General features: G+C 40.9%; 2 protein-coding genes across 6 annotated transcripts; one reads left to right on the forward strand and one right to left on the reverse strand.

Moving 5' to 3' along the window:
• The first annotated feature begins 4,892 nt into the window (after nucleotides 1-4,892).
• PDE8B (phosphodiesterase 8B) lies at nucleotides 4,893-85,697 on the forward strand. Of its 5 annotated transcripts, none has more exons than XM_061475729.1 (22): nucleotides 4,893-4,909; nucleotides 45,241-45,300; nucleotides 50,102-50,292; nucleotides 51,572-51,631; nucleotides 52,545-52,602; nucleotides 57,328-57,416; nucleotides 61,477-61,555; nucleotides 62,011-62,151; nucleotides 63,847-63,935; nucleotides 64,552-64,612; nucleotides 69,252-69,303; nucleotides 72,213-72,290; nucleotides 73,197-73,276; nucleotides 74,510-74,674; nucleotides 75,446-75,491; nucleotides 75,945-76,080; nucleotides 77,718-77,916; nucleotides 78,847-79,064; nucleotides 79,882-80,017; nucleotides 82,756-82,923; nucleotides 84,284-84,413; nucleotides 84,949-85,697. In XM_061475729.1, the coding sequence occupies exons 2-22, from the start codon at nucleotides 45,274-45,276 to the stop codon at nucleotides 85,062-85,064; spliced, it is 2,319 nt and encodes a 772-aa protein (XP_061331713.1). In that variant the 5' UTR covers nucleotides 4,893-4,909; nucleotides 45,241-45,273; the 3' UTR covers nucleotides 85,065-85,697. The 5 variants fall into 5 exon arrangements, with proteins under 5 accessions (XP_061331713.1, XP_061331712.1, XP_061331709.1 ...); XM_061475728.1 differs by lacking the exon at nucleotides 4,893-4,909 and adding an exon at nucleotides 10,626-11,046 and having other exon boundaries at nucleotides 45,244-45,300; nucleotides 73,200-73,276; XM_061475725.1 differs by lacking the exon at nucleotides 4,893-4,909 and adding an exon at nucleotides 10,627-11,046.
• Nucleotides 85,698-89,192: 3,495 nt separating this feature from the next.
• WDR41 (WD repeat domain 41) lies at nucleotides 89,193-114,490 on the reverse strand. Its single transcript, XM_061475886.1, has 13 exons — nucleotides 114,378-114,490; nucleotides 108,970-109,085; nucleotides 103,846-103,894; nucleotides 102,742-102,873; nucleotides 102,283-102,345; nucleotides 101,663-101,774; nucleotides 100,263-100,325; nucleotides 98,976-99,086; nucleotides 97,618-97,802; nucleotides 95,140-95,261; nucleotides 94,090-94,178; nucleotides 92,128-92,261; nucleotides 89,193-90,386 (listed from the first exon to the last, which is right to left on the reverse strand). Exons 1-13 carry the CDS (start codon nucleotides 114,426-114,428, stop codon nucleotides 90,234-90,236), a joined length of 1,380 nt encoding a protein of 459 aa, XP_061331870.1. The 5' UTR covers nucleotides 114,429-114,490; the 3' UTR covers nucleotides 89,193-90,233.
• Between the last annotated feature and the right edge of the window lie 29,689 nt (nucleotides 114,491-144,179).

Raw genomic sequence — 144,179 nt, forward strand, 5'->3', positions numbered from 1 at the left:
CTGGTTAAAGAAAAAGCCTAAACAGTAAATTGATTGTCTGCCAACCAAATGAACCACTTCAAGGCAAGACAAGGAGCCACTGTACATATTTGATGCAGTTTATAGGATCAGCTGATATGTACTTAAAATGTTACAGCATTGACTACATACAAAGATTACACTATAAAAGTTTAGCTAGGGCAAATCAAATAATTCATACAGTCTGACACCTATAGATAACAGCAGAATTAATTAAGGATCCTGCAGACCTTTACTCATGCTAGCAGTCCCAGCAAAGTCAAAGGCTTTCAGGACTACCTAAAGCCTGCTGAAAACTCTTTGAACTGAGACCTCTCTCAAGTGGCCTGTGACCATTTCATGCCATGACAAAACTCCTCTGTGCTTTTTGTTTTTTTGTCAGAAAAGTCCTTGGAGATGTGCAGCAGTGTGGGACAGAATTAGCCCTTCATTTCATCTGAGGGCTTTTGAAGCAGAGGAAGAGCTTGGAAAGCAGCCTTCCAGTATCTGAAGAGGGCCTACAAGGATGCTCTTTATCAAGTTCTGTAGCAATAGGACAAGGCGTAATGGGTTTAAACTTAAACAGGGGAACTTAAGGTTACATAGAAGGCAGAAGTTCTTTACTGTGAGGGTGGTGAGGCACTGGAACAGGCTGCCCAGAGAAGCGGTGAATGCTCCATCCCTGGCAGTGTTCAAGGCTCAGCTGGACAGAGCCTTGGGAGATATGGTCTAGTGTGAGGTGTCCCTGCCTATGCCAGGAGGGTTGGAACTAGATGATCTTAAGGTCCTTTCCAACCCTAACTATGATTCTATGATTCTATCATTCTATGATTCTGTGATTCTATGATTCTATGATTCTACGAAATAAGATGTGTATACGAGAACCAGGCACGTAAAATGCAACATAAAGCCCAAAATAAGTAAAATTTATCATTATTAATACTACTACTAATACTATTGGTAAATGACACTTCCATTCTGAAGAATGGTTCTTTCTTAGCCAGTGACAAAAGCAATGAATTTCTGAGTACAAATTACAGGACAAATCTCCATCAGGCAGTGTCCTATTCACCCAGCTGTGAATACACAGCCATAGCGTCTTGTTAGATATCTATTTGCCTCAGCTTCTAATGTCAACCTTTAATGTTTGTTGGGGTTTTTTTTTGCTATTTGTCCTTGCGATGACCTGGAAACCTAAGGCGAGATTAAACCCAAGGCAGTGTATAAGGACTGGCTTAAAAAAAATAGTGAAACTGTGTTCTATGCTCCAATTCAGCTTGCAGTCTGGCAAATCGTGGCCTCTTCAGGATTAATGTTCTAACTTAGATGTGAGTTATGTGTGTTCAGGGATAAAAATTCTTTGTTCATTTTAAGCAATGCTAATTTTAGATTATTTCCTCTCTGTTAAGATCTAGCAGCATTTTTAATGCTGGCCAAATATAAATGAAAAAAATTAAGAAAAACTTTTTGTCTAAGAAGTGGCAAAACCATCCTAATCCTGCCTACTGTGAGATCACTGGAGGAAATTCTGATGTTACTGAGTATGCCATTCATGGGACCAGATCTGTCTGCAGGACCAGAAACATTTTATTGTGAGCTTTGCTAATGCCAAACAAATGGTCAAGTGGAAACTTAATCTGAGCTCTGGAGTCTGCCTAAGCCTAGGAAGACCAAGCTCTGGTCCTTGCAATTGAGTCAGGAAGGAGTGTCTGGGCAAGGACACCTCAGCTTGACCACCAGCAGATACCTAGAGCTTGTCTCTTCACAAACTACATGTGGATTCTTTGGGCTGAAGCTAGTGCCAGGCTGCAGCCAGCTAAAGAGGCAGAAACAGATTTTGGGCCTTGCTGTATCTAGATCTACTGGTCTGCTGCTGGTGTTTGACGTTTGCTTCTGTTGACTGAGGAATTCACCAAATGAAAGCAGTATTCTGGATCTTATCTCTGACAAGTCTTGGATACCTCTTGAAAGAGTTCCCAAATCCACAGAGCAGGCATTTCACTTGCCTAAGAAACATGAACTCTACTGCTGTCACAGTACAATTCAGGCACAGAATATGTACTCAGGCAAGTCCACTCAGGCTGGTATGCAAAAACCCACTTTTTCTTTCTCTTTGTGTGATCGCAATAATATCTCAGAAATGGGCTCCTCACAAACGGGTTTGTGGATGATGGGAATTTTAATGACAGATTTATGCACAGCAAAGAAAATTGCAGAGGCCAAATGTTCAGAACCTAACAGGCTACATGCAAGAAAGAGCAAAGTAGGCAGCATAGGAAAGAAATGGGGGACTTCAAGAGCAATGAAAATATTGAAAATCACCTCCTTGGTACTAAAAGAAGAAAGTCCCAGGAAATTAGCATGAAAATGCAATCTGAAGGAGAGTTGAAGCCTGTGTATGTTACCCACTAGGAGGCACAATGTTTTCATACTAGAATTAAAGATGCTATTCAAGAGGCTGGAATGTACTTACAATGTTCTCAGAACACAGCAAAAGCAAATTAAAAATTATGAAATAGATTAACAAAAAAAGGAATAAAAGTCCATAAAGTTCAAATGAAGGACCTAATTCCATCCCGATCAAAATATAAATAGCCACATTCCCATTAAGTTCAGTGGGAGTATTATAATGAGCCTGAAGTAAGGTCCTTAGTACATGCTAAAATCTACATACATGCAAAATGCACTTTAAAAAAATAAAATAAAACTATTTTTTGTTTTACTTTTCCTCTAGAAGAAAAGTAGGCAGAAATAACCCCTATATTTGGGTTGTTTTCCCAGAAACAAAGACTGAGTTACTTTTTATCTCCTAAAGCACTGCAGTTAGTGTCAGCAGTCTGGTCCCAAGTTACAGGTGAATAAAAAGTTGAGAGGACCTGTGTCTGTGCTCTTTGCTGACAGCACGATTGCTGCAGGATGGTGTCCTCCTTTCAGGGTACACACAGAATGACAATTGTCTGCCACATACTAAGTTGTTAGTGATGAGGCTGCGCCTTCTGTGTTTCTCATGTCAGCTTCTCAGAGCTTGCAAAGAATTGATGCTTTGGCTGGTCTCAGCATTCCTCTAGTGAGTCTTCAAAAGCCATATCAGCTTGAAGGGGATGGTACAAGGAGAAATGCAGAGAAAGGCCTGCATGGGAACTGCAAAAAGTCTATGTGGCTGTATTCAAAACTTAGCATTGTGACACATTTGAGCCCTTGTGTCCATATAAGTACCTCACCTTGATCATGATGCCATGTCTGGGTGAGATCCATCCTCTTTTTCCTGGGTCTTTATTGGGAAGGCAGCCTAGCTGAACAAAATTGCAGGAGTAAGAGGCATGCTTTAATTAGTCCCTAATTTTTCCCGCTGGGGAAAGCAGGGTCCCAGGGCAGGCTGTGACAAACCCTTGAAATAACTGGGCAAAGCCAGTTCTGAGGCTTGCAGCTGGCTGGTTGACACCTGGCACTTTTGCAGAGGTGCTGAAGAGGAAAGGTTATACCTCCTCTGAGACTGTACCAGGGCCACAGTTCCAGGTATACAAGAATATGACTGTGTGCAGCTGAGGCTGTAGCAAACCTCCCATTCACCTCATTCATGCAGGACAAAGACCTTTGGGAGACTACCAAGGACATGGGCTCCCAGACAGCTGTTCTTGCAGATGTATGGCCACAAAGTGGGGGGATGTTGAGGACATCTCCATATGTGCACTATCTAGGATTTATGGGGGGCTCAAGGACTGTTTGCTGACTGTGTGTCTTCACCCCTAGAAATAGGGCAGCTCTTCACAGTCCTTAGCCTCAATCTAACAGAACTTGCTGACCCACGCTGGTTCTGCTTCTCCTCTCTAGAAATGATTTTCTGCACAGGTTCAACCCTTTGCTTATATTTTGTATTGTGGTCTGTAGTTTTGCGGGGGCAGCTACTGTGACTTGATCATTACTTGTCCCACAGCTCCCAGTCATCTTTAATATTGCTCTGCTTTTGTGACATTCAAGTGCTGTCCCCTATCTTGTCTGCAAACCTTTGACCTTTCTGGGTAAGGACTGGTTTTTATTGCATGCTGAGTGTCATGTAGAACTCCCTCATTGAGGCCTTGCATACCACTACAGAGCAATAAAAGTAATGATGATGTTAATAAACTCCCAAGAAATAGCAGTATTCCATAAGGAAAACCAGGCACAAGCTGTTCTTAAAGCATGAAGGAAAGAGCAAAGCGAATCATGTCCAGTCAAGCCCAAAGATGTCATTCCCAAGTTGATGTGTTCCACCTACCCAGTACTTGCTGCAAACTAAAACATCCCAAAGATGAAAGTAGGCTGCTTGACGTATGCCTCTGGTCCAACCTCTAGCAGTTGGGATTTGATACAAATCAGGGCCGTGCTGCCCTCTCTCAATCCAGGGCAGTTTGTCTCCTTTCTCCTCAACTGTCAGGCTGATTTTGCCCAAGGATCCTGAAAACCATCAGCAAACAGCTATCTGCTTAGGGATGGATTCATCGCTCTCTCTAAGGGGTTTGCCTCTTACCGAAGGCTGTGAAACTATTAGCATACTGAACCAAGCCGGGCTCAGAGAACACGGTTCATCTTACTTTCCCCGAGCGCTTTTCCCCGTTACTGAATGTTCCTGATCGGGGCAGAAAACGATGTGTTCGGGGCACTGGCACGGGGAGAGGCCGGGGGGGCGGGGGCAGGGACAACTCTGTGAAGCCGGTTTGTCCTCCTTCCCCAGCGGAGCCCCGGAGCACGGACTCATTTTCCTGGAGCGCTTCCAGCCCGCCGGCGTGGCGGGGGAGCTCCAGGGGGGAGGCCCGGCCCCGGGGGAGGTGCCGGCGGCATCGGCGGGTCCCGCCCCTCTCACCTGGGCAGCCGCACCGTAGCGCCGATCCCACTCCCTTTCGCTCCTTGGAGGATGAACGGGCCGGGGACGAAGGTAAAGGGTAGCCGGGCGGGGCGAGGGGCAGCGAGGCGATGGCGAGGGATCCCCCGGGGCGCCCGGAACCGCGGCACAGCGGCGGCGGGTGCTAGCACTCTGCGGGTGGCCTCCAGCTGCGGGCGGCACCCCGGGGCCGGTGGAGAAGTGTCCGAGTGCTGGTGCTGCCGCAGCGCCTGCTGACCCCGCTCAACACGGTTTGTCTCGCCCGGAGCTGCGCTCAGCTATGCCGGTGCGCAGCGCCGGAGGCTCTCTGCGCATGCAGGGACCACTCGAGTGCGGTTTTCTGCCCAGATACTCCCGCACAAGAATAAATCAAGGGAGTTGTGTTACTAAAGTAACACCTAGCAAAGAACAAGCTTCCTGTGAAGAAACGAAGTCTTGATGGAAGACTTTTCAATGCTGGTAGGAGCGCCACTCTTGCTTAACTTTTGCTCTCCAGTTCTCTGTCCACCGAAGCAAAGGGTTTGGTGAAGAGCAGATATCTAAGCCTTTTAAATGCGATCGGATCTTGTTGTAGTAGAAAATTTGCTTGTAACCACAAGTATCTGTCCACTGTCTTGCAAAAAGTTGAGCTCCTCAAGGGGAATAATGTTAACACATAGGGCTACTGCCGTTGGCTGAAGCCTGTAGTTACCGTGCTATATGTTACTCTTCCTCTTCACAGCAGTGTAGTAAAGGGTTGCTGTGTCTCCCGAGAATATGCTGATATTGACGACAGTGGCCCATTTTAGGAAAAAGTCCTGCAGGTGTCTGTCCCCAGGAGGGAATCTGCATCCCTGGGGCAGCTCATCACCTATCAGCACTGAGGAGCAAACACCCAGGACTGCATCTTCTCCTGCCCCTGGGGAGAAAGAAGCAGCTGCAGACAGGGGAGGACAGAACCGGTAGCTCTTCCCTGCTCACACAAAAAGGGATGGAGAGGCAGAGTGCAGGAAGGTGCATGCCCCTCCATGCCCTCTCGACAGAATCTGTGCCTCACTGCCTTTACGGTGGCACAGACTGCTGGTGGAAGGGTAGCCAGACTGAGTTCCCTTTTCAGCTCTGCTTCTTTGAGTGAGCTTGAAAAATTTCCATAAAATCACAGAATGGTTTGGGTTGGAAGGGACCTTAAAGTTCATCTAGTTCCAACCACCTGATACAGGTAGGGACACAGTCTAGGATGAAAAGTATTCCACAAACTTCTGGGGAAAACTGGGATAGCTGGCATTGTCCAAGCCAGTCAAAATCTGACTGTAAGAGGAGGCCAAAGATTGGGTTTATGGTGTGATTAGGAGGCAATCCCAGCAAAACCTTTCTGTCTGAGCAATACCTACCTAGGGGAATTTTGTTGTAGGGTGTTGCTATCGGGAGGCTGTTATTCACAGCACTCACAGAATATAGCATGCAAATGCAGTCTAACCAACCCATGGTAAATGAAACCACAGCTTTGCTGCAGTAATTGATTTTTCAAAGTTATGAAATGAAAGGAGTTTGGGGCAGGAAAACAAAAAAGGACTTGATTTTGCTTTTTGGTTGATTTGGAGAAAGGTGGTTGTTTTCAGTGAAGTTACTCTTGATCGTAAGGGTGAGATAGTCATTGGATTTGTGGGCTGAAAAATACATCCTGCTTTTCCTTAGGCAAAAGAAATAATATTCTCCTCTTGTATTTAATATCTGTCTCTTTTCCAGGCACCGCTATTTCTTGTATTGATGAGTAAAAGCACAAGGTTAACATTTGATAATCTATTACCAAATTATTGTAGAGGTGGTTTTGGTTTTTTATTTTTAACAAAATAGAGGTATACAGAGAAGAGTTCTATTCTAGCTGCCATGATTATTTTCCTCATATCTATTTTAAGTTAAAAACGTAGCATATAGTCTGGATAATTTAAGTAATTTATAGCTATTTACTTTGCTCTAATCTGGGAATACAGCATGTTAGATTTTTAGTGTAGTTTAGAAATCTTTTGGACCAGTATAAAAGGACACAGAAACTGTTGAGCTTCCTATGAGCCTAGGTTTGGTTTGGTTTTGTTGGTTTTTTTTTTTTTTTTTTTGTACAGGCTTATTTATACATTCTTAAACTGGTTTTACAGTAAATGAACCATGAATAGAGGTAACTGTCTTCAGTAGCTGGTTGTCAAGTACCGGATTTTTAAGTCTCTGTAAAATGTGACCTCTGAAGTAGTATATTCTTACTGCAATGAACTGTGATTTACAGATATTGCTTCAAATAATGCCAACATAAACTTACCAATCGACTCGTAGCATAGAGTGTTAATATTGAGGTCAGAGTGAAGCCTATGACTGGCTTTGGAAGGGATATAAAGTTTAGAGGAGTATATCTTCTTCATTGTGGAGGGATTTGCAGGTGTAAACACCATAAAGAATGTATATCCACTGGTTTTACTGGGGGGGAAAAAAAAGATGAGACACTTCAGGATTCCACTGACGGCTTCCAGAATCACTCATGCACTTCAATTCATCATGCTAAAATTAGTCACATGTAAGGAATTGGTTAAATTGGTTAAATAAATTGTTAGGATTTATGCAGTCACAACTAAAGGCAGTGATGGTTCTTTAGTAGTGGAAAAAATGGTATATGTGAATATCTTCCAGAGGATTGACTTAATTCTTGGGCCATACTAAATATGTGTTTCTGAGGGAAGAGTCTGCTTCAGTACATTAACAGTCCCTCACGGAAGTCCCTGTTTGAATTAATATGTGCTGCTCACTGTAAAGCCTTCTGCTTTAGTGGGTATCAGTCAGGGAAGGTGGCAGCAACATGCCTGCAGGAGTGTGACTTAAGCATGCCATAAAAGGTGGTGTTAGTATGCATGCATGTGTTTTAAATATTCCCTTTTCCCTCCCTGTCCAGTAAATCCATGATTGTCCTCTCACAGGCAAGGTGCAAGACAAATACCAATGTTAGGAAAACGAATCTTTAATTTTCCATTTCTTTACTTCCTACTCCAGCAGCAGACAGACATCCCTCTCCTTTGCACCCGCTCACTCTGCCCCATTCCAGTCTCCACTCGTGCTATCGCCACTTGCTTGTTCCATCTCTCTAAGTTCCTTCTGAGCACCACGTACATGAGGAGAAGCTGAGGCAGTTGGGACTGCTCAGTCTGGGAAAGAGAAGTCGCGGGGGCATCTCATTGATGGATGTAAATGCCTGAAGGGATCGTGCAAAGAAAACAGTGCAGGTTCCCAGTGACAGGACCAGAGGCAGTGGGCACAAACTGAAACATGGGAAGTTCCCTCTGAACATCAGGAGAGAACTGTGAGGGTGACTGAGCACTGGAAAAGAGTGCCCAAAGGGGTGATGGAGTCTCCATCCTTGGGCATACTAAAAAACCACCCAGATAGGCCCTTCCTAAGCAACAAGGGGGTTGGACCAGATGACTGTTCCGGCTTCAACCATCCTACAGTTCTGTGATTCTGCTGTCAGACAAAGCATTAAGTTATTCTCCCCACTTCTCTGTTGCTTTTCAGCAGTCCACATAGTTTCCCATCCTGCAGCTTTCACTCCTCTCAAACACTCTGGCACTGTGCACAGGTAGGATTATCCTCTTCAGTGGTGATCCTTCCCCATTACCCAGAAACAGCCAAGAGCTGCGTTTAGCAGACATTCTCCAGAGCTGTGGCTTTTTGTTCCTACGACTTGTTCTCTGACATCAACTCAACCTAAGCAAGGGAAATCCATGTAAGGATGGGCAGGTGCCTACCACACTGTCTTGATAATGTAGCAATGTTGTCAAAGTATTCAGTAGGACAAAAAACCTGAAAAAAGAAACCTGAGTGCTGGGACTTTAAGGAAACTTAGATATTGATGAGTGAAATAACTTATCCTTGATATCTACTCAGAAAAATGGACCTTGAATAGCTAGTAACACAGTTTAGGATGTGACATGACATGTTCACCAAGCTCAGTCTACAAAGTCAAAATACTCCTCCCTTTATTAAAATGCTGGGTGCTGTTGATACCTGGGGTGCGTAAATTCCTATGAGCAAAGTCTCAAACTAGATAGTCAACAACCCCCAGAGGTCTTTTGGGGCAATGTTGTTTACACCAATGTGCATGTCCTGGGTGGCATTCCTGAACTCCTGGCTCTGCTGCACATCTAAGGTGTGGTCTAGGGCAGGTAACTCAAATCCCCAACTTCAGTTTTCAAACTGTTAATAGAAATGAAAAGGGACTTGAAAATACAGCAAGGAATACATACTATTTCTTGCTTTTTTGTTATTAAATGCAGTTTTAGGGTACATTAATATGCAACTTCATGTATTATGCTCTGGGAGACTGGGAGGTCCAGAACTGCAGCCTGAGCAGCAAGAAGGGCTGCATGGTTGGGAGATGAAGTGCAGTCTGTCTCATTTCATTGGTATTAAGCCCGTCTCCAAGGTAGTCCTCAAAGACAGCCACCAGCAGAGCAGTATGTTAGGATTGAGTCATGACTTGGGTTGTGAATATCAACAATTAAAAGGAAAACTAGGGAGGTTTTCTCTGGTAACTGGAAAACCATAGTTTGTCAAATAGATTGATGTCAGTCCAGCTGTTGATGTATGAGTGAGTGTCCATATTGCCATAATTAGAATAAGCCATGGTCTGGATGGGCAGAGGCTAAAGGCTCAAACAGTCCTCTAAACTGAGGTGTTTTATCTGTGAAGCCTCCACTTCTGAATAAACCAGTTGCTAATGCATGAAAGCAATCCAGGAGCCTTAGGAACCAAAATAACACTTTCAAAGAACTTTGTCATTCAGCATCACAATCCTTGCACTAACTGTGCTTCACATTGGTAGTATTTTAACATCGCTTCCTAAAAACTAGGTGGTGAAACAGTGATCAAACATCAGGTAGTGCTCCAAGCAGAAGAAAAGGTGTATTCACAAGTGTTCATTGGTAACTGGGTGTCAGATAAATGCTTTATTAGGCAGGCAGCATGCTGCTTGGATGACAAGACCAGTACTTGAAAAATCTACAATGTGCCATTGAAAACAGGGAGATTTAAACTAGAATCTTGCAAAGACTTAAACCCCACATGTTTAGCTTTACACCTCATAGGTAGTGTCGCTTAGGTCAATGAAACTATTCACTGTGGAAAGCTAAGAAGGTGTGTAAATCTCTGCAGCATTAAACATTTTGCTTGATTGTCTCCCCAGGGAGTGGAAACAGGGATTGGCAGCTATCAGACATACAGGTTAAAAGAGCAGCTCGTGCCTTTGAATTTTGGCCCGATTGAAAAACAGCATTAAAAATCGTGGAACAATCCTGGCCTTTTTCCTGGCTTGCAGTGGGTGCTCTGTGGCTCTGAACTGTCCCCAGACAATTGCGATTTGCTCACTAAGAAAAGTAGGTGCATTTTGACCGACAAAATAAGTATTTTTAACTGCTTTTAGGAAAAGAAAGGAAAACGTATTTGTCACAATGGGGAGGCGGGGGGGCGGATGGTGTGGTGCTGTGCGTACGGAACGCTTGCAAGCAGACCCTCTGCCAGGGTCGGGAGGGGGCTGCACCGCTGGTGACGCTTCTCCTCCTTCGCCCCTGCCCGCACGGCTCAACGACCCTGTGCTCGCAGGCGCTTCGTAAGACACTGCCGAGAAGGGAAGGGTCTGGGGTCCCTGTGGGCGGCGCGGGGGGACGGGCGGGGGTGCCGGGGAGGCGCCAGAGGGGCGGGAGCGGCCGGGGCAGGGGCAGCGCCAGCGGTGAGGGGTGGTGCCGGTGCCGCCGCGGGGTGCGCGGCGCAGGGGCGGCGGCCCCGCAGCCCGCTCGCTCGGCAGGTGGGAGCGGAGCTGGCCGGTCTGCTGGCAGTACGGCGGGGCGGGGAGGGGAAGGGAAGGGATGGGCTGCGCCCCCAGCATCCACGTCTCTCAGAGCGGCGTGATTTACTGCCGCGACTCGGACGAGTCCAATTCCTCCCACCAGACCACCACCATCTCGCAGGGCGCCACCACCCTGCACGGCCTCTTCATCAAGACAGACGCGGCCGACTCCATCCCCTCCGTCCTCGCCTACCAGAGCCGGCAGCAGCCGCCACCCTCCGCCGGCCCCCGCCGCAAAGAGCGCAGGGAGCCCGGAGCCTCCGCCCGGGCCAGGGCCACCCCCTGCTGCGGCGTCGAGGCGGAGACCCAGACCAGCAACGCCAGCGTCAAGGTACACCGCTGCCGCTCAGGGAGGAGGGGGCCCCGGTGGGGCCGGTGTGGGTCCTCCCTGCCGGCCGCGGTAGAGGGAGAACGGAGCCGGAGCATCTACCGCCTGCGCCAGGGCGGGAGGTGATGCTTCCTCGGACGGGATGCAGCTGCGGAGAGCGGCTGCTCTGGCGCCCACTGACACCCCGCAGCTGCGGCGGCCGGGCCGGGCTGACACTGCTGCGGGGGGGCCGCGCCGGGGCGCGCCTGGCCCAGAGCACCCCAGGAGGCAGTGCCGGGCCCCTCGGGCTGCCCCGCGCCCCCAGCACTGGGGTGGCTTGGGGGATCCCCTGTGCTGCGATCGCTCAGGGGGCGGAGGGCAGGGTTCGTTTCCAGGTTTGCGGCTGATGGCAGAGGTTGGGCGTCTGGGAGGGGTGTTAATGTGGCGGAATGAAATCTCCCTCTGCTCAGTTCTCAAGAGCAGAAAGCCCGTACTTGCTGTTGGGTTTTCTTCATCCCCTTTTTTCTCTCTTCCTCCCCTGTAACTGGTTAAAATGAACTGTTGCTGCGAGGCGTGGAACCGAGCCGCTATGCTCTGCATACAGGCAAATACGCCTCGGGCTAGGAGATGCTCCCGGGAGGGGCAGGCAGTGGCTGTGCTTTAGGGTCCTCTCATCCACATCTGGAAGGCTGAGTCCCCCTCTCAGTTGAATAAGGCAGCACTGCTGTAACTGCGGGTCAGCTTCCTCGCTGAAGTTTACCAGTTAAAAGAGATGACAGCTGTGGCAGGGTTGGGGGGAGGGAAGGGAAGGTGGTATATTTATTTTTTTTTCTTAGTATCAGGGCAGATTTCATTAATTCCCTGAAAATTTTCAGATCAGAATCAAATTTTACTTTGTTGCCATATTCCAAATCTTATTATGAAAACAAATGGTGCCTTGTGATCCCACTGCACCTTGGGTTACTCTTATGTTGTACTAATAAAGCAGGGTATCATGTCACACAGTAATTCCAGGGGATTACATACATCCTGGTATTTTCTTAGACTATAATTAAGAACTTAAAAGGTTATATAATCTTACATAATTAAAAAAAAAATAACAAACAAGAAGAACTCCAGACATCATCTAAGGAAAACACAAGTGACAGACATCACAGAGAAAGTAAACCCACTTTTTTGGACTTAGGGATTTATTTGGGTTTTTTTCAGAGTAGAATACTTTGATGAAATACATTGTGGTTGGTTTGTTTGTTAATGTAGGGAAGAGCAAAATAGAAATTCTTTCACAATTCATTAAGTTGAGATATGGAAAAAAGATATTTTTTTTTTAAAGTGGTAATGCCCCTTTCTGTTCTTATGAATTGTTTATTATCAGGGATTGCATCGTGTGCTCTTATAAATAAACACTTTTGTCAGTTTTCTGGTTATTAAAAGTGGATATATTTTAGATATTTTTGAAGTTCATAATTGGCACTGTAATATTACTTTGAATAATTTCAGTTCTTTTTACAATTTTAGAGTCCCAAGCATCTAAGGGGAATTATGTGGGTTGGGTTATTATTTTTTTGTTTGTTTGTTTATTCATTTATTTATTTAACAACTGCTTCAGTGATACAATTTAAATGTTTCCATTCTCATGAGATTTAAGGTCTGTAAAATACTTTATGTATTTTTTTAAACTAAGCTGTTGCCTCCATTCTTGCTGGTATTTCTGACACAATTTCCTACAGGTTAATATCATGTTTGTCTGGCCAAAGCAAGGCTGGGGTATTGCAGAACTATCATGGTGGCAAAATACTACTTGGCACCTGATGGGCTGTAAGAAATTGAAAATAATGGATATATGTTCTCCGGTTTTACATGATAACAATCTTTATTTCCATGGAAGTTCAAAACGAAGACAAACACTAGTCATTTTGATACAGAAAAAGTGTCTAGTAATGCCACATGGTTTTAATGGATGTAGTGCTTGGGTGCATGCATATGCTGTGTTGAAATCTCATGTAACTGTGTTTAGGGGACAAAACAAATAAACGGACAAAAAAGTTTTAAGGCTCTTGTTGCTAACATATAGCCTGGTGGGAAAAAAGACCCCAACCCTTTTCAGACTTCTGTTGATTACTTTATTGTATTTTCCTCCTTGAAATGACAAGTGCAGCTAGTGTAATGGTTTGGTTCTTCATATGCTGTGTTCTTCGTGGAAGAGAAAAGCCTGTCTGTGAAACTCTCTCGAAAGCCAGTCACACTAGGAACAGCTTTTGAGAGTTTTTATTTTTTTCTATAGCAAAATAAAATTTCAAAGTAAAGCTGAGAAATAAGAAATACAGTGAGACAGTATCTTTTACCAATGTTGGTATGTCTTAAGTTCCAAGGTGGAAACACTGAGGAGAAGAATGCACCCCAATGTATGAAACACCTAGCTTTCATGGGGGTTTTAGACCTGGGGGAATAGGGAAAAGGATGCAGCTGCCAAATACAAATTGCTATGGAGAGTATTGAGAAATCCAGAGTTTCATCAGGTTTATGGATTCTGGAGAAATGCAACCCTAAGCTTTGCCTTGATTTCAAATACAATTCTTCTCTTTAAAGCAGTATTATGTTTAGGAAAAGTCACTTCTCACTTCTTGTTTTGTTTGACGTGTATTGCTTTTCAGCTGGCTGCTGGTATGTTCTGCAGAATATGGACAGTACCAGAAGTAGGGTAAACTTGGAAAATAAACCTCCCAACTCTGTAACTTAGTGTGATCAGGGTCCATTTCACAACTCAATAGGACACCTACCTAAGACCTCAAAGTCCTCTTGAGCATACTCTGGGGTTCAAAAGACTTGGGCAGACCAAATAGAGTTGAACTATGATACAGTGCAAAGCATTTTTAATTTAGGTTAGCTATTCTCTGAGAGATGGTGGCCTGAGTAACTCTTACCATAAAGAAAATTGTTAGTAGAGGGATGCTTTACTTGGACAAAGCCCAGACTTCCTGTATTTTAATGAATACACTAAAAGGACTTTGGCAAGGTATTTGTCTCTGTATCTGACCTTTCAGTTTCTCCTTCAGATGGTGTAGGTAACTTCAGTAAGCACTGTAGGTGTGCTTTTAGGTAATGCTGGACAGGAGAAGTGTTACTGAATGGAGAAAACTACTTCTTCAGAAAATAATGTATCTGCTGGCAAAGGAAACTGAGCAGCCTGGTAGATTAAACTTGTTTGGTGTTGAGTCACACAACATTCTGGACTTCCACAACTGTTCTGAGTGATAGGCATTTATATCATAAAATAGAAAATGCTTGCTTCTTTTTTTTCCCTGCCTTCCCTTGGTAATAGGAAAAGAGGAGTGTTGGAAGCTTGTCAGAGAGCAATGGACCTCAGCCATTTCAGCACTGAGAGTCAAGAGGTGCCTCAAGGACGCATGCACCCCTCTAAGTCCTCCAGTAAGATGTTATTTTGGAACATTTGCTTTCGCTGCCCAAAACACCAAACATTTGTAGGTAAACTGAGCATTGATATTATCTGTTTTCTACTTTGTATCGTTTGCTATGTGCAAAATAAGACTCTGAAGTTTTACTGTCTGAGGAGCTCGATGTGTATTTTTTAACAATTTCTAATGCTCCATGATCATACTGAATGCAGAGAAGAGAGATTTCAAATAAAACTGGCCTGAAAGACATAATGAAAGCTAAGAAGCTGTGTCATAGACCATGGGGAATAGCATATGCTCTTGGGATGAAGGGGTAGGTTTGAATTCTGGCAGCTGAGAATGCTTAATGATTGTTAGGGTGTGATACAGAAAATGGGCACATAGTTTCTCATTTCTCTCCTTCAGCTGAGGAATAATCCAGTCATCTATCATCCTTTAAATAGTGGTTTAGACAGCATAGTAATTGAGCAGATTAACGTTGTGAAATTAAGCACCACACTTGCCCTGCAGGTAGTCTGAGAGAGACAAGGCTACCAAACACCTCTTGCACGCATTTCCTTTCACATGGCTTTAGTGTCCCCTCTGTGCCTTGGACATCTATCACATTAAGATGATGAGCTTGCTCTATTTGCTGTAATGAGTGTTTGAGCACCTGACTCACAAAAATTTTCCTGTCGCTGGTGGGGTCCTTCAGCTTCTCCAGGAGTTTCTTATTTCAGACAGGTTGCTGTACCTCTTCTACATCCATGGTTTCCTAGATGAGGTATTTGTACCAGGCTGGATTATACAGCCTAGGCATTCCTGAAGTGAGGAGTAATGCAAGTATGTATTTTTAATAACTTGGTAATTTTCTGCGAAGCAGTCCGTAATTTTGTGTAATGATGCTTAAAGCCTGCAGAAGTTAAAAAGAGTATTATTTGTACTCTAAAAGAGATCATAGTAATTTCTGAAATGCTGGGTGCTCATAGAAAGCTTGTCAGATTAATGCAAGTGGAGCTGGGGATGTTCATAAGTCTTAGTCCTATGTGCAAAAAAAGCAGGAGAGCTGAGGGCTCTGGTTTGGTTTTGTGTTTGGCTTTTTTGTTTGGGCTTTTGTTTGGGGTTTTTTGTTTCTTTTGTGTGTGTGTGTTTTGGGGGAAATTTTTTTTTTTTTTTTAATCAAAATCTTCATAGCACAAGGCAGACATGCTATTTGCATGAACACTGTAGTCCCTTTTTGGATTATCTGTGTACTCCCTCAAAAGTATTGCTGCTTGAAAACTCAAGGCCAGAAGAGTAAACTTGGGTGAAAATGTAAGTAGTGGTGTGAAGGGGAATGAGAGGTGGAAAAGAAACCATGCTTTGGGTTAAATTCTCTTACACCACCTCCACTGCTGTCAGATAGCAGTGTGCTTTAGTTTTCATGTTGATCATTCTCTGCTTTTATTTCCTGTCTGCCTGTTGGTCACAGCTCTTATTTTTAAAAAAGATTCAAGTCTGTCTCTATTACAAGCTTTTTTTAGTGTAGCCCAAAGTGAAAGATGCATGGTGTATGTGAAGCCTGTAGAGTATTCTTTAATGTAACTTCCCTAAAATTGCCTTCAGTGAAGGCTGTATGTACCTATGTGGTTGCTAGGAAATAGCATGTGAAGCGTTTTATGCTGTAGCAGAGTTTAACTCTTTAGGGGCAGTATTGTCATGGTAACCAAGCCCAGTATTTTCAGGACTTCAGTATAAGTCAATAGCAGTGGGATTATGGCTTCAGAAAATCAGCAGTTGCCTTTACCAATGTAAAGATAAATATGCCATTATCCCATTGTGGATTTGAAGGGCATGAGCTTACAGTAATGACTGACACCTGATGATCTCTTGTGCAGTACTGTCTCCCTCTGGCCTAGTTGGTGCATTTCTAGCCCAATAAGTGACCAGTCTTACCAGGCAGCAGCAGCTGATTGGCCCCTTGCTTCTCTGAGAGTATCTTTTTGGGGACAATTCTCACAGGCCATAAGGTATGTTGGGCTCATTCTATAGGAGCTCGCACAACTCCCACAAAACACTGGTGCTTTTGGCTTGTGCAGCTTGAACCAGCTTTCGTTTTGTGTGAGAAAGAAGTGCTGTCAGAGATAAGTTATGAGTTCCAAGAAAGATGGCAAGCTGCAAAGCCTTCTGGAGATAGTGTCTATTGCAGATAACTTCTTTCACTTGAGAAAACCATTAGTCCATTTGCTCATGAGCTTTATTTTTCACTTGCAGGTCAATCAGTATTGTCACTGCCCCAGTCTTCAGCAATTAATTACTTACAAATGTCTTTCTCTCACCTGTTAAAAGAACAAAACATGTTAGAGACATTCTGTTCCGTTTGGTTACCAGTGACACTGCAAATAGAGAGGTACTGTGGAGACTGTTTAAAACAAACAAACAAACAAACAAACAAACAAAGCCCTGTGTAGTGTATCTCTACCCACTGATTTGGCCATCCAGTGCCAAATATTTCATATATTGAACATCATAGAATCATAGAAAAATTAGGGTTGGAAAGGACCTGCCATGGGAAGAGACTCCTCACCTTAGACCATGTCACCCCAAGGCTCTGTCCAGTCTGGCCTTGAACACCACAAGGAATGGAGCATTCACAACTTCCCTGGGCAACCCATTCCAGTTCCTCACCACCCTCACAGTAAAGAACTTCTTCCTTATATCCAACCTAAACTTCCCCTGTTTAAGTTTTAACCCATTACCCCTTGTCCTATCACTACAGTCCTTAATGAAGGGGCCCTCCCCAGCATCCTTGTGGGCCCCCTTCAGATACTGGAAGGTTGCTATGAGGTCTCCATGCAGCCTTCTCTTCTCCAGGCTGAACAGCCCCAACTTTCTCAGCCTATCTTCATACGGGAGATGCTCCAGTCCCCTGATCATCCTCGTGGCCCTCCTCTGGACTTGTTCCAACAGTTCCATGTCCTTTTTATGCTGAGGACACCAGAACTGCACACAATACTCCAAGTGAGGCCTCACGAGAGCAGAGTAGAGGGGCAGGATCACCTCCTTCGACCTGCTGGTCACGCTCCTTTTGATGCAGCCCAGGATACGGTTGGCTTTCTGGGCTGCAAGTGCACACTGAAGCTGGCTCATGTTTATTTTCTCATCAACCAACACCCCCAAGTCCTTCTCCACAGGGCTGCTCTGAATCTCTTCTCTGCCCAACCTGTAGCTGTGCCTGGGATTGCTCCGACCCAGGTGTAGGACCTTGCACTTATCATGGTTAACTTCATAAGGTTGGCATCAGCCCACCTCACAAGTGTGTCGAGGTCCCTCTGGATGGCATTCCTTCCCTCCAGGGTATCAACTGAACCACACAGCTTGGTGTCATCGGCAAACTTGCTGAGGGCGCACTCAATCCCACTGTCCATGTCAGCGACGAAGATGTTGAACAAGACCGGTCCCAATACCGATCCCTGAGGGACACCACTCGTTACTGGTCTCCAGCTGGACATTGAGCCATTGACCACAACTCTTTGTGTGCGGCCATCCAGCCAGTTCTTTATCCGCCAAGTGGTCCATCCATCAAATTGATGTCTCTCCAATTTAGAGACAAGGATGTTGTGTGGGACAGTGTCGAACGCTTTGCAGAAGTCCAGGTAGATGACATCAACTGCTCTACCCCTGTCCATCAGTTCCGTAGCCCCATCAGAGAAGGCCACCAACTTGGTCAGGCAGGATTTCCCCTTCAGTGAAGCCATGCTGGCTGTCACCAAGCACCTTGTTGTTTTTCATGTGCCTTAGCATGCCTTCCAGGAGAATCTGCTCCAAGATTTTGCCAGGGATGGAGGTGAGACTGACTGCTCTGTAATTCCCCGGCTCATCCATTTTCCCCTTCTTGAAAATGGGGGTTATATTTCTCTTTTTCCAGTCATTGGGAACTTCACGTGACTGCCATGATGTTTCAAATATGATGAACAGTGGCTTAGCAACTTTGTTTCCCAGCTTCTTCAGGACCCACAGATGGATTTCATTATGGACTTGTGCATGTTCAGTTTCTTAAGAGGGTCTCAAACCAGATCCTCTCCTACAATGGGCCTAAGGTCCTCATTGTCACAGTCCCTGCATCTGCCTTCTGAAAGGAGAAGTAGAGTAGAAGTGTTTGGAATGAAAGAAAGGTTTGTCTTGATGTCAGGGGATCCCAGTGACACTTGGAAGTCTTGAGGAGATTTGATCGTCTGAATCTAGTGATTTCTGTCCAGATCTTATAGCTACACAACGAAAAATATAGCTTGCAACTCAGTGCTAAGAAATCTCGTGGATTGTAGCAATTGTCTTGAATATGCTATTTCTGGATTTTATTTGAGGTAGTCTTCATGAGCTTCTGAAACAATTCAATCATATGTTGGTTTCACTGCAACAGGAAATGCCTACATGGTGTTCTGTGCATAGAGTTGTAGTAATGTATCCACTGCTGCCTAAAGTCACCTAATAGTCTGTGGTTTTGTTTCCCACCCCATCACAGCATCAGAGAATGCCTATGCGATTTAATACTTGAGAGCAAGAAAGAAATACCGAAAATTTGTCTAAACAAATTGATGTCTGCTAGCCATTTTGTTTGCCAGTGCAAACTCCATACTCTTGGAAGGAAGAAAATTCTTGGCTTCACATGTTTTTTCTCCTTGTCTGGAGTACTGCTCCAGCCAAAGCATGCTGGTTTGTTGTGGTGTCATGATAGCTGGGGGAAGAATGCTGGCAGCTAAATGAGTGCTTTACTGTAAGACAGGAAAGGGAGCTTTGACAGAAGGGGATGGGGGGGAGGGGAAGAAACTCCAACCCCTCCCGCCCCCCAGAACAAAGCAAAAAAATCCCCAAACAAACAAAAATCCCTGCCAAAACAAAAGAACAACAACAAACCACCAGCAAGCAGGGTGTAACAGTCAATCAAAATTACTAAAATACGGAGATACTTCTGGTACAACTTTGTGAAATAACAGCATGCATGCCTATGTTCCAAGCTCAGATAGGATATTTCGAGGAGAGGATTCAATCTATAGTCCATTAGAGCACAGTCTTATCAGCTCTGTGGGTCAATGCATGGGAGTGAATTTAATCTTAATGGCACTTTTTTCCTTTCTAAAGTGACTTTGTATAAATGTAATTTTATTTGGTGCAAGTTTCTTTGGTGCATTTTAGCATTTTGGTCATTTCAGTGTATAATCTGGTCATTCAGGTGGGCCTGGAGAAAGCAACAGAGCTTGTTTGTTTCTCATACCATTAGTAGGTTGAAAACTCTTTGAGTTTGATGCTACTAAAGACTCAAGCTCAAGACAAGTTGTGACAGTCTTAAAAATAGTATATTTAAAATTTCATTATTCTAAATTAGACTGTGCATTCTAGTGCTAGAGATAACATGCTTTTTCTTTCAGGTATGAAGCCAGGTGTTTTAAAAAAGTGAATTACCATAAAATTATTTATAGCATAAAAACTAGTGGGACTGATCAGTGTTGCACTCAACCAGAAAGCATTAGGATAACCATAGCATAGTTTGGGTTGGAAGGGACCTCCAAAGGTCATCTAATCCAATCCCTCTGCAATGATCAGGGACACCTTTGAACTAGATCAGGTTGCCCAGAACTGCATCCATCTGGCCTTGAATGCCTTCAGGAATGCTGCAACCACCACCTGTCTGGGTAAAATACTGTGTCAGTATTTTACCACCCTCGCTGTAAAGAATTTCTTCCTCACATCCAGCCTGAATCCCCTCTTTTAATTTAAAACCTTCACCCCTCAGTCCTATCACAAGTCCTGCTGAAAAGTCTCTCCCCATCTTTCTCATAGGCCCCTTTTAAGAACTGAAAAGCCACAATAAGACCTACCTGTATCTTCTTCCTGCTGAACAACCCCAATTCTCTCAGCCTTTCCTCACAGGAGAGGTGCTCCAGCCCTCTGATCATTTTTGTGGCCCTCCTCTGGACCCTCTCCATCAGGTCCATGCCTGTCCCGTGCTGAGGACTCCAGAGCTGGCTGCAGTATCCAGGTGGGGTCTCACCAGAGCAGAGAGTCAGAATCACCTCCCTCCCTGCTGGCCATGCTCCTTTGGATGCAGCCCAAGATAGGATGGGTCTTGTGGGCTGCAAGTGCACACTGCTGGCTTGTGTTCATCCACTAGTACGCCCAAGTGCTTTTCCTGTGAGGTACTCTCAATCCCTTCATCCCCCCAGCCTGTATTGATATCAAGCATTGCCCCAGCTCAGGTGCAGGACCCTGCACTTGCCCCGTTGAACCTCACGAGGTTTGCGTGGGGCCATCTCTCAAGCCTGCCCAAGTCCCACTGGATAGCTTCCCATCCCTCAGCTTGGTATCAACTTGCTGACAGCACATTCAATCCTACTGTCCATGCCATTGATGAAGATATTAAACAGCACTGATCACAGTACAGACCCCTGAGGGTGCCACTTGTTAGTGGTGTTCATTCAGACATTGAGCCATTGATCACAAGTCTCTGGATGTGACCTTCCAGCCAATTCCTCATCCACCAAACAGTCCACCCATCAAACCCATATCTCTCCAGTTTAGAGAGAAGGGTGTTGTGGAGGACTCTGTCAAAGGCTTTACACAATTCCGGATAGACAACACCTGTATCGCTGTTAAGATCCTGAAGTGAATTAGATCTGTATACTGCTTTGGGGGGTTTAGATCTATATAGTACTTTGGGGGATTTGGGCCCTCACAAACATATGTGGAAAAATCTTGTATGTTCAGTGTGCTCTTAATACCTACCATTTTATCTCAACACATGGTTCTAGAGTTTGGGAAGGAAAGCTAGGAGGTGGTGAGAAACTCTTTTTAAAAATAGCCTGAACCACCAGTTTTAGACTTTTGACTTACATTTGTTTGTTTTTTTCCTACCTTACCAATTCAGAAGGTTCTTTTTTGTCAGTTTGCCCATATGTGTTAACTGGAACAGCCAATGCACACGTAGATCCTTCTTGGCCCTCTGGCATTTTAGTGGCTTAGAAACTATCCATACAGTTCAAAGAGTTCAGTAATGAATCATCTTCAAAGAAGGGAATCGTTTTCATGAGTTCCACCAGATTTGTACAAAAGGCTATTTTTAGATCAAGGATTTCCCCCCCTCCCCGCCCCCTTAGAGCTATGAGACATCTGTGGCCTCACCTTAGATTTGAAAAATCTGTGCTGAAAGTAACTCCTTTAAGGCCATCTTTTCATGTTCACTTTGTTGTTATTTTTCATCTGATTGCAAATTATCTATCAATCGCTTAAAATTGAAAAGGGCTCTATAGTTGTGTAGCTCACATGTCAAGTCTTTCCAGAGAACACTGTTTTCCTGCATCATTAATGGGGATGGTTCCCTGTGAAAGGACGACCCTTCATTACCATGCTCATGCTTACTCCCGGGTGTCAGTACATAATGCAGTTTAACGATCCAAGTCTGAGATATGTCTATGTTTACAAATTGGTGGTTTATGATAGACATACAGTTTTTGGCGTATAGCATGCTAAACAGCTGTTGAATAAAGAATGCCTTCAACATACCCTTGTTTTATTTGGGAATTCAAGTAGGACAGCTGCACAGGATCCACTGAAACAAAATTAACAAAATGAAAGAAAATGGAGGCAACTTGCTGACAGTTGCAAGGTGTTTCAGTTTCTGTTCTGTAAAAGGAATATGAGATAGGTATGAGATAGGTTCTTTGCATTAAAGAGCTACTCCTACAAGATACTGTCATTGGGCAGATCTGGGAATATCTGGGTGGTAAAGAGCAGCTATAAACTTTTGTGCACTTAAGAAATTTTTAGAAGAGAGATCAGGTCAACTCTGATTGTGTGCACATTTTAAGAACATTTAACAGAGCTAGCTTTCTAAATGAACATCAGAACATGTGCGATTTTCTTGTAAGGTACTCTTAAGGTACAAGGAGTACTCAGGATTTTTTGTGTTAACACTTACCGCTGAAGGAAGAACAGCATTTTATTTCAAAATCTAATGAAGGAGCTTAAAATACAAAACACTCTCTTACAGAACTCTTAACTTTTCACTCATTCACTGAAGAGGATAGTCTGCCTTCTTGGGATAATAGGTGATCCTTTTGTATGTTTGTATGCACACTTGGTGTAAGATTGTCTCCAGATTAGATTAGCCATATTCTGGCCTCTCCCCTCCAGTTTTGGTAGGTTGAGTGGGTTTTCTTCCCCCCATTTGACAAGTTGCAGAGATGTTGCCATTGCTGAGAATGGGATCAAAGCAGGATACATTTAAAAGTGTGGACTTCCTGCATCTTTTTGGTCATAGTTCACATCCTGCGTCTACCAGCCACCAAGTCTCTTCGTTTGTTCTTTGATGAACATTCTCACTCTGGAGGAGAGCAGTTCTGTCTGCCTGTTCCAAGTACTGTCACAACTGGTAAGTATCTGATGACAGTAAGCTTATCTTCTTTTCTGCTACTAGCATGTATGCCATGGACAGGAAAGATGTGACTTAAAACAGTACTTTCGTTGCTGCCTATCATAGGATTAAGCATAAAACAGGAAAGATAGTCTGCTCTGTACACTCTTTAAACTCCTTCCAAACTTTTGCTGCTTATCTGCTCATAAATTTGCTTAGCAAACTGGCCTGCATACTGATGGAAAACTAGTGGGAGTTGGATTTCCTGCTTATTTGGAAATGTCACTTCAACAAGAAAAGTATTTCAAAGATAGCATTCTGGAAAAATGTTTCAACATCAATCAGAGCTTACTGTAGTCCATCTCAGATAATATTTATATTTTGATAAAAATGTCCACCTGATTTACTGCTTCTTCATAAAGCTTTACTTTTAAGAAATTAAAATAGTCTGGTGCCTTGAAGGATCCGCTAGAAAATTTATAACTGTCAGGCAATGGTAACTTTGATCACTTCATGTTGCAGTTGGGAGGTCCAAAGATGGATTGCTATAGAGATACCCACATAGAGATAACCAGCTTTAAATTACTAAAGCTCAAGGTCTAATGATTACAGCAACATCAGCTGTAAAACACACACTGAGAAGCTGGCTAGTTTTAGCAGCTGGATGCTTTGGTTATGCCTAACTACAGTCCAATGATGTATGCTTTTGAGGCTAGAATTACAGGACTGAGATCTCGTAGTCCTTGCTGAGATACAGCCAGCTTTGTACTAAGGGGCCTGACCAGGTACCTATACACCTCAGTTGTGCCACTGTTGTAGAGGACAGATAACTGGGCTTGGACAACTGGGTTAGATCTGTAAAGGCTCAGTGGCTCCACAGATGAGATTGCAGTGCTTGTTGCTACTCTTCCTTCTCCTCTGGTAACTTACTTGATTTTTTTTGTTGTTTTTTTTTTTTTTTTCTTTTTGCAATGATGTATTTTGCATCTTTGTTAGAGGTTGCACTGTTAGATCAAAATTCAGGGTGAGAAATAAAATGAGTGATTATTTACTCTTCTAACCATCAGCCATAAAACATCATTTGTATTGTCACAGATTGGGCTTTGCTGTCTGTGTTTAGTGCTTGCAGATGCATTCAGTGAGGACATGTGGAATAGGGAAATCATTCCCTTTGAAGGAAAAGATGAAGTGGAGCACTAAGGTGAAGAATTTAGCAAGCTATCTTTAAATAAATACGGTTTCTGACTTGGTTTGCATCTGAGTCCAAATCAGTCAAAAGAATCCAAGCAAGGTTTTAAATTAGACTAGTGGGCTGTTACTCGATCCATTGTCATTATGTTTCTTTTCATGGAGAACCTAGTCATATGAGGAAGCATATGAGTTAAATGCTTACTTGATATTACTGTCAGCAACAGAAAAGTAAAGCGAACAGCAGTCAATTGTACATAAAAATTCATGGAGACTTCTGTACTACTTCATGCTGTACACATTTCAGTGATAAGTAATAATCTCAGACAGAAATGTCTGCAGTCTACCTTCCAACAGTAGCATAAGACAATCATTAAACCAAGCCATCTTAAATAAGATAGGTGCTGTTGCAGTTGTTTCATTTTCTGAGAGTTAGTCTTTTCAGTAGATCTCACTTACAAGTCCTTCCCAAGTACAGTGTATCTATTCTATTTCTGTACACCAGTGGCAGCATCTTCACTAGTCTTTCAAGGATAATAAAGTAACTTGTGGTGGGTACAAGGGAAATTACTATGTTCATACTATAGTTACTTGAACCTGTGTAAAACTTCATTATAGCAAGTGTCTTATGCAATAAGGAAAAACTCAAAGTAACAAGCATGCATGAGAAATTGGGGAATAGTTCTTACTTGCTGTGAACACAGGTAAGGTTTCTAGTCCAACATCATATATTCACTTTTGTAATCTCATGATCTGTAACTACAAAATCATACATTTTATTGCATGTAGAAATAGGGTAAACTTTTTTCAAATCTGATAGAAGCAAAGTCAGTTTGAAAGTTTTATGTCTGAAGTTCTGAAATGGCCTGGTGTCTTTAATGCTGTGGCTTTTGCCTTCCCTGAGATGGCTGGATGCAGAGAGAATTCCTGCTTTGCCATGAGGATTCCTGTGCCATCACAGAGGTTGTCTCAGTGTCGCCAAGTGGAAGCAAGCTCCTAGCTGTCTCTTCCTGGGCTGGATGGATAGTTTCCAATCTAGAGATGAAGATCCCATTGTGGAGAAAAATGGGAAGTGTGTACTGAGTTGCTTTTAGTTACCCTTTGAAAACTTCCAAATGTATATTCCTTAGCTGACTCATGGTAAGTGTTTTGGGGCAATCATACTTTACATGTGGTACAAGTGACTGAATAATGTTAAAATATTTCTGCATACATCATGATTTAAATTAAAATAACAGGTGAATGACTTTTTTTGAGGTTTTTATTCTAAATGGCAAAGGAAATATTTTTGGGCTATTTTCATAAAGTGAAATATAAAAATGCCAGTTAATGCAAACATGTTGCATTAGAACTTTTACGGGAAGAACCGTATCTGCAAATGTACCTCTTTACTGGAAGCAAAGAGGAATTAAACCACAAGAAATTTCTATAACATGAAGCGGAGCATAAGCCAGCACTCAGACTTTTATGGAAAAATGTCGCTTTTTCAGCATTTTGTATGTATTCATTACATATTTAAAAAAAAATATTGATGCTCAAATGGGTCAACAGTGCACGCTTCTGTAAATTCCATACATTTCTCATAACTAACAAAATTATTTCTCACCTTCTTTCTCATCTTATTGCTAACTTTGGGGAGGGGGTGGGGTGTATTTTCCTAAAGTCTCCCTAAAATCAAGTTATCCTGATTTGGATCTGAGAAGCAGCATCCTCAGTGTCTGTCAGTAAAAACACAACTGATCAAGATTCATCTAAGTGATATATCAAGGCCACTTTTCTTACAGAAGGCAAACTCCCATTTCAGAACAGATCTGTCTTCAAGACAAATTAACCATGCTGCCTGTTAAACTGCCCTAAAGGCTATCAGAGCTGTTGTCTCAGACACACTGTGGATTCAGGGAGATGTTGATTTACACTAACTTTAAAAATACATCTTTATCTGCCTTGAAGACTTAAAAAATGGCTTTTCTTTATTTTTCATTAAAGTTTTCTGTGTAATCTGTACCTGATACATGGCAGTTTCAGTGAAAAGCATAATGACTGCAAATTACAGAATGTGTCAGCCTATGCCTTTCTTTACAATTATATGTCTAAAAAGAAGGTAGTGTTCCATGAACCACATAACGTGAGTTCACCAGGACACTGAGTGAAAAAGAGATCTTAGAGATCTTTTGAAGACTAATAGATCAAAAATTACTTCTGTGAATTTGGTAAATCTCTTAAGGCCCACAGTGGGGAGTGGATGCTGGAGCTTTCATACATGCTTGTCCTGGCCTTGTATGTATTACACAGTGTTGATCATTCTCAGAGACATGATGTTAGTTTGGTGGCTTGATCTGACCCAGTGCACCTGTTGTGTGTTTGCAATCCTGGCCTCCACTGAAGCCTGACTTAGCAGAATATTTAAGTGCATGAGTCAAACCACCCAGCTTGGCTGGAAAAACCAGAGCACCACTTTGACTTTACATTACCACTGGGTCATTGCACTCAAAAGAAGTCTAAAACAGCCTTGGGGTGGTTATAACCTGTGTCTGGCAGCTAAATATAGAACAATTGATTAGCTCCGGGTCACAACAAAGGTCTAAAAAGGAAAGGTGATATTTCCCCTAGAAGAGCTTCATATGTGAAAATTTCTTGTTCTGATAATGTTATATGGATCTTAAGACTTGAGGCCTAAATTCTGTTAGGAGTACTAATATATTTGCACTACCATAACTGAAATAATTCATGATGCTGTTTTGTCACTCAGTGTGGAGGATTCAGCTATCAGTACTGTGTTATCACTTCATCACAAGGTTTCTGCAGATGGGACCAGTAAGCTATGGTCTCTTTTATGTGTGCCCAGAAGTGGGCTTTTATGTTCAATGACTGAAACAATTACAGACATTTCATTACAGATGTATTTTGTTAGGATGCCTTGCAGCCTGTCAACTCTCATTTACTTTTGGAGAAGCATTTAAACTTTAATAGTAACTTGCTATGTGAAGTAAAATACAATTTCTGAAATGACTAGGAGCCGGCAGTGTGCCCTTGCAGCCAGGAGGGCCAGTAGTAACCTGGGGTTCATCAGTAGGAATGTGGCCAGCAAGTCAAAGGAGGTGATCCTCCCCATCTACTTGACCCTTGTAAGGCCACATCTGGAGCACTGTTTCTGGGCTCCCAGTACTGGGCTCCTCAGTACAAGAAAGACAAGGAGCTGCTGGAGAGTGCAGCGAAGGGCCACAGGGATGATCAGGCCTCTGGAGCATCTCTCTTATGAGAAGAGAGTGCAGGAGCTGGGCCTGTTTAGCTGAGAGGAGACTGAGAGGGGAATCTCATTAGTGCATATCAATATCTCAAAGGTGAGTGCCAGGAGGATGGTGCCAGGCTGTTTTCAGTGGTGCCCAGGGACAGAATGAGGAGCAATTGTCATCAACTAAACCACAAGAAGTTTCACCTCAACATAAGGAGGAATTTCTTTACATTGAGGGTGTCAGAGCACTGGAACAGGCTCCCAGGAGGGTCATGGAGTCTCCCTTTCTGAAGACATTCAAAACCTGCCTATATAACCTGCTCTAAGTGGCCCTGCCTTGGCAGGGGTTTGGACTAGATGATCTCCAGGGGTCCCTTTCCACCCTAATGATTCTGTGATTTTGTGGAAGGACTCTTGGGCCAGAGAGCTGACCCCTGAAACTGTAGGAAGCCACTTTTTATAGCCTCTTTAACTTCATCCGAACCTTGGAAAAGTTTTTTCTCTGACTTGACTGATGGGAGTCCTAAGCTGTCATTTCCGCTTTTTCTGTTGTATTCAGCTAAGAAGCTTTTAACATATAGCAACCTACATAAGAGCACAGTGTGGCACTTCACACTGTTTGAATTTTAGCCCATTTCTGCAACTCATGCCCTCAAGGTTTTCTATTACCCTACCTACCTTGCAGTTCTTTTATTCACTTGATTTTCTTCAGCTCATTTAATAGGATTACCTGTGGCATGCCAACAAATGCCTTTCAGCAGTCTTGAACAGAACAGGTTTATTAGTTTTCCTTTCTCTAGAAAATATTTTTTATCATTTTATACATTTTTATCAGCACCCATGTCAGGGTGACCCAGTAAGTTTGGTAAAATTAAATTGAATTGCATCTTCTGCTCAATATAACTGTATGTCTTTATTCTTCTGTACAACTCTGGCACAGATTTCTAGCATGAGTGCCAATATGATGGGCCTATTATTGCCCAGACCACTTTCCCTGCTCTCTGAGCAGGTCATTTCCCCCAGCTTATGTCAATCAAATATTTCTCAGCTTCTTTGAAAAAGGAATGTTTTATTTGAAACAGAATGAAAATTGAATTTAGCAAGAAATTTATAGCTATGGTTTTCTATATTGTGATATGCACTTGTGAATAAAGACAATATTAACAGGAATTGCCACATATTACTCTACAGAGCCTAACCAAAGACAGTTGTAAAATAAAAACATACATATAAGAAAGATACATAACAGCAATATATTTTTCTGTTGTAATCTCATGTGCTGTTAACGTTAGATTGTGGATAATGCATACATAAACAGTTCTTCAGTGGAGCTGTATGGGATACTCAATCTAATCCACTAAAATGAAGAGATCATGCCCTTTAAAAACTTTGTTGTAAAAATTCTGTCAGTGAATTGGAATTCAGATGTTTAAAGACTTTCAGAGACAGAATTTCTAGATAAAGCTGGTTGAAAAGTGTCAGGCTTTGAACAGTCCATGTGATCTCTTAGAGAGATTAATGTTCTCCTGCACTTCATATACAGATATGTATATAATTCCTGTTGCTTAATAGTTGCTTAATTGTGCAAAAAGTTGAGCATTCGCACCATGCTACCTTTAACCTTATAAGAAGCCCTTTTTTTCTCCAGTAATACTGCTCATAAAACAAAACTAGACAGATTGCTGAGTTGAGGCTGTGGTGCACAGAATTTGGCTTCTACATCATAAGGTGTGTTGAAAATAGGCAGCTGTAACTATTCTCTGGGTAGAGGAAGCAAGGCAGTTAACACTGATTTGATGGCCAGACTTCTGCTTTTAATTCTTGAGTTTGGAAGTTCATACTGTGCACATATGGAAGCTATGGTTGAAGATCAGTTGACGAGAGGTTTACAAGAAAGTTGTGTTTCATTATCTGGTTAGTGAATAGAACTGTAATTTTTTTATCCACTCAGTATTGTGTTGGTAATGAGTTGCATAATACATCCTAATGATGGACAGTCCTAATGGTGAACTAAAATGACTATATTCTGTTCAAATAGATGTCAGTATGTAAAAACTGCAGTAGCAGTAAGAGTTCTCTGTAGAATACTGGTGTGACTCTTGCAATGCTGGGTCTGGAATGCAGCACTTAATTTGGCGGTGCTTCTCCTGTTATGACTGGATAAAATGTCCAAAAAAAACCCCATCTTTTTCCAGAAAGCTTTTAATGATTTCCCCCACTACCACTGTGGGAATAGTGATGTGTGACAACAAAATGATTATTGCCTATTATGTAAGTAATAGTTTGCCCTGGTGCAGCTAACTAGTACGTGATGTCTTCTCTTCATACTTCTGCAGAGCTTTTTTGGATTGCAGCCATGTGCAAAAGTTAAACCCTAACATAAGATGCTGATCCTGCCAGCATTTACATGAGTAGCGTAAGGGCAGTGAAACTAGTATGACTGCATTCAAGTTTGCAAGACTGGGTAGTTAAAGTTTCCAGGTATATAATGGCAATTCTTACTTGTGTGAGGTATGAATGCTTCAGATGCATCTAACACCCACTACTCTGTTCCTCTGGGTCAGATCTTCCCAATCTTTTGACCATTTCATGTGTGCCCTTATACCCACCTTGTATTACTTTTACTCTTCCTCACTCTTCACTGTGTTTGGGTAGGGCTTATAGAATTAGTCAGCCTGTGTGCCATATTATATGGGGTAATATAAAAGTAAGTGCCTCTTAGGTTTATAATCTAAATAGATGAGACAAGCTTCATAACCACTTTATTCTTGAATGACAAAATGCAGAGGGTGAAAATGCTTGTTTGGGATAACATCCACATGGCTCAGTCGCATGAATCACCATAGGGCAAGGCACTGTGCACATCCCAGAAGGTGATATCTGGATGTTAGTATTAGAATCTTAGATTCACACACTACTGCTGCTGTCTGGGTTATCTGCAGTGTCTTTCTCAAAGTTAAATTGGAAACTTAAATGTGACCATGAGTTACTCAGTCAGCATGAAAGCCTCCGTGTTGTTTATTTTGATGAGAATTTGGCTTTCGTTTTTGTTATCTGAACAGTTTTTACTGTGAGACATGGCACAGACTTCCATGTTGATGATTTATAGATGCACAATAACAGGTGGTGTTGTGCAGGAGGCTTTGTTACTGGAGACAGCATCACTCTTGATACTAAGATGGTAGGGTCTACTTTGGGAATAATTTTTTTATCTGCGGGTTTCTGATAAAAGAATCAATGGCAAAATAGTTAATTTTAACATATATTTATATGTTATTTTTTGACTTTAAAATCGATGAAAGATTGTAAAGAAAAAAGTTATCTTGAAAACTTGAAAGATTTCATTTTCTATTTCTAATTTAATTTTCTCTTGGTGGTTGTACTGTGTATTTGCAATTTGGAGTTGTTGTTAGCTTTTAGAATCATAGAATCATAGAATGGTTTGGGTTGGAAAGGACCTTAAGATCATCTAGTTCTAATCCCCTGCCATGGGCAGGGATACCACATCCTAGACCATGTCGCCCAAGACTCCTTGCACCCTTGAACACTGCCAGAGATGAAGCATTTATCACTTTCTCGGGCAACCCATTCCAGTGCCTCACCACCCTCACAGTAAAGAACTTCTTCCTTATATCTAACCTGAACTTCACCTCTTTTAAGTTTAAAGCCATTTTGTCTTGTCCTATCACTAAAGTCCCTAAAGAAGAGTCCCTCTCCAACATCCTTGTGGGCCCCCTTCAGATACTGGAAGGCTGCTATGAGGTCTCCACGCAGCCTTCTCTTCTCCAGGCTGAACAGCCCCAACTTTCTCAGCCTCTCTTCATACAGGAGGTGCTCCAGTCCCCTGATCATCCTCTTGGACCCTCCTCTGGACTGGTTCCAACAGTTCCATGTCCTTTTTATGCTGAGGACACCAGAACTGCACACAAAACTCCAGGTGAGGTCTCACAAGAGCAGAGTAGAGGGGCAGGATCACCTCCTTCGACCTGCTGGTCACACTCCTTTTGATGCAGCCCAGGATACGTTTGGCTTTCTGGGCTGCAAGCACACACTGCCGGCTCATGTTCATTTTCTCATCAACCAACACCCCCAAGTCCTTCTCCACAGGGCTGCTCTGAATCTCTTCTCTGCCCAACCTGTAGCTGTGCCTGGGATTGCTCTGACCCAGGTGTAGGACCTTGCACTTGGCATAGTTAAACTTCATAAGGTTGGCATCAGCCCACCTCACAAGTGTGTCGAGGTCTCTCTGGATGGCATTCCTTCCCTCCAGCATATCAACTGAACCTCACAGCTTGGTGTCATTGCAGACTTGCTGAGGGCACACTCAGTCCCACTGTCCATGTCACCAGCAAAGATGTTGAACAAGACCGGTCCCAATACCGATCCCTGAGGGACACCACTCGTTACTGGTCTCCAGCCGGACATTGAGCCATTGACCACAACTCTTTGTGTGCAGCCATCCAGCCAGTTCTTTATCCACCGAGTGGTCCACCTATCAAATTGATGTCTCTCCAATTTAGAGACAAGGATGTCGTGTGGGACAGTGTCGAACCCTTTGCACAAGTTCAGGTAGATGACATCAGCTGCTCTACCCCTGGCCATCAGTTCTGTAGCCCCATCACAGAAGGCCACCAAATTGGTCAGGCAGGATTTCCCCTTAGTGAAGCCATGCTGGCTGTCACCAAGCACCTTGTTGTTTTTCATGTGCCTTAGCATGCCTTCCAGGAGAATCTGCTCCAAGATTTTGCCAGGGATGGAGGTGAGACTGACTGCTCTGTAGTTCCTCGGGTCATCCATTTTCCCCTTCTTGAAAATGGGGGTTATATTTCTCTTTTTCCAGTCATTAGGAACTTCACGTGACTGCCATGATGTTTCAAATATGATGAACAGTGGCTTAGCAACTTCATTCCCCAGCTTCTTCAGGACCCACGGATGGATTTCATCAGGTCCCATGGACTTGTGCACATTCAGGTTCCTATGAGGGTCTCAAACCAGATCCTCTCCTACAATGGGCCCAAGGTCTTTATTCTTCCAGCCTGTGCATATATCTCTCAAAACTTGATCAGTGTGGTCAGAGCATTTGCCAGTGAAGACTGAGCAAAGAAGTCATTGAGAACTTCAGCCTTTTCCAAATCCAGGGTAGCCACTTCTGTTTCTTTACAGAGAGGGCCCTTTGTCTTTTGTTAGTGACATACCTGTAGAAGTCCTTTCTGTTATCTTTAACATTCCTGGCTAGACTCAATTCTATCTGGGCCTTTGCTTTCCTGACCTGATCCCTAGCTTCCTGGACAATGTCCTTCTATTCTTCCGAGGCTGCCTGTACTTGCTTCACCTTATATAAGCTTCCTTTTTCCTTCTGAGTTTTCTCAGCAGATGCTTATCCATCCGCAGAGGCCTCCTGACATTTTTGCCTCATTTTCTTCTTGTCAGGATGCAATGCTCCTGAACTTGGAGCAGGTGATCCTTCAGTATCAACCAATGGTCTTGCCCCCCCCTGCCCTCTAGGGCTATATCCCATAGAACCGTACTAAGCAGGTTCCTTAAGAGGCCAAAGTCTGCTCTCTTCAAGTCCAGGGCAGTGAGCTTGCTGCACGCTCTTCTCACAGTCCTGAGGATCTTGAACTTAACCATCTCATAATCTCTACAACCAAGGCTGCCCTGGAGCATCACATTTCCAACCAGCCCCTCTGTGTTGGTGAGCAAGACATCAAGCATGGCACCTCTCCTTGTCAGCTCCTCTGTTACTTGCAAGAGGAAGTTGTCTTCCACACAATTGAGGAACTCTCCAGCTGATCATTTACATAAATAGATACTCTCCCTCCCCATCTGCTGGGCCTGTCTTTTCTAAAGAGTCTATAACATTCCATTCCAACACTCCAGTCACAGAGCCATCCCACCGTGTTTCTCTGATGCCAATGATATCATACCCCATAGATGTGCACTTATCTCTAATTCCTCTTGATTATTTTGGTTTGGGGTTTTTGTTTGTTTGGTTTTAGTTTTATTTTTAATAGAGTTTCTAGGTATAATTCTAAGATCTATCTTGTGGGTGGTAAAATTTCAATTAAAATGCCAAAGTAATTGGCTTCAGCTACCTTTCCCCAGATTTGAACAATCAAAACGCAAGAACTGTGAAGCAAACACTGTCTGGCAGTGTGAAGGAGTGGAGGAGAGAGAATCATCATGTCGTTGAAGAAGTGAGAAATACCCTATTCTTTACTAGAACTTGTTTTGGTATTTTTGTAAAATGTAGATCAACGTTCACAGCTGAGCTTTTTCTAAGAGAAAGACAACGCAGAAAACTTCAGTAAGTGCCCAGTGCTTATCAGAATATCTTTGTTCTGGCTTTGAGGTTTTTGTTTGTTCTTCTGTGTCCCAGAAAGAGAAATATGGTGTTGGGTTTAGGCCGAGATAATATGTAGGTACCTTATACTACCTAGAAAAAAAAGATATAAACACACCTTGTTGAACCAGGGAGAAATTCTTTCCAGCTATGCCCACCTGGGTTTAAGAAATAAGGGAAGATGGTACTAAGACAAATCTCTGATGTGAAGAGCATTGTCATGCATCATGCTTCCATCATGAATCTCTGAAGAAGCCTGCTAACCACTCTAAGGTTGATATTGAAAGCCAGAAGCATCTTCACTGAGTGGTGTTGGAGAAATGGTAGACTGAAAACATAGTACATACCTTGGGTCAAAAAGCTGCTTTCCTTTTAACCCTTGGAGTCCATAATACCTATGCGTGCATTTTCAAGTGGTATTTGAGGTGCTGCTTCTGACTGCTGTCAGCTATTGAGGAGCATAATCTTAGTGGTTTTGAAGGCAAGAGAGAACCTGTGAATTCAGCTCAATCTTAATTTGTTCTCATTCAGTAATCTCATTCAGATTGCACTTCCTTAGTAGAAGTAGACTTGTGGAAAGCTCCTGAATATTCACATATTCCATGAGGAATTTCAAATATGATAACTATATTTCAGCAAACTCTTACTGACGTCCCAGAGCTTTGGAAGTATACTCCTCACGACTCATTACAGAAGTGAGACTTGAAATTTGTTTTGGCAGCACCTTCCATATGAGCTGGAGGGAACTGAACAGTCTGTAGAGCAAATGGTGAGCTGGCAGCCCCTCTGGTGAGTGCAGACAACCTCCAGATGTTTTTTCTTAGTCTTTGGAAGTCAGAGTTAATTTTACATTTTAAAATTATTGTTTGATTGCAGACTAATGGCGTGCTTCATAAGTTGTGAGTATTTATTCAGACAAAGAGCTGACGTAAGAAGATTTGAATTATTTAGGTAGCAGCTTGCTACAAATTATTGTTCTAGCTTTTTCCATTCATACTTATATGATCATATTACCTGAATCTTCCAATATTGAAACTCACTTCATATCTTTTTTTATCAATTTTAATAGCCATATTCAGAGTTGATACACTATATTGAACCGTAAGTCTGCCAGCCCATTATCTTGCCTTGGGCAAGAGCAAAGAGCCTTATGCAAGAGATAGAAAAGAGGGCAGATGGAGAGGGATCACTTCCTGGGCTTCTATTAACCTGTCACTAAAGTGCTTCTGCGTTGTGATGTTCCTACTGATGTATTTCACAGCAACTCAGGGGCCTACCTTTGGTAAATTTTGTTCAACTGCTTTTTAAACAATACCCCCTTCAGTGGCCTGATTGTTTAAGTGAAAGCGTCGTATTTCTTGTATTGTGAAGACTATTGATGAATCGTTCTTCATTCAGCTCTACACCACTCATGATTTCATAGATGCCTCTTGTGTTCCTTAGTTACCTCTCTTCCTGGCATAGGCAGCCTAGTCTTTCGAGTTCCCTGAACATGTCTTGGAATATCTATTAATTTATTAAGTTACAGAAAAAAAAAAAAAAAGATAATGTATAGTATTGAAAGTGTGGGTTCATCATAAATTTACATGTCAGCATAAAGTCATTTTGTTTGGCTCTTCATTCCTAACCTCATACTGGTTGCTTTTTTGGCTAGCTGAACATACAAGGTTAAAATAAGATTAATTTTTAAATTTTTCTGTGTTTATATTTTTGGATTTTGCTCTCTCCTAAATACCTCTGCATGTATTTCTGAAACAGTTCAGGTTTGGTTGCTGTATTTTTCCTTAAGATTGATATAAGAAGACTTGACTGGATTCTCCAGTAATATGTGCAACTCATGCTCTTACAAAGTTGAGAATGGACAGTAATGATAAATGGATCTACAGAAAGAGGTCTCACCAAGCCAAGTTCCACAAGCCTTGGGCAGATTCTGCTTACTTTGACAGATAATTGGAAGAGTTTTTTCCCCACTCCACTTCATACTTCAAGGACAGTAACATAATTTACCTGCCATGCATATTTGCATGCTTACTGAAGTATGTGTGCTAACAAAATAAATAGACTTTGAGAGAAATTTCTGTGGACAAAGTCACTATTTATTTAAAATAAATCTGATGTTATTAGGGACTACATTCCGTAATTGGCTTTTGTTCCACAGAAATGTTGCCATTTGTGACATGAGTCTCTTTACTATCTCTGTGCTGCTGGATTAAAATGTGGAACTATATTTTTCTTAGAGAAGCCATTTTTTAACTTGCCACCATAGTTATACTGAGAGTTACTAATGTTTCTTATCTTTGGAGGAGTCCATAGTGTCTGTTCAATGTTCACTTTTTAAAGCATTTCAAACAGAAATCTGTTTGCCTGTTGATTTTTTGTTTGTTTTTTTAAAAAAAAGTGCCAATTTGATCTGAACTTGCTCAATATTACAGTTAAGAGGAAGGGGTAAAATAAAAAGGGGTTATGTTATGAAATTTCTCTTACACAGTAGTTCAGAAGCATTTGGCTGGTCTATGGAATTTAATTCCTTTCTTGTCAGTGCAGGCTGGAGGTGATTGCCTGAGCAGCAGACATGCTGGAAGGGGATAAGCAAAGGCATGGTTGACCCGACTGAGCACTGTGATAGCGTCACTTGGAGAGACTAAATGCTATTCAGGAGTTCCTTCAAGCCAACAGTTTTGTGTTTCTTTACTCATTGGTGTTCACTGGACATCTCTAGACATTAGTCAGGCCCTTCTTCCTACTCAGGTTCTGAGTACCTGGGGGAAAGGGAGGAAGTTCCCTACAGCTATAGACTTTGAGGCACTATAGGTGATCATTGGAGAAAGGTATGCTCTTAATTTATATGTCCTGCTGCAATGTGTGCAGGAGCACCTAGTCAAAATGCTACTTGAAAGCTATGCATTAGACTTTTTGACATGTCTCAATCCCCTAATTAGGAACAAACACTGCAAGTTGTTTTTTGCTTTTGTTTTTTTTTAGTGGTGGGTTTTGTTTGGTTTTTTTTTTGTGGGGCAAGGGGATTGAAATTTTAACAGCACCTGGATAAGAAGCTGTTATCTTGAAAAGATACCTTGTCACAGTCAATATAATTTCTCAAATTTTTGTATTCATATGGTATAGCAATCCAACAAACAAATGTACCTCTAAACTACATAAACATAAGAATAAAGAACCTTCAATACCTTAGAATAGCTTAAGGTAAAGAGGAATAAATGCTTAGCTTTCTTATCAAAAGGTAGGAAATGTCAACTATGCCATATTTTTCTTGTTTCTGTAGACTTGCATGTAAAATATTAACCAGAAAACCCATTAAGGAATATTACTTTTTTTCCTAAAAATCAATACTGAATTTAGAGTGAAAAAGACAAGATGCCTTGAAGATAGAATTTTATGAAAGAAAAGTGTTTGGTATCAGACTGTGATGCAGCATTTTGTAATTTGATGTATATTTAACCTATTAAAATTAATTTAGAGCTTTTTTTTTTAAAAAAAAAAAACATCACTGGCATAAAAGCTTCACTGTCAGTGAGTACACCGATAGTGATAGCTACATCTTTTGATACCATGCCCTTCTCAAGCAATGTGCATAGCTGACAAGTCATTTGAGCCACCTCTCTGGGCACTTTGCACTTGAACAAGAGATGTGTGGGTAGTAGATTTTGGGATGTGGGCCATTTATTGCTCTGCTGTAGGAAGGAGGTGAAGGAGAAGGAAAGATTGCTGGGTTGGAAGGTGTCGTGGTTTAAACCCAGTCAGGTAATTCGTTCGCTCACTTCCCCCCCCCTTTCTTGCCCTCCCCCTGCTCTCGGAGGGATGGAGAGGAGAATTGAAAAGAATGCAACTCCCACGGGTTGAGATAAGAACAGTTTAGTAACTAAGGTATAACACAAATCACTACTGCTACCACCAATGATAATAATGATAAAGGAAATAACAAGGGAAGAGAATACAACACCTCAGCACCAGCTGACCGATAACTCAACCCCCAAGCCCGACCAAGCTCCGACCGATACCTCCTCCAACCCTGCAGTCTCCCAGCCCTTCCCAGTTACATCCTGGGCAAGATGTGCTGTGGTATGGAATACCTCTTTGGTCAGTTTGGGTCAGGTGTCCTGTCTCTGCTTCCTCCTGGCTTCCCCTCCTCCCTGGCAGAGCATGAGGCTCACAAAGTCCTTGGCCAAACCAAAACATCTCTATCAGCTCTGTTCCCGAGCTGAAAGTCAAAACACTGCACTGCACCAGTTAACACAAAGGAAAAACATGACTGCTACTGCTGAACCCAGGACAGAAGGTAAGCTTATTCACCCAGGGGTTCATAAGGAACATAAATCTGGAATTGGTGAACTACTAAGATGTATCTGCTATCCTTTAAACTGATGTCAGTGCCAGGGGAGTGAAAAACAGATAATGACACATTAGTCTTCCTTAGAGGGTACCAGAGATGATCTAGGAACCGCATCTGTTTCCATACTGGGCAAGACACTATGTCTAGAGATACAGCACAGCACAAGTACATGTGGAATGTAACTGGGCAAAATGATGGTCTGGGGAAGAGTTAGCATGGCTTTTTCTGTAAGGAAAGCATAAGCTGAGGTTACTTAAGAGCGCTGAGGTTACTTAAAAGCACTGAGTTTAGGTGGTATAAGGGACAGTGTCACTTTGTGCTTGCCCTGGTTTTGTGGTTTTGTGTTTGTCATCTGCTTTTGGCCACTTCGGGAGGCAGAATGTTGGGCCAGGATTGGTTGTTCTGGCCAACTTTCAGTTGTTCCTCAAAGACATTGTATAAAGGGCATGGGAATGTGTTTAGAAACCTCTCCAGAGATTTGTAGGGTTTTATTAACAGATGTCCTAATCAACTGTGTGGAAGCTTGGACACCAAAGCTAGTTTGTGCTAATATCAAAGACCAGAGTTGTGGTACTAGTCTTAATAGGACCAATGTTCAGAAGATGAGCCTTGAATCCATGTAAGAAAAATTTGGGGGTGAAATTTTATGTACAAACACCTGCAGGACTGCTTCCAGATCCTGTTGGAAGCATTAATTTGCAAATTGTAGGAATAAGAGAGACACGGACCACTCTTTATGCGTTGTGGGGTTTTTGGTAACCTATCTTCCCTTAACAGGTCTCAAAGCAGTTGCTGCTGTGAGTACAATTGAGGACTGATTGACAATGGTAGTTTGTATGTCAAATTTAACAAAATAATAGCCAAAAATAGTGTCTTTTCTACTTGATTGTTTTACTGGTAACGTATTCATAAGGAAGCTGCTACCAAAATGTAAGCAGAATGCAAAAAGTCCTGATATAATATTCCTTCTTCAGTTACCATTTTATACCAGGTACACATTACTTATATTAGAGCTCACAGAATTATTTGGCAAGTGTCAGCTTGCTTTTTCAAGTGATTACCTAAAATTGCTAGCAACTTGACACTGGTACATTTTTCTTTCTCATTTCTTTTTCTCTAAGGGTGATCCAATTTTTGTGACCTGTTTGTGCTATCTGTTGTTTGTTCCCCTTTCTCTTCCCCATGTCTTTCAGAGGTTTACCTGAATCTGTCTGGTTTGCTTTTCTTCCTTTACTACTTATTTTATATCTAAGCAGTAAGATCACTACTATCTATAATTGCTTAAAAAGCGACTAGTTACGTTGTGGGGTGGGAGGGCAGAAGGAATGGGAAACAAAGAAGAAATACTTTTCAAATACTTACTTTTCTAATTTCTTATTTGAAACACAAGCCAGGAAATCATATAGAGTGGAATGAGGATGAAGGAAGAAAGATAGGAATCTTAACATCTGTTCCTGAAGCTGACTCTGATCATACAGATCTTTGCAGCTTTGCAAAGAAACAGTTGTAGGAGCAGACTCTGAAAACCAAAGTCAAAAACAGCTTAAGCATCCAACGTACTACCAACTGTGTAATTCACAGAAGCTCAATTTTAGCGATTTGGTTCTTGGACTTCTGTTTTTATGAGAACTCCTGCCAATCTTCGCTCTACTGAGATACACAGTCTTGGCATACACGACGCACTGAAGGACATGTGGAGTTCACACCCGGAGACACTTCTGTAGCAGGTCCCCTGAAAGATCTAGTCAGGCTGGTATTCTCAGAGTTCATGGGAAATGTAGGAACAATAGTGGGCTGGGTCACCTGGTGTATGATAGCCTGTGTCCAGCCAAGTTTGGTTTCAAATGGTCCTTTCCCAGGTGAGTGCTCCCCCACCAGGGTAAGACATTGTTAGCTGGGAAGAGGGAGATGGGAAAGGAATTTAGACAGTGCTTAATGCTCCTTTTCTGGCACAGGTCTCCCTCATGGGTGAAGGAGTCAGTATGCAATAGGAGCCTCACTTTACCACCCAGAGGTGAGGGTGACCACAGAAGGGAAGGCCCCTGACTTTCTTCCTCTCCATCACAAATTTTCAGTTCTATTGTGTGCAATGACATATAGGTTTAACTGGAGGCATTGAGAGGGCCTCACCCCAATTTTGCTTCAGTTTGAGAAGCAAGAGAACCAGTTGCAGGTTTGTGAACATTACCCTTGAGCTAGGTGCATGAAAGTACGGGAAAGCCTGCCAAACCTACGTGTCTTTATAGGTTTGGGTCCAGGTTATTGCCTGTGTCTATAGTGTTTTCATGCTATGTGCCTCAGTGTGTGTTGTCACATATATTGTGAAAATCTAGCTCTTAAAAATGAGTATTTTTTACCAGTTCCTGTGTATCTGATGGGTGAGGCTTCTGTTATGGATGCTTGCAGAGTTTGCAGTTGTCAACAATATCAACAAAGATGAAGCCTTATTTCTTCTAAATGCTATGTGTATTTGATCCTTATTTTCAATAAATAAAACATCATGACCTTACATTAACCTTAGAGTTGCGCTATCCAACTATTTAGTGCTCCTCCGGTCTCCTTGGAAGCGTGGCAATCGGCCGGCATAAGGGGAGCAGCTTGTGGAACAGAGTGAGTTGGCAGCCCTCTAGCGGGAGCCGGCGGAGTGCAGGGTATGAGCGGCCGGGGAAGGTGGGAGACAAGTTAACTGAAAGCCACAGAAAGGAGAGGGCAGGGGGAGAGAAAAAACACTACCAAGAAAACCTACAAAAACCGATCAGAACTTCACAGCAGAGGTGGCAAAGAGTGGTGATTCATGAAAGAGAGTTGGGGGGAGTAGCTGTATTGGTGGGTGGAGAAGATGAGCAGAGGCAGCTTGTCAAATGAGTGAACTGGGGAAAGACGGTGTCTGGAAAAGCCGTGGCAGTCAGGGCAAAAGCCATCTAGCTCAGGACCAAGACTCCACCAAGAGTGTGTAGTGATCTATCCTGTTTATTCTCACAGCCTTTGCCAGCTTATTGTTACGGGGTTTCTTCAGTCAGAGGTAACATCTGACTGAATTCATCTTTGTGAATTCTTAAATTTTCCCCTGTAAATCTGCCCCTTCTTTGATACACACAAATTGCTAGATAGGTCAAGTGATATCCTCTGAAACAGCTGAAGCTTGCAAAGGAACATAGGAAGACTCCAAAAAGAGAAAGAGTGGTGAGGTATAAAACGATAGGAAAATTCCAGTGGGTGGGAGCTGAATAGAGCAGAAGTGATCATAAAGTAAAAGAACAGGAGAAAGATTGGGATATAATTCTTCTAAGAATGACTGGCAAAGAAAAGAACGGGAAAAAGTGAGTGGTAGAATGTTGCTAAACAGTAGAAGAGGAGCTGGACACCCTGGTCAGAGGTGCTGTAGCAGGAACAGGAGCAAGACACCAGCTCCAAGCCAGGGATGTTGAAGAACAAGATATGGGCCCTGTGTCCTGTAAGGGAATTCAAGCAGGGACAAAGTCACACACAGTTGTAATCCCTTTCAGGACTGAAGATTGGCCTGGAAAAAAAAGGAAGGGATTTGAGGCTGAAAATAGTGGTATAATTGAATATCTAACTGGTAATAGCCAAAGGATGGGCATAGGTGTCAACCCTCACTAACTGTGTGGATAGGGAAAGCTGAGCTGGAGAGAATTGCAAATGAGCCCTAGCAAAGATGGGGAGAGCTAGGTCAAAAAAGAGAGTCCTGTTGCCTGCTTACAAAACAAAGCATGTCTGAAAACATGCTACAAAAGTGAGGGAAGGGATGCATCATTGTGGGAGTGACTAAAGAGGAAAGAAGATATAGGGGGCAGGGGGAATGGGCTTTCAGGGCAAAAGGGTGTCCATAGGATCCTTGGCATCTGTGCTTCTCAATAGGCACACCCATCCTAAGCCTTTCCAGGAGGCTAAATTCACCAGCACCTTTGCTTCACTGGTTGGTTGTTTTAGTTGCTGTTGTTGCTCTGGAGCAATCAAGAATCGTTCAAGAAGATTTGCTGTACTAATTAGTGATTATTTTTACAGTGGTTGTGTTACTAACTATTGATGATTCATAAACTGCAGGGGCTGTAAATCTGCAGTCATAATGGGGGTGAAAATTTTTGTGTTGGTGATTTAAAAGGGCAGAACTTTAATGAAGTGGTAAGTATGTTTTGCTTAATGGTACTGCTGTGATAGTAAGGAAATTGACGATCTCTGATTTACATAAAAACATGCAGGTTAAGAAAGTATCATTGACTTTGTCTTTAACTACTTGGTTAATAGCTGATTCCCAGTGAGATTGCCTTGGAGATTAGAATGATATTGGAAAGAATATGGTTTAAAATGTTAAAATAAAAATTTCTTCACTGTTTTTCAGCTTTTATTGTTTGCTCATGGTTAGTTTATTTATGATTTCTTTGCTTCTAAACATGCTCACTGAAATCTGGGGTTTTCTCACTGACCTCTTTGGAACCAGGCTTGTATCCACCATTTTACCAGAAAAGTTTGTCATGAGCTACTGTTCTAATTGATTTAGGTTCCAGATCTACTATCAGCCCTTCCTGACAGTCAATCACACAATGAGAGATTTATTTAAATTGGAAATCATCAGCAATGAGATATTGACTTAAGTCAGGAAATGAACAGAGGTATGGTCATGGTATCACTAATATGCAACGTCCACACAATCAGACTCTTCTGGAGGTAGAAAGATGTGGAATTAATTCCTTCAGGCCAAAGAGAGATCTGTAGGACCTTGTGAAGGCCAGGCCCTCATTCTTCCTGCATCCTGTTGCTGTGTTTTGAAAGGGAAAAGTGAGACAGTCACTTGTTCCCAGAGCAATTTGGGCATATAAATCCAAGGGTTTGATCTAGCTTGTAAAGTAAAAACTCAGAACCCCAAGTCCAGGTAGGAGGATTTCAAACATACTTTTTTGCTGTGTCTGATGAAGTTTATTAATCCTTCCTATGCTGAAGTTCATTGCCATTTGTTTCCACGCATTGTATAAGCAACAAAGTTGAGCAAGTTAGGGACTTAAAAGGTTATGGCAATCTTTCAGGTATAGCAGCACCTTTTCTGCATCCGTGTGGTTCTGGCCCTATTGTGTTTGTGCAGAGCAGGATAGAGACAAGTTCACCTACACTGGAGCTCTCAGGCTTTCTAATCTCATGAAGCTTTCGTACCCTTAGCAAAGGCAGGAACACCCGGAAACTGGGAGGGAGGAAGAGAAAGAAACCTTGATTTTTAGGTTCTTATATTCAGGTATTTTCTATTCATGACACTGACACAGAAGCAGTAGGAAGAGAAACCTCAAGTCCCAGTGGTGTGGATTTATTGTTGTTGTTATTTTAAAACAGTCAGGCTAAGACCAGTGGCTACCCTGTAAAGGAATCTCTATAAAAGTATTTATAGACTTCCCCGCTTCCATTTATTCAGCTGCATTCAAGGCCAGGCTGGGCAGGACCTTAGGCAACATGGTCTAGAGTGAGGTGCCCCTGCCCATGGCAGGGGGGTTGGAACTAGATGATCTTAAGGTCCTTTCCAACCCAAACCATTCTAAGCTTTTATGATTCTATGTTGGTATCCCATTAATAAATGGATAATAATATAAATATCTGTGTCCCGACTGTCTTTTGTGAAGGATGCTCGGCTTTTGATAAGTAAATTCTGGGACAGTCAGAGCTTGTAAGAAAAGAAGGTTTTTCATTGGTACTGACCCTCCACTGGAGGGTAAATGTGCTGTTTTTCTTTTTTGGTGGGTGGGAAGAGCAGTCGGGAGCTTTCAGACAGCTGTTTCTCAAACCTTACTCACAACTCATGGTTAGTGGTGGGTGCTAACTTTCGTTTCTATTCTGATGCACTTTCTGGCATTAAGTTACATTTTGCTATGGCAGGAGCTCAAGTGGGAAGTTAAGCTATTGTATGAGAAAAGGAGAGGTTAACTACACTTATATTGGGGGCAGTTTTTGCTTTGGAAAACAGTTGCAGGCTTTGTGGTTTGATCTTTTGGAGTCCTGCCAGTTACCACCTTCTGACGTACGTTGTTGGGCTGAGAAGAATGGATGCTCAGTGGTGCATGAAAGTCCAGCGTGTCAGTTGTAGCTATACATAATACCACTGTCTCATGTGCAGTCAAGGCTGTTAATGCTTAACACAGTATTGTATTCTCTACGGGAAAAAGCTGAATACCGGTAACCTCATCCGTTTCGAATGTTCATATGCATTCCTTTGAAAAATACTGAAATTAAGAACAAGGTAACACCTAGACAGAAGTGTCAAACTAACAGTAACTGCAGAGAAAAATGCTGCACAAATTAGGCTCCAGGATTCCTGTGTGCCAGGGAGCAAGCCTGGGAATCTGCCTACAATTAGGGCTTCGTTCAGACTACTTGCCTTGAGGAGCAATTGCTCTAACTTGCCAACACCTGGGGTAACTGGTACCAGAAACGCAGAGAATCTGCCCTTTTGGAGATCGCGAACTTGCAAATAATCCTCCATACACAAGAGGGGAGCAGTATTTTAAGGCTTCAAAGGCTCTTTTCCTTAAGTACATGCATCTGTGGGTGGACATAGGTATTGTTCAGTTGCTTAACAACCTTCTATGGCTAATGGTCTGAAGTGAAACAAATCAGTAGTGTACAGAAGTGTACTGAAATGTATCAAGACACAAAAATTATTAACATAATTCAACTCCTAGGAAATATTGGCAACCAAAGCAGCCACAGCCAATATGTGCTGGCTCTCTTACAGTTGCTTTAAATTATGATATGCTCTCATATCTTCTGAAAATGTCATGGTTCACATGGTAGCAGGTTTTTTCTTGCAAAATGAAAGCTATGGTTCTGAAAAACAGTTTTAAATCTGCAATCCAAAGAAGTTCTCTTGTCTAAAGAAGTAACTTTTTTCCTAACCAAATCGATTAAGGTATTATTGAATATATGTCACAAGACCTTTAGTACAAGTTCTGTATCCCATTCAAACGAATAAGCAAATTTTGGCCAGGAAAAAAAAAAAAAAAAAGCTTTCTGTAGTCCTAAGCAAAATACAAGTCCTTCTGTGTAACCAAGGTACTCTGTTGAGGCAAGAGGGGAAAGGAAGTGGTGTTTCTTGTTTCCTCATTTAAAACCTTACAATTTTTAACTTAAATAAAACAAAATTGGGAGTTTGGTAAAATATGCTCATGAACAATACCCTTCAAAGCAACTGTATTAGTGCTGCTAGTCATATGTCTGCCTGCCTTTGAGAGTCTTTCATGGTTCTGTTTGATCTTTCATTCTTGCATGTAAAATGCCATCTTGTTAAGAACCAGAGTGGGAAAAAATATCCGTATTACTTTTCTTTAGCAGGGTTCAGCGACAGAAGTACAAATTGGGCCCATGAGACTGACACAAGATCCAGTTCAGGTGAGATGCTCTTTTCATTTCTTGATACAATCAATTCAGTGTTAATGGATGAAGAAATGAAGGTTCAACCCCTGTAGTTAAGCATAATGTTTTCATTTTACTTGTTCAAGGACTGTGAGAGGGGTAATCGGTGTTTTCGTATATCTGATTGCTTCAGAAGAGATGTACAAGTAAATTAACTTGGTAAACAAGGTGCTTAGATTTCCATTAACATGAAATCATTCCTTTTATAAGTCCTGTCAATAGGAGTGTGTGTGTATGTGCATCTGCAGGGGAAAGAGCTGCCTCTCTGTATCTAAAATCTGTTCTGTTCTGATACACAAAAGCAGAGAAAGCTCCATTATAAAATTTAAGTACCCTTTGAGTTTTGCTGGTTTTTGCACAATAAAACAGAGAACTGCTTCTACAGGTCACCAATCCAAGAAATCTCACCGTCTCCAACAATACAGGTTGAACTTCAGCTTAAGGAGCACAGCTCTCACCCTCACTTGCTTCTGTACATTTTGTTCCTGTGCCAGTAAACAGATGCCAAGTGTTTGTTTTTTTTCCTTTTTAATTTAGCTTATAGTGGGTATTAGAGCTCTCAGATGTCAGGAAATTAAATAATCTTAGTCTTTAACATTGCTGTAGTGACACAGCATTCGTTTGAATTAACTTTTTGGGTCACAGAGACATTTAGTCACCAGTCACCTTTTCATTTTGTGGGTTGGCTTCTTTCTCATTGTATCTGGCTGTGAGAGGAAAAACCTACAAGTGGAAGAAATGCTGTTCCCAAGGAAAATAAATCATGTGTATATGCATCATAAAGCTTTACATTTTTATTTCTGTATTAAGCATTCAGTCTTAATGATGACTTGATCTGATGAAACTCTGTATTTCATAAGATGACTGTGGAACAGTGGCTTCAGCAGTAGGCCAGTCTTTGGTTTTGCAAGGAATTTCAACATAAAAGTGTGGAACTCTTCACAGAAAAATGTTCTTTAGACTGTGATCATCTTCGGAGAGAATGTCAAGCAGATGTTTAACAAACACAGATATACTCACTGCTTATGTCAGGATTTTACTTTGTAGAAACTCGATTTGCCAAAGTATTACAGTACTAGTCTTAGCTGTTATAAGGGAAGATTTTCCGTATAAGAAAGGAAAATGGGGTTTTCATTCTTTCTAACTGTTCGGCATTTTTCTTAGTATCGTGTCAGGTGTGGATGTTACTTTGTCTCTAGGGTTCGCAAGTGAGAATCTGTGGTGCTGCCACAGAAGTCCTTAAGTAAAGCAGAAAGCAGACCTGAAGTAAAACTATTAACTGATGTGTTTTCCTTAAAGACATTGCCATATGCTAACTTATTTACGGTAAAGGGAAAACACTTTATGTAAATTCACCTCCTTTGTGGAACAAGCCACATTATCTCAGCTAATTTGGCAAGTATTGCACACATCTATGCTTTTGAAAAATGTGTATTAATCTTTTATTCCATCTAGACAATGGAATTACGTGTTTCTCTATGCAATGCAAACAGCTACTGAATACCATATTTTAAATGTCTATTTGCAGGTGCTTAATCATGTTCACAATTGTCTGATAAGTCCATTTATTTTGTTACAACAATTGCCACCAGAGTTTTTCTTAGCGGCTGTTTTTATTCTGGCGGGTGTTTTATGCTGTTACAGGACACCTGTGCCAACCTCAAAATGGCCCGTATTTTTTGTCTTGAGAGGTGACCTTACTTGTGACTGTGACCTGCCATAAACCTTTTAATAGATTCCTCACTGGACTTCGTATCCATCTGTGTTGAAGGACAAATCTGGTTTGGTTTGTACTAGATTGTGACCCAGGTGCTGCTCGCCTTAAGGGGCAACGAGAAAATTCCAAAGAAAACCTACCAGCTCTGACACTCCAAACATCCTCCTCACATGCTGCTTGCACGTTTAGCCTGATTCTGTACCAAGACTTGCAAATAGGCAAGTTGGGTTCTGAGACCTTAGAAATGATCATGGTAAAAGTACATATAAATGCACCTTCTCCAGCGGACACAGGAGAAGGGTGGGTTTTATAAAAGTTTAGTGCACATGAAAAACCCTGTCTTATCCTTACTATTTACCAAGGCTTGGATGTGTTTGTTCCTTCCTTTCCCACCCTTCAAATATTGCATTTTCTCACTTCTTAGGACATTCATTCGCCACCATCTCTTTCACAGCATTGACATCAAACTCCATTTCTGTTCTGATGATGGTCATCTTCCCTGCTGAGCTGCAAAGGAGGCATAATGATGCACAGCATTTTACTGTCTCCCCATGCTTATTTTCAATGTCACAAGAGCAAAGCCACTATGTGTTTTCCACCTTAAGACTCTCTTACTGAGATACAATAACATAAAAATAATTAAGTAACTTTATTTTCACTTCTTAAGTTGCTGTTTGTAATTTTCTCAGTTTTATTGTGGTACCCTACTGGCTGTACTCAGCTGGTGTCTCTTGTTTTATTTTTAACTCTTTAAAGCAAATCTGTCTGTTTTCTGTGTTTGTATGATAAACTGGGAACAAGACATGCAATACTTGGGCAAAGCAAATACTTAGAAAGATGGTGAAAATTCCAGTAAATCACAAACAAATGTAAAGCTCTCCATAGGGGAAGGTCGCAGAGCTCCTAAACAAGGGCAGCACTGAGTAGAATGATCTTTTTACAGTTTTACAGTTTACTGACAAATTGCACACACACACAGACAGAGGCTACATGGGGGGGGTTGCCAAGAAACACGGATTGAATTTAAGCTTTTCCTTGTGGTATTGTTTATATGTATTGTTATGTTTTTATCTTGACTTTGAGAACATATCCTGCAATATACTTCTGGTTATAGTAAGCTCCATGCAAATGTTAATGAGAAAGCATGGTAGTAATACTTAAAAAAAACTTCAAAAGTTAATATTCTCAGAAGGATTCACAAACTGATAGTTAGCTACCAGTGGAATATTAGGTGGTTTAATTAAACTCCATTATTTTACAGCTGGTGAATGATCACATTTTGCAATCCTTTTAACATTCCCAGTTTGGAAATCGAGAAGGAAGATATCAAAATATGTGCCCTAAAAATATCAGTTTTCTGAGCCATATTGTACCGATCAAAATAGGAGCAAAATAAAACTAATACCAGTTGTAACCAAACAAGAGAAAGTAAGGACTTTCCTGAGTATCTGCAAAGTCTGCAGCTCAACTGTGTCACTCCTTCCCAGCATTTTGATGGCTGGAAAAAAAACAGGGATTAGGTAGTGTGACAGCAGTTGCCTTGGATGTTGAGTATCAGTAGCTCAAATCTGCTTACTTTAACTGTAATTAATTACTTTTTTTTTTTTAAATTACTTTAACTGTAATTAAAAATACTGTCTCTAATAAGTTGAAACTTCTTATTTCTTAATACTTATGGAAATTCCAAGCATACAATTTTCTTTCCCTGCTCAATGAAACCTTGACTGGTTATCCCACCAAAGTAACATTAATTGATTTGTTTATTGTTTAGAAGTTAGCAATCCAGACAGCTCAAGAAACAAGAAAAATTGTGGCCACTTTTTCTGGCTTCTAGACTGATGGTGTTGAACTTCATGTGGTGACATCACAGCTTCATAGAGAAGCACAGATAGAAGGTTATTGACATTTCCTATGGGCATTTGGGGCAAAATCTCACATTTTGCTCAGACAGTTGTTTGTTTTTCAGGGAAGTCAGGGGATTACTTTTATTTCCGAAATGAACAGGATATTGTTTCATACATAATTCTCTGCCCATTGCCTTTCTGTGCAGTTTTGAGGCCTTCTTTTTCACAGCATATTTGCACTAAATTAACTTTTTTATTTCATCTGTCACACAGGGTGGCCTGTTTAGTGATCAGTTGCTATGGCAAATATAAGCAAATTGTGAAGGGGTTGTCTATGTGACTTGTGTTCCTAGCTATATAATTCAAATGCTGATAATACATGTATTATACAGCAAGGATGAAAAATCCATTGCCTCTTAAAAACGCTCTTTCTTTCACACAAGCAGCACACAAATAAAGCTGTTTTCAACCTATATTCTGTTACTCTATATGCCAGTTAGCAAACAGACCTCCTACAGCATCAATTTGATTTTTTGAACAACACCTTTGCACACATCCTAACTGATCTTGTGTGAGCAGTTCCTTAAGTGTTCATTTGAGGTTGTTGAAACTATCCCATATATTTACATAATTAGAGATAATTTATTGGGTAAAAATTGTTATGTTTGAAAGAATGGTTTTCTTGCCGTGCTCTGCCCTGTCTATTCCTACTTGTCTGTTTTTCTTTTCAGTTTTGAAAGAACATGGGTTAACTCCATTTTGTTGTACATCAAAGAAGATAAAATGAATAAAACTGTGTTATGTTAATTGTCCCTGAAGAGTGATAATTAAGGCAGTTACATTTCAGACATGTCATTACAGTTAAAGGTGTGTGTAGCTGGGATGGCCTGATGAGAGTGGCAGTGATGTTGGAACACGTACCTACCTACTCTGGGTGGCTGCTGATTGACTTTGAATGTCAGATAGAAGAGACTCATAATCTGGCAGCCAGTTTTGTTCTAAATATCTGTCCTATGCAATTAACTATTGATTATCTATTGATAATCTATTAAGAAAGTTGTGTTACTGCATCAGCTGTTTTACAGTCTGTAGATCAGGCTTTCCACTTTCAAAGTAGACTCAGTCTTTCGTGTAGCAGAAGTTTGTTAAGATTTGCACCAAGCAGAAAACTATTTTGTATGCATAATGTGATGCTGTTGTTTTGCATGCTCTGCAGGTTTTGCTGATCTTTGCAAAAGAAGACAGCCAGAGTGATGGTTTCTGGTGGGCTTGTGACAGAGCTGGATACAGGTGCAATATTGCACGTACTCCAGAGTCAGCACTTGAATGTTTTCTTGATAAGCACCAGGAAATAATTGTTATAGATCACAGGAACTCCAGATGTTTTGATGCAGAAGATATCTGCAGGTAACCTAAAGGATCTTACGCTCTTTTGCTTCTCTTGAATTTCAGAACATGCTGAACATTTAAAAATAAATAAATAAATAAGAAGCCCAAAACCTACAGTAAAAAGAAAGTTTGGGGATTGAGGCCAGGACGTTTGCATGCATTTGTAAGAGCAGAACAATACAAAAAAATACACTTTGTCAAAGCTGAATTGTAGAACTGTCTCTGTAGATCATGGACTTCTATCAGAGCATAAGTGAGAGCTGTTGTGAAATTATTCCCTCCTGTCTGTGCCTGCTTCTTTCTTGGGTTACTGCTGCCGCAAAGTCTGAAGCTGTAGGGCTTCAAAGGAATGTGCATGTTTGTTCACTGTGTCAGGCACTGCCAGCTCTTCACAAAAGTTCCCATCACTCTTCTGGTTCACATGACTGTGTTAGTAGCTCTAAGGTTGCAAGCACTTAGAACTCTAAGTGATTCTTTGCTAAAATACACTGTGTCAGCTGAAGCATGTTTGTACCATACACGATTCTGTGCTACTCAGTCCACCCTGAGCTGAAATGTCCCATGTGTATGACAGGGAGCTTTTTAAAGCTCAAATACTTGTGCTGATGGAAGTTCTTCTAAAAGAACAAGACTGTTTATTCAGGACAGTGTGACATGATTGAAAAAGGTTATCTTTAGCCAGTGAAAGGTGAGTGGGGTGTTCTTCTGATAGTTGGTCATATTTTTTTCAGTTTCTCAGTAATAAGTAAAGTGGTAAAATTTTATTTGGCATTTCATAAATGACAGCTTATCATCTATATCTGCTATATCCTCTTTCCTTACTTGCATGCCCCAAAAGCACTTTCCACCCTTTAAAGAAAATTTTACAGTATCTAGGAGGACTGGTAAATATGGAAGAAAGTGGTGGAGATATTTAAATGAGCTAATACGTATTGAAAAGGCATTGTTTAGACTGAGCTTTCTCAACCCATGCATTCAAGGCACTCAGACCGAAATAAGCTGAGTAAACAGGGCAACCCTTTGCTAGGTTATAAGAGTGGATTTGAAGAGCTGCTGTTCATGCCCTATGTTTTTGGAGCTCTTGCCTCTTCACTGCACTGAGGAAAATCTGAGGAATCTGGTAGCAAAATGGAAATTAAGTGGCTAAGTTGGGATAAGTAGATTTTGGCAGTGTGATATCCCGTTGTCTAGCCTCAATGGTGTCTTTCAGTCCTGGTTTTCATTTATATTTTCTGTGAAGATATTCAAAGTAACATCGGGAAAGCATGTGGGGTAACTGAGAAATTTGTTTCTTTAGATCTATTCGTGCCACAAAACCATCAGAGCATACTGTGATACTTGCTGTGGTTCCACACATGTAAGTATTACTGTTCTGTAAAAGATTTTTTTAATATAAGAATGTTATGTAGAATAGTTAACTAATTTGCAGACTACACCAATTTTGCTGGGAGTGTTGATCAGCTGAAGGATAGGAAGGCTCTGCAGAGCCTTCTGGATAGGCTGCATCGATGGGCTGTGGTCAGTGGTACGAGGTTCAACAAGACAAAGTGCCAGTCCTGCACTTGAGCCACAACAACCCCATGCAATGCCCCAGGCTTGGGGAAGAGTGGCTGGAAAGCTGCTCATGGAAAAGGACCTGGGGGTGCTGATTGAAGGAGCTGAACATGATCCAGCTTGTGGCCAGGCAGCCAAGAGGCCAACAGCATCCTGGCCTGTATCAGCAATAGCGTGGCCAGCAGGGCCAGGGCAGTGGTGAGGCTGCGCCTCAAATCCTATGTTCAGTTCTGGGCCCCTCACAACAAGGGAGACACTGAGGTGCTGGAGCAGGCCAGAGAAGGGAAACAAAGCTGGTGAAGGGTCTGGAGCACAAGTGTGATGAGGAGCAGCTGAGGGAACTGGGGTGGATTAATCTGGAGAAAAGGAGGCTCTGAGAGGACCTTAATTACTCTCTACAACTACCTGAAAGGAAGTTGTAGCAAAGTGTATGTTGGTCTCTTTTCCCCAGGACAAGAGGAAGTGGCCTCAAGTGAGGTTTAAATTAGATCCTAGGTAAAATTTCTTCACTGAGAGAGTTATCCAGCATTGGAACAGGCTGCCCAGGGAAGTGGTGGAGTCACCTTCCCTGCAGGTATTTAAAAGACATGTAGATGTGGTGCTTAGGGACATGGTTTAGTGGTGGAATTGGCAGTGCTAGGTTAACAGTTAGACTCAATGATCTTAAGGACCTTTCCCAACCAAAATGATCCTATGAGTCTATTTTTGTTTTGTAGATCTGCTGACGAAGAAGAAACTTCTGTTCTTCCACTTCTTAATGCAGGCTTTGATAGGGTACGTATAAATTACATATTTAATATCGTAATCATGATTGCTTCATAAGTTACAGACACTTCTAATTCCTCAAATTGAAAACTATACATTTGCTTCTGTCAAAAACTTAGTTATGAGAAACCAGTGGCAATTGATTGGGTATTCTTTTCTTTTCAACAGTGTATCCAAGAAGCATATGAAATAGAAGAATCTGTGATCTAGCTAATCCTTCCAGAATAAGCAGGAATACTGAGGTTAACTTCTTGTGGTCTGTGTGGGTGGCTTTTGTTTATGACTGCATTAAAAAGATGATGGGTGACCTTGATCACTGTGTGCTGCATATCGCAGCATGTTAACTAGTCACCCAGACACTTCTGTGCACTTCGGATTGCTGGGATTTCTCTTCTAAAGAGACTACAAACCCATTCCAGCTCCGTCTGATGTGAAGAAGACATTTTCTTTTCTTGTCATGAGGTCTGTTGTGCTGACTTGCACCCATTCTTCTCAGGACAGTGTTAGAAGCTGTCCTATACAGGCAGCTCAGGGGAACATACTGTTCATACTGTTTCCCAAACAGATTTGGAGAAGAAGTGCGAAAGGCAGCAGTTCTCAGCTCTGAAAATCTGTGTTCAATTTCTTACCCTTTCCCAATGTTGGTATGCATGGCTAATATGCTCATATTGAGTCCAGCGTCTGTGCTAACTCATATTTAGCTTGAGTTTCTTTACAAAGAAAGAGCATGCACTGGAGTCACCATTTGCAGATCATCTCCAACACGAGGTAGTAAATCTTGCCTTGCCTGTAAGGGTACTGTGGGTGCAAAAGCATTAAAAGCAAAAGCATTTCTGAAATGCTTCGATGCCCTGAAAATTTGAAAAGTTGAGGCTAAAAGGTCAGCCCCAGAATGCCAGTGCTTCCTTAGTGTAGTCTTCTCCCTCTCTCAAAAAAAAAAACCAAAAAAACCCACCCAAAAAGCCACCACAACAAAACAACCAAACAAAAACCAAAAGGGTTTAAAACTTTTCGAAGAAATCTTTATTTCTTCTCAAGTCTGGCATTTTATTCAAAAGCAGTGCAGGACAATGAGTTTTGTGGACTAGATTGTAACTGTAGGTGTAGTACTGAATAGAACCAGAGGAGACACTGTGAGGCTCTGCGACACATGTCAGCGGCACAATGTCTGCCTAGGAAAGTAAAATCTTTTTGCACGTAGCAGCTGCTCTGACTATTCCTTCTAGCTGTCCCAAATTTATCAGGGAGCTTGCATAATGTAGTATTTCCCTAATGGAATTATTTTTAATCCTTTAAAACACATGTGATGTCAAATATCCTATTTTCACATTGGGGTGGACATAGGAATTACTTCTACTTGGATGGGGATCAGTAGGGACTAAAACCATTAACACACCCACACACACACCCTGCACACAAAGATTTTAAAATGCCCTTCTTCAAATAGACAATATTTTCAGACAATCTCTTCATCAGCAATAATATGAAATTTATTTTTGGAATATCCTATCTGTTCAAATTAGAAGTTTCTCTTCACTATTTTTATTTTTAGAGTCCAAACTTTCTGGTAGCTTAATTTTTGCATCATCACGATTCCTTGTGTTGGCATTTTTCCTGGTTTTGCTCATCATCTTGATTCTCATCCCTTGAAAAAACACTGAATGCAATTGCTGTGGTGGTGGCTTCTTCAAATGCATCTCCAACCTTATTAGGAAAGAGTCTGTGCATCTAGTCAATTAATCTGACACCTTTTTGTAGAGTTTTGTAGACAAAACCAAACTTTTTGCATCAGGTTTTCTTTCCAAAGAACTCCTTTAATCTTTCTTTGGAGATATTCTTGTAAATAACCATGAATGTTTTTCATGCAGTGAATATTTTATTTGAATCTGCTTTAAAATGTTCTGTTACCTTCATGTGTACTTAGAGTATTATCTTTCTATGTTTATGCTAAGATGTTACGTATATTTTAAGTAATCTTAAATAAATAATTTTTAATTTCTTCTAATGAAATCAGTGATGATTGATTGCTATCCAAACCTGGATCACTACAATCACTAAAAATCTTATAACAGAAAGAGATTTCAGGAGTCTTTTCTGTTAGCTTTACACATTCCTTTGGCATTTTTCTTTATGCTGAATCATTTCTGTTTTTTTCCATCTCATTCTCAAGGAAGTGCATTATATTACACCTTCTGATTTTTTTCCCTATATCATCAGCACCTTCTGTGTTTGTCTTAATGGTGTTGTTAATGCAGCACATTTATTACACTGATTTTTTTTTTTCCCTCTCAACCTCATAAATCTTACAGTAATGACCTACCTAAGATGAACTAATTTGGTTCAGTGATTTGGTAAAGTGATTTGGCATCCTGAATTATTTTTAACTGTGATTTAAATTAGCAAACAGAGGACCTTAATGATTGCAGTTACTCAATTACAATCTTGTCTTGTGTTTTGAACTTTACTTCTTTCCCTAAAGACATGTTGGTTCTCATTGACCAGTTACTATCAAAACTTTCTGGTTTGCAACAAAATAAATCTTTAATATTAAACTCAGTACTTATTGCTAAGCATAAAGAATAACGTATTCCTACTACCTGATGGCTCTTGAGGCTTGTGTCACCTTCTGTATATATTAGTTAAATCAAAATGTAATGTATAAATACTAAACTTTTTAAAAGAAGGTATTGTTGTCTGCCTTCTAATATTTGAGAGCTAATAGATTTTCATCTCCCTGTGCCTCATTTAGATGCACAGATTAGGGAAGGAAAGGAAATGCTTTGTACTTTTTTCAGGTCCCAATTGATTTCTCAGATTTAAGTGAACCAGTGAACGAGTGGTATTAGGGCTATAAACTTAAATAAAGAGATTCTGCATATCTGAAGAAGACTATGCAACAGTTAAGAGCAGCTTAGCACTTCAGCAAGTTGCAGTTCCTGGCTCTTAGCCAATAATTTGTGCCAAGATAGTGGTTGATTTTTCTCAATAAACAGCAGTACTTTAAAATTCAGTTTATAAAGAGCTTTAGTATGTTCTAGTGAGTTTAGTTTGTGAAATAGGTTGCCATCATTGTTAACTTGTATATTATTGCTATATTTGGAGTTATATTGGTTTTAATTTAGCATAAGCATATTTGAATATTTAAAAGAGCAGTCTAAAACTGAAAATCTAAATCTGCCATGCTGTAGAAGACGCATTTGTTTGCAGGCAGTTTGTTATGCAAAAACACAACATCCCTAGACCTTTGCTTCTGTCAGTTTCGTATTGTGCCTTTTGGTTTCCCGTGCATTCACTTAGTGTGTCAAGTGAGAGTTACAGATGTATTTTGAGATCTTAACATAAAGGAGAGAAGCAGACCCATGTCAAGAGATATTTTTAATTTTACTTTTTTACATTTTGCTGACAATTTGGGATTAAACCATTGGTTCCCAAAACAATTTTTCATACAGGAGAGAAGCATAGATTTGTTTAAAGCTGTTGTTTGTTCCTTGGAGGTTTAGCGTGCTGCCTCTAGACTCTGCATGCAGCTGTGCTGTGAGAACTAGTGACAACACGGGGTATTTCCTGTGAAAGGTAGACTTGGTGCATGTATTTCTGAAGGAGTGATTTAGCTTTTCATAGCAGAAGCTTACTAATGAGCAGTAAACTTTAACTGAAGTCAGAAAATCTACTTCTTTTGTATCAACGTAAGTTTCTGATTTCAGCAGGACCAAACACAAGACCTTCCAGCTTACTACAAAGAGAGGCTGTTCACTCTGGTCTGGAGTATATAAAAGTCTGTTAACTGTTGTCATCCTGCTTCTTACTTTATGTACTTTTCTGCACTTCTGAATTCAGTGACAGCTCAGTGAGATTACTTGTGGAGCAAAGTTACTTTGACCTTCTGAGCTTCAGCTGCAGTATTTCCTTGAAAAATCAAATATCCTTTTTTTTTTATTTTCTTTTTTTTAACATTTTTAAAATGTTTTATGTCTCTATTCCATTTCCATCCTGAACTAAGGATATATGTTGAAAATGAAACATCAAGGCAATACCAGTTTGTGTGAGACTGTGTCTGGGTTTGTTTTTTTTGTTTTTTTTTAGACTATCTGTTTCTAACTGGGTTGCTAAAACCAAACAAGAAAACTCACAGTTGAGGTTTTAGCATATTTTTGTACCTGCTTTGTATTTAGATAGCCATGTTGTCATAAGAACTATAAAATCATTCTTGAGAAAAAGATGATAAAAGAATGCAAAAGGTGCAACTAAAGCTTTTTATTTCTACAGAATCACAGGATGGTTGAGGTTGGAAGGGACCTCTTGATGTCATCTTGCCCTGCCTCTCTGCTAAAGCAGGTTGCCCAGGACCATGTTCGCACAGCTTTTGAAGATCTCCAAGAATGGAGACTGAGCAACCTGTGCCAGTTCTTAGCAGCCCTCACAGTCAAAAAAACTACTTCCTGATGTTCAGAGGGAACCTCCTGTGTTTCTGTTTGTGCCCGTTACCTTCTGGTTCTGTTAGTGGGCACTCGCAGTCTCTTCAGATATTTTAATGCCTTGAGCCTTCTCTTCTCTGGCAGAGCAGTCCTGGCTTTTCCAGCCTTTCCTCACAGGAGAGATGCCTAGCCACCATCATAGCCTTTTGCTGGACTTGTGCCAGCTCTCTTTAGAAGGTTAGAGTTTTAGATTCAGGAACAGAAATAACAGTTTTAAACCATTCCAGTCTATTTCATGCACTCTTGATTTGTCTTCCAGCAATTCAAGGAGAATAGCAGCATAACTGCTTGTTACAATGAACTGGTTCAAATAGAGCATGGGGAAGTGCGATCTCAGTTCAAATTACGGTATGTAGAAGTGTAAGAAACTGCAAACATCAACTTCTTGGTCTACATATTTTATTAGGTTATTTTCTGCTTCTTCCCAGCTGCCCATATATGTGTTTTTCATCTGTATCTTAACTAATATACTATACCATGCCCTTATTTCCTTATTCTGTTATTTTGTAAAGGACCAATGTAAGTGTCTTAGTAACTGGTACCCTGAGAAACCTTAGTCTGTGTATGTTTCATTCACTGGTGGTGTAAATGACAGCCTTTCTTAATGCAAAATGCAGTATATGTCTTCTGATGCTTCCTTGTGATGCTCCATCCCTGGCAGTGTTCAAGGCCAGGTTGGACAGAGCCTTGGGTGGCATGGTTTAGTGGGAGGTGACCCTGCCCATAGCAGGGGGGTTGCAACTGGATGATCTTAAGGCCCTTTCCAACCCTAACAATTCTATGATTCTATATATCTTGAGGTGCCCATATGGAATTTGGCAATGTTCAGCAACCATTCTTACCAACATGAGATTCAGGGAAAGATCCTTTAGCAGAAATATTGCAGAACAATAACTTCAGCCTGTTTAATTGCAAGGATAACATTTTGAAAATGCTATCTCAGGTAAGGTTTATGGGCTGCAAACTTACATGACAGTAAAATTTCAAAAAGTCATTCTTGATCTTACGTGTGTGAGATTTCATATATGATGGCTTCAGCTAAATGCAATCTTAATCCAGCTCTTCATACCTTGAGCTTTTTCTTGCTTGGGCAAGACTTGGAAAAGCAGCAACACAGTTTTTGTATCTTAGTGAGAAATTAATTTTCTTATCATCACTTTTTCTTTAATATGAAGATTCTAATTTTATGTTTAATACGGGTGCGTATACATGCACATAGATATGTTTGCAATACAACTATATGGAAAAAAAAACCAACCTTGAAGCTGAGCTGCATAACGCAGAGGTGTAGTTACCTCGGTGGCATAACTTAATTCCATTTCTATCCACAGAAAATAATATCACTTCTCTAAAGGTTTCAGTGTTTCTGTTTAAGAAATAGATTTTTGTGAGGTTTTATTTGCAAACTGATCCCAAAGAGACTTCATGTTCAAGTGGCTACGTATTTGTACATGCAAAGTGCAATTACAGGGCAATCTTCAGGGGAAAAAAAATAGAATTTGGGCTTCCATGATTTTTAATAGGTGCTTTCCAAAACTCAACAGGAAAATAAAGCACCTGTGAAATTTTAGAAGTTAATTAGATGTTATGGTGGTCCTGACTTGGTTTGTTGTTCAGTTGTAAATGCAATATGAAATGAGTGACTTCTGAATTAAACCAGCATAGATCAGAAACACTAGTTTTATATAGAAAGATTAAGCTGTCATTCATAAACACAATGCTTGTAGTTTGTTTCGTTTCAAAAACAAGATGCAAATACAGTTTGAGCATCATCTATGCATGCAAGTATCAATTATGAATGCAGATAATTAAACCTCCAATACAGGGAGCATGATTCATATTGTCTACCACATTTTGCTGCAAGTTTGTGTATAGTCATCACCAAAAACATCTCAAAGTTCATTAAAACTGGAAGGAAACAAAGTCAGTCTCCAGTGATGTTTCATCTACTGACAGTTTTTTCATCCATATTGTTTATGGAAACAACATTAGACAACTCATAATTCTGCTTGCTTTTGGTCTCTTGAATGTAGTTACATAAACTGTGAGCCTACTTCTTTTTGATTATGTAAATAATAACATTATAGAAAATGTATTCAGTGTTATAGTATCTTTTGTATATTGAGAACACACATTCTATATACTTATGTGTGTATATACATTCACATCACCTCTGAACATGACTGTTTTGGAAACCTTGGCAGCACTGCAAAATACTATGAAAAAAAACCCCAACCAGTGGTATTTTGGGGTTTGCTACTGCTGCTGCCAGATGCAGACCCAGACCAGTCAAGTAATTTAAAGAGTTTAATAGATTCAGGCCCAGGATAGTTAAATAGTTAAATACTCCTCATCATGTAACAAGCACAAGTAATGCTTATAAGCAACATTTGTTGTAATATCTGCGGGTATGAAGTAGACTTTTAGAAGATTACTCTTTTTGAAAAGGCATATATATAACTTAGAGAAGTCAATGTCTTGCAACAGAGGACCTCCCCCTACTTCTGCCTGGTTAGGTAAGTGCTCTAAATGAATTTGCCACTGAAAACAAAGCAGAACTAGCGTTTGGTATTGCTGTGTAGCTATAATTTGCTTTCATCTGTGTGTTTTATTTAAGTGGGGGAAAAAGTGTTGCACTGTGTGTCTATTCCACCGGGCCCATGATCTATTTGCTGTTTCAGTAGGTCTTTTATGCAGATTTGTGAAAGTGAAAGGGGAGAGAGTATTTTCAGAAAGTTAGTCAATGGAATTAAAACCAGGATATTTCAGGTGTTTGGATACAAGAAAAATGTGGTGAGAAAGCTGGATCAGCCCAACAAAGCAGTGTGTAAGGTCATGTCAGTGGTCAGAAGTGTCTTCCATTCCAAGCGGGTGCTCCGCTTCTCCAGAGAGCTGTTCCTGGTTTGAAGCTTGATTGGACATCTGTGGGAGGTGTGTATTAATCAGAGGATATGGGACATTTAAACCTGTAATTTGACTGGCTTGGTTGCCACATCAAATGAAAATACTGAGGTTTTAATACTGCAAATATAGATGTGTGTTTTCTTGCAGAAAGTTCATGTAATGATATTTGTTAGCAGCTGGTGTACCAGGCATGCACCTATTGCTGAGATGAATTAGTTATTTCACACAGCACAAAATCACGCATTAGAGCCAGTTTGGGCTGCTAGAAAATCACTTGTAAATTAACACTGGGAGTTCCATTTGTTGTATGAGCTGAAATACTGCTGTCTTCTGAATGCAACACTTTTTCCTACAAATCTTCATCTGCGTGGCTGCATGTCTGTGTCTCTGTGTGTATTATCTCTTGGTGTATCTGATTTGATTTTGAGTTACTTCCATGATGAGCAGGCCTAGCAATGTCCTGTATTTCTTAATTCTCTAGTCATCGGTATTAATTCAAGCCCTGCTATGAAGTCTGGGAGCAAGGTGTTCCTTTTAGGTAATAACTATACAAGAATGTTTATGTGTGGTGCATTTAAACTCCCTGCTATGAGAGGTACACAGTAGATAATTAGTTTGTGTTTAGTCCAAATCAAAGGTGGAGTACTGATATCTATCAAAGCAAGTATGCCTAGGTTGTTTCTTTTAGTATGCGCTCTCTCTTGCTCTCTCCCTTTCTACTTTCTCTCTGCTCCCGCCCACCATAGTATTAGGAGCCTACATTAATGCTAATCCCATTCTGTGTAAATAATCATGTAATCAATTTATGTTGTGTAGCAAGAAGGTAAGGCTTTTGTTTTCCTGCATTAGTTTAAAGATAGCCCTGAAAATAAAGGAAAACAAAGATCATTTTGGCCCTTCATAAAAATCAGGATCTATGGAAAACAGGTCACTGAATTATTACTTGGAAGCAGGAAAATTGGTATTTTTCTGACTAGGACTTTGAGATGGTTTATACTGTTTTCTTTAATGATGTTGTATCATGACATCTTTGATAGCACCAAACTATTTGCTGTATTGAAACCTTTGTATATATCTATTGTGGTGATTTTTGTTTTCCCTGTCTTTAACGATCACAAATTTCTATTCTGCTGTAACAGCCATTTATTTTTGCTGCTGATTGTTAGCTCCTGCAGTCTAGAGCATGTTTGGAGAAAAAAGCATACTATTAACATGTTAAGACCCATGAATAATTTTACAGTGTAATCTGCAGGAAAAACACGTTAACAACATGGATGTCTGAAGCTGAATTTCCTGAAAAAAACCATAATGGAGATAGTGATATGGTTTAGTCAAACCAACATGCTACTTTGTGGTCCATCTGCTGATAAGATAGTGATACGGTTTAGCCAAACCAACATGCTACTTTGTGATCCATCTGCTGATAAGTACAATATAATAATGTATTTATTTTAAGCAAAATGTTCTAACAATAAAACTAACATGAATCATTTGCTAATTTCAGGGCTTGTAATGCAGCGTTTACGGCATTAGACCACTGTCAGGAAGCCATTGAAATAACCAGTGAAGATCATGTCATTCAGGTAGGGGGGAAACGTTAGCTATTTTGTAGTATTTTAGTTTTGCTGCCCATTAGAAGGCCATGTACAATGAACTGTCTTATTTCTGCATGCTGCACATTGGTGCCTGCTGAAATTTTAAGACCTTCTTCTTCAGTAACTTTACTTAGATTCTAATTTTCAGTAATGTTACATGTAGTAAAAACAGCATGAAATGTGCAGCAGAACTAGGTAACCTGTACAGTAGAGTTTTGTTCTCTTTCTGTGCCTTCTGGTAACAGTTTACGTATTGTCTTCTGTGTTCAGCTCATTGCATGAATAAAATGTTTCACCATTACATAGTATTTTTATATGAAATTATGATTTATATGAAATGGCTCTAGATGCATAACTTGTAACAATTTAGTAGCTATAGGTGAGTAATTAACCTTTAAATATGTTCTTTTTCATATTATCTTAAAGTACTTTTGTTTCGGCAGTATGTTAATCCAGCTTTTGAACGGATGATGGGGTATCCCAAGGGAGAGCTTATTGGCAAGGAACTTACTGAGCTACCAAAAAGTGATAAAAACTGTGCAGATCTCTTAGACAATATCAACACATTTATTAAAAAAGGAAAGGTAAGCAAATAAAATAAACCCATGCAAAATTGCTTTAAATTTCTACTCTGCTTCATTTTTAGTAGTATAGGTTTAAGAACACAAGATGTGGTTTTCATGGGTGTACATGTAAGACCAGAATTCTGCTTCTCAGATGTCTTAGAAGCACAACAGCCCACACCTCAGACAAGTGACTACTAGATTTCTTTAGCTTTGTTTTTAGGATCTGATTGAAATCCTTTACTGATCTGTTTGCTTAAGAGCAGTGTAAGAACATTTTCTGTGTTTCTGTTTTGCCTAGAGCCCATGGAGGTTTTGTTAGTTGGAATGTAGTAATTTGTCCTTCAGTCAGTCTCTCAGGTGGTTGCATCATCCAGCCAAAAGGTTTAACTGTTCTGTCACACTGCAGAGCCTTCACCACCTGCATGCTGTAAGCACCACAACATATTAGTACCCAGTGGGGTTTCGTTTTCTAACTGTAGTCAAAGTATCTGCAGTGCACTATGAACTCCTGTCACGATGGTGATGGGCCACAGAAGCACTACATTGTTCCTGGGGATATGCTCTCCTGACATATGCAGCACATGCAACAGTCTCTTATCCCATCTCCCAGAGGTTGCAGAAGTACATCTCACCCTTCCTTGTCTCACTCTTTGCTTCGTGAACTTTGGGGAGCTCTTGAACCTCTGAGTCACTTACAGCAATAATCAGAACTTTTGGGGGTCACTGCTGGAGCTGTTTGCAGGTTTGCTTTGGTTCATTAGCAGCACCTACAGGCCACTCTTGCTTTGCTCTTACTCATTTACATAGGCTGCCCAGATGCCAGCCCTGCCTACTCAGAGGCACCCTGTGTCTTCTGCATCCATCCGTCTTTGTGATGGAGAAGGTATCTGCGACCCATTTTCCAGCTTCATTCTACTCTATGGCTAAATAGTTCCTTCCTTAAAATCTTTTTTCTTTGAGTTGTTAAGGAGAACAATACCCTCTGCTTTATCTTCCTTTCTTTTTCAATCCATACTAGAGGATATCTTTTATCTCTGCATCAGCAGAGTGTTTGAGGATGGGGCATATATGGTTCTTGTTTAGCCTGCAGTCCTACTGATGCTCTCCTGTAGCAGTGGGAATGGAGGGAAAATGAGTGGCCAGTCAGAGAAACAGGCGTTTGCATGAGAGACCAGGATAAAAGATGCCATGAAGAAACTGTTTATTCCTTTTGCTGATCTAGAGCGCTTCAGATATTCATGGTCATGGGAAATGAGTCATGGAGTGAGAATAGGCTGTTGGTTACCTGAGATTAGTTGAAGGACATCCTTAGGTCAAGGGTTTCTGTGATTTTGCATATATATTGCTTGATGATTGGCAACTTCGAAGCTGAATGGTATTCAATGCAGAGTTTGGTTCATCTGCTTCCAGGGGAGATATCCTCTGGATGTGTTGCAGCCGGCATTGTTTGTAACCTTCAAAACAGATGATTGCTAAAGTTCTTTGTAAAAATTGTATATTCTCTCACAAGAGAAACATACTTCCATTGTCTGTATGTTAGGAAATGCCTATGAAAGGTGCTACTCTGTATTAATAAATTTTACACTTTTTAAAAAATACAACCAGAAATAATACATTATTATTTACTATGTAAGGATTATGTAATAATAAATGAACATTTGACTGCCAGCTGTGTATTCTTAGATGATGTCTCTGTTGTGTGTGTTTGCTTAGGAATGGCAAGGAGTTTACTATGCAAGAAGCAAAACAGGAGACAATATCCAACAGCATGTGAAGATAACACCTGTGATTGGTCAAGGAGGGTAACTTACTTGTCCAGAACATAATTGCTTTCTGCTTTTTAGGGCCTTCTCTCTGCTTTCCCCACCTGTAAGTTTAACATTAACCTCCATGTATTTAGTAGCAGGATGATGATGTAACTGCTGACTTCAAGTAGTCTGGAAAGAATAAGCAAAGTTGAGAAGGTCATGTCCATTTTAGTATCATCATTTGCTGACTAAAAGGACTGCAAAGTCATAACAATTAGTAGTGTTACTGCTATAGATACCTGCAAGTTGACATTTATGTTCATGTTATCAGGCATTTCTTTATGCAGTTACTCTACAGAATGGATCAGCAGCTGGGTAATATCTATGTGCGTGTTTGGATGTGCTCACACCTTTGCCATGTGGTATGGGCACATTGCCAGGTTCTGCTCCCAGATGTGCAGGTGAATGCCTGCAGGAGCAGAAGGATCAGGTGCAAAAACATAGCTGTGACACTGAAGAAGTGCTTGCCACCCAGTTGTCTGTTTGGTGTTGGATTTGGTACCTTGTTTCATGAGGGTTTGGAGACCTCTTCTTAAGAAAACAGCAGTATATCGCTTCACTTCTCTCTTTACCATTTGATATGGTAATGAGTGGTTATTTCTGTTGCTAGGAAAATAAGACACTTTGTGTCCCTCAAAAGGCTGCATTGCACCAATGAAAACAGCAAACAGGTATTGTATTCCTTTCATGTCGTAATTTTCATAGCTTTGAGTAAACTGATGTTTTTGGTTTAGAAATAATGTATTTTTCCAAGAGGAAGTGTCTGTATTGTCAATGAGATTCTCATCGATTGTTGGAGCAAGAAAATAACTTCATTTGCATGGGCTATTCTCCTTTTGTAGGACTGCTGAGTAGAGGAAGAATGGCTTTAATTTTTTGGAGTGTGGCTATGACAGTTGAGTCCATAATATTGTGAAGCAACATAGACCATAGTCCAAAGGGAGTTCAGGGGCTTTTTTCTAGAGCTGCTCTTACCAGTCTGTTCTGGTGTGTTCAGCTCTAATAATGACCTGTGTTTAGCTGTCACAAGGTTCACCAGTGGGTGAAGCGTGTAGCTTTCATGCAGGACCTGAGATATTGCGTCACAAGAACATGTTACAGAGGGGTGCAATCCACATCATAACCCAAGTAAAGCAGCAGAAGCAATCAACACCGGTCTCTGCAGGCCAGACATATCCACCCGAGCAGGTCCTACAACAAAGCTGGTGGCATGGGGAGCTGTTTGCTGTCATCTACTCCTGGTTCCCTCTCTCTTTGGATGTTTGGAAATTTGGAAATATCCAAAGCAAATGATCATATCACATGCTTTGCTTCAAAAATATTCCATTACATGGCTTGTAAAGTAAAGAAGTTTGGATTTCTGTGAGCAAAGGAGTGAAATCTATATTTAGCCTGTGATCTGTAGGGGTGAGATAGAAAGTTTGAAGCATAAGAAGTAGCTAGCAACAGTTTAGGCTGAGGATGTGTTTGGGAAACATAATGTGTTTCCATGTTCTTTCAGGGATCATGGGAAATAAAACAAGGGAATCTTGTTTTGTTTAGAATTTTAATGTTCTTTTATCTGTTTTGTGGGTAAAGATGCTTGTGCATAAAAGGTATTTAGAAACCACTACTGTTTCTAGTTCATCCTTCTTCAGTGTAATAATGGTGAATATTAACACCTTATGGGAAAACCTCTACTACTGGAAGAAGTTTGTAAGCGTTATTCTGTAAGATCTGGCTGTTGAAACCATGCCCCTTGCACAAGTTTTTTGTGGCTACAGGGAGCCAAGGGAGAAATCTGCATATGTTCTGGAAGAACTTTGAAGGTTGATCACTGAAAAACAAGGCTCGACATACTATAAACTGACATCATCTTTGAAGTAAAACATGGATTTTAGTGTTAGCAGCAAAGTACCATTTACTATAGCAGGATGTTTCAAAGTGCTCAGGCAGAGTGCAAGAGTTGTATAATAGAAGCAGTGCTAAAGTTACAGGTATTTCTTAGATACAAGCTGATTTTTTTTTTTTTTTCCCTAGAATGTACACACAGCTGAAAGGCTGGTACAGGGAAGTGTAGATATGATACTCTTAGTGTAAGATAATGAATACAGAACAGTTGCAAGCTTGAATCCATGTGTAAAATGCAACAGTAGGAATACAGATAAAAGTCCTTTTCCTTCCTGTTTTTCTTTACCCTCATTTTGGGACTGCCAAAGCCAGTAGTAAGTGTAAGAAATACATTTTAGCTGGGGACTTGTGTCCAAGGCCACATTCATGTTCTCTGTACTACTGGAAGTGTTGGAAAGCACCATCAATTCACATTTTTTTCTCACTGCTTCATGAGCACTTATCGGTAAAAAAGCATGGACATGGTGAGTTACAGGTCTGGGGAGCTCTACACATTTGGTCATCGCAGGGAATATGGCTTTTTACAAAAATGCAGATAGACATCACAAAGGTAAAAGACCACAGCCTAACAGGAAGGCATGGTCTGTAGAGGTTTAAGGTCCATTGCGGAAAAAAAACAAGGTGCAACCAACAGAACTAGGTAGTTCTTGTGTTTCAGTTCTGTGGTGGAAATATCTCCTGCCTGGAGTAGAGCACCAGGTGCTCTCTGATTGCATGTCAAATTCACAGCATTTCTTGGAATTTTGGGAGGCTTGGGGGTGGTTTTGGGTTCATCCTGGGTTTGTTTTGCTTTTCTCTTTTTTCTTTTCATTTTAGTTGGGCAGTGATAGTGACGTGAATATTTATTATATTCAAAAGACTCTTTACAATTATTTTGTAGCAGTAATCACTAATGAGATGTTACCAATCTTGATCAACATTTGGACACTGAAGTCTCCTAAAATCCATGCCAGAATGCTTGCAGTAATAGAACTTTTCCTGGCCTAAAAAAAAAAAACATTTTTCTCTTCAAGCCACAGATAATTCTTTACAGAGGAATAAAAAGAAATCAAATGAACTTTTAGTTACAGAGCAATAAAAACTGATGATCCAAATTTTAATGCAAATGTCTAATATTTCACATAATTATAAATGGCTTGATGTCAGCATTCAGACTCTGTGTGCAAACTTAGAAACACCCTTACATTGTTCTGCATTGTTCCACCTTAAAAAGGTGTAGAAGTGTTCTTTGTCAATACCAACAGCCTCCATAAGGGGTATCACAGCATGGTTAGAGATCACAGTGTAAGAAGCTTCATGGATCTCTGTGCCACATTTATCACATACAAAAATTAAGCATGTTAGATTTATGCATGGAAAAAAAAATATATCTGAGAGTCTATCAAGCATTCTTACAGTGAAGATTTATGAATAGGGATTGATTTTCATGTGACTGTTCCTGTGTGCTGAAGCCTAATGATTAATGCTGCCTTTGTCAATTTGAACCATGGCAGGATAGAGTCCAGTGTTTGCACATTCATAGTTTTACAACAGAGATGGTGTTTCTTCTCTTAAGAACATACTGGCCCAATATTAGCTGTGTAACTAGCCTCATAACATACCTTATGTGGCTTTTTCAGGTCATGCCTGCAGGAGGGATAATAGAAGTATTCAGAGTTCAATTATGATTTGTTATACTTTCTCAGTAGAAAACTTAAAGGACAGTAAGTAATGTTTTCTGCCAGTTGTGCAGCAGAGATATATGTGTAGGCTCTGGTTCAGGACCAGAACAAGTAGCTCAGATGCATTTTGTCATTGTACCATGTCTGATGAGCTTACTCGATTTTACTCTGTTTGGATGAGACCACTTATCTGAGTGTTCCTGCATGATTACAAGACAGGTGCTTAAGCTTTTAAAATCAGTTTTCCGGGGGAAGAAATGTTCCTTAGGCTCCAAATTTATATGGACCATGGGTGCAGGATTTCCCCTTCCATTTTTATTTTCCTTCTAATTCATTGCAGAAAGCCACTCTTAAATTTGGGGGTTTGGGTTCTTGGTTTTTTTTTTTTTGGGGTGGGAGGGTTGTTTGGTGGTTTGGTTTTTTTGGGGTTGGTTTCTTTTTTTTGCGGGGTGGGGGGAAGGAGGTTGGTTGGTTGGTTTGTTTTCCCTTTCCATTCTCTTCTCATTCACCCTCATCTCTCCTCCCATCAATAGCAAAAAGGAAAAAATGTGGAAGTTGCACAAGAATGAAGGAAAAGAGAATTTGTGTAATTCCTCACCACTTGCAACCATGATTTCATTCTTCCATGCAATCTAGTGCCTTGCTATAGGCAGGTGATGTATTTGGCCAGAGGAACCAATCACCATAGATTAGATTGTGATGTGTCATGAATAGTGTGTAAGTGCAGTGTCAAGCACTGAAGTTTATTCATCTGAAGTAAAGGGTATGTATATATTTGCTAGTGATTACAGGGAAAAGAGGGAATGGTTTTAGCCGTTTTCAGTGTCTTTGTTGGCTTTACCTAAATACATCATGTGCTAACTTTAGAGGGAAGGCTTGAGGAACTGGAAGCTCTGCTCAGTTTTCCTACTAACAGCAAAAAAACTTTCTTGTACCTGTGTAACGAAGGAACAGAATGAAGTGATTAGCAGATATTAAACTGTCATGTAATGGACAGACTGTGCTTTTTGGGTCTAGCAGGATGGAAAAACATGGAGAATTTATTCTGTGTTATTGTAGGCTAAGCAATAGGCATAAACTTCAAGATGATGGAAATACCCTATCCAGATACTAGGAAAGTTTGAACTATCTTTCAGTGGAGCTACCCAATATGTGTCAGAAGAACAAAGAATAAAGATTTTTTTAACTTTTCATTTCTGAGAATGTTTAAAAATTACTAGGAAATAAAGAAAGTCTTGATAAATGATACCTACTTCTACCCTTCAGTTGCTGGAGAGTGATTTCTGTAACTGAGTTTTTAGAAGTCCAATTTATCAGTCACCCATGAAAAGATGCATACAAAATTAAATAGTACTAAGAAAATGGTTTTTAAATTATTTTACAGAGGGCAAAAGTAAACTTACATGTTTGTGTGTGTGTGTGTGTATGTTTTATTTCTTGAATCTTTCAGGTTAATATGTAATTTGCACTTCAAACACTATCTAAAAATGAATGTAAGTTCTGTTGCAGGCACAAGCATTAAACAGCAACTTAGTACATAAAAGCACAATTGTATCTGTGATCTTCTGCATTGCATATCTGCTTACTTTCATATTATTTCTCTACGTCTGATTACACCTAAAGAAGAGTCTTTTCCAAACACTATTTTTTTAAATTGAACAGAAAATGCTGGATAAGGACAGTGTTGAACGTAGCCCTTTTAAAATATTTTTGTGTTCTTTTTCTTTACATATGTATTTCACTCTTCATGCATCTTCAGCTCTACAAGAGTCACCGTGATGAGAATTATACAGGAGACAATTCTCAGTCAGGTTAGAATTCTACCATTTACCTTCATACACCGCTGCACTTGAGGTCATGGCCAGGTTCTTTCCTGGTATGAAATGTTGTCTCTTCTCTCTGTCAAGTTAGTGGTCAGAGCAGATGGCCAGCGATGGATGCCAGCTGCTCTGATGTTGCACCATGAATTGGATTTGTAACCATCATTAATAATTCCATATCCTGTGCAGAGCTCTTCCCGTGCATTCGAAGTTAAGATGTATTGCTCTTCATTGTACTAAAACACTGTGTCAGATCCTGAAGCTGGTGTACCTTGGCACCTCTTTGTGTTTGAAATTAATGTAGAACTGTGCTGATTTGTGCCAGATCTGCCCTAGTGTTTTCAAGTTAGAACTTGTCAGCAGGTAACTGGTTTGGCTCCAGCACTGAACTAAGATAGTTGCCTGTAGAGCCAGGGTAAGAACTAGTCATGTCCAGTCAGCTCTGAGTCGTCACAGCATGTCTGAAGAACCTGTCTCCTGGGCAGGTTTGCTTGCTTGCAGGCAGTACATTCAAGCTCTCAGTAACTTCTGCAGATAGTTTTTGACTAAAGGTATAGAGCATAAGGGGATAATCTCTTCGTCTGTTGCTGTCTTATCTTTGGAATAACACTTTTTGCTGAAGAAGGTGGCACTAAAGGACGATTTTAAGCTTGTGATTCTAGCAATCTTGAGTCAGATGCTCACTGCTGTTTTATTCTGAGTGAACAGATTCTCATGCTCTCTTACCTTCTGGCACCTTGAGGTTCTTCCTGCTGTGAAACACTGGACAACATTGCTATGCAATGTCAGGCAGCTTCTGATTTTCGCACGAGAGGAGGATATAACATACCGATAGATGGGAAGTGACTGTTTGACATCCCCTACCTTTTCAAGCAGCATAAATGTTGGAGATCTTTGTGGTGCAAAATAATAATGGGCAGGGGGAAGAAGAGACAATATATACAATTTGCTGTTCTCATTTCCATGGCCATCAGAACTGATCCACGGTGTGTTAAACTGCTTGTTCCTGTGTCCTTGTAATAAATGCAATTTTACTTTCTCACTGCTTCCTTCAAAGAGGAAGTTGAGAACACCCATGATTAAGATGAAGGATGCTTGTAACTACTTAACACATTGTTACTAGTTTACTAATGTGCTTTACAGATAATGCGGGCATTTAGGTTTGCTTATTATAGTGACAGATTTCAACAAGACTGTGGACCCACATCCCACTGATGGCTACTGTGCAGTAAAGACAGGCAACCTTAGAGTCTTGTATGTGATGCAGGTTATCCTTCCCTGCTGTCCGTGGTTGTGTTCCAAGTGTAAATTCCCAGAGCCATGGGCATATACCAGTATGTGATGAGCGTAGAAAATACTCTGTGTGTATCGTGCTGCTTGTGATGGCTTGATTTGTAATAAATCTGATAGGGAGACATTAAGCTCACCAGGCAAAGGACATTTTTCTTATTTAGGCATTTAAATATTTTCAGCCAGAACTGTCAGGTGGCATGAAGCAGCCTCTATACCCCTGTGACTTTTCAGGTGGCAAAGTTTTAGACTTGCTAGTTGGTATTTAACATGAGGAGAGTTGTCTTGTCAGCTACTGCCACTCCCAGTTGTGTTTATGCAAAAATGTTTGCTCCCATTTAAGTGCTTTATGTTAAACTCCTCCAAATGTTACTGCAGGAAAGGGATTCGAAAGAGAAGTCCTATCAAATAAATAACTAAAATCATGTAACACACTTTAGTTATGCCCTGCTCTTAGGTGTCAACAGAGGAAAAGGCTTGCAGTTTCTCCAGTCTGGACTGCAACAGAATAAGAAAACTCAAGCTGTCCTGTAAATCTGAAATACAAACAGAAACTGTATATCAGTAATTCATAAGATGCATAACTTTTTAATTCTGGAGAACTGTATATTACCATTTTATTGTGCCAAAGACAGGGTGCATGTAACGTGTCTTCTAACAGTGTTATGCTAATTGGTCCTTATGTTGGGAGTATCAATTTTATAATATCTCTGATTCTTCACATGATGGTTATCTCTTTTTTGAAACCCTTCTGGGGTCTCTGATCTTGGAGTATCATTTCAGATACTCTGGGAACAGGTACTACACCTATTCTTGCAGAGATATGTAGATACGTGGTTGCTGTTTTTAAACACAAGGGAGAGTGTAATATTTTGGAGGAATTTTTTTTTTTTTTGAGGCTCTTTCCAGGCATTTCATCCCACTTTTGGAGTTGTCTGGATGTGATAATTTCTGGATGTGATAATTTCTCTTGCTTTAGCAAATGGCAGTTTCAAGAATGACAGCTTGGTGCGTAGTTAATTTTCACAGCAACTGAATTGATTGTTTATAATCATTCTCAGCATGTTGGATTTTTCTTACACACAGGGTACAAAAAATTATTGCAGTTAAAAGCAGAAGCTGTCAGAGTCTGAACTGTGCTTGGGCTGAAAGAGTGTAGAGGCTTTCATGGGAGATGATAATTTTTTCTTAATTGGCTAAATTTCTAGGCAGGTAAACTCAGGGTTGTTCAATGGTCAGTGAAGAACAAGAGGGACTTGCAGGAGGGGTTCAAGCCACCTGCCTGAGACATCTGTTCTAAAGCAGGATCTCTGACAACTACCTTAGACAAAGACAGCCTGAAAATTGCTGCTTTTAGGCAGTTAAACTTAGGTCAAGCGAGTCCCCTGTTCCACAGCATCTGGACTTCCTTGAGAAAACAGCTTTCCAGGCACTTCAGACAAAGTGATAGACAGTGCGTCCCTTGTTCTGATGTGCAGAGATTACAGTATTTCCCCCACTAATGCGGTATTGTTAAGGTCATTTAATGAGATGTTCAGAATTTTAGATGGAGGAGTCTCTGTAGAGGTCTTACTTGATGAATTTTTAAAGCTTTTGTTTTGTGTTTACAGAATCCCATTCCTTCAAATGCAAGAACAGAAGGAAAGACTCAATTGATGTTAAGTCCATAACATCTCAAAGTAGTGATGGTAAGAAAGTAAACTGTCCAGAATGACATTATAAATAAAGAATAGACTTGCCATAGGCAGTACAAATGTGGAATGAAAGAGGAGCCAGACAGATTCACATCTGATTAAAGAGATCACTCCATTTTTTTATAACTGCTATAAAATTTCTCTAGCATTATTTGCAAAACAGTTCCCAAACCTGAGTACCAGCGTCAATATACAATGCATGGCAGCATTCAGTGCCTTCAAGTTGAGGAGGAGTAGCTGTGCTGTGGGATAGGGGCAGCCTGCTAAAAGAGTGCATGGTGAAGCATTAACTCCACTTCTCTCAGAAAGCTGCAGCTTGTGCTCCTGAACCAGTACTTTTTTTTTCATTAGTGTGGGACATGAAGGGATCTATTGCTGCTGATAACTTGAGAGCAGTACTTCTGCTTCTGATCCCATTTGTAACTGCTTGCTGGGGCTGGGACAGTGATGGCAGAGATTTCTTTCTGCCCCAGTATGTAGTGAGAAAGCAGAGATTACAGGGAGCAGGAATGGTTTTTGTTACAGCAGCTGTATCACTGAGATGAGGGACATACTCTCACAGAAGGAGTCATCACTGACAGAGACTCATTGCAAAGGGCAAGTGGCAGGTACTGAGCATTAAGTATAATATAGCTTAAGTGTAGCTTCATTTCACTACAGCTGAAGTGAAGGATGGATGGAAAAACTGACAGCAGAAGTGAGGGGTAGCTGCAAAGGAGGTAGACAACAGTGCAAAAAATGAAACAGTAAAGCAAGAACTTGCAGAAAGGGAGATATAGGAGAAATGGGAGATGAGGCTGGATTTTGTTGTGCTGTTCCCCAATGGCAACCTTCTGCACTCTTCACGTGCTGTCACCTGATTTACACTCTGTGGCACTTAAACAGTGCTCTCTTTAACAGCAGCTCCAAGTTTACCAACCCGACGGTACTCTTCCATGGCAAGGATCCACTCAATGACAATAGAAGCTCCTATTACAAAGGTGAGCCCTGAGCACTACCTTTTCCACTGACTCGGAGTTCAGTTTCTCTCATAGGGAACGCTGTAGTTTGTGGCAGGACAGCTAGGGGTTTCATGCACCTTTTATTTAACAGAATAACTTAAATTATTTTTTTTCTTTAGTTTTCTTACTACTTTCTACATCTCATTCTAAATCCTAGCCAAAAGGAAGAATAATAAACAGGGGAAAGGGGTGTCCTTGCAAGAGGCACTGCTTGTGGCAGGAAGAGGACCCTGCTTTGTTGAGCCATGCATGTGTAGGAGGACATGTGCTTCCAGTCTCACCTTTGCTTTTACCATGGATATTTAAAAGATAGCATGAAGAGGAGGGAGCACCTACACCATATTCTGTCCTCCATTTTCCTGCAGTCTTTCCTTCACTATCCGTGCTGTACAGACTGCTGTCACAAAGCAGCTGCACATCACTTGTCCCACAAACCAAGGTGCCTGCCATCTCTGATTCTCAAAGTGGTTTTTTCCCCCTCTCCCCATCTTCTCTTCCTACCACCAAGCTCTTTACTTCCCAGCGCAACCTTCCTGCTAGAACAGCTGACAACTTTCCTTTTCCTTCTCCCCAAGCACACCCACAGATGCCTTCAGTGCACCCACAGCAGCTTCTGGTCGCTGCAGAAGAGAGCACTGGGGCTTTCTCCCTCAGTCCCTGCAGTCGTTGCTGCTGCTATGTCATTGCTGCATTCCCTCATTGCAGCTGAGACACAAGGTGGGAGGCAGAGAAGAGCTATCTTCTCCCGAAACCATAGCCCAGCTGTTTCTGCTCTCTGCACTTAGTTTTCACATTGATAAACTAAGGCTTTACATCCAGTATCAGGATATCTGAGTCACATCCAGGAGTCTGGTTGTTAGTTATTGTTGTTTTTTCCTCTAGATGCTGAATGATTGCTTCTGAGCAGCCCTGGCTATGCTGAGGGACTGGGACATGACTAGTTTTTGGACTACCCACCTGCCATTTTTTCAGATACCCCACCCCCTTCTGCTTTCACTTCCCAGGAGTTTCCCAGTTATAAATAGCAGATGGACACCAGGGAATCTGAGCACAAATTCACATTTTCAGAGTTGTACTTTAAGGGTTGAGGAAAAAACATAGCACTTCCTGAATGGGAAGTAGCATAATCAAGCCAAGGATGAAAATTTTCTAATAAGAAAAGACAAAAGTGCCATTCAGTCTTCCTCACCTGCCTCTTTAATCTGTTTTCAGGTTATTAACATAATTAATGCTGCCCAGGAAAACAGCCCCATCACAGTAGCAGAGGCCTTGGACAGGGTTCTGGAAATCCTGAGGACAACAGAACTTTACTCCCCTCAGCTAGGTACCAAAGATGAAGATCCTCACACAAGTGATCTTGTTGGAGGTCTGATGACTGTGAGTAAAATTAATAAAGATGAAATTACCACTACTAGTGCCCTACATTACAGTTCAATGCTCTGCTGTGATAAAACTTCACAAGCAATGGGAAGGGGACTCATAATTCATCACCATCTCACTTAAGTATTTTGGTCTTTCTACGAACAGTAGACCCCAAGATGTAGTCAGATATGGCCACGTTTCAGTCCATTCGGTGCATTCGTCCTCGTACATAAGTGAACACAGTTGCCACTGAAAACTGTATCATCCATTCTGATTTGTGTCAAGGAAATACTTTTTGGGAATCCTAGAAGCTTAGATGGGAATAGAGGGATTGCTCTACAGCTGGTCCAGTGTAAGGGGAAGGTTATTTTAATCAGGTTCTGACTTTGGTCCTGTAATAGCAGCAACACTGTCTGCCAGAGACAGATTGCCTAGATTTCATCAATGAATACTTGATTTTTTAACATACACTGAGCCAATCCTTGTCAAAATAATATAAAGAAAATGAAAAATAAGTTATAGTTGCTAATTTGAATGATGAAATCCTGCAGGTGCCAATGAAAGGGTCAAGGAGGGCAAAACACTGTATAGTTCATAATGTCCTTTCTGGAGATCTCAGACTAGTGCTCCTTGGATCCTTTCATGTCTGTTTTAAAAGAACTTAAAAAAAGGATGGTGCTTATAGTGCTACAATAGGAATAGTAGCTGAGGAAAAAGTGAATGTAGTGTTTTAGCAATTAATGATGGTTGCTCTGCCTAAAACTTACAGTAAATTTGCTTTTTCAGGATGGCTTGAGAAGACTGTCAGGAAATGAGTATGTGTTTTCTAAGAGTAAGCCACCATTTTAAATTTCCCTTTGCATATGTAACATCTTTGCTAAATGCTGGTAGCTAATGTGCAATAGGATGTCCATCTTTGGAAACAGTTCCTAACTGACTGCAGAACAAGTACTAGACTGCCTCCGTTCTGGAATTGAAGCAGATTGAAAGAAGTAAGAAAAAACTACAGAAAAGCCAATAGACCGTAGAAAAATAAGACTGTAGAAAATAAGACTAGGAAAATACTAAATTGTCACTCAAAGAAATGTTCATTGATCTTTTTAGTTTATGTCCAAATCACATATAATAATATAAGCTATGTGTATTGTAGGCTTTATTACAGACTTTTTTATCGAAGGAAAAGAGTTATTTTACTTGAAAATGAGTTGTTTTCTAAATGGAAGTCTGCATGTGGGAGGTAAAAATAATCCAGGAATGTTGTAATTCCCAAAATCCATCTCAACAGATGTGAACCTGAGCCATAGTCACCTTTCAGTGCCAAACACCATCAATGATGTTCCGCCCTGTATTGCACAGCTCTTGGATAATGAGGAAAGCTGGGACTTCAATATTTTTGAGTTGGAGGCTGTTACAAATAAAAGGTACTGGACTCCTTTCCCGGAGTGACTGCAAAGAGGTTATTGAAGAGCTGTAGCTGCTTTGGCACAAGGCACAGCAAATGTGTGAAAGCAGTCTTCTTTGCGTGTGTGTGTTGATAACCACGGTCCCATTTAACAAGCCAGGCATGCACGATGGTCATGGATAGAGCTGTGCAGCCTGTTGTCTTTCCTGACAGCATCTGCAGCCCTCCAGGGTTGTCTGGGACATGACTCCCATCCACTCTGTCCAGCTGACGATGTCTGGCATAGTCTTGTGTTGTTACATGCTGGATACCCCACAGATGCCCCTCTCTTCTGCTGATATGCAAATGGTACTGCTGGAAAAAGCAAGCCTCTTGCTTTGCTCACCTAGATCCCCCTATGATTTAGGAAGCTCTGAGGCAACTGTGGCTTTTGATTATAGGGATGAAAAGCTGAGATAGAGGATAAACCAGGGATAGGGTCAAGAGCCTGACCTTTTAAAGTTTATGATGAAAGAAAATGCCAGTAGTTTTGAGGTCATGTAGACCACAAAAATAAACATGTCATGCACAGGCAAAAGTTATTTTCATTCCAAGATGCAAAGAATTGGAGAGACTACGTGGACTTTTGTACTCTGCTTGGAGAAAGTGGCCATTTTTGAAATTTGCATTTGCCTGTTTTTAATTTGCAGATGTTGGCTTTTGGTTATGCCTTTCTCAGCTCAGGAGCTTTGTAGATCACCTTGCAGGAGTGAAAAATGTGACTGATAGATAGGGGCTCTGTCACAGGCCACACAGAGTAAATGACAACCCAGAGTGAATTTGGACTTAAGAACCAAAAGGATTAGAGATTTTACTCTATTTGCTCTTTCACCCACCAGCTCGCTGCTGTCCTCCCCAGAATCACATTTGCCAGACCTCGAATTCCCTCTCCAGCCAGGAGATCACTACTGGTTAGGATTCAGGACATGCCACTTCTGTTTGGTGCAGCCCATATCGCTTGAAGCAAGAAAGTAGAAGGCTTTTGCTTGAGAGTTCAGAAGTTCTATTTTAGACATTAAGCCCCTACAGACACACACACAAGCAGTTACCTACTGCCTGTTAGCATGTGGAATTCAAGGGAGGGCAGTTTACTGATGACAGATTCATGCCTCAGCTCTAGAAAGTGATCCAGTCCTAAAACTAGAAGAGTTCATATGAAATATGAAATAAGAACTGCTCTGGGAGACATCAATACACTTTGCATATTGCCAACTTCAAACAGCCAGTAAGTAGAAATCTGGACCCCCTGAAGCCACAGGACAGACATTCAATCATTTTAGCCTTTGGGATGTGCCTGCGTCATGTTCAAAGTCTGCTTTTTTCTCCTCAGGAAAAATATGAGCGTTTAAATTTTTTTCTGAAGCCAGAAGGATTGGTGAAACTCTAGTGGAACAGTGGCCTTTCTACTGAAAGGGTGTCTGAAAGGATAGCAGATATAGTGATTTGTAACCTTGGTCAGGCTTGTGAGAGGTTGTAGGTGTGCAGTTTAAAACTGTTTACCATTCCCCTCCAGCTTTCATATATAAGGTCTTACTGGTTCCTTTACCAAAACTCTCTCTTTAGAACGTCAGAAGTTCCTGTTTTACAGCAGTGCTTTTTAATTCTATTGTTTTGCAGGCCATTAGTGTATTTGGGCTTAAAGATTTTTGCCCGGTTTGGGGTTTCTGAGTTTTTAAACTGTTCAGAAGGAACACTGCGAGCGTGGCTGCAAATGATTGAAGCTAACTACCACTCCTCCAACTCATACCACAACTCCACGCATGCAGCAGATGTCCTGCATGCTACCGCCTTCTTTCTCAGGAAGGAGAGAGTCAAGGTGTGTCTCAGTGTGTTTGCCATCATATGTCTGTCATTCAAAAGTCAGCTGTTTTCTTTAATAATGGTCCTGGCTTCATAACATCTCTCTGCCCCTGAAGTATTCCTGTTAATCTTTAGATAAACTGCCCACACAGTTTATCTAAAGTCTATATGAGTAAGGAATTTGCATTTTTAAGTAGCAGGAATAGAGGGGATACCCGTCTCTTTTCTGTCACCTGGTAAATGGTTGTTACTAACAGCTCTTAATAAGGCTTTGTAAAAGCTTTGGAGAAGGAGGTGCTGAGATCTTCTCCCTGGGGTCCAATGACAGGATGCATGGGAATGGTTCAAAGCTGCACCAGGAGAGGTTTAGAGTGGACATTAGGAAGCATTTCTTTACTAAGAGGGTGGTCAAACCCTGGAACAGGCTTTCTAGAGAGGGGGTCAATGCCCAAGCCTGCTGGTGTTTAAGGGGCATTTGGGCAATGCCCTTTATAACATCCTGTAACTTTTGTTTAGCCCTGAAGTGGTCATGCAGTTGGACTTGCCTGATCATTTTAGGTCTCTTCCAACTGAAATATCACATCCTCTCCTATCCTAAAATACACGAGCTGTATAGGAACAGAGTCAATACAGAGGCATTCAGGCAAGCACACAAAGTAGAAGAACACCATTAGATAATCCATCCACCATTAGAGAATTTTAATGCAAAGATATGGTTGAGGTGACAGCACAGTAGAAAGCTTTGTTAAGGAAAAAAGGGTTTGGTAACTTGGGGGGAGGGTTTTGGAGTAGGTAACCTGTGGGCAGAGTGCATGGAAAATAAGTGTAAAGAATTATAATCCCTGCAGTCAAGCTTACACTTGAGTGTTTGTGGGTACCAGGAAATGATCAGAGGTTATTTACTTTAATTTTTGTGCCACATCATAATTTTTCTCTCTTCTTGTAGGGAAGTCTCGACCACTTAGATGAAGTAGCTGCACTAATAGCTGCCACCATTCATGATGTAGACCACCCCGGACGGACCAACTCTTTCCTGTGCAATGCGGGCAGTGAATTAGCTGTCCTTTACAATGATACAGCTGTATTAGAGAGTCATCACACAGCACTGGCATTTCAGCTTACAATTAAAGACAGCAAATGCAACATTTTCAAGAACATTGATAGGTGGGTCTGCTGGAGAAAGGGGAGTGTGTGTGTGAGTTGCTTCTTTGGTGATTTTAGTTTGAGGTGGATTGAGAGCCTACCTTCTAAACCAGGAATACAATTTAGATAAAGACATCAATATTTTACCTCTTCCAGAATCCCATGTAGGCGTGATTTTTCAAAGCAGCTAGATGTGCCTGCGTGTGGCCCTATGCTTGCTGGCACTGCCGCATTCACATGGGACAGAAAGGGGGGTAAGTGGAAGGAGCTGAAACCTCTGGGAGAGTTGGAAACACGCTGTTGCTGGGTGTGCACATAGCCTGGGAGTTCCCCTTGCATCAGCCTAGCTTTTGCAGGGACAGGGTGGAGAGAAAGTGATGTGTAAGAGAAAGGTGACGGGGCCTGACCTCAGGAAGGTGATGAATTTGTCTGCACTTTATAACACTTCTGGGTTTTGAAAAACCTGAGATTTGATTCCAAGCTAACATAGAGTGAGATGGAAATGTGTTGGTGCCATTCCTGGGGGAGTTGTCTTAGTGTTACAGTGTTACAATTACGAAATTGAGCTGTAAATTTTTATTGACTCCAGGGGATTGCTTTTCATTAGGTAAAAATAACAGAACAAACAAAAACCCAAACAAACCAAAACAAACCAACCAAAAAAACCTAGGTAATACGGGAATTCAGAGCTGGAGGAAGCCATAGGAGCATGATACAGCCCATTCCTCCAGTGCTGCTCTTCCCAAGCAGCATTCTGCAGTGCAGTCTGGGCAGGGATGAGAAAGGATGGAGCTCTGTCTGTCAGGCTTGCAAGCAGGAACTCTTTTCTCTTCCCCAGAAATCGCTACCGGACATTGCGCCAGGCCATTATTGATATGGTTCTGGCCACGGAGATGACGAAGCACTTCGAGCACGTGAACAAATTTGTGAACAGTATCAACAAGCCAATGGCATCTGAGGAGACCAGTTCACACGTAAGTGCTGCAGGTCTTCCTGCCTTCAGGCATTTCAGTGAAGTTCTTCAGAGACAACTTTAAGTGTTGTTTTCATTCATGTTGTATTAATTTGCACTGTGGTAGTGGCCAAAAGATGCAGCTGGGTTGGTGACCTCACATCTCAAACTGTGAAAAAATACTTTGCTGTTTTCTTTTCTATGTCTGGCTCTGCCCTTAGCTCATTTAAACACTTCATTTTACAAGCCTTTCCTTCAAAAGCCAGTTGTGTTCAGAAAACCTGTGGGTGGGTTCTTTTGTTCATGCAAAATTCTGCACATGGCACCAGATTTGCCCTTGAGCCTGTGGTCCCACCTCCAAACAGTGGGATTGCCTAAACCCATGCTTGCAACTCAGGAATCTGCCCTGGCAGTTTTGTGTCAGTGTAATCTGGAGCCCTCAAGCTCTTCACCCCATCCCCATTCCTCACTGTACCAAGAAATGGCCAAATCTTTATTCCCATCAGTTATACACCCTCATGCTCCATCACCAGCCAGGGTACCTTTCATAAGATGCTTCCAGGCTTCCCAGCCCAGGCCCCTCTTGATCTTCTCTTGTTGCCACTTGCAGTTGAGTGCTGAGTGCCTGGAGTGCTCTCCAAGGCACTGTTACTCACCTAAGCAAATACCATCTTATCACAGCTTAGCGAAAACAGTGCTTAGAAAGACTGAAAAAAAAAAAGACCAAATTGAAGGTCACTGGTATTAAAAATAAATAAAAGTAGCTTCTGTCAGTTCTCCATAACTAGACTTTTTGCACTGTAGGTTGTCATGTCATGCAGATTCTCGCTCCATAGATTGTCATGGGCGCAGAAACCAGTCAGTGTTTACAACTTTGGAGACAGCATTGCATCAGTTAACTGACCTGCTTCTAGGGATTGCTGAGCTCTGTTCGCCCAGCAGTTTGAGCTGGAAATCACAAATACAGCTGAACTTCATGGATTCTGTGGATACATTGCACTGTATGCCCCAGCATTTCCAGTCTCTGGAGGCCTCACTGGATGTGGCACTGGGTCTGAATTAGCCTGATCATCTTCAGTGTCACAAGTCCCACAGCACAGGGGACATGCTTTGGGCACTGCTGACGGCACCTATCACTGTTTCTGCATGGCGCTCCCAGCATATCACCTCGTGCTGTGTTTCATGGGTTTGTCCTCCAGGCATGGACTAAGCCAGGACAGCGAGGATCCCACTTTAGATCAAGGCCCAGAGGAAAGGAGGGTCCACATTAGTGGAAATACTACTCAGATTTCTCTGTACTTACGTGGTGACCAGATAGCAACTTTTTCCACTGGTTTCTAAAAAAGGCACCTGAAGTGTCACTGGGAAATGTGGCTTCTCACAGTGCTTCATTTCTCCCTCTGACAGTTTAAGAATTATTCTGAAATGTCTCCTCAATCTACACTCCTTTAAAATGTCTTTAGTTTTCTGGTACCCCCACACTGGCCTGTGGGACTTAGATTCACAAGCCTCACTGAAACCACGTGTTTCCAAGCTCTGAACATATTTCTGGGAATCTTGCTTTTATCCCATGAATGCATTTGTTCCAGCACTTCGTAAAGAGCTGTTCTTAAATACTTTTTTTTTACTCATTCTCTTTCATCTTACCAGTTTATAGCAGAGTCTGTTTCAAAATGTACAAGAATTGGAGGGCAATAAAAGTGGAGCACAGAAACACTTGTATTGCAGGCTTGATTTTTTTCCCCTGATAATAGGTTGTTCTGTTCCTCATGGTTAATGGTGGCTCTTTCCTACTTTTGGTTAGCAGCTAAGGAGCAGCGTTAATTTGGCATCTTTTTCAGCATGCTGAAAAGAAAATAACTGTTAAACATGACGTTAGAAGATTAATGTCTGAATTGGCAAGAGTCACTGCAAAATATCTCCCCATAAACCACAAAGACGTTAATTTAGCCATGATGGTAAAAAGTATTTATGCTCGGGATTTTACTCCAGCTGAAACTGCAGTGAAGAGGGGCTATAACTACACATTATTTTGAGAACAGTGTTAATACCATAGTGAGCTGAGGTAGAGGCTTTTTATTACTCAATAAGGAACATAATATACCTGTGCCCTTCTAAATTGTTCAAGACGCAGAAGATGATGCTATAGCAGACTTGTAACCACTACTTTGTCCCTTCACCCATTCTCAAGAGCAGTCGATAAGCAGTTTAAGTATTTTACTGCCTAGAAAGCAGAGACTCCCCGCAGTTAGTCTGCCACTCCTGTGTTTTCCTACTGTTAATTTCAAAGATTATCTAAAACCTCATCCTAGCTGATAACTAAGACCAAAAAAATGAAGCAACCACTACTATCACCATCCCTAAATCTAAACAGCTCAGCGAGGAGGACCATTTATCACATCACAGTTGGTGGATGCATCCCGTCCTGGTCCTGTTCCAAGACGGCAAGGGTGGGATGCATAGAAGGGTAACTCACTCTACCCAATTAGGAGCCTGTGATTGTTTTATTTCACAGACTTTGCTATTAATAATGAAAATCTCCACAACTGTCATGTGTAATGGGACTTTAATTAGTTACTTAGCAAGGCTGCCGTTCTCCTTCGCAGTTCCTCCAAATTCCTGGTGCTCTGTATGAAATTAGAAGGCTTCAGGCAGCATGTCTACTTACTGCCTACAAGTGCAATGGAACTGATAATGATGCCCTGCTCCTGCTGCCAGGGATACTGGCCACTGACTCCTGAAACCAACTCTCTTTTACAGAGTGAAGGCAGTGACTGTGAATGTACAGCCAATATAAAGAATTTTCCAGATAACCAGACACTGATCAAGCGTATGATGATTAAATGTGCAGACGTAGCAAATCCGTGTCGCCCCCTAGAGCTGTGTATCGAATGGGCAGGGAGGATTTCAGAGGAGTATTTTGCACAGGTATGTGTATTTTTATGACTAATGGGTTAGGTAAAAAAGCACACATGAACAGGTCTTCTGTTCCACATGGGGTCTGCCTGGCATCACTATGGATCCAGATGTATGCTTTTTTGTCCCCAGACCTTCAGTTTCATACAGAAGAATTCACTCTAGTCTAAGTTAGCTAGTTTACTTACCACAAAGTTTGCAGTACAAAATGGTGAAAAGGAGCTTTTATACTTTCTCCATCTGGCTAAACAAAAACTATTTGATTAGCCTTGGTCAATTTAACTGGCTGAAATTCAAGATTGTCAACATTCTAGTCCCAATACCTTCCCTGAAGAGAGCATGAAGATCCTGCTTGATGAAGCCCTCCGCTGAGCCATCAGGCTGGTCCTTTCTCTTCTAGGATGGCACCTGAACTACCGTCACAGTAGGCAGACGATGTGGTAGGCCAGTACTGCAGACATATGGGCAGTGTAAACTTAATAAATGGGATCTCTCTGGACAGAAATGGAAGCTCAACTTCCTTTCTCAATAATCAGTTTTCCTACTGGTGCACAAATGCACCACTTTCCTGAAACGCTCTACCAGATCTTTAGTTGAACAACTGAGAGATTCTTATCCCTCTTTCAGTTGTGGCCACAGAGTTAAAGGGCATACCCTTACTTCTATTCATCTTATAACCTAACACAGAGAAAGTAGCAACAGCAACATTCTTCTTAAAAGACAAATGGTTTGAAACAGACGCTAGAGATGTGGTAAAAAAGGAGATCCCTGGGAAGGTGTCAAGAGGATGGGTCCAGATGCTTCTTGGTGGTGCCAGAAGCAACGGGCATAAACTAAAATACAGGGTGTTCTACCCAAGGAAAAACTTTTTTACTGTGAGGGTGACTGAGCACTGAAATAGGCTGCCTGGAGAGGCTGTGTAGTCTCCTCCCCTGGAGGCATTAAAGAGCTGTCTGGAGACAGTCCTGAGTAATGTGCTCTGGCTGTCCCTGCTTAAGCAGGGAAATTGGACTAGGTGACCCCCAGTGGTCCCTTCCAGCCTCAACCTTTGTGTGATCAAAACAGCCCTCTGCTAAAGAATGCTGCAACCCCACTTCCCATTTTTAGCTGATGTGCCCTAACCACCAGAGCTGAGCATTCTGTCTTACTAGAGCTAAAAGCAATCACAGCAGGAGAGTAACAGAGCGAAGAGATGTTGATTTCAGTCCCTGTTGGGACAAAATAAAGCACATGAAATGAAGGCAGGTCACCTCAGGGGTTCTAGGGTGTGACTCAAATCTCCTACTGCAATTCATCTAATCCCCTGGCTTTTGCTGCTCCAGCATTAAAGCCAGCAAAGTTCTAGGGGCTAACTGGAGTTTTGTTTTCTTAGACTGATGAAGAGAAGAGACAGGGTCTGCCTGTTGTAATGCCAGTATTTGATAGAAACACCTGCAGCATCCCCAAGTCTCAAATTTCCTTCATTGATTATTTTATAACAGATATGTTCGATGCATGGGATGGTAAGTACTTCTGCTTTTTGTTTCCTTGCTCCGAGACAGAGAATTCAACAGACTAAACCAAACAATCTCAAGCTGGCCTTGAGTCAGTTTTTTCCAGGGACAGTACCCATATATAAGTAGTACACGATAAGAGCTAAGCAATGATGCTGGTTAAACCCAGTGCACTGCACACAACACACGTTATGAAAGTTGAACACTTACCAGACAATCTATGTAAACGAGTAATGGATTTAAACTAAGCTTTTTTTCATCTAGAATGCTTAGGGTTTTTTTTTCCTTTAGCATTGTATTTCTTCTGAGCAGCAGAAACTTGAGGCCACAGTGGTTGTGTGTTAGCACAATTTAAAGAAGTCATCATACATTAAGAAAGGGAGTTGCTTGAGAAAGAAACAGACTGAAAAGATCTTTCCTCTTTTAGCATTAGCTTACAGCTGAAGGAAAAAGAAAAAGTAGGAGAATGCTGATTTCAGATTAGGTTGTGCTGTTCTTCTGCTTGTTCTGCACATAGTACAACTGATCCTCCTATTCATTTCAGCATTTGCACATCTGCCTGTTTTGATGCAACACTTGACTAATAACTACAAACACTGGAAAACACTGGATGAATTAAAGTGCAAGAGTGTCAGGCTCCCATCACAAAACAACAACTGACACTAAACCAAGAAAACCAGACCTCTTGATCTACCAGTTTCACTGTGAATCACTTACAGACGTGGATACAAGAGGGGTGGCGTTACCTTTCCAGTGAAACTGAGACTTTGTGGGAAGAAGGAAATACTTTATTCACTCACTTCTAAGCTTCTCTGAATCCTAAAGAAAAACGTTTTCAAGAAGGCTACATAATCCACAGATTAATAAGTGCTCTTTGGAAATAACATTTTGTGGCAAAAGATTTACTTCTGAAGCTGATTTCTAATACTGAATATACATCTATCAAATCTTGTAATTGATACAACTGTATTCACTAACACTTCATACAGCTGTTTCTCAGAGGGGTAATCTCGTCACCAGTAGAGTAAGAATAGGTTGACAAATAAGCATAAAAACTTCCCACTTATCTAGCGTAAGCTTTCTCCAATTCTGTTGATACGGTTTAGAGAGCTGAAGAACAGTTCTAAAAGAGAACGTGCACAGTAGAACAAGTAACCTTGATAAACAGGACACAGTAAAAAAAACCCCTGCACCATTTAACATAAGCTCCTTATTATACAGACTTTCTCTTAGAGCACCACTGTTCTTTCTTTTCCATATAAAATCCTGGTAGCAGTCAAATTCCCTTAAAATTAGTCACAGATGTTCTATAAAATTGGTGCCATCCACATGCTTCTCTGCCATCTTAAGAGATGTTAACATGAGATGTTTCATCAAATTTTACACAAATAACATTGTGGCACTTGGTCAACATCCTTTTCTATAAAGTGGTGTTTATACACATCATCAATTTTATTAAACTGATCTAAATTTTATGGTAAGCCCATGTATGCTACTTACTCCTAGGATGAACCTGTTGCTTTTTAAAAGAGGTTTCCAGGTTACAATTTGTAACAGCATTATAATTTGTACTGCTTTTTCCCCATACTAAAATGTTGGTTTGTTTTGTGAGGTAAAAAGTATTTCAAAATATGTAAATAAGTTAGAAATCAAACATAGTTTTTCATTAGTTTTAAGATACAAAATTTATGCTTATGCTTCCAAAGCATAAATGTGTATTTTTGTACATCTCATTTTAACCCTTCACAGAACATGAGTTTAAATTTTAGACTACTCTCAGACTATTCAGTTAATAAATACTAGCTGAACTGCTGATTTTTAACACCTGCACTCCAGGCTGCAGGCAAGAGCTTCAAAGCTGTGGCTGCAGTTGAAGAAGCAGTCCACTACTCCTTAAATGGAAAGGTCTTGAGACATACTCTTTACCTCTCCTATGCTGTATCTGTATCATGAATTGAATCTAGTAAAAGTTAAAAAAAAACCCCAAACAACCAAAACCAAACACATAGAGTTTAGATCGCTGTAGAAGTGACAATGACTGCTGTCTACTGCAGGTAGCTTACATAATGTGCCAACCTTTTTTGTATGTTTTGTACCAAGTTCTGAAACAAAAGGAAACATTCATAAAATGTAAGTGCAGATAAATGTATATAAGCTATATTTTTGTTAGAATTGTAACAGACCCTTACTTTTGTCATAGCTAAGGCAGGTCGCTGTGTATTAAAATGCTGCATTGTGTATATCTGAAGAATGGTGTTTCTGGTGAAGTATGTTTATTCATTCTTTCTTATTATCTATTGCAACATTCTTCAATGAATTTTTAGTCACGTAAATTGAATCTGGTTTTTATATTGTAACTGTTTGCTTTTACCATTCCTTTGTTTAGAACTAGTGTTCTCGGTGGCTGTATCTTAAGTATTCTGATGACTAAATGCTCACTGCAGCTTGCATTAGAGGAAAGGATTTCAGAAGATTTAAAGCTTTGTTATCTTGATTTGTTAAACATAGCAACACTGTAAAACCACACCCATGTAAAACATTCATTTTTTTTGTCACAAGGAAGAAAATGGCAATGGTGGAAGGAACCTAAGAAATAAAATTCAGCCTCAGTTCTGGTTCACAAGTTAAGGCATTGATGTGTGATCAGTATATTTGTTGCAAGAACCCGTGTTTCTTCCCACAGACAGAGGCCTAAATAAAAAAGTAATCTATGTGGCAGTATGTTCTTTTTAAGAGCAAAAGAAATCAAGAGTAACTGTCATCTGCCAGTTGTGTCAGATCTCCTAGATTCTGACCTGTCCAGTTGATTAACAGCTGCGTCAGAGTTACAGAAGTATTAAGAGCAGGTCTGCTGGTTAACTCTGTGAGGTGAACATGGAATTCTGCATTGCTGAGATGTGGAAAAAGAAATTTAAAAGGACAAAGCGGAAGTAAAATTTCTAATCTGGTTACCCAAATTCTGCTCACTAGACTTTCCAACAGCAAGTGACAAACTTTTATTTAACAGGAGTGGGCTACTATAGCCTCACTGCTATGCTCAAAGTTCACCTGTAAAAGAAAGAACTCAATGTAATACTTTCAGTTCAACCACATTTAAAGGAAAAGACCTGTGGGAGCTCTATTACCAATAGAGCATTATCTGAGAACAATGGCACTTTTGATAGATAGAAATACTTATATGTGCATGTAGGACCATTTAAGGCTGAATTACACCCCTGTAAAATACACAGCGAGTTTTTTGACTAGAATTGTTCAGTTAAATAGAATCATAGAATCATAGAATAGTTAGGGTTGGAAAGGACCTTAACATCATCTAGTTCCAACCCCCCTGCCATGGGCAGGGACACCTCACACTAAACCATCTCACCCAAGGCTTCGTCCAAGCTGGTACTGAACACTGTCAGGGATGGAGCATTCACTGGAATAGCAACCTATTCCAGTGCCTCATCACCCTAACAGGAAAGAATTTCCTCCTTATATCCAGTCTAAACTTCCCCTGTTTAAGATTTAACCCGTTAACCCTTGTCCTATCACTACAGTCCCTAATGAAGAGTCCCTCCTCAGCATCTCTATAGGCCCCCTTCAGATACTGGAAGGCTGCTATGAGGTCTCTCACCAAATTGGTCAGGCAGGATTTCCCCTTAGTGAAGCCATACTGGCCGTCACCAAGCACCTTGTTGTTTTTCATGTGCCTTAGCATGCCTTCCAGGAGAATCTGCTCCAAGATTTTGCCAGGCACAGAGGTGAGACTGACTGGTCTGTAATTCCCCGGGTCATCCATTTTCCCCTTCTTGAAAACGGGGGTTATATTTCCCTTTTTCTAGTCATCGGGATTTCACCTGACTGCCATGATTTCTCAAATACGATGGCCAGCGGCTTAGCAACTTCATTCGTCAGCTCCTTCAGGACCCACGGATGGATTTCATCAGGTCCCATGGACTTGTGCACGTTCAGATTTTTAAGATGGTCTCGAACCAGATCCTCTCCTACAGTGGGCCCAGGGTCTTCATTCTCACAGTCCCTGCGTCTGCCTTCCAAGTCTTGGGTGGTGCGGTCAGAGCTTTGCCAGTGAAGACCAAGGCAAAGAAGTCATTCAGAACCTCAGCCTTCTCCAAATCCTGTGTAGCCAGTTCTCCTGAGAGCTTCCTGACAGGGCCTAGGTTCTCCCTTGTCTGTTTTTTATTTGCTATGTACTTGTAGAATCCCTTCCTGTTATAACCCTAGCCAAGTTTAATTCTAACTGGGCCTTAGCTTTCCTAACCTGGTCCCTAGCTTCCAGGACAACATCCGTGTACTCTTCCCAGGCTGCCTGTCCTTGCTTCCACTTATTATAAGCCTCTTTTTTCATCTGAATTTTCCTCAGGAGCTGCTTATCCATCCAAGGAGGTCTCCTGGCCCTCCTGCTGCACTTCCTTCTAGTTGGGATGCAACACTCCTGAGCTTGTAGCAGGTGATATATCAGAGTGAATAGCTGAATAGCTCTGTTTCTCTACCAGATATTCACTCAAAAGCAGTCACATAAAAATTAAATACTTGTTCTCATGGTTTCCACTGTTGAGAACATAAGCTTATCATGTTTTCAACTGATACACTGCAAGTGACTTATTCCTAAGATGTTTAAGTGCTGGATCTTTTGAGTAGACTCAAGCACCCTCTTCTCATAGCTTTATGACCACTAAGCTCCCCAATTCCCCCCTTCCCTAGCTCAAATGGTAACTTACCACTCATTATATCATCCTCTCACTTTCTTTGTATCAGTTGGGGGAGGAGGGGGGGGAGGGGTTTGTGCTTTTGGGGTTTTGTTGCTGTGGTTTGGGGTTCTTTAGTTTGGAACTTTTTTCCCACTCCTGTTTAGTTTTCAGATTACTAATGCTGTCTCAGACTCGAAAAAGGCATTGTGTACTTACTTAGATGCTTTTTATTTTTAAACTCTAAAATACTACTTATACTTACAAACTTGGTGCAGATTTCTCTGCAAACTTCAGCTGAGAATTTTATATTCCTCTGGCAGAAATGTTTTGCTAATACTGAACACACCGACTGCTACTGCTTAAGAAAGCATTTTACATCCTGAAAATCCATGGTAACACTGGTGCTTTTTATTAGATACAAATTAATTTGATGAATGTTTTGTGGAAAGACTAAGCTAAGCCAATGAAACTTCATGCTAAACATGATAATGGTGCTATATAAAATCCAGTAGTGTAGGTTAACCCACAGTAAAATGGCAGCTACTGCAATTTAGGAGTAACTTTGCCAAAAAATTAAAACCTGACAAACCAGTATTACCTAATTTTCTTTCTTGCACTTACCGTTATGCAGGATAACAACTTAAAATGGAAGAATTCTATCTCAGAACTGTTTCTTTGGGGTTTTTCTCTAGGTACATATCTCAGCCATAACTGACTGAAGTTTAGCTTCAAGAAATATGTTACATCAAGCAGAAAGACTGTGTTTTTTAATATGCTTCCTTTCTGCACATAAAACTGTGGAATGCCCCCAGCTGCTTTACTTTTGATCCATTTAAGGACTTTCACAAATCTTAATTTTGACATCTGACCATGATATTTTTAAACATTAGGAATAATATTAGAAACTAGCATTATCTTCAGTGTTTCAAGAGAACACCATTTCTGCTGACAGAGTAAGCAAAGTAAGTTTCAACATGCAAAATTCTCCTTTGAGAAGAGTAGCAGCAACTAACAATAACTCTAATATAATAAATGATATTACTGGTAGTTACTGGTAGTTATTCCAAGTAGTTCAGACTTTCCTTCACACTCACACTTAACATGTACCCAGTTTACACATACATAGCCTGTACCCAATTTAAAATTTGAGCTGCAGAACACCATTTTGCGCCAATTTTTGAAACAGTGTTAAACTGCGAAGTCTAGATTCTCGTTCACCATCCTTCCACAAAATGATGAGGTGGTCAGCAGAACACGTAGCCAGTCCCAGTTCACCAAAGTACAGGAACATCTGCAATGAGACAATTACTATTACCATGATGCTCACAGGAGACTGTCAGCTTGATTAGATGTCTGGTGTACAACTGGACTAAACAAATAGACATTTTGCTTGAACATAAATATGCAAAATTGCAATGCATACTTTCTGTATGTTTGAGATATCATAAAATCCCCACATGAAAACAATTCCTTAATGGCACTTCACACTGAAAGATCTCAGTTTAGAAAAACCAGTAAAGCCTTACAGATAGGAAAGCTATGGTACAGAATATTGAAGAAACTTGTTCCAAGTCAGCAGCAGTGAAGTGAGTGAGTTGCATGAACTCTGATCACCTGGTTTCTTAGGAATAGAAGCCACTATCCTGTTCTCTTGCGTACACTGTCCCCTTCCCACACAACACCATGGGCTACCATCACCAGGACTGGAAGGATCACAGAGTAAACAATTGTGACAGAAATCAGAACATACAGCTGCAGTGGAGGGATTTTGCAAGAGCAATGGAGCTGACAAGTCATGTAGTCATCCCTGACTTCAGAGCCCTCCAGAAGGCTGCCTCAAATTAGCCACTAACCACAGTTCAACAGCCAATGGATCCAGGTCATTAATACCACTATGGCATGTTTGCAGTGTCCTGACTCTTTGGCTTATGAAGGGATCTGCCCAGGGGAGCATTCAGGCCAAGGACTGTGCTACAGCCTACCAGCTCTGGCAGTAGCCACTTACTAGCTATGAAGTTCCAGTAGAATAGTCTGTCCAAACCCACATCTTTGACAGTCACATTTCATCACTACTCAACATTTCCAGCCTCCAGTCTCCCCAGAATTTAAAAATGGAATTTTCCATATGTAGAACATTGCAGGAAATCATACCCACCATTATCTCTGTTACTCTGTGACCCTGCAGTATCCCAGCAAAGACCCACATGTGCCTTCTTTACTATGGCTCTTGCTGAATTACACAGTATGTCCTCTTTCTCCAATGGCAACTTTTCTTACTGATATAAGGGCTTCTTTCAGCAGTTTTTCAGGAAGCTGGTAGAGAAGGGCAGAAAACCTTGCAGAAATCCCTGTAGCATAAAGGTTCACCTTAGCTATTACTGAAAAGCTTTCAGCTCTTGGAAGTAGCAGTTCTGAAATTCAGTCAATCTCATGAATACTTGTGAGAAGAACTACTCCAGAACCACACTATTCCCCTCTCTACCTGCCCTTCTCCCTGCTCTTGCCAAGAATGTGTATAAAAGTCCACAGTAAGAGAGTGATTTGTTACTCCAATAGGTTTGTCAAACACAAAAAAGCATTGAGAGAAAATGCCATTTAAATCAAAAACGTAATTTATTAGGCAGACAGGCACAGAACAGTACCCAATACCAGTTAAGACTCACAGCACAGAGGGCTACAAAATTCCTGATTGTTTCCCATGAGTCCTTGTTAAGATTGCAAAATTAAGATGAGATCTGGAGCAAACACACAGTTCCCAGCTGTATGTTTTGCAGCCCATTAAGAAACCAAAGACCCTACATGTATGGATAAATCTGCACACACAATCTTTGGGCATCGGTGAGTGTTTGAGTTCTCATTAGAACTTTAATTCAGTATGTATTATTGTTGTCACACTGCACTAAATGTCCTACACAACTGATGTGTTCCCAACCTCCAGAGCCAGTCAGAAGTTACAGTTCTTTAAGAAACACTGCCAAATTACATCAGTAAGTGATACTCACTTTTTCTTGTTCTTACTAAAGCTCACCTACCTGCACAGCTGATGAATGACCAATCAAATCACCAACCAGCTCCAAGAAATATACGGGTGTATTTTCCTGCATCTTCTTAGCAGCCTGGTTTGCCTGCTTGTTTGCCCTTCCAAATCCCCACATGTTGAAAAACCCTGGAGCAGGGGACAGCAGAGATAATAGCAAAAATGAAATATTATTTTTTTTTCCCCTCTAGCTAAAGAAAGAACTACAGGAGTCACTTAAATCTAAAAGCAGGATGGTCGGCATGGCAAAATGACAGAATCGTTGTCCCACACCACGCTTTTCTATCTGGATTATTCACCTTGACAGGGCAAAGAAACATAGCTAGTTTGTCTTTTGTCCTAGGTAGACTTAATTTAGCAAACATGCTGAATTACTCACCTGGATGAGACAACAGATGGATTTAACAAGAAAACCAAGGACTGCCACAATTAATTAGCTGAACAGCAAAGGCAAAGGCAGACGCAGCTCAGTGATGTTTACCTTTGCTCTCTCTTTGTCCTCCTAAACTGTCACTTTTATAAAAAGAGGAGAGAAATGAGGTGCCAGTCTCTCCCCGTGTGTCCCGCACTGAAGCATTAGAGTGCTGGCATTACAACATAAACAAGCGAGTTTCTGATCCTGAATTGCCTGTTTTTACAGTGCCCACTAGCTTTCTCCCTCAGACTTAAAACTATCAGCTAAACTGGAGTGTACATATTGTACTCCACATGTTCCATTTAGATAGCAAGAAAATATACATCTATGCCACAGCTCCTAGGAGAACTGTGGAATAATACTGGCAGAAGTAAGAAAGTTGGGTTCTGAATACAGTGCATATCAGACTTTCTTGCTGATCCTTCCCTCGGCCCCATCAGCACACAAAACACATGCTAGACCACGGCCCTGGTGCAAGGGAGATAACTGGAGAACTGAACAACTACTCAAGGGATTCTTAGAATATAAAAATAGAGCGAATCAACAGCAGTCCACCTATCTTACCATTATGTATGTTTTTCTCAAATGCCTCCAATCATAGACATTGTAAATTTCCAATGTGAAACCAAACACCACTTGTCACAACAAGAAACAGAACTGTACATTAGCTGTCACCGGCAATACTGAAGAGAGAAGGTTCCTGAAAAAGTCTTCCTAAATCAACCCAGGTAACAAACCAGTATTTTAAAAAATAAAATAAAAATTTAAAAAGCAGCCAGGTAGACAAGATACACCAAGAAAATTATTCACAGCTTGGATTAAAATAAAAAAGTCCTACAAGAGAGATTAACAGCGCACTACTGTTCCCAGTCTATGATACTAACTATATTGTCCAGAGCACCAGTCCAAGACCACAGCTATTAGAGCACAGGGAAGCTGCTGGCCTGGTCAAATTACAGCAAGCACTACCCAGGCAGTGTCTGTACTTGGCAGAAAACACTTCCTAAATACCTGCAACTAGCCCTGAGAACCGGGATGCCCAGAGTGAGCATGTAAACGATGTTAGATACAGCTCAAAGTAAGTCCCAGTGTAATTCCAAGTTCAAGAAGGAGATGTGGAAAACACGTTTTTCAGTGCCAGCTGCTCATCTGCAAGCTTCTCTTTGGCTTTCTTCACAAGGTCCTGCAACTATTTACCCCTGCATGGAAGAGGATCCAGCACAATTCAGGGCAAGAAGTGGATGAAGGTTTGCAAGGAGAGGTCATGATTTTTGTTTAATCAGCTGATACAACTGTAAAGTCTAAATAAATTTTATGGCACAGAACTGCTTCAGCTGGACTTTCTAGCTTTCTGTATCAGATCTTGGAAGGCTTGTACACCTGTCTTCTTCAGTTTCCCACCCACATCTATTACTAGTTGGTTGAATACAAGACATTATCTCTTCTTACAAAGCCTGTAAGCCTCTCTACTACTGTATGGTGAACATCAGCTTTCCCAGTATCCTTTTTAAATGTTCTTTTTACCCCGCACTATATGCAAACCTGTTGGAACCACTTCAGCTGGCAGCTGCTGCTTTTCTCGGAGCTCCCAAATGCGCACACTGCCATCTTCTGAACAGGAGATCAGCTGCCTGTAAAAGCAGTTGTTAAGCAAGACTAGCATGGATACTTATCTGCACAAGTCACCTTGTGATGTTTCTATAGAAGAAATAGCAAGTGCCTCAGGGTCTACACAAGTTTGCTAGAACTCTCAAATGTAGCAGGACATCCAGGTGTTTTATACAAAACAAGGTGCGTTTTTATCAGGTGCAAAATAGGTGGAAAAAAATTACAAATTTTCAATCCCATTTTAAAATCATAGCACTCTGTAAAACATAAAATAACAAGTCTAGACTATGCAAACACAGTTCCACTAATGCCTTCCATAAGCTTACTTTCATTAAGAACAAACTTTTTTTTCTTATGGGAAAATAACAAAAAGAAACATACTTCTTTTCATTACATATTTAGAACAGTTTAGAACAGCACATGCATTTGCAAGGCCCTAATTTTTATTTTCTGACAGGCTTCTTCTTCATTGAAGAAGAGTATAAAGGGATCTAACAACACAACTATGGGATACATATAAAGTAGCAAAACGTACAACTTGGCTGTCAAAATAAGTTACATCTGGAAATTCAACTGGACAAACGCTGGAAGTTATTACTATTTTTTGTTTAAACGAATTTCAACTGTTACAAAATATTTAGTGAAAAATATTTACTGAACAGCCATAGGCCTTTGCTTTATAGAAGTAAAATGCTATTGAGCTATATTTTCTCAGTGTAGACAAAAGTGCTTTATCAGGTCTAATTTTGAAAACAGTCATTTAAATCTAAGCCTGTGAATTAAGCATACTGTAGTTTTTTCACACTGAATACCATGTTGTATTTTCAAAAATCAGACCAACAAGCTCCATCTAATATAGGCAGATCAAACTAAAGATCATGTCCCTGCCCCAGAAATTAGATGTAGCTTTGCAGACTGACTCTAGCCACCCTTCCAAGTTCTGCATTTCTTTACTGCATTAACAAAATGTACCATGACTTGTACCTGTTTGGAATCTTCGCAATGTGCAGTACAGAAGAGTCGTGAGCAGTTTTTTGGCAGGCAATCACACGCTTCATTTGAAGATTATATACGTATATGCCTTTCCCAACAGCAGCAAACACACACTGGAAAGAAAATTCAATGGAACAACTTGCAGAAACAGATACTGAAAGATCACTCTCCGTGTAATGGATTTCCAGCAGTACTATGATGTCATCTGGCCTGCATTATCCAGTTTGTTTCTGTCCTTGTGTTACTGCTTTATCCCGAACATATGGAATCGGCAAGTAACAGAAAAAAAATTGATTTTTTGAGGAAATGAGAGACATGTTCCTATATTCTAAGCAGTTGTTTCATTCCTGTATTGTCATCCTGTACCTTACAGTCTAAGCAGAAACACATGAACACATTTCTGCAATTAAATATTTATGTTATTACACTAAAATAATACTCTGTGTTTTGACAAATTCTTGTTTTATCAAGAAAGACTGAGAATATTGGAAGCTGTTCTGCATTTTTGCCTTATTTTTTTTAAACTTAACTGAAGCTGTAAAAAGAGGTCTTGCTTAAACATCTGGGTTCTAGAGTGTAGAAAAGGAATTCTCTCACAGAAAGGTATTACGCAACACTGCAAAAACTTGGAACCGTTTTACATTCAATGCTCTTCAGAAAAAGTGCAGGGATTCTGTTTCATAGCCATCATGGCTTTAAGAAGCCACAAACAGCCAGACCCTCTCATGACTTGTAATGATTTTAGACAACTGCATGTGCGTACACACAATAAATATTTGGTACCAAACAGAGGAGTGCAAAATGCTTCCATTCAGTACATATTTGTATTTTGAATCTACCGTGTTTAGCTGATAGTAGGCTGAATCATTTCCCTGAATGGCCTGCTTCCATCTACACAGCCCAAACATTAATGCCTCATAAGCAGTCAACATTTTGTAAAACTGGTAACCCAGTGTCTTTGACTAAGATTCCATATACTTATTTGTATTCAACCATGTTTTGACACTTCTCGAAACTCTTTGTCCAGGTTTTTGTTGCATTTTAGTTTTAGCTGTTTTTTTGGGGGTTGTTTTTTTTTTGGGGGGGGGGGGACGGGGACACGATTGTTTTGGCTTTTGCTTGGTTGGGGTTTGGTTGGGTTTCTTTCTTCTTATGCACATGTGTGGTGGGACCTCAAATAGCTCTGAAACTAAGCTTAGCTTTCTAATAGCACTCTACTAAATCAAGCAAAACCACTATGCCCGTTATTATTATTTTCCTGGTTTTGTACTACACTTAATTCAATGGCCTTCCATACCACTTTGCCACTTAGGTATCTCAGCCTTTTCTCCCTTACAGTCTTCTGCCTTAGGACAGGCTCTTGAATTCCATATAGTCCTTACAGCTTTGTAAGATGCTTTTCACAAACCACTCTTCTTTCTTTTTTTTTAAACACAAGCCCCAGCAAAACTCTGGTCATTTCAAACCTGATGAAGCATAAAGCATAAATTTTACACCTATCTTGACAGGCAAGTTAAATACACACACACATATATCAAGACAGCAGGTGCACTCCTTAGCATGGTTTCCTAGTATTGCCAAACCTTTACTATCCCATTTATCTCTGATGATGTTTTGCCTACAAGCTTGGTGTCAAATTAGACATCTTCTTCAGTTACTTAACTACCAAGCTGCCTACATAGTTCCCAAGAGAGAAAATACCAATTTTATTTTTTAAATATGAAGAAGTGTTCTGCTTTTAGGTAGCAGGTAACAAAGTAATTCATTATAGAAAGTGGTGAAGAAATGTATTCCTATGTAGGAACTTTACAATACAGAGAGCTCCACCCTAAAAGCACCTTCTATTTCAGGATATTATGCTACAACTACCTTTTCCTCTGATGATTCAGAAGTATCATAACAATATTCTGCAGCAATTTGTTTAGCTCACTTCCATGAAAGAAAGAAAATCCTCAGCAGCCTTGGATTCCACACTCAATGTTTTAACTGCCTCTCAACTTCCCAAAATTCCTTCCCCCTCCCTTTAAAACCCATCCATGTAGCTTTCAAGCAGGGATTCAGAATGTTCTGAAGACAAATTTCAGAACTTCTGAACAGGACTGGCTTTTGCTCCCTCTAGAACTAAAGCACCCACAATAAGACCACAGAGACAAGTACATCTTTCACACACATCCAGACACACAAACACACCAATGTTTCTCTCTCCAGTGTTTCAGGAATGCTCTTTTCACAGACAAATGCATCAGGTAAGTATTTGGACCTCAGCTTACATTCAGGATTTTCCACAGCTTTTATTTTGTTACAGTTTGCGTCTTTGAATCCATTTCCAGGAATCCCTTTCTTGCACATTTTAAATAAACCTCTCATATTAAAACAAGTAAACTGAAAACACAAAACACTTGACCTCCTGTGGTAAGGTCATGGTCATGCCACCTCATTTGAAGTAGTTCACTGTTTAAAGCCTTTTACCTCCTCATCAGATGTTAAGTGTTGAACTGAAGTTTCATTTGGGCTTTGAGATAACTTTATTTCTGGCTGTATATCTGGATGAACAGAGTCGTCACAGAAGTTGCACTCAGATGCCTGCTTTGTCCAGTCAAGTGCATCCCAAACTATTAACTCACCCACATGAGAACCTGTCACAAAAGTAGAGTCTAGAGGGGAAAAAAAACACATACATACAAATCACATTATATTTAAAAAAAAAACAAACAAAAACCAACAAACCATTTCACATAAAATTACAATCCTAAAAACCTAAAAAAGCCTATTTTCAAGTGAAGCTATGTAGAATGTGCAGTATGTAACTGATAAAAATCTCTCCCTTTGACTGAACATTCATTTGATTACGTAGCATAGCTCAGATGAGCAAAAGGAGATGAGCTCTCTCTTGTAGAATTAAAACTAAGGAGAACATCCACCAGCCACAGGGCACAGTTCAGTATAGCAAAGGCAAGGAAACCTGTCAAATGTACAAGTATTTGAAGTTTATTTGTTGCCTATATACAAAACCCTTCAATTCCTTGCACAAGGAGGGGTATCAGCACCATAAACTTAAATACTGATGAAAAACTAAATGGACGAGTTAATTGAAGCAAGATTGAAGCAGCTGCTCATGAATTTGTTAGTCACACATGGAAAGAAGCTGCTTCAACAATACTTAACAAGGTAGCGTTTTGTCTTTTTAAGGCCAATACTGTTCTCCCTTTCATAATCATAAAAGAGAAAATAACTGCAATGCATATACATTCTCTATCACATCAGAAATAGCTTGTCCTGGGCTCTGGGGATGCTCCACGAAAACAAAAAAAGACAGGGAAGAACAAAGTACAAATGGTTTATAGCTGTAGTAGAGTAGACAGAATTTCAGGTAGTAGCTCAGTATTGCACTAACAAGCAGCAGAGATCGCACCACCTTCCAGGACCTCTAAATAATAGATCTACATGCAGGCCCTCATCTGCACACCCTGAACTTTCAGTTACCTTAGGACTACAACTGCAAAGGATGTGACATTGCATATTCCATTTTAAGAATCAAAAGGAATGAGAAAAAAAAAATGCATTTTAAAGTTTCCCAACAGGAAGAAGAGTTCTCACCAGTGACATTGCCTCTTTTGTACCCTTTCTACATCATAACCTGCCTGATTTTATTTCACTGTTAATCCATAAATAAAGTCACTATATTTTCACATTCCACTACTGTTTCAGCTACACAGAAAGGTACATCTACTAGCTATGAAGTTTCCCTCCAGTTAAAAGTTTGGTCCATAGTTGCAATATCCCACTGCTAACTAAGAAAAGTAGTTACATTATAAAGTGACTCTTACCATTGACACTGACTAGTGACAAAATGTTATCCTGATGGTCAACAAGGCGTTTTACTTCAACGACATTCCAACCTTCAGACTCACCATTACAAGCAATCAACCTAAAAATTACTTAAAATACAGAGAGATAATGTTGTTTAAATTGTTTAAATGAGCTTTATCATTCAGAATAAAATGTAGCTATAATTAAGTAAAACACAGTTTTTCAAAAGACACAAACAAAAACATAAGTGAGACAGTATAAGATGTGCAAAGCCACTTATGACCATTCGTAACACAAAAAAAAATTGGAATAAATTATTTCAGTGTTATTATTAAGGCCTCTTACTACCGCAGCTATAGGCTAAAACACTTCAGCCTACCAACACTGAAATTCAGATAATCTGTCTACATCAGAAGTTGCAGAAAGTAGAAGTGAAAAGTATAAACATCTTTACTGATAAGTAAACTAAAAGCAAAACATACTTCTTAATGGTTCATCTGACTGAAAACTATCATTCAAAAGGATGCAATATTCTCTAGTAAGGCCATAAGGAGCGACAGGAATTAAGACTTTATTTTAACCAATATTGGAATTTCTTTTATAGCTCAAGGGCACTGCAGAACTGTGGGAAGTTCAGAAGGAAGTCAACATTGCATACCGATGTCTAAATACAAGAAGACTATTTGCTCCCAATTCTCTTATCAGAATATCAGATTGCTATTTTTTAGCTAAGTGTTTAATCATATTGAGCAAAGTCTGGTTTGCTGATTCAGTGCTGTACTTTCACTCCTGGGTTTTTTTATAAAACATTCTATTTAAAAGACTGTATCAACAGCTAGCTGATGATGTACAGTTTGCACAGACAGAAAACCCTGTCCTCAACTGAGCAACAGAAACTGTCACATTGTCTCATTATAGGTTTGGACAGTACCATGAGATTGGCAGTATCTCACATTCCTGATGCCAGGATAAGGAGGCTCCAGAGAAGCCTAGTATCCGACAACTCAGGTAATGAGATCCTGACCTTCTCCAGAACAAATGTAGACACCACAATCAGATCTGGATGGGTGGCAATAATAGTAATAACAGTAACAAAGAATATAGGAAAGTTTTGTCATGCAGAATTCCTGAATGAGATCAGCATTGTCTGACTGTCAAATAACAGAAAAAGGAAGGCTGCTAATCACACCCTAATACCATTCACTGGTCCTATAGAATTCCAGCAGCATGCTCTTTACACATATCCCTGATAAGCAGCTGTTATAGAAGTATATGAACATTTAACAAAATGCAAACATACTCACTTAGCTCTTTGCCAACAGCTGCTGCAACACAATTTTTAGGCAATTCAACCAAAGCAGTAATACCTTTGAAAAAAACACAGGAGATAAGGGAGAAAATTGACCATAATAAAACACAGCAAACTGTTAATTCCTTATTAATAAAGTTGTTCATAATCTTCCTTCCATTTACAAGGTATTATAAAAGCATATTACCTGAAGTGAAAGTTGAACAGCATTAGACATGAACAGACTACCTCAGATGGAGACAGAGTCAGAAGTTTTGTTCCTGAATCCAGGAGAATTTTGAATGTCAAACTTGAAGCTAAGGATCAATAATCTTTTCACTTTAAATACACTTAAGATATTTATGCCCTAATTCTGGACAGTATTAAGGGTAACTATTTAGACTCTCAACATATGCAGTACCAAAGTTTCTAGATACTGCTACGACCACAGTATGCATGATACTAAAATACTGTGCAGAGCCAGCCGAAGAATATGTCACAAGATAAAATGCCCAGCTTGCTGTTACTGTGCCTTCACCCTGCACAGAATTCCCTCAATCGGTGCTGCCACACCATTAAAGGAAAACTCCCCAGTGTCTTTCCCCATAAGGGAAGAAAGAGATTAGGAGGGAAGAGAGGGTGCATGCTGCACATCTTACTGATCAATTGTACAACAGTTTCAGCAGCCCCTCATGCAAAGCACTACAGTGCCACTTCCACTGGTATTTGGCATGGTATTTCACATTGGCCTAAAAGAAGCATTAATATACTTGAAGATTCAGAAGCTTTTGCCTACCACTACTCCATTCTATGACAAAAATATGAAAAATATTGGTTCCAACTTTGAATTTTGTTCACAGCTTCATAGGTATCTTTGTAAAGTATGCTAATAACATGCAAAAATTTTCTTTGCATGGTCAGATAATATATTAGCTTATTAACAGAAAAGTGTGACTGACATTAAGATCTGATTACATTTACTGCATTTGTATCAAAATCTGCACTATCAAAAGTATTAATTCTTAATAATAAGAAGAAATCTTTACTGGTTTACTACTAGAAAACTTTACTTAGGAATAATAAAACTCCCACTTGCTCACAGAGAAAGGCAGCCAAAGCATCTAGTCCACATTAGAGCAAATATGTACAAATCAGCATCCAAGGTCTAAGCCTGTAAGTCCAAGTTAACTACACTTACTGATGTCTGACATATTCTAAAATTCACACAGCACAGGAGACTAAAAGCAGCCTTAATTCTGAAATGATTAAGTCTGACATTTAAAAAAATAGAGAGTGGCTTTAATACATAATGTTATCATTAGAATTAAAGAGAATTTGCCAAGTTGGTTTTGCATCATTATATAGATCCATTTTACTTGCACTTTAACAGCTATAATGAGTCATTTACATTTTTACCTGAATCAGTAAGATGACTGGTCTTACACAAGAGATCTAATTTTCGGTTCCAAACACACAGATCACTCCCTCCAGACAACCATACATTCAGTCTTTGAAGAACTGTCAAACACTGCAGAACAAAAATCAGATATATGTCCCCTGCAAAAGTTCTACAGGGAATTTCTCAGTGAAATGATCATGAGCTTTAGCTAGATAAAGCTGTAAGTACTATAAAATACAGTATTAAGATGTCACTTTCGTGAGAAATAAGATTTAATTATATACTATATGTTACATTTGTCTACCAAAAATGCAAAAATTGATTTTTTCCATTTTTTTTTTACTATGAACATTCACGAATTAGTTTGACTGTAGGTTGCCTTTTCGAACACAGTAAGAAAACCAAGCCATAAAGTGACCTTTGTTCTACATCCTTTCAGAAAGAAAACTGAGGTATTAAGAATTCAAAAAACAAATTCAGAATTGTGGTCACTTCTCAGCCGCCCATTAGGTACCTGTTCTTAAACCAACCACTCATGTTCATTTTAACACACCTGCCCATATGGTCCATAAGCCACACATAATAGGTACTTATATACAAGAAAACAGCAGACATACCTAGGTTTTCCTTAACTTACCTTGACAGTAGAATGGAAACATGACACTTTCTGAACCTGTCTGCCACTACTGCAATCCCAAACCTGACTTTATTCAATAAGGAAACTGAAAGGTTTTTAATACATTATAAATATAACTGCTGTGTTTGTAACTAAATGACAAATCGGGAAATAGGTATGGAGAATGTCAGTCTTTTAAATACTGATTTTCAATATTTGTCCAAATTTGTCCAAAATTGTGTTTTCAATATTTGTCCAAAATGAGATATTAATAATAGTCTGTTATGGATTCACTTTTGTAACAAGGATTTCATCTACCTGTGAGCAATAACTAGTGAAATCCTAGTGTAATTAGATTATACCTACTAGATACTATCAGCCAATAAATTTAAACAACCTGCACCCTGTCTCAATGCTACATTTAAAAGTAAAAACACAAAAGCCCATAGAAATTTGAATCTTCTCCAGATATAAGGATACAATAACTGTTCTATCAGCTGATGCTGTTAAAATCAAGTGGTTTTTTTCTTCAGAAGCATCTGATGAAGGAAATGGTGCTATAGCTGTAATTTTTTGTGTGTGTCCATGAAGTTCAGAAAGTTTTTCGCCGGTCTGAAAAATAAAAACATGGAAAACTAAGGTAAAATTTGGAAAATGCTTACTATAGCATACAGCTGTAGTAATAAATGTCACATAATTCTTTCATAAGGTTTTTAAAAATTTTACAGTCTGAGAATTCTGCCTTAATTTGAAAGTTTGATACGCACTGTTTAGACAGCACAGTATGTATCTATTTTAGACTTCCTATCAAACAATCAAATTTGTATGCCAGCTCTCCTTAACACAATTCTAGTGCTCATCCCTTCTCTACAATTTTGTTGATGATACAAAGACACAAAGCAGAAGAGCAGAACACATATCATACTTACAGCACTATTTCCTTGATACAACTAATGTCTTAGTATGGTTTTCAAAAGTTATAAGAAAGTTTTTATCACAGCAAGTAAATAAAGCCCTGGTTCTGCACTGCATGAAAGATTTAACTTCCACTGACTTTGGTGTCTTTCCAATATCGCTTTGTGTCACCTCTCCATTTAGTCTAATCAGCTATACTACAAATAGATATCGGTAACAGAGCCACTGTAATATACTTAAAAACGTAAGTACATACATAAACCTTAACAGGATTGCTACATATTTGTTGAGTAACTAGTCAACATTTGAGTGTTTACAGCAAACCCAAACATATTTTAAAGGAAGGCTTAAAGACACAAGTTCATACACACTTCTGCTTTTCATATCATCAACTCCTCACAGATCTCTATAAAAATCACTATTGTCTTTCCAAAACATTCTAACTTTTAGAACTTACTGTTCCTTGTGTTCACACATCTTTTACTTTCCTAGCTCTCCTTTGTAAACTCAGATTTGACAGACTCCCTCCACTTCTACATTTTCAAGCCATAACCCTCCAGCAACTCTTATTAATTCTGCTTCTTCCCTACTAGATGCTGCTAAGTCTTCTCTAAGAAGTTAGAAGAAACTAGCTTCTACCCTCTCCAGAGCTCCCAAAAAATAGCTAACCTGAGCATTCCACAGAAATATATCGCCATCATCTCCTGCAGATGCAAACCTGAAATAAAAATAAAAATAAAAAAAGTGAAATCTTCAGATGTAATGGAAAAGCCATAAACAGTTACGTAAGAAAAATATTTACAATATACGTACATATATATATATCTCAGTTTCCAGCTCTGAAGAATAATCACATTTGTAAATCACAAATTTGTAAATCTCAGTTTATAAACTGAATTCAGTACATTTAAATAGGTATTTATCAACATATACATAAGAGCAAGGCTTAAGAATTTCAATACATAGTTTTATAGAGAATCACACATTATAGAAACAATTATTTTGTTTAAAAATGTGAGATCTTACACACCAAAGAACAGCGGAAAACCAAGTACTATTATTCAGAACTAACAAACTGCAAGACATTTAACAAGTTACAAACCACTCATCTGAGCTCAGCCACGAGCAGAGGAGCCTGGTATTTATCATGATACTTTAAACTGTAGCTTAAGTTGCTTAATTTGACTTCTGCTAAAAATCCAGCTTGAAGGCATACCACATGAGGAAAAAAAAAAAAAGGTTCATATTAGCTTGTTAATTTCACATTAACAAAGTTAGACCTAAATTCAACAATTTTCTTTAGGGTAGACTGAATATCTAACTACCTGCCTACATTTGCACCTTACCACCACCACAGCGACACTGTAGCTGGCACACACATCCCAGCTATCTCAGTAAATGTGTACTACGAGTTGAGAAGCCTAGAACAGAAGCAAAACTTTCCAAAGATAATTTAATTCAGTTGTTACTTGCAAATATATCTACCTTATAATTTTTCCTTTTGTTTTAAGCCTTTGCTAAGGGTGAAGTCGATATTTAGAGAACAAAGATTCATCCTATGTGCAAGAAAGTCATGAATAAGAGAAGTTACATCCCTTCTGATTATTCTTCTATTACCAGCTGTGAAGGATTCCATTAACAATATGCTTGTTCTTTCTTTTAGACTCTTTGCAATTACACTGATTGTGAAACTTGCTAATGTGAAACTGCTAACAGAGTAAGTTTTCTGACATAAAGCCACAGGGTTTTTTCCCCAGTCTTTCTTCCATATGTCCTTCTGGTTTATTCTATTACAGGGAGGAAAAAAAAAAAAAGTGTAAGCTGTATTTTCTTCATATATGTCATTACTTTAAAACCAAACAAGCCCCTTCTTTAAAAAGATTTGAGCAAAAGAACAATCTTCAATGCACACTTCTAATTACATTTATTTTTTATCTTTAGTTGCCTTTTAGCTCTATTATACCCTGTTTTGTGACAATGACAAGAACTTAAAATAGTAAGACCCTCACAATTCAGGAATAACTTTAAATTCCAACTCCCTTCTTGAGTAATATTGGAGATGTGTGACACTTGAACAAAATTTTGGGAAGAAAACTGGTCTTTGAAAGATGGCATGACTGTAATTTGTCAACATAGAAGCTCAATAGAGTGCTGTTCTGTGTATTTTCCTCCTCATCTTCTAACCAGGATTTCTGTTTAAATGTAAAGGTATAGTTATTCTACAGTTAGATTCTGTTCACCAAGTTGGAGATTCATGGGTCACCTGATTCTTTTCCAGTCATGATCACCATCATCTATAACCTTCTCTGCTTCCCCAAGGAGCAAGAGATGGTCAAATGAGCAACAAAACCACTATTCTTCAAATGTATTATGAACTCAGCTTAGTTTAATGTGTCAAATGCCGGAGTATTACATGCAATTTTATCTCAGTTCAGTTTTTTGGAACATTCTTGCTGAGGCTTAGCCTTCTTTAGTGATCTTCCAATCAATATGACCCTTACCTTATGCTCAAAAAGTACAAGAGAAAATAATAATAATAATTTTTTTTTTTGAAAAGCAGTTTTCTGTTACATTTATACAGGATTTATTTAGTATCTTCAAAAACCAATCTGAGAAAATTTTCCACTCACTGGTTTTAGCTGAGCCACTGAGAAAACAAGAAAATCCTTCTGCAAAATTCTCACTAAGATGATATTATCTAAAGACCTGAAGCGTGAAACTTGGCTTACAATAGTTGACAAAAAGCACACAATGGAACAGCTGCAGAAACTAAATAAAAACATTTCAGAAGCTGAGTAACAATACTAATTTTACTGAAAAGAATCAAGTGAAAAATACTATCAGCTGTTTAACAATCCAGAAACTACTATATTTTTGATAAATAAAACCTCAGCATTACTGCCCAGTGAAGCAACTCCCTTAAATTCCTCAAACCCTCAGAATATTAACCAGCTATATAACTTACTTGTTATCCATATGCTATTTTTATAACCTATCTTCAACGTGCCCATGCAGAGTTTAGTTTTACACTGATTATCATTAGTTTAGCTTCAATAATTTACTTCAATAAAGCCCAAAATTGTGAAAGATTTCTCTGCATCCAACAGTGCATGCAATCTGAGAATACTCTGATATTTCCATAAAGATCAGGTATATTTATTATGTGTTTTGGGAAAAATGTACTTAGAGGAAAGGTTTTTTTTAACAACTTTTCTGGGGAAAAAAAAAAGAACTGCAAAAAGCCTCACAAGACTCTTCTATTTTTATATGAATCTTCTGGTGGATTACTATAATGTAGACAAATAAATTTCATGGTAAGGCATGTAACTTGTCTGAAATACGTATTTATGACATTAAGAATGAAAACTGGCAAGCTAAAAACTCTCCATGGACTCTTCTGTGAAATTTTCATCACAGCATCATGGAACAGTTTGGCTTGGAAGAGACATTAAAGACCATCTAGTTCTAACCAGCCTGTCGGGGCAGGGACACCTTCAGACACCTTCTGCTAGACCCATCCAACCTGGCTTTGAACACTGCCAGGGATGGGGCACCCACAGCTACCCTGGGCTACCTGCACCAGTGACTCACCACACTCACAGTAAAGAATTTCTTCCTAATGGCTAATCTAAATCTCTCCTCTTTCAGTTTAGAGCCATTCTCCCTTGTCCTGTCACTACATGCCTAGTACTTCTCCAGATTTCTTGCAGGCCTCCTTTAGGTACCGGAAGGCTGCTCTAAGCTCAGCAACAGAGCCTTCTCTTCTCCAGGCTGAACAAGCCCAACTCTTTCAGCCTGTCTTGATAGCAGAGGTGCTCCAGCCCTCTGATCATCTTCATGGCCCTTCTCTGGACTATCTCCAACAACTTCATGTCCCTTTTGTTAGGAGCCCCACAGCTGAACGCAGCACTGCAGGTGGGGTCTCGTGAGAGCATAGTGAAGGGGCAGAATCCCCTCCTGCTGGCCACAATTCTTTTGATGCAGCCCAGCATACAGTTAGCCTTCTGGGCTTCAAGCGCACACTGCTGGCTTGCTTTCAATTTTCCATTCACAATATCCCCAAGTCCTCCAAGGGAGGGCTGCTCTCAATCCAGTTATCCCTGTACTGATCTTGAGAGTTGCCTCAACTCAGGTGCAGGACCTTGCACTTGGCTTTGTTGAACTTCATGAGGTTTGCAGTGGTTCACCTCTCCAGCCTGTCAAGGTCCCTGTGGGTGACATCCCTTTCCTCCAGTGTGTTGGCTGCACCACACAGCTTGGTGTCACCAGCAAACTTGCTGAGGGTACATCAACCCAATTGTTCATGTTGCTGACAAAGATGTTGAATAGCATCGGTCCCAACACTAGCCCCTGAGGGACACTGCTCATCCCTGGTCTCCACTTGGACGTCAATACATTGACTGCAACTCTTTGAGTGTGACCATCCAGCCAAATCCTCATCCACTGAATGACCTATCCTTCAAATCCACATTTAGACAGATCCCTGCCTGATCAATGTGGAGAAGAAAAGAACGTCCCTACACAGAACACCTACTGTACACTGCAAGGACATAAACAAAACACTTACCCATGTTACCTTAGTGTAGTGTATTGATTAATATATCAGAAATCCCCTTCTGTGCCTAATCCATAAAAGGTATAAATTACTAGAACTCCTTAATAGAGAGACTATTGCCTATTACTTACATTCTCAGTTCTAACAGTTTTCTATTTAATTCTCTACATCAGCCAAGAGCCACTATGCTTATTATTGACTAAAGGTTTCACAACCTTACTTTTAAGGCAGATAAATATTTCTTCTCTTTCAGGATTAAGTTAAATTAAAGAACATGCAAGGTTAACTTATACAAAACTAGGCTAGAAGCTATAACATAAAACTACCACATTTTGTTCTCTCAAATGAATTCACACTACAAAATGATAATGCCAACTGCAGTGACTTCATCTCTGCTTCGTAACCAGTTTTCCAGTTTTTAGAAACCTCTGTCCTCAGAGTTCAAAATAGAGTTGGACTTAATTACAAGGAACTAAGAAAGGAACAGATAAAGACTGTCAGGGAATATATAAAACAAAAGCACAAAAAGCTAAGAATTAGATGAGAGAAAAAAAGCAACCACTAAGCTATAAAGAAGAACAGCAAGTTGAACAAGACCAAATTGGAGGAGATATGTAATGCAGAGGTTAGGCATATGTTGAATTTTACTAAGAAGTCATTCTAAGTGAAGCGTTGAAAAGTTCAGAAAAAAGTTGCATTAACTGAAACTCAAGTGAATTAAGCACTTAAGTTTCAGAAGAAAGTATAATACAAGATTGGAAAGAAACAGCAACATTCAGTATTGCTAAAAATGCTGAGAATGTCATGTTCAATTGCTATAGTGTATCTGTAGAAATCTATTACATTCTTTTGTAGAACCAAAAGATGAAGCAGCAGCTGCCCTCAATTCAAAAACCTAATGCATGCATCCACTCAGAACAGAAGCAGACACTACTGCATATTGTCCAGGGAGAAAGCCTGAAAGAGAAGGGCGGAATTAGTTAAAGGTATTTCTTTCAAACTACTGAATTTTTACCAAGAAATGTAACTCCATCACCATTATTTTCTCATGAAAGTATAACTTACAAGAGAAGCTAAAAGATGTAGTAAAATACCAAGAAAAGGCCTTTTTTAACCTCAGACTTTTCCTGCCCTCCCCACCAAAAATGAAAAGATTGAATTATAAATATTACAAAATTTTCATATTTTCTGAAGTATTGCCAAGGATGCTGTAAACAATTTGAAATTAATTTTCATACCTGCAATCATCTATTTGCACAAGAAATCGTACTATGTCTTGATGACCTTTCAACACAAGAAGCTCCGTGTAAGGATTCTGTATTTGTTCTTCACCAACTGTCTGTACAGATGATTTCTAAAATTCATAAAAAAGAAATGAAATTTATTTTGTACTGACATCATTATTTTCATTAGGTCTTTGTAATGTCTAACAACCTACATATGAATCATGCAAATGTACAGTTATATTCGAAGTTAAACTAAGTTACTGAAATATAATTTTACCTTAATGAAAATTGTTACAAAAGATAATGTATTATTTCAAGTAAATAATATCTTTCTATAGCATGTATTCTGAATGATAAGACAGCATTTTCTGTTTGTACTGCTTTAATCACTGATACACCAAGATGAAAAAACAGTTTAGTCATGAGCTGTCATGTGGAGTCACCTTCATGACTCAATATCCACACATTCAGTTTTTCATTAAAATACACCTCTCCTGAGAGGTTTGTGAACCTTTCATATCTTTCACCTGCCATTCAATTTTAAAATCCTATATAAAGATGACATATTTAAAACAAACAAGAATAAATGCTGTTCTGTTACATAATATATAAAGTATCCATTGGGAATCCATTCACAAAATACCAAAGCAAATCATATTAAAAAAAAAAAAAAACAAACACAAAAAAAAACGAGGACAGTTAATCATTTTACAGAACAGCATCTGCAATTACCCCCAACTAGACTATTAATTAAAAGAACAATCAATCAGGCTGATCACCAGACAGGGTCAATAAAATATTGCACAGGACTGCAGTCTCAAAGTGCAAGAGTTGTGCTTATCTCAATCATCAGTTTGTTTCAATAGATGACAACTGTTTTACCTTAAAGGCCTTCCACATTCTGGAACAACTTGCTATTATTCATTATTTTAAAAATATATAAATCTAAATAGCTCAGTACTAACTTAGTGACAGCACTCTCCTCCTAGATTCATTTTATGCAATAGTCAACACCATCTTACTTTCAGGACTGTCTCTTCTTTGAGGACTTCAACAGAACCTAGACTGTAAAACAGTAATTACCGAATACTGCACAACATGCAGCATACATGACTAGGAATTCTACATGAAAGACATACATATTATCCCCAGAAACTTCAACATTTTCTTTCAGTAATATAAATTATATTCTATTACTTTCATAAGGGTACTATGATACTATTCTTCAGAACTTCAGAATGACAAAGCTAATAAACAGGGAAAGAAATCTTGTTTATTTTTAAAATGAAGAGGTTGTCAAAATGCAAGTTCTTGTGATTTTATCTTGGTTTTGTGCTATCTGATGTATTTCATGAAGCAACTGTTCCTCATTTTATGCAATTATGTGAGAATAGTAGTTCCCATTTAAAATAATGAAGTAGAGTCTGCATGGTTATAAAGAAAAGTTGGACAAACATGAAACTTGGGGGACTTCAGATGTCAAAAGCTCATCAAAACATTCCTTAAAAAAAAGTTCTAAAAATCCTAAGCAAATCTCAGCATCACTGGATGACATTAGCAATACTGTAGAAGACTTCCATTTTTATTTACTAATAGAAATACACATTCAGAAATCAATTGCTTTTAAAAAGTCAGAATTTGTAACATTAACATCCCAATTCTATATTCTGTTGTTGTCTTCTATTTAGTACAAGACTGTGCTACTTCTTTTGAACAATGTGTCTAATCTTGCTCTTTCTAAGAATGCCTGTGAATACTGAAAGATACAGTGCTGATGATATACTATAGATAACAACAAAATAACAGTTTTTCCCCCAGTACTGTCATACGACAAGCTATATTCTCTCTTCAGATCTTTACTAATATTTACTAGTGTGGGGTTACATGTACATTCCTTCTCTTAATAAATCCATCTTTTACATAAACTAATAACTGAACTCTCCTGTTGCAACACCAAGTTTTTAGAAGAGAAGGCTAGATGCTGACACTAATGGAATCCACTGCCAACTTGCATGTTTTTATGCAGGACCTGTAAGCATCATTACATCAGTAAAAAATGCACAATGTTCATCTCAACATCAGAACTTCCTACAACCCCTGTGATTTCATGTCCTTAGAAGAGGGATTTTCAAAAGCAACTCACTAAAAATATTAAAACAACAGTACACAGATATATTTATATGTATATCATGGAGCATGAGAAATTAGCTTATGTTGACGATGATGCTACTGAAGTTAGGCTGTTAGCATTACCAGAGCCACACTACTAGAGATGTACACCAACTGAAAAGATTCAGGAGCTTAAGTCTTCAATGATTTTCAACTCCATAGTAAAAAAAGAAATGGGTAAGGAGAAATCTATATTTCACAAATTTAGGACAGCTTTGCCAGAACGTCTGTCTATCCTATGGGCGGTGTTGGTTGATGAGAAAATGAACATGAGCTGGTAGCGTGCGCTTGCAGCCCAGAAAGCCAAACTTATCCTGGGCTGCATCAAAAGGAGTGTGACCAGCAGGTCGAAGGAGGTGATCCTGCCCCTCTACTCTGCTCTTGTGAGACCTCACCTGGAGTATTGTGTACAGTTCTGGTGTCCTCAACATAAAAAGGACATGAAACTGTTGGAACAAGTCCAGAGGAGGGCCACGAGGATGATCACGGGACTGGAGCACCTCCTGTATGAAGACAGGCTGAGAAAGTTGGGGCTGTTCAGCCTGGAGAAGAGAAGGCTGCATGGAGACCTCATACCAGCCTTCCAGTATCTGAAGGGGGCGTATAGGAATGCTGAGGAGGGACTCTTCATTAGAGACTGTAGTGATAGGACAAGGGGTAATGGGTTAAAACTTAAAAAGGGGAAGTTTAGATTGGATATAAGGAGGAAATTCTTTCCTGTTAGGGTGGTGAGGCACTGGAATAGGTTGCCCAGGGAGGCTGTGAATGCTCCATCCCTGGCAGTGTTCAAGACCAGGCTGGAGATACCTTGGGTGATATGATTTAGCGTAAGGTGTCCCTGCCCACTGCAGGGGGGGTTGGAACTAGATGATCTTAAGGGCCTTTCCAACCCTAATTATTCTATGATTCACCCAGTGCAACGTCACTTGAATACATGTGGCCTGTTCGTAACTGGCTGATGCCATAGAACATGGAACAAACTTCGTCACTCCATAGCCCACACACTGCTATGGGCTTCCTTATCTATTTAAGGAGAGCACAGAGATAGTTATGAAGACGACCTTTAGATAAAACAATACTACATAATGCAGGAGAAAAGTACTTCCAGGACTAACCCTTACCAGCGTTTGTTCTTCACTTTTTCAACAGAGAAGCAAACTGATCACCATCTTTCAGCAAAACAGTGGTAGGAATGGAAACAGAACCATGGAATAATAGAACAGTTAGAGTTCAAAGGGACATTAAAAAGCATCTAGTTCCAACCTCTCTCCCATGGGCAGGGACACCTTTCCCTAGACGAGGTTGCTCAAAGCCCCGTTCAACTTGGCCTTGAACACTACCAGGGATGGGGCAGCCACAGCTTCTCTGGGCAATCTGTACCAGCATCTCACAGCCTTCATAGTGAAGAAATTTTTCCTAATGTTTCATCTAAATCTCTCCTCTGTCAGCTCAAAGTCATTCCCCCTTGTAAAAAGAACTTCTCTAGATTTCTTGCAGGCCCCTTTTAGTTACTGTAAGACTGTGATAAGGTCTCCCCAGAGCCTCCTCTTCTCCAGGCTTCACAAACCAAATTCCCTCAGCCTGTCTCCAGAAGAGGTGCTCCAGCCCCCAATTGTCTTCGTAGCCTTCTTCTAGGCTCGCTTCAACAGCTCCATGTCCCCCTTGTGTTGGGGGGACGGGGCAGAGGTGGACACAGTACTCCACGCAGGTTCTCATCAGAGCAGAGCAGAGGGGCAGGATCACCTCCCTCAACCTGCTAGTCACACTCCTTTTGCAGCAGCCCAGCATACGCTGGCTTTCTGGGCAGTAAGCACACACTGCTGGCTCATATTGAGCTTCTTGTAAGTCAATACCCCCAAGCCCTTCTCCTCAGGGCTGCTCTCAACCCAGTCTGTATTTGTGCTTGGGACTGCCATGACCCAGATGCACGACCTTGTAGTTGGCTAGTTGAATTCCATGAGATTTGCACATGCCAACCCCTCAAGCCTGCCAAGATCCCTCTGGATGGCATCCCTTCCCTTCAGCATATCAACCAAATCACAAGGCTTGGTGTCATCAGCAAACTTGCTCAGAGCACACTCAATCCCACTATCCATGTCACCAACAACGACCCTGTCCACTGTTTACCTAAATTACAAATGGAAGAACTGGAACACATCTTGACTCATGCTTTTTTCAAATCACAGAATACTAAACAACAGCGAGAGTTTAAATTTTGGAGAGGAAGGCAGACCAACGTAGTTTTCTAGGATATGTTAGAAAGCTGTTCTGTATTTCCCATACTCTTCTAAAAACAACTGCAGACAAAGCTGCTAATTATGACTGCAATATAACCAACATTTTGACTAATGATAAAGGTCAGTGGCATTTCCAGACACTGTCATTCCAAACTGGTGCAGACTCAAATTTGCACCAAAGTAACTACTGGTGTTTGAAAGCCACCATGATACTGTCATGACTTGTTCATGTACAGCAGTCCAGACTACAAAACCACTAAGTGTAAGGAGCCCTGCAATAGTGTTAATGAATTCCAGTTAACTCCAAGCTCAGAACTTCAGCAGTGTCTAAGGGACAAGAACATCCTGATAATCCCTCCCCCAAACCCAGTAAAACTCTCTTCCCAAGTGAAGCAACAGGATGTAACACCACCTCACATAACTTACTTTATTTTATGATGAGAAACGAAGAAGAAATGCTGCAAGACTACTACAAACTACAACTAGGCCACACAAATAATAACTTACTGCCTATAATTTACATTGACCGGGAAGTCCCGAGGGCAGGACTCCATACGTTGGAAGCTACAAAACATAACCCCCACTTGCTCAGGACGCACTGAACAGGCGGAAGGAAGCTGGCGCCCTCCTGACAGTGACAGCTCCCAGTCCCTTCAGATTGCGGGATTTGCTATTTGCTTTCGTTTTTTTCCCCCTCAACTCTTTCTCTTCAGCGGAGCCTGTAACCCCTTCTATCGGCCAGGAGGTTTCACAAGCTGCGCGCCAGCCTCGAAGGCCCCTTGCTCCCGGGAGCTCTGCGTAGGTCCCACAGGGCCAGCGACCCGCCCCGACGGGAAGGCCGCCGCCCTCACACCGGTTCTCCCACTGCTGTCTAAGGCCCTCCACCGGCGCGGCGCCGCAGGACAGCGGCTGTCCACAGGAGCAGCACTCTGGCCCCGCCGGCGGGGACACCGCTTCCCCTAGCCCCGCCTCCAGCTGATCTGCCCCTTTCACCACGCCAGCCCGCCACCCTACCTCCGCCAGGCCCTGCGGCTCACGGCCGCCGCCGATGAGCCACCGCAGCATCGGGAGCGGCTGTTGCGACCGCCGCCGCCGGCGGCTCGGTACGGCAGCGACGCTGTCCCTGTCCCCCGCCGACGCTGTAAGCTCGGCACAGCAGCGGCGCTGCCCCCGTCCCCCAGCGCCCGCCGCACCAGCTGGCCGGCCGTAGGCGGGGCTCCCGAGGAGGGAAAGGCCGCCTCAATTGAGGACCGCGCGGAGACCAGCCCTCCAGCGGGCGGGGCCGGGAGGGCCTGAGCAGTCGATCGCCGACAATGTGGCGTGGCGCCGCCGAGAGGGCGCGGCGAGGGGCGGTGCAGTGGCGGGAGGTGCAGCGTGGCTCACGTCAGCCTGTGGGCAGTGTCTGCAGCGTAACTGCCAAGCGTGTTCCTTCCGTGTAATGGACAAATAGAATACTGTCTTTGTACTTGCTGCCTTGCAATTTTATGCTACTACAAAGGAATAGTTACTACCGCTTTATTGTGACCGCCTTACCTGTTTCCTGAAGTAAACAGCCACCATTTTTTTCTGCCTGTAACAGATCTCCTTTGCTGTGGCTGTTTTCCTTCGCTGAACCTGCTTTAGTTCTACGGTATCCTTGTCAGGATGGAGTAACAGCTCCTGAACAAACACTGTGTCTTAGCAGTGTGGCAGCACCACGGGACTGAATGCAGCCTCCTTCAGTCTGCTCCTCTTGGTCCTCAGTGCCATGGTCTGGGCAGCCTTTCTGAACTCTCCGTGCACACAGAGCAAGGTCACAGAACCCAAGCCAAAAGGCTACACAAACCCCATTCTAGGGCAAACACAGACAACAAAGAAACCCCTAATGTGTATAAAGGCCTCCAACAGGCACTGCTCTGTGTACCTGAATCAACACAATTCACCTGCCGGGTTGCCTTTTCACCAGTGCTGTTTCAGGTAATCAATAACACATGGTATCACAAGGCATACCTGAGGTTTCCCAAACACGTAGGGCAGGAGATAATGGTGATTTGCTAAAACCTGAACTTCTAGTAGTGACCAACCTGTGTGTGGAAAGCACGAGAGGCATCCGAGGTCTAGGATGAAATGCCACTGTCACAACACAATGTGACAAGTATTGGTGGCGTGCAACCTGAGTATTGCCACTTGTTAACTACTGAGACTTCTCTGCAGCTTTTCAGCTAACTAAAGTTGATGACAGCCATAAACTGTTTTTAAAACAGATGTTTAGCACACTCCTGCTTTTCCATTACAGTTCAGTTGTGCTAGATTCCCAGCTCAGAGGTGCTGTCCTTGCAGACGAAGGGCTTAGCTGGTAGGGTGACTCTGTGTATACAGGTACATCTGCCAGGGTTTCCATGGCAATATTTTGTCATCGCCAATCTGCTTTTCGTTAGCCTCACTAAATAATTTGGTATCTTCCCCAAACTGGCAAGTGTTGACTCATTTTGTTGCATTTCATTTATTGGAAGGACTACACAGTGTAACACTACTTATAGTTCTGTCCTGTAATTCTCAAATACTTATCCATAGGTAAAAACATAGGTAATGTTTTTAGAGGTATCCATAGTAATACCTCCAAAAACAAAAGAGAGGGAAGAGTTCTTACTACACCAGATACAGAGATGGGGAATGGTGCTTGCTCAGGTTAACAGCATAAGTAAGGATCTTATTTCTTCTTTAATACAGGGAGGAAAATACACTGCTTGACTTTACCTCTCCTTTCAAGCCTCCCTATTTCAACCTGTTCTGCTGTATCACAATTCACACATATGGAGGAGACAGGACAGAATACATCCAGTGCAGTACCACACCAAACAACATCTGTTTTTATAAATACACTGGCCTTCATGGCAGCATCTGGAGGCTCTAGGTGTTGCACTGTCTTTGCAAAGACCGTGCTGGAATGTATTCTTCAAAACAGATGGAAATGCGCTAGGTTCCTGCATAGTGAACATGGAGCTTTGCATGGCTCTGATGGTGTACTGGGTTTGTGTCGCAAGGTTTTGGTAGCAGGGGAGACTACAGGGGTGGCTTCTGTGAAAAGGTCCCAGAAACGTCCCTTGTGTTTGAGAGAGCCTGTGCCAGCCAGCTCCAGGAGGAACCCACTGCTGGACAAGGCTGAGCCCATCAGCAATGGTTGTAAGTGGCTCTGAGATAGCATGTTTCAGAAAGAGGAAAAAACTGTGCTGGAAGAGGGGAGTGAGAATATTTGAGAGCAACAACTCTATAGACAGCAAGACCAGTGCAGAAGGAGGGGAGGAGGTGCTCCAGGCATGGGAACAGAGATTCCTCTGGAGCCTATGGTGCCGCCCATGGTGAGGCAGGCTGTGCCCCTGCAGCCCATGGAGGTCCGTGGTGGAGCAGATCTCCACCTGCAGCCCATGGAGGGCCCCACACCAGAGTAAGGGGATGCCCAAAGGAGGCTGTGATACCATGGGAAGCTCACACTGGAGCAGGCTCCTGGCAGGACCTGTGCCCCCGTGGGGAGAGGAGCCCGCACTGGAGCAGGATTGCTGGCAGGACTGGTGACCCCTCAAGTGTGAGGAGGAAAGAGCAGCACAGACAACATGTGATGAACTGATCACAGACCCCATTCCCTGTCCTCTGTGCCACCAGGGGGGAAGAGGCAGAGAAAATTAGCAGTGAAATTGAGCCTGGGAAGAGGGGTGAGGGGAAGGTGTTTTAAGTTTTGGTTTTTATTTCCCATTATCCTACTCTGATTTGATTTGTAATAAATTAAATTGATTTCTCCAAGTTGAGACTGTTTTGCCTGTGAAGGTAATTGGTGAGTGATCTATCCCTGTCCTTATCTTGACCCACACATATATTTATTACATTTTCTCTCTGTCCAGTTGAGGAGAGGAGTGAACAAGCAGCTTGTTGGGCACCTGGCATTTAGCCAGGGTCAACCCACCACAGAAGGATTTCAGGAGAGTGCCTTGTGCCTCGTTAATTAGACCTGAATTTAGAACTCTGCTTCTGAGCATCTTTGAATAACTTCTTTAAACAACATGGTTTGCTTCCAGAGTTTTTACTGCATTTTCCATTTCTCTACCTTTGTATTAATTTCTGTATACTTCTTTTTTAAAACCTTCTTGTAATATTAAAAAAAAAATTTCAACAGAGTTGTTATTCCAAACATCTAATGTACTGTACACTTCCTGGAAGCAGAAACTTCTCTATTTTGCAGTGCAGTTTCTACAGGTGCTATGTTTATTGTGAGATCAAGGTAAAGAGTGCGATCCCCATAGCATTCTAGTTGTCAGGCCAAGATGCAGAATATTGTGCAGTGTAATGGCTTGTTGCTGTCAACCACTGGCCGTTGGCAAAGGGTTGTATTAAGGTTCTTAGTACCTTAATACAGGGTCAGCTTGAGGCTAGCTGTCACTGCAGGATGTTTGCAGCACAAGTTATGATTACACTTGCAACAGGAGACTCTCTTCCACAAATGTGGCGCTTCTTGTCCCCAGGCCTTTGTAGCTGAATGGAGGAATACTCTAGCTTCTAGCACAATGGCTTCTCTTTTAACTCACCCCAGTGTGATCCTGGCCTCTGCTATTGTAATTAGGCATAGAAACTGTTTGGATTATCTCTTCCTCTCTTAACTAACATTTCTAATATGTCACATTAATTGTATATATCTCTTGCCTAGCTTGTCTTATTACATCAACCAAATACACTAAGATAAACCTTTAAAAATTCTGAGTCTTCAGAGTGATTTTACAGTCACCTCAGACTGATAACATAAATGTTCCTTGAGTCTTGCAAAGTAAAAGTACTGTCCAGCATTACCACAGGATTTGGATGCTTAACATTTGTAAGTCTCCTCCAAATACTGTCACTCTTGTGTCACATTCATATATGGCATTTTCATTTTCCCATCACGTTATCATTGAAATAATCATTAACAATGAGAACCTTTTTGCACAGTCATCTGCAGTCCTATCACTAAACTGCATAATACTTTAGTTTACTGCAGGCATCAGGACACTTAATCAAATGGACCGATTTGTTTGCTGCATGAACTTGCATATATATATATGCACAGATATCTGAACATATACACACAGACACAGAAGCACACAGGTATAACTCTGTAGCTATCATATATGTACATCAGAATTTAATTGTATATATAGGAGAGAGAAAAGCCACTTAATGAACTGATGTTGCTTTTCTGTTTACAAATTGATGAAGCTTATTACAATTCAAATTTTTCTACTATGAACGGGGCAGCTAGGGACAAGTAAATAGTTTACAATCAATCTTAGAATTACTTGGAGAGATTTTCACAAAGAAGGTACTAAAAATTTTATTTTAAAGGTGACTTCTCTAAACCAGGCTATATACCTTCAAGATACAGTTAAGTGTGATTCAGTTCATGCCTAATCCAGACAGTATTTTCCCTTATGTCGTCTAAATACATCAGTTGAAAAGTGCCTGCCAAGGCAACAAGATCAAATACAGTCTGAAACACTTTACATATTAAAAAAACAGAGTTAGAAGCAGAGTAGCCCAGCCAGCAGATGATATTTCAATGCACATCATATGTTACACTCCTCCAGGACCAGCATATGTCAGCATATGTGCCTAAGAAGATCCATTCTACTGTTCCTTATGCTCAAGGCAGCTTATATTCAAATCCAGCCCCTAGGGAAATGGGTATCCTTGCATTCCCCAGACCAGGTGAGTGATACAAATGCTCAGATATCTGTTATTCCTGCAAAGAAGTTATCTTTTGCAATCCATAGGTCCTCTTAGAGGTATGATGTGACCGTGGATGATGGGGGATAACACAGTGAAGTGTCACTTGTACCCTTCTAGTGCTTGAGACCACACTGTTTAACAAGCTCATTTAGTGACTGAAAATACTGATTAAAAAATGGACCCTATGGCTCTCACCAGCTTAAGGTCAACCTACAACATGCCACCAGGACAACCTGAGGGCTTTCCTTCAAGATTTCCATGAATTTCATCACATCACCACCTGTTTTGCATCTAACCATCAGCATACAGAGGTTTAGGAGGCAGGCAGGAGATCATCCAACAACAACCACCTAAGCACATTGAGTTCCCCTTCCTAGCCTGAACCCAGATGTGGGCTGTCAGCTTGATTTAAGTGAAGGTAGATCTCAACTCCTCTACGAACTTGCAAGGGAATGGAAGTTCAGCCATGGCTGATAATTAATTTGACCCTATATATCCTAAGAGGGCATCTGCAGCATCAGTCTCAGTGTTGTCTCCGAGAGTGGATATGTTTCCTCCCTGAAGAAAAAATTATCTGCTCCTATCAAGAGCTGCTGGAGCTACCCATGGGCCAAAGAAATGCATGGACTCAGATTCATAAGTGCAAATAAATAGTTTTGCATTTTAATCAGATTTTTTTTATAAAATGCAAATTTTTATCAAAAATACATTTCTCACCCCTACCAGTCAACAGCTTCGGATACCCTTAAAACCACACTAGAAACTCACATGTTGCATGCTGATTATTTCTCTGTTGATCAAGTGATCCATTATGTGAGCATAAATACATAACACCTCTGCCCCTAGAAACAGACATCGTTCATGATCCACCTTGCTGCAAGGACAGCCAAGTCCTCAGGTCTTTTACCCAGGAGCAGCTCAGTTGATGGAAGGATCCAACAGTAGGTACATGAGTGCTTTAGGGTCTTATGATTGTGATGCAGCTCATCATATAAGATGAAATGGAGTCAGGTAGTGCAGTGCTCCCATCTGCCCCTTCATGGAGAATTTCAAAAGACTGGGGAAAAGTGAAAGGTATCTTATTGTGTTTGACTGAGGGAAAATTAAATGGTGACTTACTAAAATTCTCATGGAAATGGGATCACCTCTCTCCCCTTGGTTTTACATTTAACATCTGGGTGTACAAAATGTGTATTAAGTTCTCCTATCTGGTCTGAAATATAAAAGTTCACTAAAAGTGCACATGAATATTGCATTGTGGGGAAAGGTTACCTACATATTTCTAACAAAAAATTGTTATTTACATGTAATTTCTGGCAAAGATTCAGGTCAGTTCTCACTTTTGTCACACTGAATTCACAATCCCCAAATGTAAAATCAAGGAAATACTTTAAATACTGATTTAATAGATTAGAGATATGGTCTATATATTCCCATTTTTAATGTTTTGATTTGCGGCATTATGCAGTTTATTTGTGCTTGGATTATTACTTTTCTGTCTCCACAAACTTCATGGCCTTCTCTGTCATATGGCTGATGTAATCTGTTTGCTATTGTATTTTATGACTAAATATATGTATTTTTCTGTATCTTGTATTTCATTTGCATTCTTCTGTGAAAAGAAGCAGAAGAGCCATTAACACACAGAGCTATAACCCTGTGTTTTCCTTTGCAAAGCGAATTGATTTACTTCTTCAGTGCCCATTTCTTGTATTATATTCTTGCTGAACGACTGAGGAGTTAGGTGCCATAAAGCAGAATAACCCCTTCATGAGTTCCTAAAAGTCTGACTGTATTTTGTGAAGGAAATGGAGCAAACTTTTGGGTTTTTAATCTGACAGTACAAATTGCAAGCTGCTCTACTCCGAAGTGAAGTGTGATGGCAATATAAACCCCCAGGTGGCATTCTAACCTTGTTTTTTCTAAATCATTTGTTTTCATGAGGAACAGATCTGATTCTTTTGTTTAAAAAGAAATTTTCTTCACCCTCATGGTAGATTTGAACAAAAAAAATTAAAGCTGTACTCTGATTTTTTGTTTTTAAATTTCCAATTTGTATACATTTTGATAATTCAAATGCAATAGCCTCAAACCCAGCTTGAAGTCTGATAGACATTTAATGGAATCGTGTAGATTATACTATAGTCCAGATATTAAAGCCCATAAACTTATGATGAACAGCTATTCAAGAAAAGATACCATTCAAATTTTAAAGATCACAATTACAGTAAAATTAGTTACATTTCAACAACTTTATGATGAAAGCGTAAATCCAATTATGACTGGTACTTTACAACACATGGATATTAACTGATGCTGGATCACAATGAAATCCAGGCAGAATTTGATATTATGGCTACATGAAACTAAAGTGATTCTGATGGGATTTCTGTTCCTTTCCAGGAAGAAAAAGTAGACCTTTGCAAAGAGTACAACTTGCACCTTGAAATTTAGGCACCCTTTTAGGTGCTGAGGGTGCTGACTGTTGATCTTCAGCTCCTTCATTCACCAGGGCAGGGGTGGCTCTCACAGAGACTTAGACTACTCCAGGTAGCTCCTCATTTGAGTTGCTCCCTAGTGAAACATTTCTTTCCTCAGATTCATGGCTCAAAGGCTGGGGTCTCATGTTGCTCTTTCAGTGTATTTTTTCCTTCTCAGTTATCTCATGAACAGTCGTGACTTTGCTGGTGGACACCAGTGTGAGTCCACACGAAAAATATCACTGCCCCCTTGAATCCCTTCTTTCAATTCGCCTTTGCAACAAAACCCACAACATTATTAGAAACCACTGGGCTGATATACTGCAGATTGTCCTTATAGGACTAACCATAATTGTCATCTAGTCACGATCACCATGGGCTGTCCACCTGCATCTCCTTGCAGTCTCTTTGCTTGTGTTTGGATTATAACCTCTTTAAAAGGTGGACCATTCTCATTTCTATTTGTGCAGCACTCATACAAATGGGATCTTTGTATCTCTTTAAGATTCCAGTAGCATACATCAGCACAAATACACAGTAATCATATTTAATATAGCAAATTGAACTAATTTAAATTACTGCTTAAAATACATTGGTATGTAATAGGTCATAAATAAAAACCAACCTATGCACTGCCCTGGATATTTTTCATAGTGTACTTTAGGAGGAGTCACTAAGTCAGAGTATCATCAACCACACTTCCTAAAGCAACAAAACCCAAATTGCTGTGGCACTGTGAGACTGTGAGTAGCCAGGAGACACAGAAGGAAAATTTGTACTTCAAACTTTCATCTGTCTTGTGTTTCAGCCCTAAACCCCTCAGCAGTTCATCTGAAAAGTCATTTTGCTATATTTTTAGGGATTAAGCTGTAATTCATACCAGTCACTTGCAGGTGGTATCACTGGGCTTTGGGCTGGACAAATGAAAAATTTCTTTTAATTTAAACATATTTTGAAACAAAGCCATATATGTTTGTGCACAAGACTTATGACAAGCCTTTTTAGACTGTCTTGCACTGAGCAAGTGACATATTTCTGCTCAGTTATCTTCCTATTTATCAATCACATTTTCTTCATCCTGTATTTTCTAGTGGGATTTAGGTATGGTTGTGTTAAGTCTATGTTAAGCATAGACTTATAATTTTAATGGCTTGTCTCCTTCACAGTGAGTGCAAAAATTGTCACAGGGTGTTCTCTTCTTCCCTAATTCAGAAATGGTCGAGAGATTCCTTTGCCATTTTGTAATTCCTCTTGAGAGGTAAAGGATAGCCTGACAGCTGATCACAATAAAGTTTTATGCTTGTAGGAAAGAGGTTCAAAATGGAAGAAGCATCACTGCCTTAGCTGTCATGAATAGCCCGGTGGCTACAGCAAAAGCTTTCAATACCTACAGCAGCACAGTAAGTCACCATGCCTAGAGGACTGGTCACTTCCTGGTGTCCTCTGAGGCCTTGCCAAAGAATAAGTTGTTGAATGTCCTCTGCTGTTAATTGTTTCATTTCTTTGGAGTGACGCTTGGTTCCTGGCCATATGAATACATCGGCAGTGTGACACAAATGTGCAACAAATCTGGGTGAAATACTTCTAGTACAGATATGGATTTATGAAGACAAATATACAGGATGCTAGCAAGACCTGACTCACTGTGTTATGTACAAAAGCCTTGTCCTTCAGTCAGAAAATGTTAACTCACACACATATGTGAGCAGGCAGCAATCACTGTAACCCTAAGGCTGATCACATCAGATGACACCAGAAATTCAGTTCAACCAAGCACAAGAGGGAAGAGCGGAACAGCTCTCCCTAGTGTATCGTGGAGACCCTAGAAGAAACCTGAGAATGGAGAAGGGTTTTTAACCAAAAGCAAAGTTTTGGTAGGAAAAGCTCCTAAGGGGCTGTGCATATGAACAGCCTCAGAAAGGGCCTGTAGGGACAGAGGTAGTGGTTGCCCTCTGAAATCCCTTCCTATGCTCCTGTCTTGCTGCACCAGGCTGGCACAAGGCCACTAGGTACCACTTCTGCCATACAATCAGACAGGAATAAAAAAAATGCATATAGCTTGCTTTGATCTCTAAACTGAGGGTGAGAGTGATGGGGAAGTTTCACCATTTATGTGCCAAGGTCCAATCTAGCAAAGTATTTCCACCACATTTCCGATGTGCACTATCTGAATTGGGTCACCAAAATATTAAAAGGCCTATCTGTGTTTAAGTATGTTGCCCAAACATTATGTGAGCCACATGCTGTTAGCTAAATTTTATGTGGCATACCCTTTCTGTTATTCAAGAGAAATCTGCCCACTCAGAACAACACAATAAAGACAAATCCTTGAAAATATTTCATTATTTCACTCATTTATTCCCATCAAGTTACTGGGGAGGAGATATCCCCAGTAAAAGGTGATATCTGGCCTGACTGTAAAGTCCAGCACTCCAGTCAAAAAACACGCTGGAGCGTAGGTTACATGAGCACCATATACTGAGGTTTTTTCTTTCACATTTCAGTCTGCACAGTTTGAAATAAAATGTCATTCAACTTTGCATAGTAAGTTCAAACAAAAATTATAATTGATGAGGCATAATGATTTAGAAGATTAGCTAGGGAACAGTTCCTTTCTACGTGTACCATGGTTAAAAAATATTGCTATGTTAATTCACAGTATATCATTAAATAAAATGGTTTTCTGATTCTGACTCCCTTCTATGTATGGAAGTACTGAAATGCCACAAAAAGACGGCAGTATTAGGCCATATCCTTTGCTCCCTTTTCATACAAATTCCCCCTTGAAGTAATGAGTAAGGTTAAGTCAGAAGAGGGCCCCATTTTCTTTGGCCTTGATCTCATAAATCCTTGCACAATGTACAGCTGGAAGCTTAGAAGTGTTGCTTTCAAGGCTAATTTTGTGGCAGAAGAGTCCGGATGGTGTAGCATAGGGTGTCTGAGCGCCAGCTAACCAGCTGTGTCATTTGTCCTCTTGCTGTGCTGGCTTTCCTCACCTCCACCCATATGAAACTTGCCATGGTTGTTTTCCAGAACAAGTACAGGCAGATGCTGCACCTGGGCTGCAAGGAAGGTTACATGACAGCTGCAATCTTTGGCTTAGTGCGCAAATTATTCCCAAAAGCCTGTTCTCTTGCACTGTTCTCTTCATGGTAAGAAGGGCAAAAGAAGAATGTAAGAACAGTTAATAAGGGTGACGGATGAGACCAGAGCCTTGGTCGAAACAACAAAGCTGGTGTAAAAGCAACCTGAATTTCAGGAGAATCAGTTCCTCTGACTAAACAGGGATCCTCAGAATCATATTCCTCTTCCCTCACTTTCATAGAATCATAGAATGGTTAAGGTGGAAGGGACCTTAAAGCTCATCCAGTTCCAACCCCCGTCACAGACAGGAACACCTTCCACTAGACCACATTGCTCAAAGTCTCATCCAACCTGGCCTTGAACACTTCCAGGTATGGGGCATCCACAACTTCTCTGGGCAATCTGTTTCAGTGCCTTACCACCCTCACAGTAAAGAATTTTTTTCCTAGCTTCTCATCTGAATCTCTCCTCTGCCAGTTTAAAGCCATTCCCCCTAGTCCTGTCACTACTTGCCTGTGTAAAAGGTCCCTCTTCAGATGTCTTGTAGGCCCCTTTTACATAATGGAAGACTGTTATAAGGTCTCCCCGAAGCCTCCTCTTTTCCAGGCTGAACAAGCCCAGGTCTCTCAGCCTGTCTTCATAGGAGAGGTGCTCCAGCCCTCTGACCATCTTCATGGCCCTACTCTGGATGTACTCCAGCAGCTCCATGTTCATTTGGTATTGGGGGCTCCAGAGCTGAACGGTGGGGTCTCATGAGAGCAGAGTAGAGGGGCAGGATCACCTCCCTCAACCTGCTGGTCACGCACCTTTTGCTGCAGCCCAGCATACACTGGCTTTCTGGGCTGTGAGCACACACTGCTGGCTCATGTTTAGCTTTTTGTCAGCCAACATCCCCAAGTCCTTCTCCTCAGGGCTGCTCTCAACCCAGTCCGTGCCCAGTCTGTATCTGTGCTTGGGATTTGCCCAACCCAGGTGAAGGACCTTGCACTTGTCCTTGTTGAACTCCATGAGGTTTGTACGTGCTGACCTCTCAAGCCTGTCAAGATCCCTCTTAGAACAGGACAGGCTGTACTGATGCCAACACCAGGCGAGGTTATCTCTTCATTCAATACTGTTTTCTTGAGTAGTGCCCTGGTCTCCTTGGTGTCCAGGCTTGAAGGACATTTTAATAGGCTTTCAGTTCTTTCTTACTTCTTTCCTCTTGGCCATTCTTCATGAAGAAGTCTAACTCTTCAGAAAAAAATTAAGCTGGAAGGAACTACTATATTGAGTAACTCCCATCTTTCTTATTGCAAAGAACAGAAATCTTTACCCAACCATTTCTATAGCAAGCTTCCATGCAAGCTGCAGCGAGTCCTCATAAAGGCAGCTGCTGTCCATGTAGGGATCTCCCATGACAGAATCTGACACAAGTGTGGTTCAGAGCTTGATTCACTTCACTGTTAAAAAATTTTTTAAAACCTCTTGAAATTTGTCTGGTTATACCATCCAACCACAAGGATTTTGGTGTGTCTTTTTCTGCCAGATTTCAATAGTTAATTCATTCATTCCATGTTGAGTCAGCAGAGTGAGCAACTAAGTATTTTCCTGCACGTCCATGTACTTTCTTGTACTTCCTTTGGTCAATCTCCTGCTTTTCTCTGCTATAGACATTTTCAGTGATTAGACATGTTTCCCATCAAGAACTACCAAGACTCTAAATACAGTGCACCTTTATAGAACAAAGCTCAGTAGCTTCCATCTTAAATGAACACATTTGGGGGTGTTTTGGTTTAGGGTGCCAGGCTTTAGGCTCACTTTCAGAAATGCTTGCGCTGCCCACCAAAGGAGGGCTGCCCACAACTGTCAGTGCTCAGTGCCTCTGGAAAACATATCTCAAGGGGAATTCTAAACAGCCAAAAATCAGGAACAGCTTTTGAAACATGCAGGCTTTCAAAGTAGCTAAAGCAGCTCTGCACCTAACCAGCCAATGTGCTACACTGCCAGTGAGGCCTTCTCCAGCAGCAGCTTTTAAAATCAGAGTTGATTATTGAACAATTTTATTTATTTCCATTTCTGCAAGCGCTACATTTGTGCAAGTGCTACTCCTTTTTTGTTGTAGCAGCACTTACACCCACATGGTATCTTAGCTGGATCAATTCTGCATCCAAGTGAGAATTCAAGAGAAGCAAAGGAAAAGGATGAGGGTAATTCTTTTTCCTTCATACACCAGCCAAGGAAGAGCCAGGCTTCCCTGCCTTCAATTCTTAGACATCTATCTGGATTTCTATGGATATTCACCTGGATATACATAGAATCATAGAATCATAGAACAGTTAGGGTTGGAAAGGACCTTAAGATCATCCAGTTTAACCCCCACCCCACCCCCACCCCACCCCCACCCCCCCATGAGCAGGGATGCCTCAGAGTACACCATGTCGCCCAAGGCTCTGTCCAACCTGGCCTTGAACACTGACAGCGATGGAACATCTATCACTTCCTTGGACAAGCCATTCCAGTGCCTCACCACCCTCACAGTAAAGAACTTCTTCCTTATATCTAACCTGAACTTCACCTCTTTAAGTTTGAACCCATTCTCCCTTGTCCTATCACTACAGTCCCTAATGAAGAGTCTCTCTCCATCTGGACATGCATCTTAGCATTATCTGCAGTTGATGGCACAGGGTTTTTTTATTCCAGTGGAGCTAGAAATTTCACTTAAATTCCTGTTAGAGTCAAGGAAAATTGTGCATGCATCCTTGGGGTGAGAGCTTTGCCTTCTTGTGCAAGGTATAAAAATCCCCAAAACAGCCCACCTGGGCAAATGAAAAAAGGACAAGATAGGCTTTCATGGACAGCAGTGTGGTTTGGAGGCCAAGGGACAGTGTGTGTTGGAGAGAAGATTGGCTCCTGTGCATGGTCCTTGGCAGCACCAAGACACCCAGCCCAGCCTTCAGATCACACCAATGTATTGCTGCAGTTGATACCAATGCTGCCACCACTTCCGCTCTGCTCTTCATGAGAGCCATTGAGTGAGATGTGGATGCACAGTTTACTGGATGACCTTTTTGTTTTCCCAGCTTTGGGTTAGAGACAGCCTTTGTGATTAAAATTTCTGTGAAGCAAAATGAAGTTACTGGATTTGTGATTTAAGCCCCCTCTTGTGTCACACTTTCTGATATGTCAGGCTGCTGTTTCTCTCTCCCTGTAGCTGCAGGCAGTGGGAAATGTTTTCCCCTTGTCTCAGGCAGCCAAGAGGTACCAACTGCTAAGCGAATACAAAATGAAGAATACATAAAACTTGCGGCTCCATGTAGGCTGACATCCCCACCTTTGCCAGACGGCTCAGCTCCTCTTGTCATCTCTCAAGTTAGACAAAGAGGCTGTCAAAGCCAAACAGATTGGTACATTCAACAAAAGCCCCTCTGACCCACTCTCTTCTCCCGAGAGACTTCAGCTCCTCTCAGCTTTTACATCATTATCACTCTCAGGGCAGGCAGGGGGTCATTTCTAATTTGTGAATGCCCTTGGATCACAAGCTGGGATTTTTAATTTGTTTACCTTGCATATTAAACAGTACTTTCAAAGGTACTGTCAATAAATCCTCTATGAATAAGGATCTTCATTCCAGACCTAGTTGTTACTTTAACTTTTCAATTTGACTAGAGGAGATTAAAAACAAAATACAAAATCTCAGTCACCAAACACAATGCCATCACTGAAAGCCCCAGAGGGCTGAGGGAAAACCCTAGGCTATATGATGTGAGGGAAGAGCACTGCTTTGAAAAGGAAAGGTCAAACAAAGCTGCTACTTCAGAATCAGAAGTGGACATTCAACTTGCAGTTATGTGGCAGTGAAAAGTACCTCGTGGGGGAAGCTCACATCTGGCTTCTGCCCACCAAGAGGGACAGAGGGGTCTGTGTCACCCTGCCCAGAGTGCCCTCAGGAATGTCTAGACCTGTGCTATTAATCCCGTAAGTGCCATTCACAACGATCCAACAAGGAAATCTAGGAGCAACTAGTTCATCAATTTAACCTTCCCTCAGAGCTGCATGCCATGTGGGCAAGCATAGCCCTCAACCCAGCTGTTTCTCCAACAGGTTTTGAGTGCTGTCGAAATCTTGTTTGTACGCTTGTCCTTCTTGTTTCTTCTCCAAGAAAAAGTAGGAAGTTTTACTTACTGCTCAGCATTTCATCTTCCAAAATACTTTTATTAAGCTTATAGGGTGAAAAAAGGGGATGCTTCTATATGTTTAAATGTAAAAGCATAACAGTAGATGAGTAGCACTCACACTTGCTCCCCCTCTCTACCTCACACATGGTTCTGCATGGCGATGGAGCTGTATCACTAGTGTCACATATACATCCACGTGGAACTCAGCAGTTTGGACAGGGTTTCTGATAACCCTGCTCCCACATTTAGCTCCTAGGAAGTTTGCTCACACATATACTCAGGCCTGATTTTCAGGACATCTAAAAAAAGTTGGAGCAAAACTTAGCTGCTAAGTCATCTGTGCCCACTTAATCGTGAAAAGTGTGGCAAAGCCATAGAACATTTCACAATATGTCATCAAATGGTCATTTGAAAGACGTCCAGTCAAAACTGTCCCAGGTTTACTTCTTTTTAGTCTCAGATTAATTCAGAATGGTGCCCCATTTCTCAAGGATGTAGAAACTACAGCAAACATGTAAGGAACCAAGAAAGCCCTGCCGAGCACAGGTACATTTATGATAAAATGGCTTCCTGGTCCTTCTCTCTGGTACATCTCAGTAAATTTCACTGGCTGCTTCATAGAAAGCTGCAACAGGGAAAAAAGAAAAGAACTAAAAAGGTCAATAAAAAGCAAAGCAAACCAGAAACTACTCTGCATACAGTTATGACATAACCTTCTTCAGGGTAGGAGATAAGCTGCCTTTCAAATTACTATGTTTAGAGGTTAACCGACATCCTGAAACATCAAGAATTTTCTGTAATGCAGCATGGAGAAATAATCATGTTGGCAAACTAAATGCAAACTGAGCAAATGCTGTCAGCTGGAGGACAACTATAAGCTAGGAAGACAGTTGTTTCCATTTTCAGGGAAGGATGAGATTTGCAGTGGCTACTGTCACACAGGCAGCCCCAGCCATGGAGATAGGCACCTCATGGGCTTCCCCTCTGCCTCAGTAAGAGCAAGTGCTGCAGTGGTCACAGCTCCCTCTTCTACCTGCTGGTGGCTGCAGTACCTTGGGTCTTCCAGGTAGGGCTGCTCCACCATGGAGAGGAGATGGTTTCATCAAGCAGACTGTCCACTGGGTGTTATCAGGTACCTTCCCAGATGGATCTTCTCTCCAGTGCTCTTCATTAGGTGTTTCCTTTCCATGATGCTGAGTGCAGAGGTTGTGTCCTGCCTGTAAACTTTCAGCACATACACTTCCACAATGTGCAACACCACTGTCCCATGGAAAGTCAATGAGTGCAAATGACCCTCTACTGTATGTCTAACACAGTGGCACAAGCAATGCTATAGGTCCTCTGTGAGCTGGGATGCAAAGCCACACTGGTGATGGGAGCATCACCATGAGGAGCAGCATCTCAAGGGTTCTGCACAGGCACCTCCTGCAAAGTGGTGTGCTGGAGTTGGGAGACCATGGCCGCACCTTCAGGGACAGCCAGCTTAATAGACCAGAGCCCCTGGAAAGGAGAGGGAGAGTCTAGAAGAGTCCCTTAGACAATGAATTACCTAAATCAGGCACTAAGATGTAGTACTGATTGAAAAGCTTGTTCAAATTGCTTTCACTGTGATTCATAAACTCTTCATGTAAATTCATATGTTAGGATGAGCACAAAAATTAGAAAGCTGGAATAAGATTGCTTTAATTTAAATAAGAGACATGGTTGTGAATATTAGGCTTTTACAGTGTTAGCAGTAACCCATCAGATGTTAACAAAATCTGATATGCAACAGTTTTACATATCCCCTTGTGGGAGAACGATCGACTTGCAAACCGCTTTATAAATCAGCCACACTGTTAGAGTTAGGCTACTGTATCTAAATAGCTTTTAGATATGCTTCCTGTTTTAAGCTACCATATTTACAAATGAAAGCTTTTTCAAACCACGTCTTTTAATATAATTTGCATATTTAGTAATACATTGATTAACATTAAACACGGATTATTGCAATCTATTTCAGAAGCAGATGGGATGCATTAAGTGAAAAGCCAGAGTGCTTAAAGAGACCACGCTCTCAGGATGACTCCCGATAAATAATGAATGCAAGAAGTTTATTAACGAAAAAGAAACAGAAAAAGGAATTAGGAGAGGACGCTTCATGCTGGCTCCTTTTCAAGCGCTTCCGTCGCTTGAGAGTCTGCAAAACCCCCGCTGAGGAGAACTGAGGAGACCAAGTAATGCCGTTCAGAGGCGGTCATGGTCTTACGGAAAGCTCTGGCACAAGGAAAACAACATCCCGACCCTGGGTTTCAGCCGAAGGGCGGAAAACCCTGCGCAGGAGCCGCAGTCTCGCCCCGGCTCTGGGCTCGCCGCTGGTGCCACCAGGTGGCAGCCGTCCCCAGCGCACGTTTTCCCGGCACGGCGCGGGGTTTTTCGCGATCCCGGGAACTTCCCGCGCTGGAGGAAAACTCCGCCGGGTTTCCCTCTGCTCGCAGTAGCTTCACAGCACGTGGTATTCAAATGCGCTGCCTTTAGCTGGCACCTGGTAGTAGGAACGCCTACGACAGGTTGTGGAGCTCTTGTGCGTGTTTGTGTATGCACGCACGTACATGGTACATTTATAATTTTGACACAAAAATAAGAGGTATATAACCTGTATAAAATTTAATCTATGAATCAGCCCGTATACGTGGATGTACATTTTTCCAAATGCAAAAAAATGAGCATTTAGGGCAGCAATGTGATGTTAACAGGCTATTCATGTATACAAACATTTTCCTCTAAGAGAAACCTTTATTTGCCCGAAACACATTGGCAAGTCTTTCATCTTTATTTATGACAGTATATTGAAATAGTTTCAGGAAAGCAGCAGGTACTCATGTGAAAGGTATGTTCATTGATGTTTCTTAACCACGACAGTCCAGCATCTGACTGAGCCATAGAAGAACACTACAGAAGGGATTGCTTCTGTATGTGCCGTTTCTTACACTCCTTTCTTCAGAAAATGTATCCACTGGTGGGCACTGATTAACCTGTAGCCTGACCCATTGCATTGGTTTGCATCTTATTTAAATTAGCTTTCTATATAATTAATAACGCAGTCAATTAGTCTGACAAAGGCTGAAATACCATAGCTAAAATAAGCTTTGATAGTTCAATAGATCTGTTCAAGTAGATTACATACATGTTATTTCTATACTACCCATTCAGGGTCTTTCCGTTTGTTTTAAACATTTCATATTTCTAACAGGAACAGTCCTTCCCAAAACTGGAAGTGGAGATCTCCAAGGGGAAGCAGTTCTACCTTTCTTCTCCTGACATTTTATTTCTAAGGGGGCCTCATTCTCCTCTCACACAATTGCATATGAGCTTTGCAGTTTAGGATGGTGAAGTAAGAGAAACCATCCTGAGCTCTCACACACCCTCTATGCCACAGACACACAAGCAGTATATTTGGTTGGGTTTTTTTCTTTTTAGCCTGCAGAACATCAGTTCTGAGGAAATGAGACTCCATTAGAGCACATAGCTCATTCTGAGGGAATAGAAAGGAAAGGGCTCCCCTTGAGCAAAGCCTGAGGAAAGAGACCTGGAAAAGGGAAGGCTTTTTTCTCTGAAGTTCACTTAGGGAGTCTACTCCAAAATTTGCCCAAAGAGAAGGGGCAAAATAAATGTAATGGTGCTAGAGTTTAACTCCCAAGTCCTCCAGTTTCCCAAAGCTCTCTGTGAACCTAGGGGGAACTTGCAGAAGGCCAGGGCACCCCAAACATAAACCACTGTACTCAGGTCCACTGTGGATCAACCCGCCCTTCCCTGAGGCCAGGTGTCTGTGGGAGGAAGAGGAGGCTCTGATCTCCAGCCCCACTGGTGGCCACAGGGGAAGGAATTATTTATCTTCTCTCCTCCTTCACTGTTCTCTCTTCTCTGTACTCTTGACCCTGAGAACTCCTTTAGAGGGAAATAGTTTTTGACGCCACTTTCTATAGAGAAAAGATGAGAGCTATGTAGGACATGGGCACCTTGGTGCAAGACCCCAGTAAGATCGGCCTGTGCATGTCTGTACCAGTGTGAGGGTTCATACACAGCACTGCCAGACACCTCATTCCTCTCCCACAGCCTGGCTGACAGAAGGCACACAGCTTGGTCAGTTCAGATTCTGCCGTTTGATCTCTCTTCATCTCCTTTCAGCTCAGGCAGTAGTCTACCTTGACTGCCTTACTTAAACCTCAATCTCCTATCCCTGTATTTCTCCCTTATTTAGCTTTGTGCTGCTTTACTGTACACAACTGAACGTTGCTTTGGGTTATAGTTTTAGGAAAGATGGTATGCACAACTATATCTTCACTTAAATCTCTTTCAGATTGACCAACCACTTCAGGATACTTTCATAAGTTTCTTAGCATTCAGTAGAGAAAATAACACTGAATAAGGCCATTTATTTAGGGGGAAAACCTGAGTACAGAGAATTAATTAGTGAGCTTTTTAAAACATACAAGCTCTCCCAGCACAAGGAGAGAAATTCTTTGTTAACATTTTGGGTTGTTGCAACACAGAGCCAACGCTTCAGTTACATTTTAAAAAGCACCCAAAAATTACCAACACCTCTTTTCCCCATCTTCAAACTTTTATTAAATACTCAAAAGTATTTAAAAGGTCAGTTAAGATTTCACTGCTATCAGGGGATTACTCTAACATGATGTGTTTGTCTCCTATTGTGAGTAGTGAAAATCCCCCTGTATCCAGCATGTTTTGTTTGGATTGAGATGGCATGCAGCTGATGGCTGTGACCTTCATGGTGGCTTAGATCCCTGGCTGGCACTGATTTTTGATTTAGTGCCGATCTGCTGCGCTTGTCACAGGCTGCAAGGTGCTTTCCATGCACTAATGGAACAGCTCAAGGGCAGAGGGGCCCTGTAAATGTCTATCTTTCACCAACACTGTGCTAAATAGAGAGCCGAGTTTTCTACATGTGAATGACAGACTCTGAGATTATATACAGGAGTGAACTGGGAGTTCTTTCACCTGGGCTGATGCTGGGCGGTAAATAAATGTCACTGTAAATGGGAAGTTTTTATTATTCTGAGTGGTAATGAATATAAGTGTACATTGTTAAACAGAATACTTTATATTGCCCATATATCCACATCTGATGGCAGGAACTATACAGACCACATGCCCCATAAGCAGTTGTGTATTTCCTTCAAACCCTAGAGGACTTGCACTAGAGTTCAGTTTGACTCTGTCTGCATTAATAAGTCATTAATAAATCCTGTTCCTTAATGACATATTCAGATGAAAATGAATTCACCCTGAGCTCTCCTAGCAGGAAATCAGCACACCAGATTGCAAATGGCAAAGGATTCCAGGTTAACTCTTTGCTTATTCACCAATATTAGGAACAGATAAAGGGGCAAACCAGTGGTGTCTGCACAGGGAAAATCTCGTATTAGGCTTGATGGAAGTTTCTTATACTTTCGACCACAGGGAGAAGCCATTAGGTTTGTGCCAGCAGTGTAGGGAGTAATGCAATGCATTTTAGTGTCATATTAACCTTAGCACTCATTTTTAACAAAACAGGTCTTTACAGGATAAGCATATTCCTTGCACTCAGAACATCATATCAAGCTGATTTGTAATTTCCATATATTAGATGCAAGCTGGAATATTCAGATAACATAAATAAATGGGATAATAAATATATGCCCTCTTAAGTATAATGGACCAGATGATACCATCAGCTTCTGCACAGAACTCCTGAGTGAAATCAAAATGAAGAAGAGCTCTGCATGGGCTTGAAGAGGAGTAAAGAATTCTGCTTACAAGACAGAACTCTCTCTCTCTCTCAGCTGATCATTTCATTATTAATGGAAAATGATCTGTTCATTAATTACTTAGCTGCTTTTTTAAGTTGTTAATTTAATGAGTAAGGTTGCCATCACTGATTTCTGAGGTGGGAGAGTAAAGAAAGAGACCACTGCCTCCTTGTTCTGCCTCTTGAAGTGCTTTCTCAAGGCTGTGTGAAAATGTGTTTTGCTGCCTGTTGCCCCATAGAGAAGAAAGGAATAATTGAAACCCAGGAGCTCTCTGGCCATAGAGTGATGCTTAGCACAAGTTGCTGACTTCATTCCATGTACTGGGTGAAGCTACATTAAACCAGTTTTTCAGGCAAAGGGACACAAGCAAGCCATGGTAAAAGAAAATCATTCAACCCCCTTTTTCAATCCAGACTTTCTGCTTATGGGGAAAAAAGCCAAAACAAAACAATGATGAAGTTGAATTAAGATATTCAGTGTATATGAATTTTGAAATCAACCAAGGAATTTCATAGGGAAGGTAGAGGGAGTAACATCCACTATGGAATTTTGTAATACAGAGGTTTAGAATAATTTTCACAAACCCTTTTTGTTTCCAGCAATAATGAGTACTCTGTAAGTTTCATCTATAGGAAAAGACCTATAGAAGAGGACCTGTAGTCTTTTCATTTGGCCCATGAAAGCATTTTCATTAGTTTTTACAGAGGACAAGCAGGATCAATCTATGGGCTACGGAGCCTCAGTTTCCTCATGTGTGACAGAGAAGCGCTTTCCCTAAGGGTGTTGTTGGGCTAATGAATTACCATTACCAGAGTCTTACATGAACAAAAGAGTGAGAAAATCAGTCCCATCTGAGGCTGAGCTCTTTGCTCAGCTTCAGCCTGAGCGCTGGCTCAGAGGGAGATGGTTGGGAGGGATGAGGGAGGCACAGTACAGCTTCAGGCTGTGGAGTACCGGGCTTTCCCTCCAGCACCTGCTGCTCCTGGGGTTCATTTGAGCACTGTGGTTGTTTGGAAGACCTTGAAGAGGAACACCTGGAGCTGTCAAATCATACACCACCCAGAGCTGCCAGGCTGGCACCCTGCTTATGTCCATATTGCACCTGGGCACTCAGCTCCCTCCACCACCCGTACGGGAGCCAGCATCTGGCAGCCTCGTAGAAAGCCTAAATTCTCCTCTGCACTTGAACTCAAGACACCACAAGCTCAACAGTTCAGTCTTGAAGTTTAGTCTTGGCTGGCATAATGAAAGAGCTTAGTGCTTTTAGGATGCTGTTCAAACACAGCAAAGGGTACTGTGCTGTGCCAAAGCCCCAGCCTGCTTCCAGCATGCTTCATGCTGAAGCACTGAGGGCCACATCCCCTGCCCTAGCACCTTGTCCTTGGTCTGTCCCTGTGATGCCAGGACCCTCAGATATCTGAAATTCTGGCCACTGCTGTTTGAAAGGTGCAGGGAGAAAGCTGGTCCTGGTGGTGAAATCGGGATCCTGGAAATAACTGCTGGACATCAGTAGTCAAGGCTTGATGTGGAATACCATAGTAGCTGTCAGGCTGCTGGGAGACTGCAATTAGGCATGCCTAGTGATGATCATACTTAAAAGATAGTATACTTTTATCTCTGGTGTGAACATGATGCTTTTACACAAATTAGCATTCCTGGATACTCTTATGTGTTCCATAGCATGGGGCTAAGTTAGAGGGGAACCATAAAATGACCCAGTACACCTCTTAATTTCTTCTTACGATATAGAAGAAATCATATCTAGAGAGTAAATGTTATTTGCCCCAGCCACAACAGAAATATCATTAGAAATTCAAGACATATATGGACAGCATGTGAGAGCATGGATTTACTTAACACACAGATAAATTGTCTGAGAATGCTTCATCTTTACATTAACTTTTCCCCTGTAGAGCAGCCAAGGTCAGTGAGACCTTGATTCATCCGCTGCACAAGTGCCACTTGCTAAAGTCAGAGCTGCTGTGGGACAAGTCTTGAAACATTCATAGCTCCCATATCTGTGAATCAGTGGACAACCTCACAGATGTGTGTCACATCCTTTCCCAGCCCTCCTTACCTGCTACTGCCACTTACATTTTATAATGCAGCATATTTCCATGTGTTTTCCTCTGAACATACCTGCCCTCTGGGGTGAGAAAACAGAGCATTAGCTAAAAACCTGCTTTGCAAAACTTACCAGAAGTGCTCATCGCACCCTCTTGCTCAACTGAAGAGCAATATACACAGTACACCGCACATGAAACACAAATCCCTATGGCTGATCCACTCTGCAGAGGTGTCGATAGTTGGGTAATGCAGTCACCACGTCTTCTGAAAAACCTTTTTGTTTATTTTTAATCTTCTAGGAGGTGGCTTTTCTAAGTTTTTAACTGAGGTTCATATACATAAGACCAAATTCTGTGCGAGTCCCTGGGACCGGGGTCTGAGCTGGCTTTTTGCGTGCTTGAGGCTGAACACTCACTTGCTGAAATGGCTGGAGAGTCCCAAAGTGAAGGATATTAAAACCTAATTTTCAGCCTTAATTTTAGAAAAAGCTGCTCCAGTGTTATGTGGTACAGAGATATCTCATTAGCTCTTACCAGATCCCTGCCTTTGGGGGGCTCTTTCATTGTGCTAATGGCACTTTGACATTTTGTGGATTACTCTTTCAGGTTCCATAATCAATTTAACATTAACATTCATGTAAACTATTAATGAAATAATATTAAAAAAGAAAAATGTCCCTACAATACTGCAACATTTTAATGCCTCATTAAAATCATTAGTAATGCTAATATTTAAGAACTTACTTCATCATTCAGAGAACCCCAAAATAAATCATAATCAAATGTTTGCTAATGTACAGCCAGAGGAATAATTTATACATTGCTAGCATATAGGCATCACGTATGCTAAAGATGACACTGTAAGGTCATATTATTAAGCACTCACAACTACTTTTGGCTTTGGAAACTCATTGTACACAGTATTATTTTATAATTATCATTAAACATGCTGAATATTGTTTGTGTTTTTTATTTATGAGAAAAATATATAGTGTGCCTCTCAGCCAGTCAGTGCTTTCATGGAATTCAAGTTGCAAACAATGACATGCTTCACTGACCTCAATGACTTACAAAAGCCATTTATATTCAGTACTCTCATTTATGCTATCTTTAAAAATGAGTAAGAGACATATATTAATAGCAAGAAACTGGGAGAATGATTGCATCACTACCCGTCTCCAGACTTATTGCAGCACTTCATTCTCCATCAGTTGAACTGGCATGGGAATGTGAATGTCATATGTAATAGTTACATAAAATTTTACTACACGTGGAGGGGGGGAGGTCTGTGCTCACCCCCGTTGTTGGCCAACTTTTTGCACTTCATCCTGAAGAGCTGTAGCCTCATGAGTAGCCTTACTCAGTGACTTGTAAGAATGAATCCAAAGCAGAGCCCCGATTTGGGGCATGCAAGGGCTTTAGCTGTGTAACAGGGACTTCCTTTACAGTGGGTTGGGAGGAAAGCTAGCACTGGGGGGGGGGGGGGGTGTGCAGCAGCGTTTCACACCAGCACCCTCTGGGCACATAGCCTAGAGAAGCAACAAGGCAGATGCTAAAGCTGAGCTGGAAAGCTATCCCAAATGAGTGTATTGTTTGGCTTAAGCCAGTGTGGACACCCAATGACACCAACATGACCCCCACTCCCAGACCAGCGGTCCTGCAATATAAGGTGGCAAACAGGTGGGTAACTGCCCATCCAAATCTGCAGCATGGAACCAGAGAGAGAAACCCTGTGGCCCTTCCCTGAGATCCTGATCCTGCCAAACAGCTCCGCAGCCCAGTCTAGTCCTGTCACAATCCAACAAAAAGCTAGATTGCCTGGTATGCTCCCTCCATTAAGACACAGCATTCAGTCCAGCCCTTGATCTGGAGCAAAACATGTTCAACTTTAAAAATCACCTCCACAACATTAGGATTTGCTGGTCAAACCCCTCAAACAGGGACTTTGGTCTTAACTTCCAAAAATGAGGTATCTGACCTTGCCCAGACAGTCTGCAAGCCACTCACAGAACACCACCTTCCTTTACAGCAAAGGGCAGCTTGCACGTCCTCTGTTATTTTGAGCACTGCCTGACCCAAGTCCTCATTGCTGAAGAGGTTTTGCAAAGCTCTCCTAGAGAAAGCTCAGGGAATAAATTCAGCAGCATAGCCTTGTGAATTCAAAATCAGAGGGCTGATTCTGGCATGTTTTGCGTTTTCTGTTTTAATTTATCATTTGGTTTAGATGAAAGGTTAATTGTGTTTTCTCTTAATATATTTAATACATTGTGGTAACAAGCAAGCTCTAGAAATGATAAAATCATTTGTTAAAAATCCCAGCTACACCATCTTTAGTCATTCATGTTCCCTTCAGAGAGAAAATTAATTGTTCCAATCTAGTAAGCTACAAAAGAAATACACCCGACAAAGGGTGAAATATGAACATCAATGGTAAGTTTCAAATTTACCCTATTTATTTTGAATGTAAGATCTCATGACCCACTAAAATTCAGTTCACAGTGTTTTATGAAAAATAATGGCTGAAATTGAATGTCTTAATTTACATTTAATGCAATTAAGAATGGTTCAAATTATGACTGATGAACAGCACACACAGATGTCAGTCAGTTTCATCAGAATAAATTGAAGTCAGTGTCAATGAATGCTCCACTGATAAATCCCACTTTACATAAAATTAATAAAAATAAAGAAATATAATCCTTAGCTAATTGCAAAATGGTCTGGAATTCCCCTGAATTTTTGAAGGGGGGAGGTGGTGGGAAGTGTAACTAGAGAAAGCCACTAAGTGGTGTATGAAGAGTGATTTATTTTCAAAGGTGCCCTGTGTGAAACTGTGAAATGGTTTAAAAGTTTGCTACAAAGGGTGTTTCTGTGCAGAAATGCCTCGCTTTACTGAAATGAGTCACGGCAGGGTGACGAAGACACCTGCAACATGCAGCTCTGCATGACTGCAAGAGTGCTGTGCTCTTCATGGCAGAGAAGAGAGATGTGCTATGCCCCTGCACTGGGCACGGAGTCTCAATTGTCATCTTCCCTGATTTCACAGCTTATGGAGGACCTGACTTACCTTTGCCGAAGGCACCAGACTTAGCTGGTGCCAGCAAGAATTACCCCAGAGTTTTCCACCCATGGAGAAAACATGATGCAAGCATCATTTAGTGCTCTCACATATAAAACAGTATCGACTCTTCCACATAGGCATCATCTTTTGGTTCTCTGTTTGCACAGGGCCTGGCACAGCAGGCTGTTGGCTCATTACTGGTCCCCCTAAGCAATTCCACAAGATGGAGGAGAACTTTTTAAGAAGTAATACAAATGCAGGCTGATTTACAGAATGGTTTTGAGTAAAGCAAGCATACACCAGAATTTCACCAAACATTTGATAAACGTTTCTCCTGCTAATACACAAGGGCAGATTTCATTCTGCATTCCTGTCCTGGGTTCAGCAGTAGCAGTCATTTTTCTCCTTCTTGGTAGCTGGTGCAGTGCTGTGTTTTGACTTTCGGCTTGGGAACAGAGCTGATAACAATGGTGTTTTGGTTTGACCAAGGACTTTGTGAGCCTCATGCTCTGCCAGGGAGGAGGAGAAGCTGGGAGTAAGCAGAGACAGGACACCTGACCCAAGCTAGCCAAAGAGGTATTCCATACCACAGCACGTCATGCCCAGGAGGTAACTGGGAGTTAGCCGGAAGGGCTGGGAGACTGTGGGGTTGGAGGAGGTATTGGTTAGTGCTTGGTTGGGCTGGGGGGGGGGGGAGGTGTGAGTTATCAGTCAGCTGGTGGTGAGATGTTGTATTCTCTTCCCTTGTTATTTCCTTTATCATTATTGTCATTGGTGGTAGCAGTAGTGATTTGTGTCATACCTTAGTTACTAAACTGTTCTTGTCTCAACCTGTGGGAGTTGCATTCTTTTTGACTCTCCTGTCAGTCCCTCTGGGAGTAGCGGGAGGGCAAGAAGGGGGGGAAGTGAGTGAACAAGCTGTCTGGCTGGGTTTAAACCATAACAGTTCCACATAGAGGAGATGTTGTTGCTTTCTAAACAAATACGAAATATATGAACTATTTTTCAGTCTGTTTTCCAGGAGCAAACATCAAACATAGGGAGTGCTGAAAGCTCAGACTCAGCTCACAAAGTACTTAAGGTGTGGCCCTGTGGTGCTAGTGCAGGAGAAAAAGAGAAATCATCAAACATTGAAGTTGGTAGCTTTTGAGGATTTCTTCTTGTCCCTGTAAGGGCTGTAGAGGCTGCTTTTAATAAACCTAAATTATCAGGGTAAGCCAAAATTCTTTCTGTGAAAGACTGAAGAAATGCAGGAAAATGCTGAGGTTCCTCATCACAAAAGCCTACATGTGCTCATGACAATCATAACCACCACGAAAGCTCTGGAGCACAGCTCATCTGAAACATATGACCTGGTCCCTACAATTTGAAAGTTATGCATAAACACTTCCCTGGGTAGAGGTCATGGGTTACCATTTATTTGTGTACACATAAAGACAAATGCCTCTGAGATACTCCCATCTTCACATTAAACTGGTTTTAGCCAAGATGTAATTGTTCTTTTATGTGAGGGAACCTGAACCTCCTAAGACCAAAACACCACATCTTCTAAAATGTGTGCAAAGGCAATTTATGATGCTAGTATAACTAAACCTCCCAATAATATTTTCACTGGGCAATTTTAAAACAGGTGGCAACATCCCAAGTTTAAATTGGCACTTAAATGCACAGGTTATATGTTTTGCATAGGTAGAAAATTACCTCTTTCACGATGTGTCTACTCCCGCTTGTATGTCTGTTCTGTGATATCAGATTAATCAGGATGCCTTAACCATGTATTCTCTCTGGGTGCAGGTGTTCATTGTCTGTATGTTAAAGAGTTGAGTGTCCTACCTGTCTTTATATAGTATGGCCACTGGGCCAATCTGTGCCCTAGATAGGTCAGTTGAAAAACATGTTGTCCCAGGGGTACTGGAATGATTTATGCAGCCCCTTTCTGGTGCTCAAAAGCAAAGGGATACAAGTTTAGGACACCACAGCATCATGCTAACCTGCTCTCACCTTCTACCCCTGCAAAACATTTTCCAGCCATGCCAAGCTCAAACTGCTGGACTTGCATTTCCATAGCCCTGTGTGACACAAGCCACTGACCTGAGAGCCATGGCAAAGACCTGCCACCAACAGGTGCTGAGCACTACCACTCCCCCTCTGAGCCAGTGGGAGCTGTGGGTGCTACACACGTGGTTTTGGCAGTGTCTCCCACTCCACATGTGGAGTGCATGGTTTCTAATGCAGTTTGTTCAGTCCTTGACAGAGACTGCAAAGGTAGCAGACAAAGCACCTACGTAGGGGCAGATGCCTGAGACTACAGATCAAAAAATGAGGTAAGTTCAAAAGTGCACTCAGAATTGCATGCAGTATTAGTACAATGTGTCTTTGCTATGCCCTTATTATCTTGTAGATATATAGTGTAATTTATGCTAATACACTGACTCCCAAATTTACCCTTGCTGTGCTAGTTACTTTTCTAGAAAGTGCAAATGGCACACTGTTAGCAAAGAACCAGAAAAAAACGGAAACAGAGCGTGGGGGGAGCAGCCCCCCACTATCCAATCCAGCCTCCAGTGCACAGAAGAGTGCCTTATATTTTATTCTCCTTATATTTTCTAATGCTTTTCCAATTTAATTTTAAATGCACAGGGCTTTGTGTGGTGGGGCTCCTCTGCTTCCCATGAGAAATTGCTCCAGAGCTGTATTATATATTTTGCTGTCAGGAAGCTTTTCCTGATTCCTAACCTAAATTTTTCGTTTGTTAACTTCATCCTATTACTCCTACTTATATCTCCTTTGTCAGCCTAAATAACTTTCCCACCCTCATTTGATAGCTGTACCCTTCAAACATTTGTAGCATGCCATCCTGTCCTCCCCACTTAGTCAAGCTACACATATTTTGTTTTTTAACCCCTTTTTATCAGTCATTCTCTCCATTCTCTTACATTTGTTGCTGTTCTCCACACAGTTTATCCCTTTGTTCAGACCAGAAAGCAAATCATATTCCATATGTGTGTTTCTCTCAAAAATAAATGCTATGTGTTTGCCTGCTTGCCTCATGTGTCCACAAATTTTCCCCTATTCAAGCTAAACATATGGAGGGAAGCACAGATGAAGGAGGTAGGATTTGCATAGGCATGGAGACTGCATTGGAGTGACACAGAATGCTAATAAAACCGGTTTAAGGGTTTTTTTATGTACATTTTTTTCCCATTTGACTTTAAAAGATCATCACTCAATGTTATTTCTTAAACTGAAGAATCTAAGGCGAATGCTTTGACTTGATTTGAAAGACACTGAATTTTTTCTGCTGGTATAAATAGTATGGACACAGTAAAAGTACTTGAGAGAGCCTAATGAACCATTTCTTACACCCCATTACCTTTAGTCTGATATGACTGAGAGTACGGGCACTAATTATCCTCTCTTTCACAGGCACCGACATAGATCTACAGTAGGTCTTAAAACACAATATTCCATACAACTCTTAGCAGTTCCTCATGTAATACATTTCTGTATTTTTTTCTAATCGAAATTTAAATTAGAGGCATGCCACTTCCCATCTACCTGCCACTTATATATATTTTATGAACAATTCTTTAAGATTATTTTCTACAAAAAAAGTGCATGCAGCACACAGCCAGTCACAGGGCGAGTCCTAAAAATTAAAGGATTTTTCTTTGAAAGGAGTGAAGAAATCATGCTGCTCTAATGACAGAGCACCTCTGCACAGTGGAGACTCTCACAGAAAGCCTGCTGGTCTGGGGAATCAAGGGAGTGTGAGACAAGCACGAGATCAGAGCTCATCTCCCCTGGGTCCCTCAGAGAATGGAAAATTGCTTTTACTAGTTTAGCTCTGCTCTTCTGTATGAGAACAGAGCAAGGAGCAGGGCTGGTGTAGGGGCCGGGAAATAATGCATTGCTCTGCATTGCTTTGCATTTTGCAGAAAGCCTTGCTGAGGCAGTGCAGGTGCACCAGGCAATGCGTATGCCCTGTCATTATCAGTGACTGTGCTTTTGCAGGTCATTTGTTCTCCTGTTGGACTTCCCAGGCTCAGCTCCTGTGAGGAACCCTGTCTCTCTTGGCACACTCCAAATCCTACCCTTGTCAATCCACCTGGAATGGAAAGCGTAAGGCACCAACACCTCACTGCCATGAGGTAAATGCTGCTCCCAGCTGGGGTGCTGCTTTGCACAACTGTAACTGAGCTTGAACCTTTATCTCATGTCAGAAGGAAGATGAAGTTTTCTGCTGGTTAACGAGGAAACACTTGGAAACATATGAGCTGCATATTGGGATGCAGATGGTTCTATAAGACAGTACATACATTTATAAAGGAGACATGTAAGGTCATTGGGAACCATCTGCTTTAAATATTTAAATGTCCTTACACTAAACGTATGAGTAGTTTTGTCCTGGACTTGTAATATTAGCCATCTACCAATTTTTTATAATAA

Source organism: Pezoporus flaviventris, unplaced genomic scaffold, assembly GCF_033815535.1.
Source record: "Pezoporus flaviventris isolate CSIRO_AGI_PZ_B2104156 unplaced genomic scaffold, CSIRO_AGI_Pfla_v1 ptg000090l, whole genome shotgun sequence".
Taxonomy (NCBI): Eukaryota; Metazoa; Chordata; class Aves; order Psittaciformes; family Psittacidae; genus Pezoporus; species Pezoporus flaviventris.

Coding starts and splice junctions, on each gene's coding strand:
- WDR41 (XM_061475886.1), bottom strand. CDS start 114,428: ATGCTGCGGTGGCTCATCGGCGGCGGCCGTGAGCCGCAGGGCCTGGCG. Junction 101,775..102,282: donor GTTTCCATTCTACTGTCAAG/GTAAGTTAAGGA, acceptor TTTGTTCTGCAG/TGTTTGACAGTTCTTCAAAG. Junction 97,803..98,975: donor GTCACTAGTCAGTGTCAATG/GTAAGAGTCACT, acceptor TTTCCCCTCTAG/ACTCTACTTTTGTGACAGGT.
- PDE8B (XM_061475725.1), top strand. CDS start 10,735: ATGGGCTGCGCCCCCAGCATCCACGTCTCTCAGAGCGGCGTGATTTAC. Junction 50,293..51,571: donor GATGCAGAAGATATCTGCAG/GTAACCTAAAGG, acceptor TTGTTTCTTTAG/ATCTATTCGTGCCACAAAAC. Junction 63,936..64,551: donor CCTGTGATTGGTCAAGGAGG/GTAACTTACTTG, acceptor TTCTGTTGCTAG/GAAAATAAGACACTTTGTGT.